General features: G+C 38.7%; 2 protein-coding genes across 3 annotated transcripts in view; both read right to left on the reverse strand.

Moving 5' to 3' along the window:
- Positions 1 to 8,057: 8,057 nt before the first annotated feature.
- Positions 8,058 to 89,221, reverse strand: hmcn2 (hemicentin 2). 2 transcript variants are annotated; one of them, XM_038287578.1, is made up of 81 exons: positions 88,687 to 89,221; positions 85,869 to 85,939; positions 85,402 to 85,560; positions 84,029 to 84,151; positions 79,273 to 79,444; positions 78,196 to 78,302; positions 77,990 to 78,110; positions 77,633 to 77,896; positions 77,383 to 77,527; positions 75,599 to 75,720; positions 75,071 to 75,343; positions 74,537 to 74,678; positions 71,573 to 71,700; positions 70,863 to 70,976; positions 70,620 to 70,778; positions 70,346 to 70,540; positions 67,866 to 67,961; positions 67,643 to 67,770; positions 67,405 to 67,549; positions 64,608 to 64,720; positions 63,255 to 63,414; positions 61,456 to 61,615; positions 56,720 to 56,847; positions 56,299 to 56,550; positions 52,985 to 53,068; positions 49,004 to 49,195; positions 48,785 to 48,915; positions 48,519 to 48,663; positions 48,129 to 48,255; positions 47,873 to 48,030; positions 46,928 to 47,206; positions 46,701 to 46,843; positions 45,174 to 45,324; positions 44,848 to 45,060; positions 44,643 to 44,756; positions 44,356 to 44,543; positions 44,162 to 44,258; positions 43,011 to 43,172; positions 42,786 to 42,899; positions 42,407 to 42,603; positions 41,697 to 41,778; positions 41,465 to 41,596; positions 41,233 to 41,376; positions 40,986 to 41,145; positions 40,480 to 40,604; positions 36,984 to 37,167; positions 36,798 to 36,895; positions 36,430 to 36,708; positions 36,144 to 36,334; positions 34,268 to 34,349; positions 33,607 to 33,743; positions 33,386 to 33,527; positions 30,975 to 31,119; positions 30,739 to 30,866; positions 30,436 to 30,592; positions 30,229 to 30,350; positions 29,985 to 30,149; positions 28,349 to 28,456; positions 28,100 to 28,234; positions 27,800 to 27,934; positions 27,372 to 27,641; positions 27,097 to 27,287; positions 25,253 to 25,466; positions 25,050 to 25,181; positions 24,763 to 24,953; positions 22,808 to 22,889; positions 19,343 to 19,513; positions 19,079 to 19,231; positions 18,175 to 18,312; positions 17,278 to 17,399; positions 16,906 to 17,146; positions 16,737 to 16,796; positions 16,514 to 16,633; positions 16,285 to 16,419; positions 14,118 to 14,237; positions 11,819 to 11,944; positions 10,720 to 10,848; positions 10,340 to 10,633; positions 10,136 to 10,255; positions 9,923 to 10,049; positions 8,058 to 9,420 (listed from the first exon to the last, which is right to left on the reverse strand). In XM_038287578.1, exons 1-81 carry the CDS (start codon positions 88,961 to 88,963, stop codon positions 9,042 to 9,044), a joined length of 12,615 nt encoding a protein of 4,204 aa, XP_038143506.1. In that variant the 5' UTR covers positions 88,964 to 89,221; the 3' UTR covers positions 8,058 to 9,041. The 2 variants fall into 2 exon arrangements, with proteins under 2 accessions (XP_038143506.1, XP_038143505.1); XM_038287577.1 differs by having other exon boundaries at positions 25,050 to 25,184.
- An 8,764-nt stretch (positions 89,222 to 97,985) lies between these two features.
- Positions 97,986 to 144,179, reverse strand: part of ncs1b (neuronal calcium sensor 1b) — a 51,341-nt gene continuing 5,147 nt past the window's right edge. Inside the window, exons 4-9 of the mRNA XM_038287594.1 lie at positions 133,292 to 133,316; positions 108,459 to 108,597; positions 102,545 to 102,623; positions 100,735 to 100,823; positions 100,577 to 100,654; positions 97,986 to 98,330 (exon numbers count right to left, since the gene is read on the reverse strand). Coding sequence (XP_038143522.1) covers positions 98,232 to 98,330; positions 100,577 to 100,654; positions 100,735 to 100,823; positions 102,545 to 102,623; positions 108,459 to 108,597; positions 133,292 to 133,316 — 509 coding nt within the window. The 3' untranslated portion in view covers positions 97,986 to 98,231. The remainder of the gene's footprint in view (positions 98,331 to 100,576; positions 100,655 to 100,734; positions 100,824 to 102,544; positions 102,624 to 108,458; positions 108,598 to 133,291; positions 133,317 to 144,179) is intronic.

Below are 144,179 nucleotides of genomic sequence, written 5' to 3' on the forward strand. Positions count from 1 at the left end.
AATTTATCGGATCTAGTTTGTCAATGATGCTCTAAACTCCACTGCTTATATCCTCTAATAGGCAGCAGCATTGTGCTCATTACTCATCTAGTACTGACATCCTGAGTGTGTAAAGCAGTAGGGGAGATGGCACGTGTGCCCATTCCTCAGCTTTATGTGTTCATTTTTACTAATAGTTGGTGTTTTATAGTGAAGGGGAAAAAGCCTCCAGTCTGCCTTACAGTAGTTTACACATGTTCAAGGGAATTTGTGAAGCTTAAAAAAACGTAATGAATGAATGGCCTCCACCGAGTGAAGTCCTGCTGTTTTTCTAAGAAAACTCTTTTTTTTTTTTTTTCCTTTTTACATGAACTCTCCTTAAGGTGTTTTTACACCCTGCATGTTCTATGTACTGTAGGTCTGCAAAGTGAAGCCAGTTTTCCTCCCAGCAAAGCTTTTCTGTGAGGAGTTTGGATGTTCTGTCTGTGCATGCAGGTTATTTACCCCTCACCAAACCTTCAAATTCCTTTTAACTTCAAAAATTTGCATGTTGGTTAGCAAGTCCTAATAAGTTCCAGTGAGCTGTGAACGTGTCTGTTCTCTGTATTCTATGCCTGTTGTGAACTGGTGACAAGTCCAGAATGTCTATGATCACAATCCTGAAATATGTCTGGCTGGAAATTAGTTTTTTTTTTATATATATATATAAGACTGGCAAAGTTTATTAACTGTTATTCAAAGCATGACTGCGGTCGGTACCATTTCAAAATCATTCATCATTACTCTGGAACTTCAAATTTATTCAGGTTTCCATCTGCCTTTGAGTTCAGTTGAACAATTCCAAGTGGATTCCCCTTCCTAATTATGCCTTAAATGATGCTACCACCACCGTGCTTGAGCGATGGGTAGTATTTTCTTCCTTTTATTCTTGTTTTTTATTTATTTAGAAAAAAGGGAGGGACAATTGTAAATATGCCAGATTTAAGACTTGGGCTAATTTTATCCGCCATCCTGGCCTGTTAATGTTATACAAAAAGAAAAAGATTCACAAACCAGTAAAACATCCAGCATAGGTAACACATGCTAAATAAGCTTAGACATCAGTTTACTAAGAAATAGAAAAACAGTGAACATAGACTGTTCTCATAACTGTGTAAGGACAGGAAAAGTTACAGCCTAAAATATTTTCAAAGGAATTTATGAATGCCTATAAAACACATTAAAATGCTGTTTCCTGGTAAGTGCATATGAGCCCTGAATTTAACCTGATCTTAAAAACTCTTCTAGATTCCAGTGATAGTGACATAAAAGATTTATTTGTGCTGAGGGAAAACAAGACTTTAAACACCAAAATAGCAAATAATACACCAATAGGAAGTGGTAATCTTAGTGTGCAACCAGAGTAAGGCACTGGCATATGAAAAGTCATATGCCTATGCTCCTTTAAGAATTTATTTTTTTATTATTTACTGTTGTTTTTTAATTTCTAGGTCTTTAGATCCGTCCTTGCTTAGCAGGGCTCTTAAACAATATTCCCAGTAGAACTCTGAGGACAGGTAATCTCCTGATTTTTTATATTCCTAGGACTCCTCTTGTGTGCCAACACATTTCTCTGTTGCAAGGATCCCAGAATATGGAGTGCAAATACATAAATATAGAATAAATAAAACAAGAAATCCAATCACAAAAATGAGACTAAAGCACAAACGTTTGCCTAATACAGAAAACACATTAAAAAGTAAAAAAAAAAAAAAAAACATAATGCAAAAGAGAAAAGCTGCATTTACAGAAAATGGAGAGAAGCAAAGTGCAAACAGAAAATTGATGATTACAGTATGAGTGTTATTTGAAGTGTTTTAGTATTGCTTGCATGCCTCAATCACTTTACTTTTAGATTTACTGGTATTTTCAAGGATTTTGAATCTCAATTGAAAACTCATTTCTTTAATATGGCTTTTAATTCCAGATTAGCAGAACAGTCAGGCTGGTTTTTATTTCACCGTGCTCTGATTGTATTAGTCACTGTAAAAGTTGAATTTTGTTTTTACTTTACAGAACTTCACTTTGGGTGTGTAAAGAATTTTATAAACAACACATGATTGATTTATTGATTTGTTCTTGATTCATTCCTGATTTCTAAACTATTGTCTTTTCTCTAAAAGTCAAAGTTTGTCTGATTTGTTTGAAATTTGGACACAGCTGGGTCATCGATTGAGAAAATAATCACAAACACAATGTGATGTTCCTTCTATTACGTACCTCAAACCAAAAGAAACCAAGTCTAATTGAGCTTTTCAAAATAAAGATGGCCAAACTTGTATACAGAAAGTTGCCCGAAGCTTGATGATTACAAGGTTGTGCTGTCTCTGTGAAGCATAAAGGGAAGGTTAATTCATGTTCATAAAACTGTATCGATTTGAATCGATTTGAATCTGCATGGCTGAGAGAAAAGATCATAACTCAGAAATAATGACTGAAATGTCAATGTTTATAAAGTGTATTTATACCTATACATGTCTGCTTGTGTCTCCTTGAACTCCAGTCGGCAGATTGCCGCTCACACTGAGCCTGGTTCTACTGGAGGTTTCTTCCTGTTAAAAGGGAGTTTTTCTTCTCCACTGTCGCTACACGCATGCTTGGTGTGAGGGATTGCCTTCGAGCTTATGAGTCGAAAAAATCAACTGGTTTTCCTTTGATAGAAAACTTTGAATCAATTTCACTGTATGATCTGGTTGAACTATAAAGTGCCTTGAGATGACATGTGTTGTTAATTGGTGCTATAGAAATAAACTGAACTGAAATTGAAATGAAACCCTTTAAAGCAAAAGATGAATATTCACACTAATTAGGGTTTGTAAATCCTTTATTTGCTCACTATTCTGTTATTATTTTATTAGTTTATGAAAAAAACATTAAAAAAATCTGATTTAGCATACAGTTAACTTAAGATCAGACTTAAATCCCTTGATTTGACTTAAAAAGAAGTGTTCCTCTTCTTCATTGTTATCACTGTGCATTAATCTACCTTTCAAATAAACAGTAATTTCTAACTTTGATTTAAAGCTCATGCTTTTTGCATAATTTAAAAAAGCAAAGTAACCTCCTGCACACATAAACACACTCCCACACACATTGCAGTGTCAGAACTACCCCAGCACAGACCTTTCTTTGACCTCCTCCCCTTCTAATGAGTTGGAGATGAGGTAAAACCAGTCCTCTGTTTAAAATACGCCAAGTTGTAGAAGTTCTCCATTTTTATCATCTGCTTCTAAAAATACAAGGACACATATATGGCTTCCTTTTGATATGGTTTATTTTATTTTGGCTGTTTTTCTGAAGTCAGTTATTACAATCAGAAGATGACAATATGAAATTAGCGGCATCTGAGATACCAACAATGCTCAGTCATGCAGAGTGGAAGAGAAATGCTTCAAACTCCTGAGGATAAAAAAAAAACCCGAGTCCTGCTCCATCTACTGGGCGACTGAGGTACTACCCAAAGCAATGACCTCACTGGAGATTTCCTGTCTGCAAAATAAACAACACCCACAGACAGATCTGACTCCCTGGTCCCCAATTTTAATCTGAAAGATTCTTTGTTTTCAGTACTGTGGACTACGTCTTTGTTTCTGCTTTTGAAATAAAGAACATGGGAATGTTGCCATATGGTGTATCAATATTTCAGACCTAACACAATTTACAGCTTTCTTCCAGGCCCTCTAAGATGCCTTCAATAGATTCATAAAGTAACCAAAATCCTGATTGAATTTATGTCAAAATCTCTCTTGTTTTAACAATACTATTTTGATATTTGAGAAATTCATAGAAGCTGCTCAGTGGTGCAGTGGGTAGCACTGCTTCCTTGCAGCAAGAAGGTTCTGGGTTTGATTCCCAGCCTGAGGTCTTTCTGCATGGAGTTTGCATGTTCTCCCTGAGCATGTGTGGGTTTTCTCTGGGTACTCCAGCTTGCTTCCACAGTCCAAAAACATGACTTTTAGGTTAATTGGCTTCTATAAATTCTCCTTAAGTGTGAGTGTGTGCATGAATATTTTTTTGTCCTGCGATGGACTGGGGACCTGTCCAGGGTGTACCCCACCTCTCAACCATTGACAGCTGGAGATAGGCACCAGCACCGCTTTGGATAAGTGTGGATGAAAATTCTGTGTATTTTATTCATAAAGAACCAAATTATAACACCTCATCTCAGATAGGCTGTTTAAAATCTGAGTTAACTTTAAATTTTGAGTGTCTTAAATTCTGTAAATCTGAAGTTTAAAGGAATTATTATAACCTCTTAATATCCACCTCATTTTGGGAAATTCTCGCCTTTTTTGCAAATGGAAAAGCAAATAACTGAGGAACCGTAAGCTCAAATTACATGTGTGATATGTTATTTGAAAGCTAACACCTTCTAGTTTCTGAATATATACATGAAAATTGGGTGAGTAAAATACCCAAGCTGCAACGAAGCCCAAGCTGCATCAGTTCAAACATGAAAAGTTTGCAAAGTTTTTGTTTTTTATTCTGGAAAATAAAAGGTCTTTTTTTGAACAGCAGTAATAAAAACATGCTTGCATGTTGTGGCTGCTTTGTCATGGTACATTTTGACATGCTGCTATATCTGTGTTAATTGTGCTTTGGTGCTTTCTGTGTCCATAAAATGCACTAGATGGTTGAATTATGGAGAATCTAAGCTTTCCAATGATGTCTAACATGTCTGCATTGGTAAACTTTTCACCAGTGTATTATTATTTTTAAACGCTTTAGAACGTGGTGGGTATTGAGAGGTTAAAAAAAAAAAAAAATTCTTTTGTTACAGAAACCTTTTTCCTAAAGTCTTCTTGTGGTTGAAAAAATGGCCTTTATTACTTTTTTCCAAGGGAAACTGTTTTTTTAGATTTGGAATGTATGAATTAGGCAGTTTATCTTTTCCTCCACAGCGCTGATACACATTACCAATCAGCTGTTTTTATAAGAAGTGTTTTCGTTCCTCTTTTTTACAGTATGGTTCTGGAGGGATCTAAATTGAGAACCCATCCCAAGCTCCTTTTATATCTTATATCAGTCGTATTAAGAATAGAAATAATCCTTATAGATGTATTTATATTTTTCTGGAATGGTAAATCTATATTAATCAGAAAATTATACAAAATCTTTGTGCCATTTGAATCTACGTTTAAATTACTCTATGGTATATTTAAATATAATTTAAATATATTTTATGGTTCAGTTCAATATGATCTGGAGTACATATAATAATAGAATTTATAAATAAAATGTACCGTAAGTAATTATCAATATATGCAAACTGAAAACTTTTTGGACGTTATTCTATGTTCTTTATCTCTTTCTTTATTGTTGTTCTTTATTTTGTTCTTTTGTTATGCCTTTTGTGGGCATAATTTTGACAGAAAAAATAGTTTTATTTAAAAATCTGGCTTCAAGGTTTCAGTTGAGTTTATCCAAATTCAATCGATTTAAAAAGAAATTCAATTTTTGTCTTTAATTTCAAAATAAATACAGAAGTGTTTCCCTTTGTTAAAGTTTTTTTTTTTTTTACTTTAGTTTTAGTTTGTCTATTTTGTTTTGACATGGAAAAAGTTCTGACCTTTGTTGTTTTTTGTTGTTGGGTTTTGTTTTATTGTTTTTTTGTTTTTTGTTGGCATAGCACCCCGGTGCTCTGAAAGTCTTTTCACGCTCACGCAGAAATTCTCAGTTTATATCTCATGGCTGCTCAGCTCATTGTTTAGAAAACTTTTGGTTTGTTCTATGTAAGTCAAACCCAATCATGTAATCATGATTCTTGCAACATCTTGGTTATATAATCTTCTGCCATGTTTTTATTTTTTGTTATTTGGATCTCAATATTTCTTTTTATTGTATTTCTAGTGTATTTGCTGACATCAGATTGAGACGTTTCCTTTTTTGATTCATGAATCTGTTTTTATTTTTAATGACCATATTTAATGTTCTTTCTGTTTATTAGCCCCCCTTTGCTTTTCCCTGCTTCATTCCTACAGCTGTTCTCTCCATCCCGTCCTGAGTGTTTAGGCTTCTTAGTTTCCAGATAAACAGTGCTGGTTTACTCAGTAACCCTCACCCAGGGTTGATATACTGTCCCCCTTTTTTTACAATCTCTGTAGGTTTGTCTTCATAATCAAACATCTTTTATTCCATCCTACTTCTGTTCTGTTGGCATTTTGGTCCAACCAAACATTAACAATGACAGTTTAATGTCTGTTTAGGGTTTCATGAATCATTATAAAAGAAAAATGTTGTGGTCAATACTAGGTTGTAATTTAAAAGTTTAATAACATTTACAGACACCCATGAACATGTCATTAATCCTCAAAGTCAACACTTTTAAACTAGGCACTGTACAACTTGAACTTGAACTGGGTTATTGCTGCAATACCTAGATTTTTTTTTTGGTTTGTTTTCAGATGACCTTTTGTAAATTTGCTGATGCTTTTAGAAAGATGGCACAAGGTCTGATTTGGAATACCTTGATACAGTAAACAGAGGAGTAAAGGGTCAACTCAGCAACTGGAAAATCCCGGTTCGTGTGGCCAAATATGTCTTCAATCACCACGGCACCACCACCGTGCTTGACAGTCGGTATGCCGCTGTTATTCTAATGATACACTTTTCATGGTTTTTCCAGACATATAGCTATTCATTTTGACCAAACTTTTCTACATTGGTCTCATCTGTCCACATCTATTGTTTTAGAAGTTTGGTGTTTTACTCAAATGCAGCTTGTGTTCTGCCCATCATCTTGTAACCCTTCCAACAAATTATGATGATGTATTTCTGTTTCCCTCATTGTCAGAAACGTTATGAAAAATGCCAGCTGACCTCTGTGGAGTCTAACATGAGGTTCTTGCGGTTTTGCACTTTCTGTGAGTATTGCTTTGTCTGACCTTGTGGTGAATTTGCTGCAACACCTGCCAAGCTGCTACTTTCCAACTTAAGTCCTAAGGAAGCAGAAAGGGGTGGATTTAGTTTTTCATATTGATATTTTCCACTGTGGCTTCAGTTTTTGCTTAATACAAAATGACAGTGTGGAATTTATGCGTTTTTGTACACATATGGTTTGATTTATATAACTTCTATAACCAGGTAAAAGTCAGAAAATTTTTTCTTATGCCCTCGACGGGAAGAGAGTCAACCAGCTTGATTTTAAGGTACGAAAAGTCATTATTTCTGCAACTTTAACACTTTTAAGTGGTTAAAGTTGCAGATTTTTCCCAACATGCTTCTAGGTAGAAGTCAAATAGAGACCCCCATCCCTGCAGTAAACGCCTGTGATTTGTGGCATCAATATGTCAATGGAGTAGTAAAGCTCTTCTGGGGGTAGATACCGGCTCTGCCTCACAGTAAACCCACGTTAAGGCTTTGTTGTTTTCTTTTATTTTTTCAAGAAAAGAGACGATTAACAGTAAAGATAAAGGCTCTTTTAATAAAACATATTTTATCTCCCACATAAGTTTTGATTTAGGGTGAGCTTTGGCAGAAACATCAAATTATGGGATAAGGTGAGGGGAAGAAATAATAATAAGTTTTCTAAAGCTATGGCTTAACTTTTTACTGGTAACTTTATGATATACACCAATTAAATTATAATATATATATATATATATATATATATATATATATATATATATATATATATATATATATATATATATATATATATACATATATATATATATATACAATTCAATGCATTTATGCTTCTTAACATGAGCAGGAAAACTTACTGAATTTCAGAGCCTCAGATTGTGGAAAAAGGGAGATTTACGTTACTTTGAACATGGTTGCTACTGCCAAACGGGCTGGTTTGATATTTTCTGGAACAGCCACTTAGATTTTGACACATTACTGTTTATTGCTGGGAATGTCCTGATAATGTTCACTGAGCAACAGTTTGTGTGCATAACAGAAAAACCTTGTTGATGTCAAAGTGGAGGGATCCAGCTGGTTCGAGCTGATAGACAGTAGGGCTGCCATGATATTAGGATCTCAGTAATGATGTGTTTCAAAACCGGCTAGAAAAGCAGTGCAGAGAGAAACCCTTCAAGACCTGTTAATTCCCTTTATTGCAAGCATTTATCTTGGTTTCAGCTGTTACTGGAAAAACACTTTCATTTACAGTGTAGACAAATCTCAAAGGAATGTTTCGGCACTTTGATGAATTTATGGCTTTCTGAAGGCATAAGAAGGTCCAACCTGATAAAACCGAGAAATAAATTTGCGGAAACCGAGATAAACAGGGATAATTTTGGTACATTACTGTAGAAAAAAAAACATTTATCTGTACAGCTATTCAAAGCAATTACAGCAACAGAGGCCTTTAATTTGTAGATAAATCCATTAACAATCAATGTTAATTCAGGTGAGTTCTCTTGTTCATTTCTGGCCCCAGATTAGTTAAATGTAGTGTGGATTATCTTATAATTTGTTTTTGTTTTTAAACTGCCTTTTTTATCATTTACACCAATCACACAAACTCAAAATACCTCAGTAACATTCAAAATATCAACTTCTGTTAGGGCAAATCTGAAAAAAAGGAGTGTAAAAAAAGAACAAAAGAATGTGCCGGTAAACCAGTGGATCTATGACAACTCAAACCCCATGTTGCTAAGATTTGTTCGAAGCAGTTATCTTTTCAAATGACTTTAATAAATAATATAGGGGAAGGGGGAGGTTAGGGCATTAAACATGCCATAGCTGTGGAAATATCTCTGTACCAACCTGGATGGATATAAAACACAATCATCAAGTAAGAAAACAATGGATTGACAGAAAATTCTGGAGGGAAAAAAAATCATCCAGATTGTAAATGGAGATTAAATTATGTTACAGGTATGTTTTCCCATTTGGTTTGTATAGGAGAGTCTCTCGCTTCTTTCCCATTAAGGCCATACGTATACCAGACATCTTCACCACAGTCTCTGAAGTCAAATCCTCCTTCGGTTTAGAAAAACTCAGTCAGAGATTCTTTACATGATCTGATTTTTGGTGGCAGGACAGAGTCATCTGTAAAGAAACCTTTGGGTTTAATAGGGGTACGCTGAGATGGAGATGTAGATGATGAAGATGCTCTGGTACGTTATGCGACCTTGTTCTGAGATGGTGGTGGCCTGCACCTTGAGCCTCACTAGCCCGGGTCTATCCAGAACCCGCCGAGTGAAGATGATCCCCCGGCCCGCCTCGTCTTTGATGTCAAACACTCGTCCCGTCACGCCCGTAACCGATACTTGCTCAAGTATGGAGAAGGAGGTACGCTCTTGCAGGATGCCAGACTCGGAAAACGCAGAGAGTCGTACCACGTTGTGATTGGGCGGTATGCCAGAGGGAAGAGTGAGCAGCTTGTACTGCAGGAGCAGAGGAGAGCCTCCTGTGGCGCAGTCCAGAGAGCAGGGCCTAAAACAGGTCCTTCAAAAGCAATTAAGAAAGAGGAGAGATGTAATGTGTTTGTAAAGATTAGGCCAAAAGGTTTAAACTGAGGAAAACACTTGACACCAGACTTAGAGCTTTAATGCTGTTGGAGCTCTTTAGCAGATGTTTCTGGGATGATTTAATGTTCAATAACAAACATTTCAAGCAGTTTTAAGGGCTTTTATAGGGAAATGGATCAAGTTTATGTCAACTGTCAATTTCTTCTCAAAGGGAATAACATCCAGGGAGTTTTCTGGTCATGGATCCAAATTTCAATGTTATGACCACTAAAGCGCTTAATTCTGACTTCAGCTTTCATATAGTGCTTCGTAATACTGGCAAAGGTGACATTCATCAATTGTTTTTTGGACATATTTTGATACACTGAAGCGGTAACAGTTTCTAAACACAACAACAACAAAACAGATGTCTTCTAGTGTTAAACTTTAGTATATCTGTGAAGTACTTTTTCTTATAATTGAGTAGAAGTTATTTTTACCCGGGACGTCCTCCTCTTTGGTAGGAAGCAGGGCAGGGTGTATCCAGACACTGGTATCCCCCTCTGGTATTAAAGCACATCTGACTGTGTCCACACTGAATTCCTTGTTCAACACACTCGTCAATGTCTATTGAAGAGAGGAGATACAAGTTATCTGTTATTCAAAAAGGGGCTAAAGGATGGATCAAGCAGTGTGATTCGGGAAGCGCTAACCTTTACAGCTTCTACCGTTGGGCAGAAGTTTGTATCCTGGAGGACACAGACACTGGAAGCTGCCAATGGTATTTCTACACTCATGTTGGCAGGGCTTTTTTAACAAACATTCATCAACGTCTGCAGAAAATGATACAAAAGTGTTGAGAATGCATTTTAAAGCTGCACAAGGCTTCCTGAAAACAAGTGCTTGCTCCAACTCACCTACACATGTACCATCTCTGCTGGTGTAGCCCACAGGACAGCTCTGCCTGGTAATGCGAGATACTCCGCTGGAGCGGGAGAAGATCGGTCTACCGAGGGATGACACCAGCTGAGGGTGGAGCCTGGCCCTGACTCTGGTGCCGTTAGTGAAGATTTGGCCCCGCTCCAGCCCTGCACAGGAGCGTCCGTCCCCCAGGAGCAGAGTCCCAGGGGGGCACAGACACCGGAAGCTGCCGGGGATGTTACGACACTGGTGCGCGCAAGGATTTGGTGTTTGCGAACATTCATCAATGTCTAAAGATAAAAGAAAAATTTAGATTTCACATCGGATCCTTTGTAAAGGAAGGTTTGTGTCAAAAAGACAATCATAAAAAACCTACCCAGACACGGGAGCCCAACTCCCTGGGATCTGTAACCTCTGGGACAAATGCACCCGTACCCTCCAACGGTGTTCTGACAGATCTGACTGTAGCGACACATGTGACTTCCATCCTGGCACTCATCAATATCTAAAAAGAAAAAACAAACATGTGACAAACAGTTCTTTAAGATTTTAAAGAAATTCCGTTTAAACTTTTCTCTTCTTTTAATTCTATTTCGTCCTCAAAACTAACATTTTTAGAAACAGTTAAACTGTAATTATATATAAACAAAAAAGTTGTTTTCTTTCCCGTCTCTTCTGCTGCTGGAACTATGAAATCTCAGTAATAAACACTGTGGTTGTTTTGAGGATCTATTCTGGAAAATAATTTTTAGATCTCCTGAGGGACAGACAGTCTACATAACCCAAACATTCCTTTTAAATTCCGCCGGTTGTTGCGTGTTATAGATGGACCTTAGTAATGTCAGACTCTACCATGTATTTGTGCAAAAAGACATGAACGTACTCTCTTTACTTCTTGAATGTGTTGATGGCCTTATTTGTAACTTTTGCAATAGGTGTAGTACAAACACCTGCAGCTGGTTCTATACTTTGGTTCTATACCATTTAGAGACCTGATTCTGAGGTATTTTCCTGTTAAATCTAGGCAAGACTGATCCAAAAAGGAAGTTTGAACAAGAGCCACTACTTCATCTGATCTCATATTGATCCAGCCTTCTGGTAAACTTTTTATCTGTATTAAATGTTCTTTAGTAAAAAAAAAAAAAGCAGGTTCTAAATATGTGTCTTGAAATGTTTATGTTTGAAGATCTTAACTTGAGTTTCCAGTAGAGGGGAAATGCCATATTGTATGAAAATGTGCTATTTTGTATGTAGGACCTGTGGTTTTGTTAAAAAAAAAAATCCTGATACTTCAGGGTTCAGAATGTGATTTCTAAGTGTAATAGAAGAGGCAGTTTTTTACAACACCTTAAATTATCACGTTTTTTCAGCATGTAAGATGCACTTATTTTCTTAAATGACTCAGCTTGGTATTGTAATGTGAAAATTACTGATGGACACATCCCTTGTGACTTGTAAGTGTGACGCTCACTGACCTACACAGGCCCCGTTTTCTGCTGTGGTCATTCCCGCAGGGCAGCTGTCAAAACACTGATATCCTCCGTCGGTGTTGCGGCACTGCTGATGCGCTGGGCACACGTTTCTCATGCACTCATTGATGTCTGGAAAAGTGGAAACATTTCCTCTCAACTGTTTAAATCATGTCATTATAGCAGAGGTGTAAAGCCGGAGACATGACGCACCTGGAGTTTAACACTAACAGACTGGGTTAGTAGGTTTGTTTTTCTAAAAAACTAAAACACTCGGGATCCAACATTGAAAAACTGTGACTGCTGGACAGGAGTGGGATCAAAACTCACCATGGCAACCGTACATTTACCAAACAGTAACATTTGTTCAACTACTCCATGTTAAAACAGTTTGATTTATACGGTACATCTTTCATTAAGGTCATATTAATAGTTTGGAAAATGTATCTATCTTCCAGTGAGCCTATTAGTGGGTTTAATAATTACTTTCCTTGTTGACTTTTATGTAGAAAAAATTTATTTCCAGAAAACATTATAATGTTTTAACTTAATTATGTAAATTCCTGATGCACACATTTATTCTCTTTGTAAAATATTCTATTCAGAAAGCTCAATTCTTCATGCCGCAACTTAAACACTTTACTGTATATGACAACATTTCTGCCAACATAACCTTTTTGGTAAATTTTAAATCGTTCCATTTTTTCTTTAAATCCCTCAACGATATCCTGCATTTCAGTCTAAAAAATGTGACTTTTTTAGTTTTTGCCTTTTATTTATTGCTAAGTAATACAGTTGCATTTTTGATATCTACGTTATAATGATGTATAGTTAAAAATGTGTTTTCAAGATTAAACAAAGGCTGCCTCCCAGCTTTTTTTCTCCATTGTTTGTAAGCAACACACATTTGCTAAGGTGGCCGAATGGTGAACACACTGTGCAAATATACTTACTTTTACAGCAAATTCAAAAATGTCCTGCAAAAAATTAGACTAGCACACAAATGCAAAAAAAAAAACAGTCATGCAAATGAAAAAATGCTGCAAGTAGCAAAACCAATGGCAAGTTAACATTAGCTGCAAACTAGCTCAGCCTAACATAGGTGCCCCAGACCAATAGGGGGAGACAATCATCAACTAACAAGGGACCAGGCCCTTAGTAAAGACATGCTGGCTGTCTACGAATGTCCGTCCTAATCGGTGTCATATAATAGTGTCCTAACGTCTAGTGGATGAAAAAGTAGTGGACTCGAAATTTCCCACAATGCACCGTGAAAAGTAGTGATCATGGTCACTAAATGAGCAGAAATATGCTGGAATGCTCTCCTCGCAAAGCATCATGGGATTTGTTGTGACAGCAGCTCGCTGTCAAGTAGTGACAGCTACAGTATGGTGACAGCTGTGACAAACCATGCAGGGAGGCGGAGTTACGTGACCAATGGGGAGCAAAACGTAGTAATCATCTGTCTGAACGCTCAGTTTACTGAGTTCACTATATAGTCTCTTCTCTATTTAGTGATTGGGGGATTTAGGGGTTAGGGCAGATGGAAGAAACTTGTGCAACTATTGACCCAAGTTTTAGCTTAGTTAGACATTAAAGGATTTTTCAAGTCAATAGTCAGCTCATAGCATGTATTGATGCTCCTTGGGATGCTCTTCTCAAAAACTAACCTACTGTGTGTAACTTAACAGTGTTGAATTCAGCAGTGGATGAATTACGTTACCTGGAGCGTCACTTTACCGCTGTCTGAGACCACTGAGCATCCTGTTATGATTTTACTCAGGGTCACATGAGTTGATGTTTGTGCTACTTGCAGTATTTTTCATTTGCATATGTTTCGTGTTTTATCATTTATGTACTTCATATGAATGCAGCATTTATCCTCTTTGTAGTTTTTGTCTTTGTGTTTGCTCTTTTGTTTTTGCTAGTCTAATTTTTGTGTTTGCAGGATGTTTTGAAATCATGTATTTGCACAGCGTTTGCATCCCTGGGTCATCTTAGTTCTTTAGTTGTGCGAATCAGTTCCCACTACCAAACCAAAACTACATTTAGCATTAGAAAAAAAAAACATCTGTTTAACTGTGGCAAATTTTAAGTCATTTCAGTTCCCCTCCTTGACTGGCAGATTGCAGTCATTGATGAGGCCCAGTTTGATGAGGCAAAAAATGAGGCTTCTGTGTACAGTATGCTGATGTGAAAAGAAAACTAATTTATCTTTCAAACATTTTCCAAATTTTAGTTTTCAAACCAAAAGCAAGTACTTTTAAATGCAACATCAAAAGAAAAAAAGAGTGAACTGACTGACCAATGCAGCGATGTCCTGACAGCTGGTATCCAGGATGACAGATGCAACGGTAGGAACCCAGAATGTTCAGGCACTTATGGTGGCATGGGGAGATAGCAGACTCCTGACATTCATCGACGTCTGAAACATACATTTGTCATGACAGGTTTCATTGGTCTTTGTCCATATATACAGTGCCTTCTAACAGTATTTATGCAACCTGAATTATTTCACATTTGTCTGGTTAAAACTCTAGATCTAGATATAAACCCTTTACACTCAAAATTAAAATCAAAATTTCAAGCTACACTGCAAAAACGATCTAGAAATAAATAAAACTGTCTTAAATTAAGTTTATTTACTCTTAATTTGAGTAGGTAAATATTATGATTTGCCAATGAAATTTGTATATTTTCTCTTAAAATAAGATAAGTAGATAATATGAACTTGAATAAGACAATGCAATTGTTTTTTCTCATTTTAAATGTAAATTGTCTTTTTCCATTGGCAAAGTGGCTCACTTTCGTCCTCAATTAGAGGAAAAATGCACTTATTTTAAGTAAAAACTACTTAATTAGATTTCCATTTTTTGAAGTGTAATAGTGTTTTTGGACTCCAAGACAAGACCTTATTACCTTTTAACGCATATTTGTAAATGAAAAAATATGGATATTCTGATGGCAAAAGTAAATAACAAAAGTGCTTCAACATGAAATTCATGAAAAAGAAAACTGAGAGTAAAAGAAACACATTTTTTTTGGTACAACATAACCTTAGAGGCATTAATGCTGATACTGGCACTTACATTTTTAAGTTTATAAACCTATATATAATTGTTAACTAGGCTTATTAACTTTTTTACTTTTCAATTAGCTTTTTACCTTTTCTCTTGACAATTTTTTCAACTTAATTTACAGTAGTTAATAAATTATTCAAGGGTTCATATAATTGGTCAAATGCCAAAATAAGATGTACAGCCATGCAGCAGTATCTGCTGAATGGCTGGATGTAGATCTTGTGCTTCTAAACCTCACTGAGGGATGGAGGGGGAATCCATTTGTAAGGAGTATTTAAGTGATCGAAAACAGTAACTTGCCCTATAAAGGGTTAAGAGCTTATTTGACCAGTAAAAATGAGAGAAAAGCTGTTAAATGAAAGGAAAATATGCGGTTGTCCAATTATTTTCAACAAATAAAAGTACAAAAGGTTTTGCATGCCAATTTTCAGCTATTTCTAGGGCATATGAAAATATCACTGATATTTTTGCAGGGTTTTTTTGTTAAAAAAAACTCAAAAACACTTGTGTGTTCAGGGCTGTTGTCTTGCTAAAAGCTGAACTTACACCACTGTATTAACTTTGTTTTAAGCTTTCTTCCACAACTGTTTACCATCCATTTCCCCAATATTAAAAGTGGTCTTCTTCAGGCATTTTTTTTTCTTCCTTAAGGATCGGATATCCTCTTTAGCTGTGAATGTCTGCTCAGGTTATTGTTTTAATACCTTATTGTTTTAATACATTCATTAAACCCGTCTAGAACTATATATACAGTATGACCTGTCTGCTGTTTACCATATTCTTTATGATGCTGGTGGTTTACAATATATTATGTTCTCTAACAAACCTATAACAAACTAGATGTGTATCAGACCTGAAATTAAATATAAAAGATTAAAAAAAAAACATTTTTTGATTTTAAAAATGAGAAAAGAGCTTTAAGTCACTAACATACAATGAGCTTAGACAAAGTTTTTTTTTTTAGCAGTGCTAGTGGGGCTTTATTTAACTCACCACTGCCACCTCTACTCCTTGTTGAGTCGTCCTATTTCTCTATACTCTATAGGCAAATCTGCTGGTATTTCTTCATTTCTAAAAGGCTCATAGTATAGCTAATAGCCCCCATCATTAAAACAGTATATCCTCCAGCATCCTTATAAGTCTCCTTGTCCCACAAGCACAAACCTCATTTGTTCCAATTTTACAATTGTCTCTTTTATACATGCCAACCTCTGTAATTATGTTTTATATGTCATCCATTTGGTTTTTATATATATCTTGTTTTTAGTTTTGTGTCTGCCTGGTATGGTAGACCAGAAAATGGCCAGAATGTATTTTGTTGTATCTCTTTATCTTCTTAATTAAGTAAGGCTGCATAAAAAATACAAATTAATAAATGGATAGCTTTAAGACCTTCACAGCTGGTTCCTGTGATGCTGGGCTTAAATCCCGGTCCACATCTGGCCTGACAGCGGTATGTCCCCACAGTGTTGACGCACTGCTGGTTGTAGTGGCACATGTGGGAGCCTTGGGAGCATTCATCAATATCTGGGTGGGATTTATCAAACAAAACAACAGAATGATAAGAAACAAGTAAAGAATTTAAACAATGAATCAGCCTGTGGCTTATTGAGTGTCTCACCATTGCATGTGTTGCTCTCTGTAGAGATAGTAAAGCCAGAGGGACAGGCACAGGTAAACCCTCCCATGATATTGTTGCATGTATGTGAGCAGGGAGACTGCAGCGCACACTCGTCTTCATCTAAAATGGAGTCAGTTTGTTACATTATTAGTGCTGAATAATCGAGATAAAGACACATATAAATGTTGCAAGAATTAAACATAAAGAAGGAAAAAAGACATACCAGCACAGTAGGAGGCTGTGTCTATATTAAAGCCTTTAGGACATGTGTCTTCATAACCATCTACCAAAACAAATCAAACATCAGTTAACCTTTTCAACATCTAAAATCCACTAATTCATAGGATATAGGACATTTCAGAGGTGAACGTATTCAATTTTATTTTCCAGACCTGGTACGAGGAGGCTGGTAGTGATATGGAAGTCCAAACTGAGAGTAAACATGTTATAGGCACTGTTTATTCCGGAAACCTTGAGCAGCTGAAGAACAGGGCCTTGGCGCTCCTCCTGGCCCTCGTAAACGATGGTGTGATTACAGCGCAGCACCATGGGACTGCCTCCTCTCTGGTGGGTCTGTGATGACCATGAATACAGCTGTCCTTGGCCCGTCTGCACATATGACTCATCAAAGTCCTGTGAGAGGAAGGTGAAATCAGGCCAGACCGGAAGTATGAAGAAATGTAATTTAGTGGAGTCATGTAAAGGAAACTCATGATCCTATAATTGAGTTCTTTGGATACACATAATCACTTTAACAAGCATACCTGAAGACCCAGATGGGATGACGATAACGACGGTGGAACGAAGCCGTTGATTACAATGTCAATCAGCAGAACTCCCTCAGCGTCCAATCCTCTGGCGACGTGGGTCAGACGGAGGATCTCTCCTGTGAGGATCAAATAAAATAATGCTTCTCAAACAAGCTTTGAGATTGTTCAAGGTAGTGAGTGCTGCCATCTGCTGGCTGCTTTTACAAATGAAGAGTAAAGAGCAGGAAATTTTTTTTTTTCTGTTTTTATGCGGCAACGTGGTAATTATGTTATAATATATTTCAATTAAAATGTGATTTAATAAACACTGAAATCACTGCCATAAAATAATTGTTTTGGAAATGCTAATTGTCTTTTTAAAGAACAGTAATATAAATGCTGAATGATCTCAAATAGTTGAAGGAAAAGTGAAAAGAATGTTTAAAACAAAAACCAAACCAGTGATCATTAGGTAAAACAGAACTTTATCGATCTGTTTATTTTAGCAACTAATGATTTAAAAATGAATTGTAAAATAGGCACGGTATCCTGTATCTAAAACATACCAACCTCTTATAAAGTTCTGATGACCTTTTCTATCAAACATATAGACCTAGTCATTATGTATACACAATTGTAAACAAGAAGAAATTTCGTTTAGAACAGCTCTCTAGACTATTTCATTTATTAAAGTGCAGCCTTGATAAGGTAAGCAGCAGTGATAAAAAAAATTAAAAAAAACATTGTGATGGAAAACAGTAATGTAAACATAAGACTGTATAGTTAAAGTTCTAACATTCAACATTCATTCAATTAACATTCTTTTTTTTATATTATTAATGTTATTTTAATATTTCAATAATTCAAAAAAAATGTTAAACATGTGAACGTCTGATTGGAGCCAAAGCTTACCAGTTTCAAACTCCAACTGAGACTCCTGTCTGAAGTGACCCTGCGTAAAGGAGAACCCATTTCTGGTGGCTTCGTTTTGAAGCACAGTGGTCCAATAGATGGGAGTGAAAACAGGCACCAGAACCTGCAGAAAGGGGCCTATAAAAAAAACATTTATCCTTTATCTGTTACTGGACCACAGAGAAACAGCAAGGTTCAAAGGTATAGTGGAGGATCTTCTGATTATTTGAAAAGAACTGCCCTCTGCACTTTAAAAAAAATGCACATGAACAACCCTGTACCCACTCACGAGAAGGAACGCCTATTAAACACGTGCGAGAGCGTGCACAAGCCCATTTTTCCTCGTGCATGCTCTGTTTAAAAGTTGCTGCTTGCATCACCCATGCAAGCTTTTCAAAAGAAGATTTGCAATTGTTCCACTATGTCACATTCAGCACCGGTTAGTGAAAATGGCGAAGAGCACATAGGACGGCCTTACATAAACATATCACCAGAATGATTGACAATTAGGAGGATGACTTGTTTTGATGATCCAACCAGAAAAAGAACATTCTCCACTATACCTTTAAAAAAAATGAGGGCAGCATTCAAAACATGTTTTTCCCTTTTCACCTAACAAAGAAATTATAGATGTGTTTTCTCATGCTTCATATATTTTTCCAAGTGTTTAATAATGACTAGTAAGAACAGCATGTCTGTATGAAAAACAGACAAAAGCCTAAAATGCTTTATTCTGTCCTAATAGAGCCTGTTTCCATCAGAACATATTAATCATCAGGAATTATGACAAACAGTTTCTAAATCCCAACATAGAAAAACACAAAAGGTCGAATGAAAAGAGTGATCTGCTGGAACAGAGCCTTTGAAAATATGAAAGTCTGGTACATTATGAAGCGTGACTCACCCACTGTGGGAGGGATGTTGTCAAGGCGTGCCTCCAAAGTGCTGGTGCCTTGTTCCTCGTTGTTTGTGATGTTGGCCTCCAGGAAGGACACACCAAACTCTCTGTCATTCACCATCCCTATCAGACTGCCTCTAGTCTTGCGTGGAACCTCACCTGTCAGCATAAAAATCAAGATTAATATGATTTGTTTTTTCGTTTTTATCAGTTTTTCCACTTTAAAATACATTTTTATGTTAGAAATAAAAACAGTACTGTCAACACTACCTGGACACAAACCAGTCTGACATTTCCTAGAATCGGTGCTCGGTCCGCTGCAGAGGCGGCCACCATTAGCTGGTGCTGGATTGTTGCATAATCTGATCCGCTCTTGAACACCTTGGCCACATGAGCTGCTGCATGGACCCCACTCCCCCCAGCTGGAGTATCCTCCATTTACTACATTAGAGAGGGAGAGACTGCTGCCTGAACTGTCAAGGCTTATCAAAAGTGACATTTTTGTAAAAATGGGGGGTATTCAGTCTGTATTTTCAGAGCTAGTGATCAGTTATTAGTTGTTTTGTTAATTAATTATAGTGATTTGTAAACAAATAAAGGAGGAAAAGACAAATAAACTGAAAGAAGCCATGGACTGAGGAATGTGAGGAAGGCCAGATAATCACCTGATTAAATGTGCATTGCCTCTGTTGAGCTTAAGGCTAGAAAATAGCTGAAGATTTCTTTTATTTAAAATAAAATAATTTCAAAAATTTTGTATTAGAGGAGTTTCATGGTTTTGGCATAATAACATTCGGAAGTTACATAATTGTATTTGTTGTTGGGCTTTCTTTGCAGTTTTTTTCAGATGCCTTTATATTGTTTATATCATATTGACCATAGTTAAGAAATATTTCTGGATATAAGCTTTGGCCTTATCATCATGCCTGGTGCTGGAAATATATTTAGACTGAAAATGATCTATCTAAGCACTATCAAGACAATGCTTGGTGTATATAAACTGTTTTTACTAGAAAATGTCTGCTGTTCAGCTTCTATTTAGGAACTGAAATATCAGATTTTTATATTATATTCAGTGATAACATCATTCTAAGTATAATCAGACAAGATTCAATTTTAGTACAGTTACAGTTTACAGTCAATTAATTATAAAGGAATTTATAAGAAGCTCTTTATAAAACTATAAAAGCACCCAGAGAGTGCAAACCTCTGCCAAGCAGCACATTTTGCCTCATAGTGTGACATACAACTAAAGCTAAAAGTCGCAGGTCTGGATCATGACTTTTGGAGTCCGATGCTGAAGCTGTCAATAGTCACTGCTGCCATCCTCTGGTTTAGAAAGGAACTGCTTCTTTCCTCCATAAATAACAATCTCACAATGTTTGAAAATCCTTTTAAAAAAAATTTCTGTATCCAGATTATGGTCTGGATCATCATTAAAATTTAACAGATTGTCCCTTGGTATGAGGCGCACCTCTGGTAAAAATGTCATTAAAATCCGTTCATAACTTTTCAAGTTATCTTGTACATGGACAGCCAGACAGACAAACACAAACACCCCTAAAAACATAATCTCCTTGGCAGAGATAAAAATGTTATATCCAAAAGAGGTATGGAAATGTGTGCAGTTTATTCAGTGTAACGGTAAGTAAAAATCATGACAACATTTTGAGACTGCAAATTCTGATCAGACTTTTTTATGCAAAAACTTAAGATGTAAATGGTGCAGATATTACTCTGATTTGTCAGAAGCTCCACCATGAACTATTTAAATGTGTTAAAAGTTCCTCAAAATGTATGATGCATGAGCCGCATATGAATAGGTGAGGTGTTTCAAATCCAAAATCTCTTTTCAAGTAAAAAATACACAAATCTGTGTTATGGCTAGATGCAGAGGAGAAAATACTATTTTTAATATAATCCCCTCCAAGCCCTTGAATAGTATTATCTAAAGCTATGGATGAAATTATCCTTCTTTTTCATTTTGGTAGCTTTATCTTTTATATAAGATACTAACATAACAGTTAAATGTGAGTCAGACAAAGTGCCATGGACTAAAAACATACTAAAACACAAGGCAATTGAGCGAAAGAGTTTTATGTTGAAGGATTTAAAAAGATAAAGCTAGAAAAATGAAAATGAAGGATATTCATTGGCCCATAGCCTTAGCCAGTCGCTATCAATGGTATAGTGACTGGCTATAGGAATAGTATATTAGAACATTTTCTCCTTACAGCTGATAACTACGGGAGTTTGGAGTTTAAATCTAAATATAACAAAAGCATGCATTCTACTTTAAAGGAGATTTAAATTTGTACAACCAGCACAATTCTAACACTAGTTGGTTTTTTTCCCCAGCTTTTATTGTCATTACACTGTCAGTAGAGAGCAACTGAATGAACTCTCTGCATCTAACCCATCCGCTTGGGGAGCAGTGAGTTGCCATTGTGGGGAGCCCAGGGAGCAGTTAAAGGTATTTTGATCAGCGACTCAGAGTGGCAGACGGTGGTAGTGGGGCTCTAACTCAGAACCTCATGATTCCAAGCTCTATGCCCTAACCATCAGGCCACCACTTCCCTGATGTGACTGGATGTGATCAACAATTAAATGGCTGTTATTAGCGGTTACTAGGGCTTCTTATGTCTGATAATATGCAGCTGTTAATAACAGTCGCGTCTAAAACTGGACGTTTTATTCTTAATTAGAACAGGTTCTGTCACGGTTGGGCCCACGGTTGGACCCAAATGCAGAGGTGAGTTTTGTAGATTTAATTAAGCAACTGGGGCAGGAATCCAAAAATCCCAAAAAAAGAAGTACATAAAAAAAATAGAATCTAGGAGACATCAGGGAAAACAAACATGAGGAGCCAGGAAAAGATGAGGAACCAGCACTGAGGAACTGCACGGGGAGAGTATATATAGGAGACAAAACAAAGACTGGACTAATGAGCTGACAAGGAACAGGTGTGAACGGAAGCAACTAGAAGGAAGCCAAGGGGAAAGGAAACAAACACAAGGGGGCAACAGAGAGTAACTTAAGAACAAAACACTGCTAGAAAACAACTACAAACACAAAGGAACTAAAAATAAACTTAAATAGAGGACAGAACTCTGACAGGTTCTAGTTCTGGGTGTACAGAGTAGGATTTAGTCCAGGAGCAGCATTTAGTTCTTATGTTCCACTCATCTGGAACAAACTGAAGACTGTAAAGATACTGAAAGCCTGAGTTCTTTTCATACAAAGATAATAACCCATTTGTTTATGTGACCTTCTAAAGTTAAACTGTTAGCTGAGGTATTATTAGTTTTATATGTTTTATTTACTACCTGTTTTAATCATGTTTTTATCTTTAATTGCATTTATTTTGCTTTTATACTTCCATTTTATTGTTTAATTCATTTAATTCATGTGTACTCTTTAGATTCAGTATTTGTACTGAATTGTGCCATAAAACTAATCTCACCTTGCCTTGGTGTTAGTGTTTCCACTTTTTATGCTGCGCATGTAAGCTTAGGTACACATTATGTTCAGATTAGTTTATTTGCTTTTTAAACTTATTATACATAATCAACTGTATTTTTGTGGTGTGAATGTTACTTTACCTTTATTTTATTTTGTACAGTTATTTTGCAGATGAAGCTACCTTCATCTTTAATAAAGTGAAACAATGAAATAATACAGTAGCTTATTTCTTATTCAAAGCATAATCTGTGAAATGAAATGATCTGAACTTACTCTGAACCTTGAGAGTAATGGTCCTCTCAGCTTTTCCAGCCTCGCTCTCCGCCACACATTGATATTCTCCTTCATCTGCAGCCTGTGGATCGAACAGTTTATGAAAAAGGTTTCCCTCAGTCCTTATTCTACCATCTTATACTGGCACAGCAATCCTTCAAAACAACACTCTCTGTAAGTCAGTTACTTTTACAAAGAAAGAAAACTAACAGGGAAAAGGTTGACATGTTCAGTGGAGCAGCTGGTTTTATTCGATTAAGTTCTCATGACGGACAGCGTTTGTCTAGGGAGGGGGAAAGCTGACATTAGAGTCCTCTGTGGGAAGGGCAGCCATCCGTCTGCAGGAGTCTCAGCTGCAGGCTGTTCAATTACAGCTGCAGCTACAGACTATAACAAGGTTACAGATGAACAAAGGCGGGGCGAGTCTGGCAGCATGCAGCGGCCTCTTCTTCACATCGCTCCTTGGCTAATGCTGTTAGCCTCTCTGTCTGAACTGAATCTGATTTGGATGAGAGCAGGGACACCACAGGGCGGTCACAAACTGTCCCTACACCCAGGGGGATTGCAAATGAAGCTTAAATTGGATAAATGATACCATGTTTGTTGAGGAAGGCCTAATTATTTAAACTTAAGTAACAATAATTAATGTGATTGGAAAAATTCATACAAAGCATCTGTGAATCATTCTGCTCAATCAATCTGCTTTTACCTATCTGCCATAAAACAGTTTGGTTGTCTGAATGTGTCAGTTTGGTCCATATTCACTCTTGCCGGGTCAGCCAGTTGCATTAAAAGGCACCTGGATGCAATAGATTTCCTCTTAAATGCTGGTTTTGTTAAGATCACTCTCTTCCCCGGAAGAACATCTGTTGACACTTAGAAGCAGTTTGACATTCAATGTCTATTTAATCTCTTAAAGGAAAAGTCTGGTTATATTCCAAATACAAACTTCTGAAAGTACTTTAAATATGCAATTATTACATACTGTTCAATAAATGATAACTGTATTTAAGTAAGAGTGATGTTCATTTGAATGTGCTTTACTGGAGGCATCCGTGTTTGTCAAAGAGCATACTGCCACCTACGGGTTTGTGACGTCACAGTGCGGTATCGGCTGTTGATCAAGTCCCAGTCCTGTATCTGATGTTTTTCACAACGCGCTATTATCCAATCCAATATTATCATCTAGAAAACGAAATGTTGGTTACATATTATGTGTTTTCTTCTCTGGCCAGAAGTTCAATGGCATATCCTCCCTCTTCAAGTTGGCAATCCAACGATGAACCGATGAGTCCATGGAGGATAATGAATTGGAAAGGAATTTTTTTTTCTTTACTTTTAACCGATGCATTACATTATCCAACTGCCATGCACGTGGGCATTGTCAGTTTAACTATAACTCTGGTGAATTGCAATGGTGAAGTCCTCTGGAAATCTTAAATAATTCTTGTTGATTGCAGATGTGTCTCGTAGTTCCCATTGATTTTGCTTGTAAAGCGGGGAGAATGGCGCTAGGCTTACCGCACCGTGATGTGACTGCCAGAAGATGGCAGGAGTGAGGTGTTACTATATTTGGGCAAAAATGGCCGTTCTCAGACTCAGTCATCAAGATGAAAATTATTGTTTTCAAATTTTTACTGAACGCTAAATACATTAAATCACTGCAAACGTATTAAGTTTTAGGTATAGATAATGATCCGTTGAATATACTTTGTTGACCGACTCTTCCTTTTTAACATTAAACAGTTTTCTGTTGACTCCTTTAGTTGACGTGGGAAAATTATATAAAGAGTTATCCGTGTAGATAATGAGCCACACACTGGTTTGACTCTAGTTTTGACTCTTCTCTAATCAGTCATCATCAATCTCCTTTTTTTTTTACTGATGTCATTGATCAGAGAACACTTTTTTTCTATTTACAGTTAAAAAATAGAAGATAAGGAAGTTGGATTTACAGTGATGCTGTAAATGACCAAAGATCCGTTGCGGAGCGTTTGCATCCGGAGGAGGCGATGTAAAGGCTTTCCATTTCGCAGCCAGCGGAGGACAGGGCTGGGGTCTCCATGAACCGGACAGTCAAGCATTGCAGCTCCACCTTGGACAACCGTCTGAGATGTGTGGGCTTCACCCTTTAATACTGGTGGTTCTGAATGGGGCAGAGAAAAAATAACGCAGCAGGTGAGTAAATTATGATTTATTCAGTAGTTATTAAAGTCAAAAGATTCCTTGATTAAAATCTCACCTCTGATACGAACAAACGAGAGAGCTCTAATGGAGCCCACGCTGTTCTCTGCTAAGCACACATAGGTCCCAGCGTCGTTTAAGGTCACATTCTCAATGAGGACCGAGCTCCTCCCTGCCTCATCTGTGATGGCTGCTGTAACAGTTAAAATAGATTCAGAACCCAGATTCTGTAATTAACCAAGATAAATAAGCAGATAGTACCTTTATACAGCTTGTTGTTGAAAGTCCAGGAGATGGTGGGAGGAGGTGTTCCCTGAGCGTGGCAGGATAAGGCCAGACTCTGTCCTTTGTTCAGGGTTACATCCCCTGGCAGCTCTTTAAAGACAGGCCGGGTGTTGATTGACAAGTGGATGTCGCGTCTCACCGAGCCTGCAGCATTGGTGGCCACACATGTGAATGTACCAGCATCTTCCAGCTGTGAAAAGAAAAGAGTCAAAACCAATTCCTCTCCAAGCAGCTAAATCCATGTATCATTCGTTCAGTTTATTTTTTATTGAAAATGTAAATGATTTTTTTTTCTTTAATGTAGAGAAATGGGAAACAGTTTTGATTTTCAATTACCATTTTAAATCAAATAAATTAAAAAAAACAAAGGAATATAGAATACATTATTTTCATTTTTATGAAATACCTCAGCCTGCTGGACACTGGACATGTGCAAGGTGGCTTAATTTAACAAACCCAATCCTCTGTTGTGTTACTCTTTATTATATTTAACAGCTACTTTTAATACAGTTGATCACAGTATTTTACTGTCTCGCCAAAAGAACAGAGTAGGCATTGGTGGCATTGCTTTGGACTGGTTTAGGTCCTATCTGTCTGGCAGAACACTCTCAGTAGAAATTGCTTCTGCTCCACTGTCATGTGTGGTTCCCCAGGGCTCAATTTCGGGACCTTTGCTGTTTTCTTTGGACCTCCCCCACCTGGGTTCCAATTTTAGAAAATATGGCATCTTCTTCCACTGCTGTACTGATGGTTGCCAAATCTATGTGCCCAAACCAAGTGATGGCTGGTCAATTAAACCACTTTTATTATCTCTTGGGGATACCAAAGCTTGGATGGTACTAAATTACCCGCATTTTAATAAAGAAAAGACAGAGGTACTTGTGTTTGGAACTAGTGGAGCATGTTAATCTCTCTCCATCAATCTTGGCCCCCTAGTGACACATATTAGGTCCTCAGTCACAAATCTTGGATTTAGGATGGACAGTGATTTTAAACTTACTTTAATAGGCAACTTCTTACTGAAATTGCTGTAAAATAACTACTCTAATCATAATAAGAACTATGACAAAATTATAATAATACAATAATACAAAGTTGTCATTTTGGGGGTGGGGGGCCTGGAACTGAACCTGGTATTTTCCCATTCTCCCAGGACAGCCACAGAAAAAGTTGCTCAGTTGGAGAAGTGTTAACCTGCCAATGAGAAGGTTGTCGGTTTGACTCCTGCTCCCTGCGCCACACGCTGACATTGCTTTGGACTGAAAACTTCACATTACTTTACCCTAATCTGTATGTTAGCGTATCAATCTTATAGGTATAGCTGGATGAACACGGGGGCTTAGATTACAAGAAAACAATTAAACAGCTTCTCTCTGTGTATTCTTAGAAAACATAGCCTCTGACATGAACAGAAATTTTTTTTATTGGCTTCCCACAGCTCATTCACTTTATTTTAAAAGTAGTTATTTTTAGTTTTTCTTCCATCTTCCAGTTTTCTGCAAAAAAAAAATATCCACTCTCTACACAAAAAATCACAGCTTTGTCAGGAAATTAGCAGAAAGTATTTTCTGAACATCTTGTTGATACTGCTGAAACAAAATTTTAAGCTTTATTCACTCAGTAAAAACTTCCACGCTGAGGTGTCTTCAGTTTAACAATGTACTGCTTAGTTCTCATTTGTTTCCTGATATTGATACGGTTGGAATTTTAATTTCTCATCACTTGGTCAGTCCAATCAAGCTGTAAACTCTGAGATTCCTGTCACTGGCCGATTTCTCTGCCCACCTCTAGAGGACACTACCAATGAAACCAAGTCTTACCTCCACCCTCTCGATAATCAGCTCTCCAGATCGCAGGATGGTAAATTTGCCAAGAAGGTTTAGGACAACAGCCCCATCCTTCTCCCATGACACTCTAGGTGCTGGTAAGCCCTGAGCTGCGCATGGCAGTAGAGCCTGAAACCCCTGAATGACAGACAGCTCTGTCTGAGCTGGCGCAATCATGGGTGGAACTGAAATACAATAAACAGAAGTACTTTTAATTTGTTATAACTCACACACAACACCAGGTGGAGATAAACAAAGCCTCATCCCACCTTGAATGATTAGCCTAATATCATGGGTAACTCTGCCGGCCAGGTTTTTAGCTGTGCATGTGTAGATTCCTGCATCACTGCGCTGTGTGGAAGCAATAGCCAGAGTTCCATTTGAAAATATGCGTGTATGAGCACCGTCAACCAAACGCCTCCTCTCTTTATGCCAAATGACTTCAGGCTGAGGCTGACCATCAGCTGCACACTCCAGACTGATGGGCTGGCCTAAAACAGCGATGTAGTCATTTCGAGGCACACTCAGCACCGGTGGAACTGGGAGAGAAAGCAGGAGAGTGAATTTATAAATTTCCTTTAAAGACGGCCTATAAGATTGTGTGTTTCGTAATTGCAGATGGCATATCTACTGTGACAGCAAGGCATTCATTCAATTATTAATTTAATACAGTCTTGAAACCAGGAGTCCCTTTTACCTTGAAGGACCAGTTTGGTTCTTGCTACAGCTACACCTGCCTCATTCTTTGCGAGGCACTGGTAGGTCCCAGCATCTCCAAGAGTCACGCGAGAGAATTTCAGAGCTCCATTGGAGAGAACAGCCAGCCTGTGGCCTGGAACAGAGACACAAGCCCAATCAGTTCAATTAGAATAAATAACAATCCTGTGAGGGCAGTGGAAGGAATGCTATTGTTAAAGTAAAAATTATGTTAAAATGATTTTCAATGGCAGTACATTCCAGCTGAGTTTGTTAAAGAAAATTCTTATGTTCTTCTCACCCGCTGCTATAGGAACACCTTCTCTCTGCCAGGTGATTAATGGTCTGGGGAATCCATGAGTTTCGCAGGGAAGGACGGTTCCATGATTCAACAGTACCTGTACTTCCTCCGCCATTGGCCGGATCTCTGGTGGTTCTAGAATAATGAAAAGGGAAACTTTATTTTACAAGTGACCTGCCACTGTATATTCCATAATAATCCATCTAGTATTTTTACATGATGCCTGGCCTCAGGTCCATCAGAACCTACCTTGTACTGTCAAAGAGATATGCTTGTGAGCCACTCCTGCAGGGTTTCGGGCTGAGCATGTGTATCTGCCAGCATGACTCGGCAAAGCAGCAGTGATCTCCAACACCCCTGCATCAATATGGAGAGAAAGAATCCTGTATAATCCTCTAGGATCATCATATCAGTACAACAACTTTTAAAATGCAAGGAGCAAAGAAATCTGAGGAACAGACATGGAGTTATCAAGGTATACCAAGGTTGCCTGGATGCCAACTCTGCAAATACTAATGCTAAACATCTAACTCAGCTATTCAGAAAAAAAGCAGCAACCTCTGCATGGTTTCTTAACCCTTTTGCTCTGTTAATGCGGCAACAATGCTCAAAAGCTGGACCGATATTCACCCACGTTTTGCTCTTCTTTTTTTATTTACATATAATAATTTAATGCTAAAAAGAAGCCATTTGTGATCTTTATCATGCTGCTAAAAGGATCTGGCAACTTCTCTCACACAGCTTCACATTACTTGTCCTATTGGTGTATAATCTTTCATTCTGATGGATTACCATCATTTGGACAAGTAAATATTTATATATTTTGGACCTGAAACAATTATGTATATGTAATTTTTTTTTATTATTCTGTACTGTAGAGCTTCTCTGGACTATTCATTTTTGAGAAATGTGTGGTTTGGATGAATAGTTGTAGTTATGACTATTAAAAAGTAACGGTTGCATTTTACATTGTTTTTCCTACGATTTAGGTTTTTAATGATGAAATCCCATATAAAGTTATATGTTTTTTATGGCCATATGGAGCATCGGCTAATGCAATGTTCCCCTCCCCCATTCATTGCTACACAATGCTGAGCACAAAGCACTGTAATACTATTGGGTGCACCATGTATTCTTTATACCTTTTTAAGTCTAAATAATTTTCGAAACTCATAACAATACCAAGCATTGCTATACTTTTCTACATTATAACTGCAATAACAATATCTCTTATCTGTTTAAAGATAGCATTACACTTAAATCAACATTCTTCTAACTATTAAAAAAAGAAAATTTGTTTTATTGGCTGAATTAATATTTTTTTTCTGTATCATACATTATCTAAATGTCTTTTTTTATCTTAAATGATTTATTCGATGGGAATCTCACACTGTCGAAATGCTGGTGAAGATTCTGTCATCCAGGTCAAAGTCATTCAAAAAAAGTAAAAAAAACAATCCACTGGACTTTGTTTCCAAAGAATCCAGGAAGCTTTTCAATTAAAAAAATTCAGAAATAGCATTGAGTTTGATACTTTATAGAGTGGACCAAAAACAACGCCTTGTTTTGGCTTAGACAACATGCTTATTGAACCTGACGAACGGGTCCATCCCTTTGCAATGGGGGTCGTTTGGTTCCTTTGTTAACCTGTAATACCCCAAACCTGTCTATGTCTCTGAAATGGGGGTCGTTACTGGAATTGTTGGCCAGGCTAGACAGACGAGGTCTTCTGTTCCCCTGTAAGGGGGTGGTGTTGCTGTGATAGCGGGAAGGAATAAACTCAATCGCTGAATTGTAGGTTTTTGAAAGTTGAAATCTGAGTCCACCCCCTCTGTTTAAGGTTGGCTAAAGCCTGCTAAAGAGCGAATTAATCCAACTTTCTTACCAGTGGGAAGGACACGGTAACCTCCTCCCCTGTTGCCCAGTTTGGCTCCTCCCTTGGTCCAGGTCACGGTGGGCTGAGGCTGTCCTTGTGCACGACAAGGCAAAGACACAGGTGCCATTTTCACAGCCTTCACTGTTGTGACGTCATCCTCAATCGAAGGTGGGACTAAAGGGGAAAATAGAAGTCAAGCATTGAAGTGTCTGTAGCAACAATTTGAATATGTTAGAGCACTCCAAATTATTACCTTGGAGGATAACTTCAATCACCCTGCGCTCTTCTCCTACATCATTGACCGCCGTACACTCGAAATAGCCTTCATCCTCGTCAGATGGTGATAAAAGAACAAGAGATCCAGAGGATAGTAACCTGCAGGCAGAACAAGACTCTGTAACTTCAGCTCTGTGGGTTTACGTCAAATTAAAAGTGAAAAGAAGCACGGCTTTGTATGGACCTGTATGCACTGGGATGCTGGTTAACGTCAAGTGGAGTTCCATTCCTCTTCCAGGATATTTTAGGTGGCGGTATACCTGTGGTCTCACAATTAAGCACAGCTCTACTTCCACTGGTTACTGTCATGTTGATGGGACCTGGACTGATAGAAGGACCAACTAAAAAGAGATAGAAAGGCTTTAGATTTAAGGGGAAAATACGTTTTACAGGTTTTTTCTGTTCTGATTTATAAAAAACACAAAAAATGTAAATCACAGACAAAACTGTACTAGATTAACAAAGATACTGCATCTGATGTGTTTACCAAACACCCGCAGATCCATTGCACGGCGATCTGAGCCAGCCTGGTTGGAGACAGTGCAGTAGTAGCGACCAGCATCATTCAGCTGAGCCCCACGTAAACGCAGAGAGCCCTCAGATAACACTGTGTACCTGAAATCAACCCTCAGTTTCAAAGCAAATCATTTAGATGACCTACAGTTGGTGTGTCTAAAGCTCCAGCAAGTGACATACGCTTTGCCTGGATATCTTAGGACTTACTTATCGTTATCCTTGGGCACAGGGAAGCCATCTTTCCTCCACATGACCGAAGGTGAGGAGTCATCTTGTACTTCACAAGGTAAAACCACATCCTGCCCAAAATGAACGGTTACCAACGAGGTGCTTTCCTTTATCACTGGTGGCACTGCAGATGCAGAGGTAGACATATTTAGATTCTTAGGATCGTATTAAGCATCATTATGTAAAATCCATTCAGGGTTAGAATTTGAATACACAATGTTTAGTGATTTAAAGAAATAAAACTGATAGGCAGATTAATAGGGATCCCATAAATCATGTCCAACAACCAAGCTTTTAGAATAAAAGATAAAGAGCTATTGATTTTAAACTATTTTATAACTTGGAAACATCATTTATCACAGCCTGATTCAACAAATAAACATTAATAAACCAGAAGAACAATATACATATCAGTAAATATTTGACTTTTAAAGAATAATGTAAAAACTCATGATGGAATTTGGATCACATAAAAAGAAGTATTTATACTTAGATTTTAACATTTATTTAATGAGGGAACCTAAAGAGGTAATAAGTAAATCAGAGGGAAAATGTCAAATATTTTTTACATTCATCCAATAAATACATTAATAATAAATCTCATACATGTGGTGGGTATTTTACATGCAAACCCCTTACCTCTGGTTCTGTTACAAACATTTTAATGGTAAAAAGATTTCACCAGTGTGCAAAAAAACTGCTTTATAGGTTTGCTCAGAAACATTAGTAAGTTTACAGCATCATAAGGAGGACAGCAGGCAAGGCAGGGAGAAAGCTTTCGCAGTTTGACGTAGAAAAAGAGCTGACTCATATTTAGCAACCATATTAAGGCCTGGTCGCCCACAGAAACTGACAGGCTTGGCTTGGAGAGCATTAATCAAAGAGGCAGCCAAGAGGATCATGGTAACTGCAGAAATACATGGGTGGGAGACACAACTAATAACCCATAAATCCAAAAACTCCATTCCCACCATTAGACATGTTATCGGGATTATAATATGTAGATGCATGTCTTTGAGAGGGTTATGGATATCTTCTCAGAATGGACAGTATGATGGATAGAACTAAATACAGGAAATCCTGGAAAAGAATGATTATAGGCAAACAAACGTCTGAGACTGGGGTGGAAGACGACCCTAAACATACAGCCTTTATAAAGCCTTAGAATACTTTAGATTAAAGCTAGTGGGCGGCAGGGGGCTGGTAGAAAGGAAAGCATTTCTACGCATTACCCATTTCAAGATGCAAAAAAAAAAAAAAGATGTAGATAGCAATTTTGAATTATGTCAAACTTCTTTTAAACATAAAATGAATAGCTGAACTGAAAAACAATGACTCTTTAAAATAGTTAGTTTTGTGATTATTATTATAAACCTCCCACTTTTAAAGCCACGTGAAGTTTAGTGATTGTAGTTTATTCTATTGAAATATGCTATTTAAATTTGGGGGGGATTAAAGGGGTGTGAAAACTTTTTGGGAAAATTTGGAAATCATTTGATTAAAGTATACTAATGTGATAAAAGAGGCCCAATAACCTTTAGACCTCAATCAAACTGAATTTGGCAAGACTTAAAAATAGTTGTGCACAGATTAGCTCCACTTAATCTAAAAGCTTGTGGGATATTTTGCAATATAGCTGTGATACCGGTAAGTGTGAGAAGCTGATCAATTTATACATAAAAACTTTCTATAGCTGCGGTCTAAGAAATAAGTCAAAAGATTATCTGACTTAAAGGCACAATGCAGACTTTGTGACCTAAAGAGTTGACACATGAGTTATTTTAAATGATTCCTCAGGCCAATAAACGGTGCTAAACGCTATTAATGCTACAAGCAAGGCTCTTGAAATACCACCTATGTAAGTTGGGAAAACATGCATCCGTCATTGGCCAGGTCAGCTTATCCCTTTACAGCCACAGGCTCTTATATCGTCATAGAGCTACAGTGAGGCTTTTGCTCCAATTCCCAGCCCACTGTCACCTGCCGCCACCCTGCAGGCTGTTTTATTAAAAAATAAACAATCTTAAATCTGCCGTACCTGTCTCCATGATGTGTTCTGCATATGGGTCAGAAAACTAGGGACCATTACATACAGATGCACAGATACAGATGTTTAGTAGAAGCAGAATACTGGCAGTTACGGATCTAGCGCCCCTAGTGGCCAAAAGTTACACATTGTGCCTTTAAAGATGTCTCTAATATATTAGGGTATTAGCCTGACGTAGTTCGGAATGGCACCCAGGCTATTAGGGTATATCCCTAAAGTATATAGATATAGATAAATGTATTAAGTAACATTTTAAATCACATGAGAAATCTGATAAACTTTCAGTATGAATTTTTTTTTTTTATGTTCATAAAATGTTTCATCATCTTTTTGTTATACTTACAGAGAATCTCCACAGTGAAGAAGAGACTATTGCTTCCAGCCATATTAGTGACTACACAGCTGTATTGGCCACTGTCCTCAGGCTTCACCTCCTGAATCTCCAGGTACTGACCTCCTGCTAGCTGCTGGATACGGCCGTTAGGCTAAGGTTACAGGAAGACAGAAGTTAAAGGCAGTTCAGTATCATCTTTTTCTCAGGCTTTTATTTTGTCGATTCTGTACCTGCAGCTTTGCATCATCCTTGTACCAGTCTATATGTGGAGGGGGGTCACTGTCAGCCAAACACTCTAAGGTCAGATGTCCATTAAACGGCACGGTCACCGTTTTTACATCACCGGAGCCTAGGAGTGTTGGTGGGACTGTGATATAAAAACAAATAGTTTTAGTAAAACAAATTAATCAAAGCAACAAAAAAACCCTTAGGCATTTATGAACTCAGGGATTTAGAGAGTTAGGTTAGGGGGCTTTCACAACTAAGTGTTAAAACTGCAAAATATGTGTCTAAATTCAACTTAAAACAATCGATGGAAAAAGGACAAAAAAATAAAGATGTTAACGGAAATGCAGCTTAGGTACAGATTGGCTAAAACAAAGAAAGAAGGATAATAATTTTTCTCTTTGCTTTATTTACAATAACCTTATGTGTTAGATTAAAATTTAAAGAAGGATCCATTTGTTATAACATGAAACAGAAGGTGGAATACATTAAATGTGCTTAGAAATTTCAAATCAAACCCGAATCATTATTCTAAAACCATCAATCACTCTGTGCATTCTGAGCATAATGAAGCAGCAAATGTCTGTTTTAGCAGCCATCATCCTCTCAACTTTATTCATTATGTCCTAAGAATATGAAGGATTTAGAAAGTACTGCTTGTGTTACCTTGCACTCGGACCCAGTGGCTTCTTCCATCCTCTCCAGCGAGGCTGCTGGCCAAGCAGGTGTACAGACCTGCATCCTCGACCTTTTAAGGAGAGCACATTCATCAGCCTGGATGCTTCTGGCAGAGCAGCCTGTTTTCAGCTAGACTGATGACCTACATTAAATATCACGATCTTTGTATTTTAGATGAGATTATGACAATATTTCTAGGTGTGAAAATGTGAAACAGGCACTTCATAAACTAACAGTGGGGTTTAGACAATCAAGCATTAATTTCAACATTTTTTAACGCATTTAATCTTTTGTACTTGTTCACATTTGGACACATTACAACAACAAACTCTTAGATGTTTGGTTGGAAATGTATTCTACGACCAATAATAAGGACAATATATTTGCAAAATGGAAAAGAAAAAAAAAAAGCAAATTAAACCTTCACTAAGCTTTTGTTTTCATCATCAACTAACTCTGGTGATGTGAAATACACTGCATCAATTTGTCCTCTTAGATTTATCTAAATAGTAAACAGCTTTAACCTGAGACAAAATCAGTAGAGCTGAGTGGTGAGGTTCTCAGAGGTTTGTCTGATAACTAGGGAACAGCATCTGCAGTGGCAGAACGGCAACATTTTTACAATACTTAGTGGAATTTGGTTAATTTGGGCAGTTTTTTTAAATCGTTTTTTGTTCTCTTACTCCAAAACGTAAAGGTATAGTGGTATACAGTAGTATAGTGTAGTGTTCGTTCTCCGGGGGATCATTTAAATAATTGGTCCTCCTAATTGTCAATCATTCTGGTGATTTGTTTACATAAGGCCGTCCTACTTGCTAATCCTCATTTTCACTTACCGGTGGTGAGTCTGACAGAGTGGAAAATTGGCAAATCTTCTTTTGGAAACTAAGCTTGTATGAGTGATGCAAAAAGCAACTTATAAACAGAGCTTGCACGAGGAGAAATTAGCTCATGCATGTTTTCACACTCATTTAATAGGCGTTCCCTCTCAGGAGCAGGTACAGGGTTGTGCATGTACATTCATTTTTGAAGTGGAGAGGGCGTGTCTTTTCAAAAATCCTTGAAAATCCTCTACTATACATTTAAAGAAATTAAAATGTTCATTTTATTCTGTAATTTTAAGCTATTTACCATAAATGACTCCTGACTGCTGTGGACATTTCTAAACAGTTTCCTTTGTTAACTTAATCATTTTTATTTTTATAAAATGCATAAATAAATAAAAAAGTTTACACGTGATGTTTTGCAAGAAGCCTTACAAAACCTAATTTACTGCCTTCGGTTTAGAATCTCCTCTGTGGGCTAACCCTCATGCTGATTTTGGTGAATGAAAAATCTAAACCCATAGGATGTGGATTTAATATGACTTGATTGAATTCCGGTAAATTTGGACCAATTTTGGGACGGCCCCTTTGGTATGTAGTGCTTGCATTGATTCTAAAAAAAAGGAAGAGCCCTGCAGTACGGCATCCATCATGAAGACCGAGGAACACAGCTGACACATCAGGGAGGAAAATATGGCAATTTCAAATACAGACTTGGGTTTTAAAACAATTGTCCTATTTCATAAACATCAATGTTTTTTTTCCTATTAAAATCAACAAAGTTGAAAAAATCAATAGATAGAGGCTGGGTTGTTTTGTAAAGAGTAAGCTGAGCTCCAAATTGTTGAAGGCTGTAAATAAATCAGGTTCTATAAATTACGGAGTAGCTAAAAACACACACTTTACTTTTTAGACCTGAAAACCACTAATTATCAGTTTCATTATATTTATCACATAAAATGATAATAAAACCTACCAAAGTTTGTAACAAATTGAAAAAAAATATCAAAAAGTTCAATGTGTATGGATGTTTTGCAAACCTGAACTTTACTGATCCGGATGAATTGTCTATCCTGCTGAATGATGTCAGCTCCCTCCAGAGGCCGACTATCCTTCAGCCAGCTGATGGTCGGAGGAGGGACACCCACAGCGGAGCACTCCAGCTCAAGTGGACTGTTTACTGGTACGGTCAGCTCTTCTGGTGAGCTGGAGTGGGAAATCTTTGGAGGCTCTGGAACAGAAAGGAAAATGTTTTACTTCATTGTTTATTGAATTTTACAGCGTGACTTTTAGATGTGTAGAAATCAAACGCCATGATTGCTCTACCAAGCACGGTGAGGTTAAAGCTTTTGGTGCTGCTTCCTGCCTGGTTGCTGGCCACGCAGCTGTAAAGGCCTTCGTCTGATCGGGTCACATCAGCCAGCTTCAGGCGAGTCTCCTGTCCATCCAGCAGCAGGTTTCTATGCAGAGACAGTGGCTGTCCATCCTTCAGCCAGGTCAGCGTGGGAAGCGGAAACCCATGAGCCTCACAGGTTAAAGTCACCAAGGATCCCCGGACCACTGTAACTGGCTCCACTGGTTCAACATGATCGACACCAGGGGGCACTGCAGACCAGGAGCACAGGCTGAATAAACTCTCCAATATCCTAATTTATTTGTAACCTATTTAAAAATTGAGAAGGATTGGATTTTACCTTGAACTTGCACATCATAGCTGAGCTCAGCAAGGCCAGCTTGACTCCGTGCCACACAAGTGTAAACTCCAGAGTCGGATTGTTGCACACGAAAAATCCTTCATTGTCAAAGAGATGACCATTAGGAATGACTTCATCTCTAATAATCTAATTATTTACAAGATATCTGCCGTTATCTAAACAGACCTAAGTACAGCGTCACCAGAGAGGAGGCGAGTGCGAGGGGAGAGGAGCAGAGGCCGTCCGTTCATCAGCCAGCTGATCTGAGGTGGAGGGTTTCCAGCTGCGTGACACTCCAGAGTCACCATGCTGTCCTGAGTCACCTGCACCTCTCTAGGGACTGAGGTCTCACCAGAGATAGAAGGCGGGACTATGAACAAAGGGAGGCAAGTTATTATCAGATTAAATAATTCCATATAGTCTTTGATCTATTATGTCGATATCCATGGAAAACATGCACACAAAAAAAGAAATAGATCCATCAATCATTATTGTGGCATAGTCTCACACGGGAAAGTTGATAGAGATCCAAAATTACACAAACATTTGATTATATTTATTGAATTAGCAGAAAAATACAGTAAAGAATTGTTTTATCAGAATTGTACCATCTATCTATCTATCAATGATCTATCATCTCTGCTAGGCAAGGCAAGGCAAGGCAAGGCAAATTTATTTGTTCAGCACAATTCAGTACAAAGACAATGCAAAGTGCTTTACATGATTAAAATACAGGAAGATAAAACAGAATCAAAGCAAGTAGGAAAAAAATAAATAAATAAAAAAAAACAAAAAATGCAGAAACAAAAAAAGAACATTAAAAACAATTGGACGTTTTTGTTTTTTTTCATTTATTTATTTGATGATTTTTTTTTTTTTTTTTTTTTTGCTGGTGAAGATTCTCAGTCATCCAGGTCATAGTCATTCCAAAAAAAGAAAATGAAAAACAATCCACTGGACTTTGTTTCCAAGTTTGGACTTTGTTTGAAGATGTTACGCTTCCCATCCAAGAAGCTTTTTCAATTAAAAATATCAGGAATAGCGTTGAGTATGAAGTTTTTATACAGTAGCCCAACAAAGGCTTGTTTTTGTTTTGAAAACATGCAAATTTAAATGGATGAAGGGGTCCACCCCTTTGAAATGGGGGTCTTTTGGCCTCTTTTCTTCTAACCAAATGACCCCTTCGTCTGTTATTCAACACTATTCCTGACATTTTGAATTGAAAAAGCATCCTGGATGGGAAGCGAAATGTCTTCAAACTTGGAAACAGAGTCCAGTGGATTGTTTTTAATTTTCTTTTTTTGGATCTATAATCTATTTTGCATGCAGGGTCACAGGGGGGTTTGTGCATTCTGGACACCCCGGAGAGGACACCAACCCATCAAAGGGCAATCTAAAAAGACAGAATAACCTAACAGTCATGTTTTTGGATTGTGGAAGGAAGCCAAAGGCTCAGGGAGAACATGCAAACTCCATGCAGGAAAACATCAGGCTGGGATTTTAATCCAGGACCCTTTTAACTCTGATAAGTTGATAAATCTTTCATGAACCCAATAGACTTTTTTTCTGACATGACCCAGAGGCCAGTTTGTTTGAGCCACTGACCACTAGACTGATTGAAAGGCCACATCAGTTTAGCCAGCACTTAGACTGAGCAGGACAGTAAGGCAGAAAATAAAAGATCTCCGTAGCTGACTGTCCCATTTCAAGCTTTACAACTAGCATGTACAACTAGTTCTTTGAGGGTAATGCCCCCAAAATATCAAATTTTTGTCTGTGAAGATTCTCAGTGATCGAGGTTATGGTCAAGCTTGAAAAGTTCAGTTTAGGCAACTGGATGTGAAGTTTTCCAGAAGACGTTTTGCCTCATCCAAGAGGCTTCTTCAGTTCTAACTGGTGGTGGGGAGCACTGAGATTAATACACTGCAGGTGGAGCAAAGGAATCAGAGGGAACAAAAGGTGTCCATGTTCCCTCCTCCAGGATTGGCTAAGGGGGTCACCTGGGGAGTGTTAATGTTGTTGGGGGCGGGGGTAGTGTTGGACATGCCAGCTGACCCGATTGCCTTTACCCCTCATTGCGTGCTGATTTGTGTGTGAAATTATTTTTTTTTAACTATTTGACTCAAATCTGCATGGAATTAGATGCATATCTGTGAGTGACATGAACACATGGAAAACAAATTATTATCCAGCAATTCATTTTAACACAAAATAATAAACTTTGCTGAATAAAATAAGTATCTTAAACATAAGCCTGTCAGGCTTAACTTCAAATGGTAAAAATGGATATAAAGCAATAAATAAATAGTGCACATTTTTGGTGCAACAGCAACTTTTGCAAACTTGTAAACATATTTGTGTCTTAAATGCAATGACTGTAGGCTAGTTGTAAAACAGAAAACAGATCATTAGCTCAATGCCACATTATGTGGCGATAGCCTGCTTTTCCCACTTGTATTCCCTCTGAGCTCTTGCAGCAGTGAGTTGTTTGTCTTTAAGTGCTTCAGAGTAAAAGTCTGAGCAAGAAAGTTCATAATTGAGGCTGACAATGAGCTCAGCTTTAATTAATTCAGTGGAACTTTTGTTCCACACATCAGTCCATTTGTTCTTCGTTAAGGAGGAAATCCTCTCCACAAAACCAGTGGAAGATGGGATGCTGAGGACAAAGGACACAGCAGCTTGGGAAGGTCAGCTGCCTAAAAAAATTCCATCCACCTCTCTGCTCTTCCTTTGGACTGCCAGGATTCCTTTTCCTGCAGCGTCAGCATTTAAAACACTCTGTTCGTCCCCAATACTGCTCTGTTGTCTCCCGTTATCTTATCCATGTTTTGTATCTAACGTTCCCTTTTTCTTCATTTTCCATTAGCTTTTTACTGACTATTTTTTCACCCTCAATACGGGACAAAGTGTGTTCCTTTTCCACTAAATACAGGACAGGTACTTCTATTTTTAAATAAGGAAATTTTCTGTTTTACAAGGGACGATTGGCAACCCTAGGCGGGGGGGATTCAGAGTGGTTTGTGTCTAAAGTGGTTTAAAATCACCATTTTATTTGACCATTTATTATTAAAACATTGTTTGATGAAAGAAACCTAAGTAGTTCAGCACAGATGCATCTATAAGCTTGTAGCCTATTTTCCCTGAATTTACTTTGGGTCAGAAGTTCCTGTGCTTTTTGGCGGATGTGGCATCAAGCATTTCCATGTTAAACAGGTCCGACCTAGCTAACAGTCAAAGCTTTATATTAAGATGAATTTTGTGGAGGTGACCAGCCTCCAGATCAATAGCGACCTCAGGTAAAATGAAAAAAGTAAAAAAAAAAGTAAACGAATTGTGAAGTACAAGCATGAGCTACAGGAATGGGCAGTGCTGCAGTTCTATGTTTTGGCCACAGGTGGCAGTATGATTCGAAAACTTTGCAATGCTTTTATGACAAAGTACTCAGGGTGAATCAGAGAAATTGGAAAACTTCCTTTCACTGCAGGTAAAATATTTTTAAATGGTGAACAGTAAGACAAAGCATCTTACAAAATCAGGAATTTTGTTGAAACTTTGTTTTCCCTTAGTGACTAAACACAAAAGTAATCTACTGTAATAAAATATGAATTTCTCTAAGGCTTTGAACACGTTTGTCATTGGAGGAGCATTTCTAATAAAAGAATCATATAAGATCAAAACCAACCTAAAACCACCAGGGTGTAGATTTTGCTTTCCTGACCAGCGGGGTTGACAGCCAAGCACGTGTATGTCCCAGAATCCTCAGGGCTAAGCCTCCTGACAGTCAGTGTGCTGCCACTGGGGGTCAAACTGTGGGGTGAAGCATAAACACACATCCACATAATGTTTGTACGTTTATTCTCCTGTCATAACCACTTGACCTTTGAATCTTGCCGTTATTTACTTAGCATTATGAACATCTTCACATGGCTTTCACACAAACAGATTTGCTCTCTCTGGCTGATGTAGCTGCGATGATCATATCATGAGGAGAACAGCTGTGACACAGCTGCTCATATTACCCGTCATGGTGGAATTAAAACCATTTGTCTCCTTTTCTCTCGGTCATGCCTGTTATCATGTATTATGACTCATACTGTAATAGTCAGAAAGCTTCATTGAACTGTTTTAATCATTTCTGACATTTTCCTGACGAATCACTTCATGTAGTAAAGGACTTAAAAGTCTTACGAGATGTGATGCGTGTCCGATCCCTCCAAAGATTTTCCGTCTTTCAGCCAGCTGAAGCGAGGTGGCGGGATTCCATTTGCTCTGCAGTCCAGGGTCAGCTCCTCTCCTATGGGTCCACTCACATCAGATGCTTGGTCAGAGTTCAGGATGGTGGGCGAAACTGGGAGCCACAGGGATTATATAAAGCTATCACCATAAATCCTCACAGAAAACCTGAATAAGTCAGAGGATGTGGGGAAAATCTTACCGAGCACTGTGAGCGCAAAGTCTTTCTGTGTTTGTCCTTCGCTGTTCTTCACCAGGCATGTGTATGTCCCGGCATGAGAGAGAGTGAGAGGGCCCAGCTCCAGCCGGTTACCTCGCACCGACCACTGCCATTGCAGACTGCTCTCTGGTTGGCAAACACAACCACTTACTTCCGCTGTCACATATAAGAAATCCAGTTTTTCCCATTTCATCCATGGATGCCTTTCTCCTACCTATGGGAGTTCCATCTTTCAGCCAAGTGATGCTGGGGACTGGCACCCCTGTGGCCTCACACAGCAGGGCCACATTGGAGCCCAGGGTGTAATTGACAGACTCCCACTGAGGCCCATCAAGTATGGGTGGAACTAGGGGAATACATTTTGTTTGTAAACCTTCATGTATAACCTCTAACCTATCCGAGATAAATGTTTAAAGTTTCTATGTGTTTATCAGGGATATTCTTACCATGAACTGTCAGCCTGAATGTCCTGTCCACCTGTCCCGCCACATTGGACACTTTGCATGTGTACATCCCACCATCTGTAGTCTGTGTCAGAAAAAAAGTCTTAGCAGGGATTCATCCGTCCATAGATTTATCCATCCATTTTATGTCAGGCTTATCCCAAGAGGGGTCGTGAGAGGTGCTGGTGCCTATTTCCAGCCGTCTACAGGCGAGAGGCGGGGTACACCCTGTGTTGCCATCACATGGCAACACAGAGACAAAGAGGACAAACAACCATTCATGCACACATTCACACCTAAGGAGAATTTAGAGAAGCCAGTCATGTTTTTGGACTGTGGGAAGAAGCCGGAGTACCTGGAGAGAACACACACATGCTCAGGAAGAACATGCAAACTCCATGCAGAAAGACCCCGGGTCGAGAATCTGACCCAGAACCTTCTTGTTGCAAGGCAGCAGTGCTACCCACTGCTCCACTGAGCAGTCCTCCATAGATTTATTAAAGTGGAAATTTGTCGTTACGTTTTCTATCTTTCAGGAAAGGCTGTAGGCAGACAGTTTAAATAAATGTTTGCTGGCTCATAAATGTGCTCGTCAGACGCCAAACATCCACGAGCTGGTGAACAAGTCATGCTGACAGCCACTTAGTGTCCTTATAAGGGTTTTGTTTGGTTTCCAGCCTGACACACCTATGATGTAATGCATTTCTTCCAACCTGAACCCCTACGATCTCCAGCTGGTCTCCATTTATCTTCAGCCCGTTCCCTGCAGCCAGTTGCCGCCCATTCTTGTACCATGTGACCTCTGGCTCAGGAACACCATGAGCTTCACATCGCAGGATGACCGAAGAGCCAACTTGAGGGGTCACACTGTCAGTATCGGCGTCGTGCCGCGGCTTCAGGGAGGGTGGGACTGTTTGTTTGAAGACAATGGAAAGTTTGATCTATTTAGACAATGTTTGATTCAAAGCTAACCTGTCGTCAGCCCCAGCTGGTTAAAGATAAACACATTTTATTGCACGGACAAAGTGTTCAGATTTGATCATCTGTATATGAATCTGAAACGTGCAGATGGGTCATTGTGTGTTTGCTCACCATAAACGCTGAGGAGAAAGCTCTTCTGGTCCTGCCCTGCTGAGTTGCTAGCTGTGCACACATACTGACCCGCATCCTCCTGTCTCGCCCGAGGCAGCTGTAACATCTGGCCACCTTTGACGCACATTTAGGGTTTTATATGTAATCTCAGTGTTAAAATTGGATTGAAGGAACAGAAGTATAGATGATATAAAAGTCATTTTTAGAAGTTGACCCCTGGCTGACCTGGCAGAATGTGAACCGTGGTGCTAAAATGAAGAACCTGTCCATCCCTGGTCCATGTGATCTCTGGGGGAGGGTACGCTTGGACATCGCACAGCAAAGACATCGTAAGGCCTTCGATCACGCTCACCTCCTCTTCTTTAGGTCCTGTGATTCTAGGAGGCACTGAGATTGACATTTGCTTAGTGCAAACAAATGGATACATTTTGTCGTAATAAAATTAACTCCCCTGAGGCTTATTTTTTTTTTTACATTTTGTCACATTACAGCCACAAAACTTCACATTACATGATGTATTTAGCCAATGCTTTGTAGAGTCACCTTTTATTAAATGACAGCCTGAAGTCTTTGGACTTCTACATCTACATATTTTTATTTCTGTATTTTTTTTGCAGATGAAGCTTAATGTGATAAGATATAGAGTCTGTGCAAACATTTATTTCAATATTTGGTAGGTAATGGCTACAGACTTTGAATGGGCCTTTCAAACACACTAATAGGCTTCATCTAAATGTTCCATTGAAACTCAGATTATACATTAAGGAAATCGTCCTGTTAGATTCTGTATCTCTGCTCCAATCCAGTCTTTCAGCCTCTAACTGGATTTTTACAAATCAAGTTATATTCCTATCTTGGCTGAAAAAAAGAGTCCCCACAGTATGATACTGTCACCGCCATGTTTCATGGGAGGATTGGTGTGTTTAATTTGTACAATCGGACAAAAAGCTTATTGTGAGAAGACAGAACTGACAGACTTCTTGATAAGTGTTGAAAGATTTTCAGAAAATCCCGTTCCCTTCAATTTAAGCCTGTTTGGTGGTTCACAGATTTTTATTATGTCTGATACTTAAAATAAAATACATCACGATAGACTCCATTAACAAATGTGATGATTTTTAAAGGGATAAGATACCTTGGCTTTGTTTCGGGGTAACAGAGTTAGGGGGTTGAAACCAAAAGCTTCCAACACCTTTTAGGTTTCAACATATATTACTTTAATTAATGCTCTTTTTAGCTGAGCTCTTTACAATTAATGCAACACTTTGTGATGTTTATACAAAAACTAATCTCTGCAAACTGCACTGAGGATGTGGCTGTAACACAAGAAAATGTAGGAAAATGTTTATGGGGTTTGACTACTTTTAAAGTCTCACCTTGCACTGCCAGGTTGAAATGCTTCTCGACTGTTCCGACCTTATTCTCAGCCACACACATATAGTCAGCCATGTCTGAAACCTGCACACTGAGGAGCTGAAGGATCGAGATCATTGTGTTATTCCTCTGTATAAACTCCACAGCTGGGTCCGTCACAGGTGGGTAAAAACTCTGCAGGTAAAATGCATCTCACCTGAAGAGCTGTTCCATCCTTGCTGATGTGGTGCTGGGAGTCTGTGTGCACCGGCTGCCCATTTCTCATCCAGGAGATGACTGGAGCGGGGTGTCCAGTTGCGTCGCAGTGGAGAACAACGGTGCTGTTCACCACTGCTCCCATTTCTTCCATAAACTCCTCTGATGTGCCCATTATAACAGGAGGAACTATGAACACAAAAATAAATAAATAAAAATAAGCATGTATGCTACTATTTTAATAAAAAATATCAAAGGAGATAGTTTGTGGGGTTTTTTTTTCCTTACTCAGGACATCCAGTTCAAAATGCATGTGATCTTCTCCAGCCTCATTCACAGCTTGGCATGTGTACCTTCCACCATCCTCCTGTTGCACTCGAGGGATATGTAGCACCTGGCCTCCTGAAAGGATTTACAAATGACCCGTTAAAACAGCTTGGTCTATAAACATAAGGTCTCTGCAGTAGAGAACAGGTTATTGGTTTCAACTGACCAGGATGCAGGATCACTCCGTCAGCAGAGCTGAGTTTTCTACCATCCTTGTACCAGCTGAGTTTAGGAGGAGGGATGGCATTGCTCTCACAGGACAGGCTGACTGAGTGACCTAAGGCGACATCCCTCTTTTCCACCCTGTCCTCATTGTCTCCTTCATGTCCCAAACCCCAGGCTGCTTCCCTGTTTGTCACCCGCTGGAGGACAGGAGGAACTGGGGAGAAGAGAACACACCTAGACTGATCAACCTTTACTGGTGCAAATAAAAAGAGAAATTAAGGTTCTAACAGAACATTTAACTCAAATCTAAGTCAACTGTGTGAATACCTTGAACAGTGATATGAAAGTCTCTCTTATCCTCTCCAGCAGAGTTGGACACCACACAAGTGTACTGGCCTTCATGGGAAAGTCCGGCGTTTTTGATGTGGAGGAGGTGTCCCTTCTCCTCAATCCCAGCCTGGTAGCTTCCAGTCAGCAACTGCACACAAAAGTAAATACTTAAGCTTTGAAGATCATTATCTATTATATTTTGGAAATTCAGTATAAAAAGAATTATAAATATTTTTTGAAAGGATCAACCAAAAATTTTACAAAGTATGGGACCCTCTATTGGGTTATTTTGACAAACCTAAAAATCTCCCTTCTCGCTAGTAAACAAGTCTCAATGTAAAGTGTTTTCATTTTACTCCTTTTTTTTTTTTTTTTTTTTTGTTATTTTTATTTTCCTGCTGGCACAGGGGTTTTTGGGGTTGAATGGGGTTTATAAAAATATAAAAATGTTGAAATGCTGTTTGATTCTTGTTATACTGTACATAGTGAAAACAATTGTAGCAACTGCAAAACACTACAGTTTGAATGGCATTGTACATCTGTTTTAACAACAATAAAAATATGATAAAAAAAGAATGATGAGATTAAAAGCTATTCGTTATTAAAATGTATTGCTTTTTTATTGCTGGTATGGACTTTATGTTGGTTTTAACCGTTTGCAAGGTACAAACAAATGCATTAACTGTTATTTAGTAGATGACAATAATCCAGGAACGTGCTGGTGAAGATTCTCAGTCATCTATATCATAGTTATTCCAAAAAAGTATAAAAACAATCCACTGGACTTTGTTACAAACTTGAAGACATTTCGCTTCCCATTCAGGATGCTTTTTCAATTTGAAATGTCAGAACTTTTACTTTTTTGGGATCTTCCAGGAATATTTACTGATGGTTTCTCATATTGTCGTCCATCTGATGAAATTACAAAATTGTTCATATGCCTGGCAGTAAACTAGTCTTTCATTTTTCTACCAGCATGTTTCGCCTGAGTGGAAGAAATAATGATGTTTTGGAGTGGCCCCAACCAGAGAACCAGCTTGAATTTTAAAGAGAATCTGTGGAGGGAGCCAGCGATTAGGGAGATGGCATAGAGGCCTTCCAATTCTAAAAACTTGAAGTTTATTATCTCAAATAATTGGTCTAAATTGTAAAAAACATGTTTCTCAGTAACAATACTCTGAAAAATAGGTACAAGATAATTAATCAGACTTAGAAAACTTAGATATCTGCTTTAGAAGTTCTTTAAACTGTTTTTAAACTGTTATTTGGAGAGATCTAAAGTTGCAGGTTGAGGGAAAAAAACTTTTTCTAGTCAAAATGGTCACATTCAGGTCATGGATTCCTTTTGGACATGCTTTTGCTATAATTAACAGAATTACTCATCACACTCAATCTGGAGTGGAGGTGGTTTGTGCAAGCGGGTGTTTGTAGTGTTGCTTCTTGTAGTTCATACTGATCACCAGCAGAGGATGATAGAGGTCAGAAATAAGAGCTTTTAGCTTTGAATATACAGCATGAACTAACCTGTCCATCTTTAAACCAGTGAACCTTTGGTTCAGGGAAACCTTTGGCCAAGCAGGACAGAGTTAAGCTCCCGTTTATCCGCACTTTCTCTTCCTGTCCAGAAAATGTCAAGGATGAGGAATCTCCCTCTATCTGCGGTGGGACTAATGAGATGGAGAAGTTAGTGAATAGACCTCAGGGCAGTTCCTCCGGATCCTTTATCTCTCACTCCTATAAATGTGTCTTACCCAGAACACTGAGAGAGTAATGCTTAGTGGCTGTGCCTGCTGCATTGGTCGCCCTGCAAGTGTAGAGACCGTTGCTGTCTCCCTGTGCTGAGCCCAGGCGCAGAGCCTGACCTCCAAGAGTGTACGTCAGCTGAGGCGTGGAGACGATGGGATGGTTATCCTTCAGCCACGTGATGCTGGGTGTAGGTGAGCCCTCAGTATTACAGGAGAGGACTTTGGGGAAACCCAGCACGACTGACACCTCGGAAGTCTCATTTGTGCCCTTTATGATGGGCGGAGCTAAAGGAAAAGATCACAGTTGATATTAAAACACAAATACCAGAAGGTTCAGCTTCACAGAGGAGCCTGTAAAGCAGAGGTGGTGCAAAGGAAGGAAGAAGGTGCTCTGAAAGTTTGAATTTAAAACCATACCCAGCCTTTCATTAGAAGTACTACTACCAGATTATGCTTAGTATTACAGTCATTCTTTTCCACTGTTACCACACATTTAATCAGGGGGGTTGCTAAATGCGGTTGGTGTAATTTCCTTTAATTTATGTTTTTTTTTTTCAATATTCAGCTGCATTATCGTATAATTAGGATTAATTTAGATCTTCTATCAAGTAAATGTAAATGTATCTGCATATATCAGCTTCTTGATGTGTTTTTTTGTTATAATAAAGAAACTTGAGATAAGCTCAGAGTTTCCAGATTTAAATACATGCTTTTTATGTAAATCCTATGGAAATGAAATCAGAGGTTTAATGATGAATGAAGACGGCACTGAGTAGCTGAACAAGAATATGCAAATGATCGAGCTAATGAATCTCAAAGCCAAGTCATTACAGCAAACATGGGTTTAACACCTCCTGTTGCATGCTTCATGTAAACAAAAGGCTGCAGCTGCTGTGTCTGTGATGATGTGTTTTCCTTAGAGCAGTGCTTAGAACAGCAAATAGCAAACACCTTGAACTGTTAGTCTGAATTTCCGCATCTGAGTTCCCGCGCTGTTCCTGGCCAGACACTGGTAAAGACCCTGATCCCTCAGTCTTACTGACTTCACCTTTAGGACCTGCCCGTCTTCCTGAAACTCCACATGAGGGTCTCCTTCAGGGGACAGAACCCTGGACACATACACAGAAATCAATCATCCAACCAACGTGACTTTTAAGCCCTCTGTGTGAGAATGAACGTCATGATTCAGCTGTCAGTGATCCCTTACTCTCCGTCACGGCTCCATTCCACCCTCGGTGCCGGTCGCCCGCTTACTCGACACTGGAACTCCACCTCCTGACCCTGGACCACAGTAAACTCCTGCAGTCGGGATGTTCCGGAAATCTCTGGAGGAGCTGAAATAAGATTATAATCTCAGTGAATCAGACCATCACCTAAAACTAGATGTGTTTAAATTAAAACTGAAGGCCTTATATTTTGCAGACTCATCACAACCAGACTAATTCGCTTAGGGTATTGCTTATGAGGGTGAATATTAATAAATTATTTTCAATTTTTTTTTTTTACAAATACTTTAAAGTGAAGATTAGTATTATACAATGAAATGTTTTTTATTTTGTTGTCCAATAAATCAAACATTGAAGGTCAGAGCCCTCACCTTGCACCACTATGTTGTATTGTCTTCTTGCCTCTCCTGCCGAGTTCTGAGCTGTGCAGGTAAACTGACCCGCATGCTCGTGCTGAACTCTATAGATTCTGAGCAATCTGTTGCCGTTCTGCAGATATACACCGGGGACGTCCGCCTGCACAAAGCGATCGCATCTGTAAACCTCTGCAATTTTTGCTGTCAAGGACACATCAGCCACTTGGTGGCATTGTACGGCTGGAGACGGAAAGGATGCGGTATGTAGGTGACACACTTACAGCGTGGCCATCTTTAGTCCAGGTTATTAGCGGGGAGGGGATGCCAAAAACATCACAGCCTAAAGTGAGGGGTTGCTTCAAGGTGACGGTGAGATTCAATGGCTGGCCGTCGTCCTGGATCTCTGGAGGAACTAAAAACACATCAAGGAATTCTTTAGATTACCGTATCTGCTGTAAGTGGAAAAGAAATAAGTTGTATAGCGGTAAATACGTCCTCACCATTAACTTTTAGCCTAGTCTTTCTCTCTACTGAGCCTGCCTCATTGGTTGCAACACACTTGAAGTCTCCACTGTGGCTGGCAGATGCTGCACTAATTACAAGAGCTCCATCCCTTGCCACAGAATACTCAGATTGTTCTGGCTGTAGCTCCAGGCCATTCTTAAACCAGCGCACCCTGGGGTGGGGTGAACCTGCAGGTGGTAGAGAGGAAAACAATTTAGATTCTTACTGAGCACAAAACGAGCTTTGTATTGACCATGCCCCAAAACAAGAAAAGTTACTCCCGTCTCTCCGGCTGTAAACAGAACTAATCGGGCACACAGCCCAGACTTGAAAATGCCAGCTCTCCATTTATCTGCAGGACAGCAGGCAAGACGCTGCCAAAACAGTTTAAGTCCTTGCAGCCCAGAGGCCTGCTATTTCCAAGGTCAGACTCCCATAAATGAGAGAGGAAGGTGTACTGGAGGGAGCTGAGGTGTAATATTTAAGACTATGGCCTCCAGATTTATTACCTAACAATGAAATAAAAGCGTTAAAGAGTAAGGACAGAAACAAGCAGTTCAAAGGAAGTGACAATTCAACCGAGGAGCCTGAAACAAATGTGTTTGGCGGATTACTGACTAAAAGAGAGGTGAAAATGGTCCACTGGAGGAAGCTGGAATGTGAGAAAAAACAAGGATTTTCTGCTCTATGCAACAGATTGACAGAGCAGAGATCCTGGAGGAAACACTGCTTGGTCTATTTCCAGAGGTGTTACATACAAACACCAGCCGTGAGGTGGGGGGGATAAAAAACACTCGATCTATAAAATGCTCACCATAGGACACTGCAGGAAATGTTATCATGTGCTGCTTATCTTAACACATGGTTACAGTTAAAAGAGCTTTAATGCAAATTCATTATGTCACTGCTGGGAGGAAATGCATACAGATGTTCTGTTTTAGATGCAAACAGATCTCATTAAAGGGATTTTCTTTTCTTCGAGCCATTAGCAGAGGAGATCTCCAGCTGTGTTCTTAAATATTTACCTCCATCTTCTGCAAAACATTTAATAATGTCCTTCTGCTAGATTATCCTTATCAGACGTGCTTAAACAGAGTCATCTCAGGAGAATAATGGAGGGAAGTGCTTTTCCTGCTGCTGACTGACTCTGTGGAACATCAAGTATTTCGGTGGGGGCCCCATAAAGCACCACTGGTATCTGCCTTCCTGTATAGCGAAGATGTAAGAAGGGCTATTTTGGCTTTATCTCCTTCTTCCTCTGCTTCACGGTGCAACTCAGACATCTCTGTCCTTTATCTGCCAGCAGCAGCCTGTAATTAGGATTCCTCTTCCAGCAGGCAGCGACACACAGGAAAGCAGATGTGGCTCACTGAGGCTGCCGGCAGACTGATGTTCCAGCTGTTGCTCCATATTAGACACACTCCTCACCTTCTCGCATGGAGCTGGTTACCATGACAGAGCGCCACACAAACAATGCTTGTTTGCAGGAACTGTCTAGTAAGTATCACTTAGTGATTCCCTGGACAGGAGGCTACACCTGTGAGCTTTGATAAGACATGAAGTTCCTGAACAGGCTAACTTGTTAAGCACACCGATTTCTGAATACGAGGACAGCATAGGAGGATGCTGCCATCATGCAAATCATGAAAGCAGAACGAGTTACTGAAGAGGCATAAATATAGTTCCAGCTTCAGTTTGCAGAAATATTAAAGCCTAATGGAACTTCTTTCTTTTTAGTGTTTTCTTAAAAAAAAAAAAAAGTGACCAAAAAACATTGTGGAGACTGAACAACTCAAAAAAGGTTAAACTACAAAAAATTATCCATCGAACCCAGTCTTACGATTTCAGAAATTACCAATAAGCCTTTTTTGATCTTGTTGTGAAACTGATTTACTAAACAACAGTACATTCCATAACTAAGGTGTAACAGGGAAATTTTTCAACAGAACAAATATAAGATTTGCCTGACAGTTTTTATTGAAAAATATCTTAAAAGATAGCCATTTTATTTGATCCTTTATGACTAAAACATCCTTTGATGAGCAGGCTGACACCTAAGTTGTCATGATCTGGCCTGTTTGCTCTCCCCTAATTAGTAATTCCTCTCACCTGCCCTCTTCCTTCCCAGCCTCAATTATAATTTATTCCCCTCACCTGTTTCCTCTGGTTTATATTCAGTTTAGCCTGAGCATTCAGTGCCAGATCATTACTTGTCTTTCTGTTAGTCTGTCTGTTTGGCTTTTTGTCATGGTTCCTGTCCTGGATCCTAGCTGCCAGTGGAAAGGGGGTTTTGGTGTTTGTCTCGTCTCCTGATCGTCCACTGTTCCTCCCCCGCGGAGTCCTCTGGGTTTTTGGCTCATTATGGGGGGAGGTTCAGTTTTTATCAAAGTAAGCCTGGCTCCAGGGAGGAGACCAGTTTAAAGTCCAGCTTCAAGTTCCGGTTCCTACGTCCTGTCTCGGCTACCCTCTTCCACTGAGCCTGCCTGTCTGCACCTGATCCTGTCTGCTCCTTTGCGTGACCTACTGGTCATGCTTCTGGTCCCAGTCTGACTCTGAACCCTCCTGGAAGCCTGTGCATGCCTGGAAGTCTGGATCCTGCCACCTGTCTCTGTTCCTGTCTGATCTGGATCCTGCCTGTTCCTGATCCCTCACCAGGATCAGCTTCCAGCATAACCTCTGGGACTGCAGCACTGCGGACACTCGTGGTCTGGACTGTTAAACCAGGTAAGTGACCAACCCAGATAATCATATATCAGTTTATCGTGGTCACTTACCTGTGTTTCCTCCCCTAGAGTGTCTGAGATTGCCCCCCCCCCCCCCCCCCCCCCACCTGCAGTGTCCCCGAGCCACAGCTCCGCTTTTGTTTTGTTTTATTTTAATAAACCTTTTGAACTATCCTACTGACTGTCTCTCCTGAATACTGGGTCCATCTGTCCGCGATTCATGACCTAAGTAGCTCAGTGCCTGTTTTCTTTAATTTACTTTGGGTCAGAGGTTCCCGCGCTGTTTGGCGGATTTGACGTCAAACATCTCTATGTTGAACGCATCAGACGTAACAAACAATCAAAGCTTTATATAAACATGGATTTTGTGGTCCTCAGAAGCAACCGGCATCCAGCTCAACTCTAAATGGAGAACTAGCATAAGAATGCTGCAGTTCTGTTTTTTGGCCACAGGTGGCAGTATCATTAGAACACTCCGCAATGTTTATTTAACAGAATTAATATTATAGAAGAGCGTTAAGAAAAAGAGGGAAAAAAAAGGATTCTTTCTGGCCAGCATACAGAGTGATGTGAGGTTTAAACTAAACCACCATAGATCACTTTGAACACACGCTGGCAGTATTATGCAGATAGCGGGTTTGATGTAAGCATGTGTGTGATGGACGCAGCTAAATCCAGGGTAAACCTGGAAGCCAACCTCTTAAGCCGGGCATACACTGTACGATTATTTGCCCTTTTTTGGGCGGATTCTCCAGTTTTGCGAGAATTTTTCGATCGGGCCGACTTTCAGCCTGATCGTGCATCGTGTAGTGTACAGGGGGTAACGAGGGGCGATAAGTCTCTCACGACCACCTCCCGATCAAGAATCATAAGGTCGGGAGAAAATCAAACATGCTCTAAAAATTCAGTCGGCCATCGTAGGGTTGCATCAGAGCATTGGGCCACACAGTGTGAGAACATACACTGTGAGCTGTGGACTTTTATACCCTGCCGTTTCTTTGTACAGTATTAGCTGTAGCTTTGTGTAATGATTGAAAATATAGCACAGTGTATGCCTGTGTTTAGCCAAATGGAAATCTGTAGCAAGACATGTTTTTTACATAAAATCAAAAAAGTTTGTGATAATAAAGTGACAAACATGATTCTTCTCTTTATGTTGTGAAGGGAACCGCAAAAAAAAAAAAAAATCCATTAATGGTGATCAAATAAAGCCTCAGTCTTTTCAGACCGACATGCCAATTAATTATTTCATACCTTTTGCTGGACAAGGGATGACGACTTTGCTGTTCACTACTTTCTCCATGATGGCATCTCCAGGTTCTGCAAAGGACGGCGCCTCTGTGGGGTCAGATAACAATGATAAAATAGGAGGCTTGGACAAATCTAATAAAGCCATTTAAACAAACATTTAAATTTACATTCATTTTTACTATTTTTCAGGGCTGCACTTTTAAAAATATTAAATTGTCCAGTGAGCTGTTTCCAAAAGAAATTTCTTTTTGTTTTACACTTGTGTAAACAAAAAAATGACAAATAAAATCTGTCTAAAAGTCTAAAAAAAAAATTAAAAATCCCTTGAGTTAAAGCAATATTTAATTTTCCTTTTTGCAACTGAATTAAAAGCAAATTGCAAAGTAAACCAGTATGTGAAATGAGCATGAGGAAAATTATTCTGACATTTCTTTTGTGGAAATAAGAAAGTGGAAAAGGCCTTTGGCATTTGACTAACTACTGTTCTATGATTTGAGGGATCACACAAGTCATCTGAGGTCATCAACAAGTATTATCCTACAGTAACTGTCACCCAGACGAGGTAATAGCACATTCATTCCCATATAACGGAGTTAGAGTACGGACAGCAGGGTGTGTCACACCCATGTACGTTCATACAACCAGTGATTTATGAAACTTTGCGGTTGACTGCCCATGTCCTCTCAGCCTACAGCTTTTGTAATTGACCTAAACATCTAGTAGATCAGCGATGTCTTGGAGCTGAGTCCCACACATGCTCAGAGCTAGCTGGCTATGAGCAGGGCATGCCCCAAAGAGCCTTAAGCCACAGGTCTCATGTGAAAATGCATTGTTTGGATGAAAGGCTGCACCAGCATGCTGTCTGAGGGGGTAAAACACGCACCCTGTGGCTCTCAACATCCTGAGTAAGAAGTAACACTGCTGTGTCCTTTCACACTACGGTTAGGAAGGGCCCACTGTTTTCAGAGTCACAACTCCAAACACAAATTCATCACGTTGGTATGGCAGCCTCAGCATGAACACTAAAACAAGAGTGGCGAGTGGCGGCCGAGTGTTAGGGCAAAGAGCTTGGAATCCTGAGGTTCTGAGTTTGAGCCCCACTCCCACAGACTGCCACTCTGGGTCTCTGAGCAAAACCCTTAACCCCACACTGCTCCCCGGGCGCCCCACGATGGCAGCCCACCGCTCCCCAAGGAGACGGGTCAAATGCAGAGGTCAATTTTATCAATGTGAGATCAATAAAGTTCAATTATTATTAGGAGTCAGGCTGATTACAATCCTTCCTTGGTGTTTTACATGTGGTTCAACCAGAAAATTCCCAGCCCCTGTGAGACCTCTCAAGGATATGCTGGTTCTAATTTTAGGCTAATTCAACATCTGCGCTCCTCACATGCAGGTAAAACTCACTATAAGTCTATGTGGAAGGATGAGAACCTTATCAGGAAGGTAATTATTGATTCTATGATTCAATGAGGTTATATAACATTTATTTTCTTCAATTTTGATATCCTGAATGTGAACATACATCAATGTTTTTTTTGGACGAGGGTGACCCAATCATGGACATTATTTGAGGCAGCCTTGTGACTGAGGATGTTTTTGGTCTAGTATTTCAAGCTATGTTAAATGAGGAAGTTATGTCCCCTAAAGAAGGCCGTTGCGCCTCGGGGCTTCCTCATGGTTCTTTTCCTGGGAGCAAGTTACTTACTACTCTTGACTCAAACTGGGTAAAACCATATAAAAAAGGACTATAAAAACAGGAGTAAAAAAGTTTATTCCAGATCAGGTCGTTACAGGACAGAGAAAATGCTTGGAGCTTGCACAGCTGTGGGCTCAAATAATCACGTCCGCGAGCGTCCGGCAAAGATTGAGCCCCGAGCAAGGTATTCTTCTCCTTCTTATAGCTCATGAGTCTATGTGTTGGATCATGTGGATGTTTAGAGTCCATATCAGAAACTGACACGCCATCCATGCCCTGACCTGTATGCATCTTGCCTCTATTTCCAAGAATTACAGATAGCTTCCCTTTATCAGACCGGCTCCAAGATGTGCCCATATCCTGTGCATCTTTAAAAGACAAGAAAGCTGTCCTATTTAGATGACCTACCTATACACAGTGACATCCACAATGTGAAGGAAGGCCTTCCACTCTCTCTAATCTGGCTAACAAAGTAACAATGCACATGATGTATAAAGAATAAACCTAACAGCTACCTGTAAAATTTTACCTCATCAAGGGGAGTTGTTAGCTGTATTTCTTTCTCGTTCATCTAAGTGCTTGTTAAACCCTGATATTTCCAACCAGCTACGCATTAAAGCTAATGTTGTCCCAAACAGTTTATTCAGTTAATTCACTCTTTTAATAATAATAGTAATTTTACGTTAATAATCTCACACTGAAGAAATTCAACTCTGCATCCCCTTGGGGATGGATCAGATCATCTTCATTATGTTGGTGACATACATTTGGAAATTAAATGGAAATAAACAGACAGAGATTATGATTCTTAACAAGGGTGAATTGACCTAGAACTAGTGTATCAACTCGATAGAGCCAGTGTTGGCCCCTCATTTACAAGCATCATGTGCATGATGTAATGATGCGTGATGTGTTAGGGTGTGACCCTGCAGATCTATAAAAAAGTTTCTTTTAACTGTTAATCGGGACCCTTCCTGATGAAGCAAGCCCAGTGAGGCCTGCTGTACCTAACCTGTAGCCCTTCATATTTCATAGTCTCCAAAACTGATCTAAGAAGTAGTAAAATGTATTAAAATTTGTACTTAAATTGACCAGATAAATAAGATGGTATGCCATCGGAAATTAGTATGTCTAAACCAATACACATGTCACATTTGTGTCCAGAAAAATGTACTTATTGTCCCTTTTTGCAGTGTAGTCCCGGTACTGTATTGCTGTCTGCTGTGTCTCATAAAGCACACTGAGGTTATGAGGACATTCCTCCTACTGACAGACTGTCAGATCCTCCTGATGATACCATCTCTCTGCTGATGTGCCACCACTTGATACCCTCTGATTCCAGCTCTAAATGTGCCAGGTCCTTCGAAACCAGATCCTTTAAACACCTTCATCTGATCAGCATGTTTTGCAAACTCACATCCACATCAGAGGACATTTTCTAAACTTAACTGTCAAGGAGTTAATTTTAATTGATCAATAATCGCCTGTTTTAGGGCAAATGTGTATAAATAAAAGCACATTTTGCCATATGATTTCAATACTGTGATAACTCGATGACAGCGACTCTTAATTTGGGAACCTCTGGTTGTTGGTAAAGATGTTAAGTTGGGGTACCCACCAAGAATTTCCAGCTTAATCTCTAATGTTTCCTGTCCAGCACTGTTTTTTGCCACACACTGGTAGGTGCCCTGGTCAGCAAGGCCGACAGATGGGATCCTTAGAGGTGCAGAGTTCTTTTTGCCAATAGGCTGTCCGTTGTGGAACCAGCTGATCTCAGGCCTCGGCTCTCCTTGGACCACACAAGGCAGAGTCACTGTTTGGCCGAGCATGGCTTTTAGGATGGATGGTGCTGGCTGGATTCTGGGTTTAGCTGAGAACACAAAGATATATAGTTAGTAAACTAGAAAAACTCCCTTATTTAAAAATGCATTTATATATAAAATTGTTTACGCATAGATCAAATTAAAACAGAAACATTGACAGGGAAGGTCTGAGCTTCAGAAGAGGTTGAATTTAAAAATGAATCTCCATCCAGTTACCTTGAACATGTAAATTGTAGCTTAGGGACACATTCCCTGCTGGGTTATCTGCAGTGCAGGTATATAGTTTACTATCCATCAGCCGCACATCAGTGATCCTCAGAGAGCCTGAAGGCAAAACAGTGAATCTGGGGGACAAATGCAAAGAGGAGATATCATGGGGATTTTATAGAAATAAAAAGCAAGTCATCATTCTGAGGGTTTTTTGAAATTTTCACTTGATTGGACAATGATGACATATGACATATTTTTGATTTAATATGTGTGATATAAACACAATGACTTTTCAATTGCATTTGAAAAACAATTAAATATATTTCACTGTTTTTAAAAGCTCTCTAGTCCAGATAACATTGTATTGATTACCCCATGCACAGATCTGGTTTACTGGTTAGCTCAGGGGTTTGCAACCTTAAAAGTCTACAGAGCCCCTCTGTCCCTCAGTCCAACCAAATAGAATATGGTTGGGGCTACAAATATTCCATAAGCTTTTGAAAAAATTACAACTTGCACTTATTTTTCAACATCTTATCATTAAATATGTCTTTTTTAAAGAACTGCAATTTAATTATTTTGAATATTCAAATTAAAGATAAGGAAAACTCCTCCAATAGGAAACCTAATGAATTTTACTGGTATTTCAGGTGCATTGTTTTGTGTATATTTAATATAGTTATTTAATAAAAACCTGCATTATTATTATATCCATATCTTAAAAAATAAGTTTGTTTTTATCAGTTTTTTCATAGCTATTCAGCACTACATTATAAAATCCAAAGAACCACTTCAGGTTGTCTTAAATATAACAAGCCCAACAATTAAATGTCTCTGCAATATGAAAATTAAATTTTTGTATTATTTTATTTATCTTAAAAATCCAATAAATTTTCCAGCCCTGGCTTTATTTCTTGGATTGATCTCAATTTAGCTCCATCGATTGAGCCATAAATTGCAACCAACCTTTGTTCAGTTTCTTATATTTTTTCTTAACAATGAATATTTGTATGAAAACCATGAAAGGAAAAAAAAACATCCTAAAGAATTCAGTTTGGCTCTTTTTCCTGTCACTTCTTTGGTGTAGAGCACATGTGTCAAACTCAAGGCCCGCGGGCCAGATGTGGCCCGCCATGTCATTTTATGTGGCCCGCTAGAAATCCCACAGCCGTCATTTTGATGGTTCTGAGATTTTAAAGGGAAAGAACTACATTTAAAATTAAATGTATGTTGCTCATGTTAACTGACTTTTCCTGTTTCTATATTTCCTTCATTTTCACTTAGTTTTTTAAATAAAATTAAAACATAAAAAATAAATATGGTTAATTCTTCCTCGATCCCCCACAACCGTCATTTTGACGGCTCTATTAGTTGTATTGTAAATTCTTCCCGCGCTGATTGACGGTACAGTTGCCTAGCAACCAACATTCTACCTAGAACTTATTGGCTAATATGGAAAAAGTGGCACTCAGATGAAACCTAACAGCGAAACAGGCTTTAGAAATGCTTCAAAATATCAATGATAGTGATTCGGGCGGAGAGGGAGAGACCGATGAGGAGGACTGGGTAGGAAGCGGCTGTGTGACACGTGTGTTAGAGCAACAAGCAAGCATATGTTTTCTATGCAACTGTAATTGTCACTTGAATAAGTTATAATAAATAATGAGTTATTTAACATTAAGGAGTAGTTACATTTATTTTACATTACCTTCAATTACATTTAGTTAAATTTATAAGTTATATCTGGCCCTTTAAGGACAGCCATTACGCTGATGTGGCCCTCAGTGAAAATGAGTTTGACACCCCTGGTGTAGAGCAAAAACTAATCTGTGACAGCTGACAGATGGGCCTAAGGGAAGTCTGGAGTTTAACCACACCATAGTGCACATTTAAAATTGTGCAGAGCAGTTACACTAAAAAGGTAACGGATGCTTAATCCTGATAACATCTCTCCTCGAAAAGGTCAAAGACTTAAAAGATTAATTCATTGTTTCCAGTTGATAACAAAACTTTGTTTTATTTATCACTGAGAGCTGAAATTATACAGACCTTATAAAAGTCAGAAGTTTGGCCAAATGATGATAAAAATGCAAGGTCCCTCAGGTCGCCGTAATCAATGTTTTGTTTCTCAGAGAGCAACGCTGTTTAGGTTGAAACCTCCATTTGTTCTATGGATGTTTGTCCCAGATAAACATCCATGGAAACATCCATAGAATGTGGCAATCGCTAACACTAAACTGTATGTCAAAAAGATGCTTTGTTACTCAAACAGCAGCAGGACTTAAACATATGTTAAGCTAAATGTAAGCCAGCCATGTTTAATGATTTTGTGATAAGATAAATTATATCAGAAGCAGTGCAGCTGTATAACGCCACAATATTCAGGAAAGTAAACATACTCCTGTAATTTATCTTAGATAACTCTGTCTGCTAAGCAACCGAGTTAAAACAATAACACATTCAGAAAGTGGAGCATAAAGAGCCCTTTATTTCAGAAGGCTGGATGCTGTTATACTTAGACCCCCCCCAAAAAAAAAAAAAAACACAGCAAGAGAAGCAGTGACATCTACAATCAGAACCAACTGGGCTGTTAGGTCACTTCCTGCTAAGATCGCTGCACTTACGCTCAGCAGCACTCACACCCAGACAAGTTGAGCTGTCTCTGTCTTTCATTCATCACTCCCCCCCATAGCCTTCAACTACCTGGAAACACAATCTCGGTCTAAAACTTACTGGGTAAAATCAGCCTCATCGTCACTGGTTACAAACTGAAAAAACTGCATTTAAAAAGTATTGACACCCCTTCAACAGTTTTGCATTGCGTAATGATCTTTAATATTAATGTACATGTACATGAATTCAACTTTATAGTACAGACAAAAAACAAGCTTTTTAGCTTTTTATATGTGATGTAGTCTAAAAAGAACGAATATGGTTTATTTTATGGGATGTATTTGACTCCAGCCCCTCTGAGTCAATACTCTGCAGGACCATCTTTCCTGTAAGTAAAAAATGTCGTTTATGGTTTGCTCAACTAGCTTTTCATATCTACAGACTGTTTTTGTTTTTTTCTGAAGTAGTCTAAGATTATATGGAAAGCATCTGTGAACAACTTTACCACTTATCCTAGGTTCCTTTAGATTTTAGAGAAGCACAGATCAATTTTTTTTCCCGTTTTGGGCTGTGCGTATGGACAGAAATCTGATCTTAATTTCATAATACTGCTGAATGAACAACCCGAACACTTTGCAATGTGAGCATAAATAATATTGTGATAGAAGAAGGTAACAGATTTGCACAGATAACATTCAAAAGTTCTACTTAATATTAATCAATAAAATAAATTAGGTGCACATTAGCAGCAAAAATAAATAAATAACATTTTCATGTAAAATCCACTAGATATTTTGAATTATAAAATCAGATATAGAAGCTACCTTACTGTAACTGTATTGCTGTGTATGAAGACTGGATCACACTGCTGGATTGATGTCATTCTTCTGGTATCTTATCCAGCCAATTAGTCAATATCAGAGCTGATATCCAACCTAGATATCAGATCAGTGCATCTCTGGTTCATTTTTAAAAATCAACACCCATTAAACCAAATTCCAGTTTTTGTAGCTAAGGGTGAAGGTCAATGTTTGCGTCGGTCTCAAGTCTTTGGAGCATCTAAAAGATTTATTTCTAAGACAGTTATGAGTCTATCTTCTCTCCTCCTCTGACCAAATTTTCCCTGTCCACTTTAAAGTAATGCATCCCTGCAGAATGATGTTTCCGAATATTTAAATAATTTGTTCAGGCCTAAAGTCCATTACAATTGCAAATATTACTGTTTCACTGCAACATAATGTGAAATTGTCTCCAAAACCCCATCAATTGTTTTTTTATTACAGAGCTACTAAAATAGAAATGGAACGAAAAGGAAACCCACCCCTGCTCTTTCGCTTTATTCATTTCAACAATCAGCGTTTTCTGGTCATTTCCCCAGAGTCCCAAAGTGTTGCTGCAAAGAACAAATCTTTACACGGCCCACTTGTTTCCACAGGTCCCACACATGCAGACCATGGGATGTGGGGGTTGTTCTCACAGATGTGTTATTCTCATCAGAGAGAACGAGTTAAGAGTCAGCATGTTGTTTTACTGCTGAAACACTCCCGGGAATCCCAGCATCAGGCAGACAGGGCTTCATATTCCTCCTCTCTTCCTGGCATCCCCCACTCCACCCCCACTATTTCCTTCTACTGTAATTCAGCTCACACAAGTCTTACAGTAACTGAGTCAGAGCGACTCCCGGCACCACAGCCGCTGTCGTGCTCCCATCTACCCTACCCCAGCCTGCATGTCAGACATACACCATATGCTGTCTGTTTATGAGATCTGGTCTATGATCTACCCGATACGTTGATTGGTCAGCCTGTCTGCACCCGAGGTGCAGAATGAAAACAAGGAACCAGGCCGTGTGGAGCCAGATGTTCTCCCTCAGACTGTGGGTGAGGCCTACACACCACTTCTCAGTAGACTGTCACTGCCTCTGCCTGACTCCACTTTCAGGACATCATCAATTAACATATAAACATCAACAGTTCTCTCCAAAGGCAGTTTTACTTTGTAAAATGTCCTTAAAATACTATTTGGCAGAGCTGCTGGCTAGCTGCTTGGGATTACAGAGTAGATGACCTTTGTAATATTCCTGTTTAATGTGGCTGAATACAGACTGCCAGAGAAAATTATTTTCTTACCCAGCTGTGACGGGCGGGATGGGATACCCATTTCGGCTCCATGTGACTAATGGAGAAGGACTTCCCTGGGCCTCACAGGGGAGAACCACCTCAGTCCCCACTTCTGCAGCCATCTTTATGATATTGTCATGGCCGCTGACACCCATTATCTTCGGAAGGGCTTTAAAAAAAAAGAATAAACAAGTTATGGCAAAATCATAAGATGCTCCAGCCTTCTGATACAGCCACAAAATTATCTGTGTTTTATCGAGATTTTATACTTAAAAATGAGGTAGCCCATCATTCTTGGAAGAATGTCTAAAAGTGAAGGTAATTGTTCTTAAGAGAGCAAATTGCATCTGAATAAATAAATTCAGCTGTGCTTAGAGGTTTCAAATGTTTGTTGAAGAGCAGACAGAATGTTTAAACAGCACCATTAAACACAGCAGACAGTTCAAGGCAAAAGCTAGGCTTAAAAAAAATACATCATCTCACAGAGAACATCTTACAAAGGTAGTACTGTCCACCTGAACTGACAGACCAGGCTAAGAGGTCTAAGGTCTTATTTTTGGAAGAATCCTTTTTGCACTTTTATTGAAGATCATTTCTTGGACATTATTAATGTGCTAAGCTTGGATGAGAAAAGAAGTAAACTGATTAATCAATATATTAAAAAAACAACAAAAACAAGGCCCTGTCACACCTTGACGATTTAGCCAGTGTATGCTAGACATATGAAAAGTCTGGCAAAAAACACTGGCATACGATGGATGAGTTATGGTACGTTTTGTATAAGTTATGAGCCCTCTTACATACACTGGCACACGTCGACATACAAATTTTGAGCATACTCCTCCAGACTGCATCCCCATCATAGGGTGAGAGAGAAGGCGAGTGTGATCGATCCCTGCGTTCACGCTCACAGCAACAACCAACAAAGTTCCTAGCGGACATGACGCTGAATCTGCAGTGGGTGCAATCCTTCTTCTTTTCCTTTTTATTTATTTTTTTATTTTTTTAGAAGGCGGTAAACAGTAGCTTGGTTAATACCGCAATTAAAGACATCTTTTTATGTAGGCTGGGCACCTCCGGGCGCTTTGCTGCCCTCCTCAAGACACTGGCTTGTGAGATTTCATGGGCATTACGCTACCGTGCGTTATGCATAAGTTGGGACATAGGCTCTGGACTTGTTATTAATACTCTATACGCCAAAAAATTTTAAAAAATACAAGTTCAGTATATGCCAGCGTTATAGGAGATTCTGGGAGGTCAGGCATACACTGGCTTAATCGTCAAGGTGTGACAGGGTCCTCAGTGGTGGCAGCATCATGCTGTGGGAATACATTTTTCAGCAATGAAAGGGAAGCTGGTCTGAGCTGATGGGGAGATGAATTAAGCTAAATAGAAAATCAGTTATAGATCAGAAGAAAAAACGTTTTGACATACTGTAGCAGAAGATTTTAGAATGTGATGGAGGTTCAACCTTCGTAACTATAAGGGTTAAAACTGAAACATGTCATGTTTTAAAATGGCCCAGTCAAAGTCCAAACCTAAATCTGATTCAGAATCTTTTTTAAGAGCTAACTTACACAGACTCGACTAAAAAGACACATCTAAAATTAGAGCCGAAGGTGTTTTAACAAAGTATTGTTTTATAGGAGGCTAATAGAGATATTATTTATTTACCAAATGTTGTTTTTGACATAAAATCTGAATAAAAACATTGAGTTTGTGGTTGTAATGTGACAAAATGCAAAAAGGATCAAGGGTGTGAACGCTCACAAGACAATTTGAATTTGTTGTCATGGTATATTTCTTACTATTAACACTGAGCTGGACCTCCCGGCTTGCATAGCCCACAGGACTGCTGGCAGTGCAAATGTAGGTGCCTGCATCCTCTGCAGTGGGGTGGGGGATGTGGAGATATCCATCAGAACCGGGCTGAAGAGAGGAGCCATCCCTTGAAAGAGGCTGTCTTCCCTGGAAGAAAGGCAGGCAGGTGTAACACCCAGACAAATTTCACAGTAAAAGTTAGATGCACACCAGCACAGAGACGCTCCCATCTCAGCCTTTGATGTCAAACGTAATTACAGACCAGCAGTTGAAATGCTCTCTATTTGAAATATACACAGAGAGGTAAGCAGCCAGCTGGGAAAGTACTTGCTTTGAACATAAAAAAATAAATACTTTCACAGACTTGCTTTTACCTGCCCGGGAAAAAAAAAGATTAATGTAAGCATTGAGTCTGAAAACAAAAGGCAGATTTGGTTAAGTATGTGAAAACAGTAGATTGTTGACCTTGCCTGAGTGGTTAAGAGTAGTTTAATGCGAGCTAACATGACTCTTCTTTAGTCTTCATCATTTCCCTGCTCCTCCCTACTTTAGTCGCTACATTCAAGGCTTAGATTTAAACGCGTGACTATGTGCGGCAATGTTTTCTTGCAGAGAAGTAATTTCACTGATTTATCAAACTAATTACTGACAAAGTAAACAGAGGAGTTGGACGTTACGTTCCTTTAATTTGCAAGAAAAATGTGACAAAGTTCATGTTTTGCATCCTGAAGAAAGAAAGAAAAAAACTCCCGTTTCTGCCTGGATGGATAAAAACCTTCTGTGCTTTCTGCGCATGATGAGAGAAGGCTACACGTGAGGTTTTAAATTTCTAAGGTACTTTAAAATCCAGAGTTATTTTCCCCAGCCGAATACCAACAGGGTAGAGTTGCCATGGTTACATCGTCCCTTTTCATACAATCAGGGCTTGATTGCTGCACAAACTATTGTTGTTGGTTTTATGAGTGTTCTAACAGACAAAAGAAAACACACAAAAAAAGGAAAGGGCAAAAAATATAAGACTTATGTTAATGTAATCACAATAAATCACGGTAATTAAAGAGATATTTTTCAATATAATGGCCCTTTAACATATTGTTATGCCTATGAGCCCTAGTATTACAAGTTTTCTGTATATTAAGGATTTTTCAAACCAGATAGTTTACATTTTAGAAGAATATTAAATCAGCTATTAATATTAAAGGATAATAAAAGCTTGTATAGTGATGATACTTTCATGAATAATTACTGTTAGTCAATGATACATGCATTAATTTAAGAGATGCATCAGTATCTAATAAGTTAGTGAAGCTAATATGGGCAGTGTGGGTTTTATGACCTACCTTGGACCAGACAATAACTGGTTTGGGAACTCCGCTTGCCTCACATGACAGCGTTATGGCTACTCCCTCATTGGCAATGTACTGGTATGGGCCAGCTCTGATCTCTGGGGGCACTGTGGAAGAAGTAGGTTGTAAAATTCAGCCCTCTGACCATGCAAGACATGTGTATACCTCCACCTCTTTACATAGCGTGTCGGTTTTGAGGTATGCCTTAATGATAAGCTGGTAAAGTATTAACCACATGCCCTCTCCATTAATACATGGCTACAAGCAAAATCTCCCAGTCATCAAAGAACGTAGTAAATGAATCCCCTCTCTGTGATTAGAGCAGGTGGTTGAATCGTCAACATATTTTTGTGTTCATCACTGACTCAGCATATTATCGGACCTGATGGTGTCTGGCAATGAGAAACTGAACATGCAAATAAGCAAATCAGCTGTGCTGCACAAAATGAGTCTCACCAACGTCCCTAGAATAGTAACATAGAGGAGGAGGATTTTATCCATTTGTAATATAAGGAGGTGTGACCAAGATAAAGAAGCAGGTGAGGTGTGAGCTGGACTGTGATTATTCTGCAGGCAGAATAAGATCTGATGAAACTTATAATCTTTTAAAATCAAGTGCATAATAATTGAAGCATGAGTTTTTGAGACTTTTGCATCAGTGCAATATTTTTATTCCTGTAAAAAACCCGACTTACACAAACAGGCAGATGCTGTTGTGCAAAGTAGATCTATAAAATATTATACAGAAATGTCTAATGCATCACAAATAATGCAAATAATTTCTTTTTTTTAATTTAAATTATACAAAATATATTTTTCATTTGTTTTTGACGGGAAGTTTTTTTTTTTGAAAAAAAAAAAATAGCATTTTCTGAAAAAAGGAGCAAGCCAATAGAAATTACAGGCTCCAGGATAGCTGCTGAAACATCTTTAAAAAAAAAAGTCTTTTTGCCTTTAAATTTAAGACTGTAGTGTGGTTGCCATGGCTACAAAACAGGCTTAACTTGGGCTAACTCAACTGACTGTCTGCTGGTTGTAACTCTAAAACAAACATGACCACAATTTACACCTGAGATAGTTAGAGATATCCCTGTATACCAAAGTTTTAAAGAGTTATGATTTCTGCACTTTTTATTTCAATCATTCTCTATGTTTAACATGAGATACTTAGATCAGCTTTATAAAGAACTATAATACACAATACATTTACTAATATATACTAATACATATTTTGGCTTTTTGTGGTTATAAAATATACCTCTAGTTATGGTGTGGAACCTAAAGGAGCACTATCAGTCACTCTTATTTAGTAAACAATGTGTTTTTTTACAGCAGTGCTTATGTTAGGATAAATTAAAAAGATGAGCTAATTGAATATATATGTCATATTTATATATTTTAGTTTGGATTATAATAACAAACATAAAATAACCACGGCTCTCCCTCAGACTGTGTATTCTCACACATTCTGAAAGAAGCTACCATACAGGAGAACGGTGGCAGATGTGTGGGGGTGGTTTCTGCTCCTTCACAGCATCTTGCACTGACTTCAATTCTGCAGATTTTTTTCACACTTCCTGAGTTATAAATTATCTTAAATGACTGATTTTGATTTCAATTCAGTTTCATGGTAAAACCGTAGGGACATGAGCGTTAGTTACAGCTATAGAACATTGTCATCCTTACTAGAGCTCTGTTTTCCTCTTATTTGCTATAATCAAAGAAACATCTGTGAAACCGACCTAAAGGTTTGTATAGAAACAACCTTTCACGAAGGTTGACTTTATACATGTTATCATATGTATGTGTGATAACAATAACTGAATCAATGGTTATAGTATGATGACTGAAACCTTTCCTTTTTCTGGCACAAAACTTGTGCAATGTGATAGCTGCATTTTATATAAAATCCAATCTAGATACACATGCCTTCACAGTTACACCCAAATCACCAACTAATAACCTGATATAAAATCTGTATTAGTCTGATTTCACTGTTTATAATCACATTCGGAAGTTTGATGCTTCTGTGGATAAATAATTGAGTCATTATCAATTAGCAGCACCACTCCTGCAGGATACATTGAACAAAGGGACTCTTTGGTCCTGTAAATAGTTTACGTTTTTATGTAAAATTTACTGCATTTACCATGTAAGTATCCAAGTATTAATAAAAATATTTAAATAACTTCCCAACTTAACTGATGAAAATAATATTTACTTTTTTCCTTTCCTGAAAATATTTAGGTCAGTAATAGCTAATTTGATTTACTTGTCTTACAGCAAGAAAGTTTAGGGTTTGATTCCCAGCCATGGGTCTTTCTGCATGGAGTTTGCATGTTCTCTCCATGCATGCATGGGTTCTCTCTGGGTACTCCAGCTTCCTCTCACAAAAATGACTGTTAGGTTAATTGGCTTCTCTAGATTATCTTTACTTATGCATGGTTGTATGTCTGCTTCTCAATGTAAAATTTACTAGCAAAACAAAAGTAAATTTTTTGATAAGATACATTTGCCAGTAAATGTTACTCTTTTTTTTTTACTTTTTTTTGTTAAATCAACTCTTCTTAGTATGTAAAATGAACTTAGATTTTATTGAGTAAATTTACAAAGAATTTCTATGTGGAAAAAGTTACCTGGCTTTTACTAAGTAAATTATACTCCAAATTTTCTTCAGTGTAAAGATTCTCTAAGAAAATGATTTTGTTCAAGGTCCTATAGTACAAAAACACTCCTCTATGGAGTGCATTCTTCCCATGCCTACTACTAATTACGCTAATTAGTTTCCTACCTTGGACCTCCAAGCTGACTGTAATATTTGCAGTGCCTGCTACATTCATAGCAGTGCAAACATATGTCCCACTGTCTTCTGGTAGAGTTCTCTCTATGTACAAACTGCCATCACTCCTTATGAACACTCTTCCATTCACCCGGACCTGTTGATGCAGGGAAACGGGCGAAACAACGAAACTCTTAAAAACATAAAGAGAATAATTGTCGTAAAAAAGATCAACTGCAGTCAGGCATACAGGTCTCCCATTCTTGGACCAGCGTCTTTCTGGAAGAGGCGTTCCATTTAGCAACATGCACGGGATGCTGAGGGACTGACCAGCCCCAGTGGTGATGACTGGGGGAGCTTGGCCTAAGACTGGAGGCTCTGAAAGGAGAGTTGTAAAAAACAAAACTATGAAAACCCCAGAAAAATGTGAAATTGGGTATTTTAGATTGGTATTATTGCTACTGGAAGCCTACCTAGTCCAGTGACGCTAACTCTGGCCTCAGCTTGAATGCTTCCAAACTGGTTTTTGGCTTCACAAACGTATACAGCTTCATCGTGCAGCCAGACACCTACAGTCAGAAACATACATCCTTAGAAACAGATGACCTGTGGCAAAGGTACATTTCAACACTCACTCTGAGAAAAATCTTTATATTCAACATCAAGCCTCCTTTAATGGCTCTTAAGACCTCTCCTCAATAACCAGTGTTATTATTGGTTTGACGGCCCTGTAATTACTGGCTTAAAAATAGAAAAAAAAGGGATTAATGGGCTTAGCTCAGCTGCCAGCCAGCTGACACATACTCTCCTTGGTGAATTCCCTGGACATCACATGTGTTAAAATTGACCTATAATTAAATGCTTGTATTAAGCTTGCCAGCTAATGGTTATAGCAGGTAATGACAACAGCATAAGTGATTTTAAAAGTCAGGTCAAAAAGCATGAAAGTAAATGAAGAGTGCATGATTTTGTGCATTACAAAATGTATGGATTTTTGTAAACAGAACAGGTGGTAATCAGAGCCATACGACAGATAGAATGAAGCAAATCAGTCAGGAGCTCAAAGGAAAACAGACAAAAACAGTCCATAAAAAAAAATAACCGTTCTTTCATATTAACTTTCTGGAAACAAAGGATTATCTTAGCCAAGAATGGAAAACCAGGTTAAAAGGTCAAAGTAAACAGTGGATGCCGAATATTAATAAATTCGCTATTTTCTTAGACAGAGCCATCTATTAAGGTGATTTATCATACCCTCTCTGAAATAGAAAGTATTTATTAATCAGTGCTTTAAAGTTCATTTTTCTATGTCTGCTTCTGTCTCCTTGAACCCCAGCTGGCCTCAGATGAAGCCCGCTCACACTGAGCCTGGTTTTTGTTGAGGTTTCTTCCTGTTAAGTAGGAGTTTTTTTTTCTCTATGGTTACCACATGCATGCTCTGTGTGAGGGATTGCTGTAGAGTCAACAACACAATGCAGACCAGTGTGTATCAACGCTACATGCTCATCTAGGAGGGGCAAATCCTGAAGGTCAATGACTTTATGCAATATGATTGTTTACCTGAGATAGAAAAACTTTTAACTAATTTCTCTGGTGATTTGATTGAACTGTCTCTATAACATGCATTGAGATGCCATGTGTTGTAAATTGTTGATTTATCTAACTAATATATTAAGACACATATTTTTTTTTTTATTTTGTTTGGTTGACGAGATTAAAAATTGTAGACGTTTTAGGTCTTGGTTTCTTTTTTATAGATACAGAATCATCCTTTGCAACTACTCTCTGTAAATGCTTAAGCTCAAATAAAATATTAATGTGTTCTAAAATGTGTTATGGCCCAGAAAGTGATGCTTTGGTTCTGTAAGTTTCTGATAATTAATAACGTAGGAAAAGCAAATATGAGGAAGCTTTCAAGTCTAAAAGCAAAATCCCAACTGGAGCAGTTACAGTAGTAGCCATTCAACATTTCCCCACTTTCCTGGATGGGTCCTTGGGTGGTCCCCTACAATTCCTTTTTAAACATCAATCTTTGTACTAAAATATTCTTTCCATCATGATTTGTGGACATTAAGATCTATAGAGAAGCTTCATCTCCTGGTCAGACCCTGGAATTCAGTTAAAGGGTGGAGTCAGAGTAAAAAAATATTCAAGTCCATGAGAAGGCCAGTGGCTGGAATTTGGATGGAATTCTGCTGCCATTCGGCTGGTTTTGACTGGGAAGGGCCATTTTGAACGGCCGCTACTGTAGCGCATCATATTTTGTAAATGTTGGTCGGAGGACCAACATTTACAAAAACGCAACACCTCAAGAAATGTATTCAGGAAACTTGGAAGCCAATAGGTCCTTTAAATGATATGATAAATTTGTAACCAAGTGTAGAACAATTAAATTTTTTGGAGGAGTGACCAATACATTGACTGTGCCTTAGAAGATTTGATGGTTAAAGCTAAAAAGGTTTATGTCAGCAAGTGGACCTACAGATAACTCAGCTACACCAGTTCAGTCAGGAGGAATGTTGGGAACCTAGTGGAACGAAACCCACAATCTAGTATTGCAGTTTGAAAGGCATTGCTAATACTGAAGGATGCTTAGGAGCCACCATTGTAATGTTCTATAGTGTACATTTTCAAGCCATCCTCATTTAAAAAACAAAGTCATGCCAGTCATTGTGGGTAAATAGAATAGAATTCAACTTTATCATCATTCCACTGTCACAAGTACAGAGCAACGAAATGAATTCTCTGCATTTAACCCATCCCCTTGTGGAGCAGTGGGCTGCCATTGTGCGGCGCCCGGGGAGCAGTGTGAGGTTAAGGGTCTCAGGGACCCAGAGTGGCAGTCTGTGGGAGTGGGGGATTGAACTCACAACCTCAGGATTTAAAGCCCTGTGCCCTAACCACTAGGCCGCCACTAGTATTATTAGACTTTTCTGAGCCACAGCTCACTCACTCTGAATTAAAAGATGGCCGCTCTCCATCTGCATTGTCCTGCTGCCCCCGCCTGCCCTCGCAAGAATCTGTCTGCCGTCCTTCCTGCGCCAGCTGACTGTCGGCTGTGGGGAACCTCGGGCAACGCAGGGAAGGGTGATGTTCTCCCCCACATTAGCGCTCGTGTCGGTCGGGGCCTCAGAAAACAATGGGCCCGCTGTGTAAAAATGACTTCGTCTTTATTTGGGTTTGAGAGTAACACAATCTTTATGAAAAACAGTAAACTGTGGTCTTACCTCCAGCCTCCAGTCTAACAGTGCCAGTGGAGGTTCCAGCAGAGCTGCTGGCCACACAGTTATACTGACCAGCATCGACTTCCTGCACCCCGCGAATCTGCAAGGTCCCGCGGTTTACATCCTGCTCTACAAAAGGAGCAGAGCCCACCTCGAGCTCACCTGTGACAACCAGTGAAAAAGCTGCTTTTAACAAACAAAAACATCTTTAAACTTGCAAAGAATGCACTGTAGTCTGTAACTTGCCTTTGAACCAGCGGATGAGGGGAGGGGGAATGCCTGTGGCTTGGCATTCCAAAGTGGCATCACCACCAACAGATGCTAACACAACCTGCTGTCTAACTGCTATTCTGGGCACCTCTGATGGAAAAAGAAAAACCAAGATATTATGACTTTAGCATAATAGAAATGTTAGAAACAGTTAAAGAATTACAGCACCTTTTCTTTTGATAAAGCAACAGAAAGTAGTGCAAAATTGAGAGATAAAGGAAAATATTTAAAAAAAACTAAATAATTTTGGCTGCATTTGTATAATTTATGAAGACTAACTGTAAAAATAAAGCCATTTAAAGTCTACCTAAAATTTTGCTAAAAGGCATTTTGGGGACATGTAGAAGAAGCGGCCTGGAGCCAAAAACAGCCTATTTGATGAAAACTAACCCTGCACATCATTGTGAATTAAAGCACCTTTCAGCAAAGATCTTAAGAGCAAATGTCTGTTTTGACAGATCAGCGTTGTTAAAAGTGACATACAGACTCAGCGGCATTATAACACCATGGCTGCCTTAGAGGGAGGCTGCCATATTATATCAGCATTGAGTTTTTTTCTTATCAAGGATAGACTGACAGCTCTAACTGACACTACAGATCTGCAATTATCAGGACTGATGGAGGGAAATGTGGCAGTGTGAGGCAGAGCGGGGCTTTTTATGGCATAGTACACCTGTAAAGATTACCTGCATACGTTAGTGACGCTGTCTGAGAGGCACTCCCAGCCTCATTGGTCGCCCGACAGATGTAGTCCCCAGCGTCCTCTGGAACTGCTCCACGAATAGTCAAAAGTCCATCCTTATTTACTCTAAACCTGCATTATAGAAATCACACAAAAAAATTTCGTCTGGCATAAAATTTAATTGTTTCAAAAAAACCTCAGCACAATGTTTAGCTGACTGCACAGCGCCTTGTAAAGGTATTAATGGCGCTGAACTTTTCCCATTTTGTTATGTTAGGATGGAACAAGCATGAGTAGCAAATTATTTAAAAGCAAAACGATACAAAATCAGCTGCAAGTCTTAAGGTGTAAAATAGCTTTAGGTAAGTGTGACTGGATGGAAAGCATCAATAAACATCAAATGTACCTTTTATAGTCAGATTATTGTTGGGAGTTTGTTTTTTGCCCATTGATCAAAAAGTGTGATCTCATCTGATTGGTGCACAATCTTAAAGGTATAGGGAAGGACTTTTTCAAATTTTCTCCACTTAGAAAAAAAATGCACATGCACAACCCTGTGCCTGCTCTTAAAAGGGAATGCCTATTAAACATGTGCAAGAGCATGCATGAGCCCACTTCACCTTGTTTTACTAGCAGTGATGTGAATTGGATTTCTCCAAATAGTGTGCTAAACTTTACCTGTCGAGTAGAAACTTTGCAACTAAGGCATCAGTGGGAAGCCCAACCTGTACTTTCAATGTACACCATTGCATGAAAGAATCTCCCAAAAACATTCTGATTTAGTTTGTCTCTTCTGAAGCCGTTCTCTTCTTCTCATACAATTCATAGACACTTTTTCATTTATGACCCTCGGCCATTTTCAAAGAACCGCAACGAGAAAGGTAAGCTTTAATCACTGACAGAAACAGCTTTTTTATTGTCATTACACTGTCACAAGTACAGAGCACTGAAATGAACTCTGTATTTAACACATCCCCTTGGGGAGCAGTGGGCTGCCATCGTGGGTTGCCCAGGGAGCAGTGTGGGGTAAAGGGTATTGCTAAGGGACCCAGAGTGGCAGTCTGTGGGAGTGGGGCTCGAACACAGAACCTCAGGATTCCAAGCTCTGTGCCCTAACCACTAGGAAACCACTCCCCTCCCTACTCCTCTTTAGTGTAGAGGAAACACACAGCTCACCCCAAAAACACACCTGAAAGTGCCAGAATGATTAACAGTTAGGAAGATCCCTTATTTTGATGATCCATTCGGAAAAAGAACATCCTCCCCTATAACTTTAACTGATAATGTGTCTCCAAATTGCTAGTGGTTAACTGTAACCAAACACTTCCTGTTGGCACATTCTCCCAGTTGAGGTGTGGATCTCTGCAGCTTTAGGTGGCTGACCATGTCTTGATAGGTTTACAGCAGCTTAATATGTTTCCCCTTTTTAGATTATAGACGGAATGATTCAATTCTGTTCAGTTTATTTCAATAGCGCCAATTCACAACACATGTCATCTCAAGGCACTTTACAGTTCACCAGATCATACAGTCAAATTGATACAAAGGTTTCCATCTAAGGAAAACTAGTTGATTGCATCGACTCTTTGATTCGAAGGCAATCCCTCACACCAAGCATGCTTGTAGTGACAGTGGAGAGGAAAAACTCCCTTTTAACAGGAAGAAACCTCCAGCAGAACCAGGCTGAGTGTGAGCGGCCATCTGCCGAGGCCGACTGGGGTTCAAGGAGACAGAAGCAGACATAGAAAATGCTTAGGATATCTTTATACTTCACTCTTTTCTACCTGACCTTTGCTCCTTTTCTTACACTGTTTATGGGGAAGGTGTAATTTTACTATGTTAGCTATAATTTTACTTATTTTACTTATTTTACTATTCTATTTTATTTTTTTACTATTATATTTTATTTTGCTCTATTGTACACTGTAAGAAAATACAGACATTCTGATTCTTATTCCTTAAGACTAATTTATACTCAGAAACCAGGTTGTGAGCCATGCTGCTCCACTTGTGAAAGTAAAATCTGTTGGGCTCTTTTTGGCATCAAGACAATTATTCTTATTGCCACATTGCCAGACAGGACACTGTTAAAAAAAAAAATAAATTCACTGCATGTGTGTTGCAGTGAATGCAAATGTCCCTCCGACCCTGCCGCAGACACTCTGCTGCACCTCTCCCAAATTGTAGGCGACAGCAGACAGTGCTGCAGGCAGGAGGCCTCTGATTGGTCAAATCTACAATCGCTCTACTCTATGAGTATTTCCTGTTTAGTACTTTACCGGCTTGTTTTGTTTGTATGACCAACATTGCAGAAAACGACACGTGAAGTTGGACCAGCTAGAAGAGCGAGTTGCGCAAGAACGCTGGGACCCTTTTTCCACCTTGATCCCCACTCTTTTTTGCCTTCAATGTCCCTCCGTTGTCGGACAAACTTGCTTCCACTTCTTCACCTCCTCTGCCATATCTAGATCCACAGCTAGTTCGTGATTGCCCCTCTTTCTTTGTGGGCAGACCACGCTTCAAAAAAGTGCATAAATCAAAATTATCTGAGACAAGCTCACTGCGACACACTGCTGCGGGAGGATAAACAGCCCCTAAGTCTTCAAGTTACTAGTTTTTCACTAAAAAACTTCTGAGGTCTTCACAGAGGAGCAGCATTCATACTCTATTTGGACTCTATTTATCAGAGTAAATGGGTGTTTGAAAACATGTCTGAGCCACCTTTTATAGATTTAGAAAAAGTAGGATTTACTCTTTTGTCACTCTGAAATTATGCACCACTTTGTGTTTGTCAGTTCCATAAATCCAAACAGAATAAACTGATGACTGGGGTTATAAAGTGGCAAAGTGTGAAAAAGCTAAGTTAATTAAAACATAATACTTTGGAATGTAACGTAGAGTGGATTATAATGATAGACTCAGTCCTCCACAGTGCCAGAGGTGTTGAAGAGACTGAGCATTCCCTTACCTCGGCTGATTGCTTAGGAACATGTTTCCACGGCTCCAGAAGATCTGAGGGGGGGGGGAGCCGGACGCCGAGCAGACAAAGCGGATCTCATCCCCTCGGGAGAAACTTTGGGTCTGAGGGCGAACTTCTACAGAAGGAGCCTCTGCGATTAAAGTCAAACCCAAGCAAACAAAGCAACAAGGATGAGTCAGTGCATTGTTGAGGCAGCATGATGTCATTTATAACTTCCTATCACCAGATTAGCCGCAGTAAACTTCAGGCGATTAAACATCTGACATCATGACGGCAGAAAAGTTTCACATTTATTTGCCTGTTTTCAATACTAACTGAGAGTATGTCCACAATGAAAAACACATTTATCTATAAACATCACATTTGGCTGATGAGCTATTTCTCTGTGAAGGAAGTAGCTCACTCTGACTGCGAGGTTAAGGCAGTAATGGAAACCAGATGACGGGAGCCTGAGAGGAGCCAAGGGGCCCCAGAGTGTTAAGTGCTTAAGCAGATGATCCGCAGGGTATCTTCCTCTCCTACCTGGGACTAGGAACCACACTGTGATCCTGCTGTCTCCCTGGGCGTTGGTGGCCACGCACTGATACGCTCCAGCATCCTGAACCTGAACTGTGCTGATCTGCAGCGAGGAGTCACCCAGCAGCATCACCCTCCCCGATCGGGCGCGGATCGCGCGTCCGGCTCGATACCAGGTCAGGTTATGACGCATGTGGCCGTCCACCTCACAGGACAGCACAGCTACGCCTCCCACAGAGGTGCTCACGTTAACAGCAGGCTTCAAAACCGGAGGAGGCTCTGCGTCCATCGAAACGCAAGCAAAACAAAAAAGAAAAAAACAAAACAGGAATTATCAGCAGCGAGCAAACAGAGCAGAAATAGTTTATCTTTCAGAGCAAATATTTGTTCCATTACGCTCAGCATCTGCTTTATGTTTTAGACATAAAGAGCAAATAAAAAAAAAAGGCCGGAACTTATTTCAAAGCTTTGCAAAGACAGTGATGCATGCGCGCAGAAATCCAGAACTTAAACTCATCTGTGTGTGTCACATACCTTGAACAGTAAGCCGGGTTAAAGCCTGTCCCTGTCCTGCACTGCTCCGCGCCATGCACTCATACGTGCCCTCATCCTCACCGGATGCATGTGCAATCTCCCAAGATGCTACGCCAGAATTCCTAATGTAAAAAAAGCATGTGGTAGGTGGGAATTAGACAACATTTAAATGGCAGAGATGACAGCAAGTCTTTCTTGCCAAGCTAAGTCTCGGGTTTCTAATGATTTACATTAATGTTCTCACGTTGGATGCGTGCCGCCTAGACTGCCGAAAACACAGAATTACTGAAGACTGTAAATTTCAGTCATTAATATTTGGCATATTTAGTTTAACAGACAGAAAAAAATACAGTTACTGTATGAACTGGTGTATCATTTACCCTATTTAAATTAAAGGTGGCATGGAAAAAGTATTTTCTTTATTTGAAGGCTTTTTTATTGATCATATATTCATATTTTTCTTTTAACTGCAGCACGATGTTCTAGTTTTGTGCTTTTTTGAGCTGACTTCATGTAATCAGAAAGGTTCTGGGTATGTCTTTAAGGAAGAAGGGTAGGTTAGCTTAGCTTTTTACTCTTCCCACCCCTGTATGAATGATGTTTGATCACTGAGTTGAGCTGTAAGGAGAAAATACTTTTTTTAACACTTTGCACCAGTGGTGAAGATAGTTTAAAGCCTGTTAATGTTTAATTTAATCAAATAGAAAGCATGTTTTAGCTCTTTGAATTTACATTTTTAATGTCTGTAAATTTCTTTGCTCAAAATATTCAGTCCTTTAGTAGAACATTAAACAGGAATTAGGACAGGGGTTACCTAACGACAGCATCTGTGACTGGATCCATTAGATTCGAACTGCTGATAAAACATGGTTTGATGAAAAAGGAGATAAGGATGCTGCTAAGAATCAACTCTCAGAACTTGAGTCTGTGCAGTCCTGAGTCTTAATTTTAAGTCTTCTGTTCTTGTTTTCGCTGCTTTAGTGCAGCTCCGTCCTGAGCCACAGGCTCTAGTCTCCGTCCCTGGATAATGCAAATAGTTTTAACCAAAACTCAGTCAGAGTTTATGAATGTAATTCAAAGCAGATTATAGGCAGACAGAAAAAAGTTTAGGCTTAATTTTTCTTTATGATGACATAATCGAATATGTAATCTCTCAAAAGGAGACTTTGTAGACTTGATTCATGACAGATGAGCCAACAAAACGCAAGAGTCAGGCAATAGTAATGCTTTACAGCCGGGCTCACTGGGGGAGAGGAGGGAGAAACTAAATGAGCTCCTTTAAGGCTGAAGGTGAAACACATGAAGGAAACGTATTGAAATCAGTATTGCGCCGATGCTATTTTTTGGACCCGATACTGATACCCAATACCTGGCTGTGCAGTATTGGCTGATACTGATACCATACCGATACTATCTGTTTGCAATTGATGTTTGTGTGTATATATGAAGAACTGCATGCTACTTGGATGTATTTTTTTTTTCTTTTTTGATGTAAAATAATTGCCCTCATGGCTTTGTCAGGCTGCTGCCTACCTTTGTGAAGCAGGGAAATACTAATACTAATACAAAGTGAATCCAGTATAACTTTTTATTGCCTACCTGGAATTGGTGACAGTAGTTGAATAAACCTTTGGCAATCAAAATGATATTGGTGCCCTATTTTTTGGTACTCGCCGATACCACCATTTTAGTGCAGGATCAGGGCCCTGTCTGATACTGGTATCGGTGCAACACTAATTTAAATGAAAAGCTTTTCTGCAGAGAGCAAAGAAAAAAAGACTCACTGAAAATGCTTCTCCTCTCCTAGAATCATCCCGTTTCTAGTGAATCTTAGCTTGTAAGGAATGTCACTTTGCACCGAGCAGCCAATGGCAGCAGGCTGCATGTAAAAGCCCCTCACCACATTAGGCATTCTCACCGCTGGGGGATCTATGTGAAGGAGGAACAAAGGTTAAATTTTACAAGAGAGATTGATGAGGTGTTGGAGTGGCTTTGGTGAAACGTTTCTGCAGGAATTGTTGGTTGTAGCCTTGCCTGGAATGATGTTAGTGTAGGAAACACTTGATAACCTCTGGAAGAGGAAGCCCATCTCATCATTGCCTGTAACCTTGATGAAGAAGCTTTGTGGTGGCGTGCGGAACTCAGGGAGAGTCCAAAGCCCTTGTTGGCCAAGGTCAGTGGGCAGAGGTACGGGGATGGTGCGTAAAGACCGTCCGGAGGCTGACATGAGCTCCACCTGACTCAGATAACCTGGGGGCTTCAGGCCGGTACATTTCAGCATGACATGGGTTGGAAGTCCTGGGAGAAAAATAAATATTTTTATCTCGATCATCTTCAACCGACTTTCTCCTTTACATAGATGTATAAGAGCTAACTGAAGCTGGTCAGCACCTTTAATTGGTCTTTCTCTGGTCTGGCTGAACTCTAAAACAGGTAAAGTGGAAAAGCCAGCCCGGAAGTCCAGACTGCTGACCCCTGTAACCCTCAGAGTATGGCGCCCACTGCAGCTCACCTTCAAAAATAAAGTAGCTCGGTTACATTGGCTGCCTAAACAGGAAGAAATACATTTCTTATTCACCATTCCTAGGAGAAATTACCTTAAGTTTCCAGGATCCAGGTCTCGGAAACTTTAGGTTGACAACCCGAGCAGAGTTGGGAATATTCAGCAGTTCCTGAAGGCCCTGCTCAGCACCAATGACCCGACCTTTAAAAAAAAGTAGAATCAGAGAAGCCTTTTAGGAAAACTCCCACATTTTACCAGGTTAAAGTGACCAACTTTGAAAAACTTTGAAGCAATATAAACTGATAGATAAACAAAAGTAGCAAAGAACTGAAAAACTGATAAAAGTGTTTATCTTACAAATAATGCTCTAATTATTAACAGCTCTTAAGGGTAAATAGTTTTAGTATCGTTTGAAGAAAGTCTTTACAAACTTTGTTCGGATATTGAAATGTTTTCCAATTCTTATGTGCACACAGGCTCCGTTGAATTTAGTGTTGATGGAGATCATCACCAGCTTCCTTATCGTTATAGAGGAATAAAATCTCTGCTACATGGTGCTTCCCAGCAGCTTTTAACAGGTTGCTGGTGAAGATTCTCAGTCATCCGGGTCATAGTCATTCCAAAACAGTTAAAAAACAATCCCCTGGACTTCTTTTTTTAAGTTTGAAGACATTTCGCTTCCAATCCAGGAAGCTTTTTCAATAAAAAAAAAAAAAAAGTGAACATTTTTTAATTCAAAAGGCTTCCTGGATGGGAAGCAAAATGTCTTGGAAAACAAATTCCAGTGGATTGTTTTTTTTATTTTTATTTAGTTTTTTACTTTTTTAGTTAGTTTTCTGTTATGATCAGTGTTTTAAAAGTCTAACACTCGTCTGACATATATTTGTTCCCTTCATGCTTTGAAAACAGGACTTCTTTCCTACTTTTAATAACTTCATCAATGGTTGCTTCTCCCTTTTTCTTGATAAAGGCCAGTTTTGCAATGCAAGTCTAACCATTTACATTATTGTCTGTGAGATTTCTAATTTCTGATGTTCATCTACCACAATAAATCTTGTTGAAATATGTGAAAATGTTTGGTTATAAATAGAGAATATGCGAAGAAGTGTCCAAGATGGGTTATTTTATGAAAGGCTGAGTAAAGGAGGAAGGAGAAAAACTGTGTAACAACCGAAGGGGTCGCTGAGCTCGATTTGTGGTGCCGGTCCGCTGAGTGAGACGGTGACCTCCCTGAGGCTGGGGTCAAAGGGCACTTCCCACTTGTTTTCCTGGGCACTGTCGTGGTTGGAGGACAGCAGGTGGACTTTCATTGCCTGAACCGTCTCTTCTACCCACTTTAAAACCTGGCAGGAGGGGAAAAACAGCAGTAATAAACCAAAAGCAAGAGAAGAAAATGGAAAATTTAACAAGAGACACGCTAATTAGGAACCAAAGGTTCTTCCGAAAACACAACACAGATATCAGAAGAACTTTTCCTGACATTCCTTCCCTTCCCTGCTCTTCGTCTTTTGACATTTCTTTCATCCCTTAAGTATCCCAGAGAAAGTTCTTTTACCTAAACAAAGGACAAGTGAAACGTCTCAGCTGTCAAACTGATAACATACAGTTTTCTGCGCTCTGGAGCATATATTCCCAGGAGAGCATCTCTCACACTGGAGGTTTCTCAGACAGTAGTCACTCTCCTGCAGCACAGCTTTCAGGAATCACAGCTTCCTGCTCGGATCATAAAGCATCTATAAATCTGGAGGTGGCACTTCTGGCTTTGTTTAAGAAACAAACTTACATACAGAGCTGCAGTTTTTTTTCTTTCTTTTTTTATCAACTTGACTCAGAGAAACAGACGTTGCTGGCAGTAACCTACTTTTCCATGGAAATTGAAACAGCCAGATCAGGTCAGGTGGTGACACATTGAGCCCACTTAGTCATCCTAACGCTCAAAGCAAAGTTTATCCAAAGGCTGAAATAACCATGGACAGGTTAATAATACCAAATGGTAAAAGCCTTCATAACTCAGAATATCAGGTCTCCCAGCAGCTCTCCAGAGACACATCCGACATTATAGGCTTTCAGTTTTGACAGCTGCTTTACTCTCTATGTGTCGTAATCATCATGCTATTGATTCCTGAATTGATTTCCTTTTATTTTCCCCCTGAAATGAAAACAGAGGCCGCGAAAGCCACCGACATTTGACAGCATCTCCTTTCTTTGGCCACAGCAGACACAAAATCTTCCATCTTCTGAAAGCTTAACAAGCAACTGATGTCTAGAATTAGTTTGAGTCTCGCAGGCGTGTTTTTTTTCTTTCTAGTCTTCGTGCAGAAACTGGGCGAACAAGGAAAACAAATTGGAACAAACATATATGATTTAGGACACTTAAAAACAGCCAAACATGGGAACAAGTTTCTGTGTCTTCATCAAATCTCCACTTTTCGAAGGGTTTCAATTGAGCGCTGACAGCAGCTGGTCTCTCTTTTAAAACTGGTAACAGCTGTAATGACTGCCACATGTGCAGTCATCACCAGCAGAGCAGGAAACTGCAAACCAAGGGTCCTGCATCTGCCTCAGGACAGCGTCCACTTCTTGTACAAGACAGGAGGAAGGAGTTGGCATTCATCTGCTCTTAGAGCTTAGATAAAAGGGACTGAAGCTCAGAGATGGGAGGACTTGCCGTCCGGGCCACAGTGGGGCTCCTCAGCCGCTCCCTGTTTCAAACACTGGGAAGAAAAAAAGATCTTAAGTTCTGCGTAATCTCATACTGCATGTCTCAGACGAACAGGCCTACAGGAAGGACTCCCCTCGGTTAGTAAAAGCAGCTCAACAGATGGATCAGGGAACGAGCGGTAGCACAAGCTGCAGCGCTGCTGGATTCTCCCTGACTTGTGCACGCATGTTACCCGAAGAGAAAAACATGCATTCAAGCTGCGGTTTGGAGAGCCTGATTCCAGACGTCCCGGTGGGCAGGGGTCAGTTTAGACTTTACCCAGGTTTAAACACCGCAACCGCAGACATTTGCTGCGAAATGTCCCGCTACAAATAGAGTGGGCCGCACCAGATGGAGCCCCTGCTCCTTCTCTGTGGGGGCCTGACACGCAGAGGCTCATGCTGTCAAAAGGGGATGTAGTAGAGGGAGGCAGCGCAGATTTAGAAGGGATGTTACCTACATTTCATTTTATGCATGAGAACCGTTGCCACCCCCTTAACTCACTACTGAATCCACATGATGAGGAAACCAGAAGCACAGAAATGTTCACATTACTCCACAGAAAAAACCTGAAACCCTTCAAACAAACACTTTTCATTTAATCACATAAATTTTAATTATTCGTTTCATAGTTAATTACTGTCTGGTGTAATACTGAATATTATTCTCCTGCCTTACAGGGTGTAATTGTCGTGTTTGTTTTCCTTCTCTTCCACTCAGTCCGGTCCATTAGCTGTACTATACCAAACCATCTCCTACCTTAGCTGCTAATCTCTGATCTTGAAGTGGATGCCCACATTCGGATGATGGATGAGCAGTGCTCAATTAGAAGTTCAATGTTTAGGATGTTTTATCATCTACTCATCCATCATCCACCTTTCACTTCACATTTCTCCCTGAGCAGTCTGCTAAGTTCTTTACACACATCTGGACGCTGTTTCCTTTTGATTACGCCTGAAACTACTGGGTTTACTAGATTTAATTTAGGGCCTTTTGGGTTTTTCTTTCTTTTCTTACACTTTCTTTCTTTTCGATACAGTGCATTTATGATAGATTCTTATAAAATATCCAGAAATGTATGTTTGTAACATGAAAACCTGTGTATGCTTTTGAATGATTAAAAAGCACCTTTAAAGCAATTCCCCTGTCTGCAAGCAGGAAAACACTTCATTTACCTTAACATTAGTAAATAATCAATAAAAAATAAACCTGAGATGCATAAAACATATTTTAGAGATTACGCACACTTTTCTCTCTGTTTAAACACGGTCAGATCCATAGTGGTTAAATATAAAGATTTTATTATGTCAAGTTGAGTATGAGCTACAGTGTGAGGATCTTGACTTCGTGCCACTAGGCAGCTGTGTTGGAAGGAGGAAAACCATTACAACCATTAAATCCCGGGATTAGAGAGTAAAAAAATGCTCTGTATTAACTCCACTTTCTCCCGTACAGAGAAAAAAGACGGCTCTGTACGTCATTTGTCTGCACATTATCAAACTTTTTGTATATTTTAGATCAAAAAAGAAGCTTTGTTCTGTGTTTTTTTTTAAGAACTAAAGGATTTGTAAGATTTTGTAATAATGTTTGTCACAAAAAGGTCACAAAAAGCAAGCATCCGTAAGTCTGCACATAAACTGTACACATGAAGGTATAGTGGAGGATTTTCACAAATTTCTTTGAAAAAACATGCACATGCACAACCCTGAACGCATATTTAACACGTGCAAGAGCGTGCACAAGCCCATTTCGCCTTGTGCACGCTCTGTTTACAAGTTGCTGTTTGCATCGCTCATACAATCTTATTTCCTGATTTGCATTTTTTTCCACTATGTCAGACTCACCACCGGTAAGTGAAAATTGAGATGAGCATGTAGGATGGCCTTGTTTAAACGTATCACCAGAATGATTGGAAGACCACTTATTTTGATGATCCACCCGGAAAAACAACATCCTCCATTATACCTTTAAGATCTGCTGAAATAATTACAATAGTGTGGTGTTAACTCTCTGGAGGTGGAGTGTGAGTGCAAAATCTAATTCCAGTCCCCTAATATTCCATCACAAACACCACATTCAGCCCCTCTTTCAACAGCTTGCAGGATTATGATGTGGTAATGAACAGAGTTGCCCCACACACAGGCAAATGTATGCTATATACAAGCACGACCTGACAGGAAACAGACCCACACGCACAAACACTTGAGAGTTCACAGGTTCAGTGGGCCACCAGGATCTAGAACTTCTGGCTCCAGCCCAGAACTGCCCAGCCATCTCCTGTGCTGACATGCAGGACACCAGTGTCTCTTCCAGAGGAAACTCTGGCTTCTTTTACGTCTGCCTGGGAAGTGAGCCCCGCTGTCTTTGGCCCCAGAGACAGGGGCTTCAGTTACATGCTCCTTCCAAAATAAAAGAATCCCTCAGCCGTATCGTATGAACAGGAAGTCCTAATATCAGTATGCGAATCGTTTGGTTTAACTCAATGAAATTATTGTTGCAGCACCAAGATAAGCTCTGTGCTTGTTCTGCTGCTGCCTTTGTCCAGACCGGGGAAGCAGATACAACGGCACGGGAAGCTTGGATAACCCCGGTCAAAATTTATGCAGCTATGAATAGCAGCGTAACTATCAGATGGCATGAATGCATTTCAACTAAGCGGACACATTTGTTTAATACAGTTAAGACTATAGAGCCTACGTTTCAACACAGGAGAAAGAAAATGTTTTTTTTCCTCTAACAAATTGGGCTGCAGGAAATGTTCTTGATGCCTTAGAGGCATGCCTATTAAAGACAAATGTTTTCATATTTTAGTTCCAGATAATCTAAAGATGTTCCAAGTTAGGGAACTGAAACTACACAAAAAGATCGTATGCAGCCATGAAAACAGAATAGCACAACATGGAAATGCAGAGCAACACAGTGATTTGTAAATGGAAAATAGGCTGTTTCCTTCTAATGGAATTATGTTTAATAAAAGTAGTGTTCCATACGGATTACACTGGGAGAGTCACATTTCCCAAAGGTCAAAACTTTAAACTCTCAAAAAAAAGTTTGTCTTCAAAATTAGCTGCAAAAGCAACAGCCCATTTTTATCAGTGTTTGAGCTAATTAAACAAAGATATCTGAAGCAAGTTTCTGGAGCTGATTATTATGATACGCATGAGACAAAGCTACCCGAAAAGCCCGGGAACCTTCTATCCTTCGCACCCTTCAGCCATGCTCTTACCTCGTTCACCTGCTGCTTGTCCAAATGAAAGATTTGTCCGGAGGAGGTGGCTGCGATCTCCTCATACGCCCTGTAACCAGGCTGGGAGCGGTCTCCGCAATCTCCAGTCAACACAAACACAACCTGTGGACAAAGGAGATGAAGAGTCAGAGTTTTCTGTGTTTCTCATAATATATTTATAGCTCTTAAGCTTTGTCAATTTGTCAAATAATAGTAACTAGATTTATTTTTTATATGGATATTTTATTTTAAAATAACTAAGTAACATAACTGAGGCTGATAAAAAAGGTCTTAAGGAACAAATAGAAGCTGAAAAATGTGTTTAAATCAGCCTGCTTAGTCAATCATCTTTTGAATGTTGGGAAAAAGAAATGCTGCTAATCAACCTCAACACACAATTCCTACACTGACTCAGGTTTTCTTTCAGCAGGGACAAGGAAGCTGGTTAGAGTCATTTTTAAGTCTGTTTCAGGTAAGCTAGGCAAACACTGTGCTATATTTTCAATCTTTGCATGCAGCTACAGCTCAAGCTTTACTACAAAATCGAAGGGTTTAAAAGTTAACATCTAACAATGCATGTTCTCACACTGTGCGGCCTGACACTCTGATGCGACCTCATGAAGTCCGACTGAATATCAAACATGTTTGATTTTCTTACGACCTTACGATTCCTGATCAGTAGGTGGTCATGAGAGGCCGATCGCCCCTCGTTACCCGTCTATACTACACGACACACAACCAGGCTGAAAATCGGCCGGATCGACAAATTCTTGCACGACTGGAGAATTGACCCGAAATGGATAAAACGTTTTTTTACAGCGAATGCCCGACTAAGCACTATCCTGGAAGAAAAACCATGAGAGCCTCAGATAACTAGAGAATAGAGCAAATGTTGGATTCCAGCATATCTTGAAACATACAAGTTTTATCGTCATTTCCCTTTTATCTTCTCTTTCTTTCATCTTTTCTCCTTTTTTTTCCTTTCCTGTTCTACTTACGTTGCAGTGTCTATACAATCTGTAAAACTCCCTGCATTAATTATAATAAAGCAATTTATATGCATGAAACAAGCGGAACACTATGGCTATAGCCATACTGCTCCACTTGTGAAAGCAAAATCTGTTGGGCTCTTTTTGTCATCAAGACAATTATTCATATTGCCACATTGCCAGACTGTATACTGTAAAGAAAAAGAAAAAAAACAAAGTTTTATCTTAAGGGAGCAACACATAAACTCTCAACGCTTTTCAGATCTTCCATTTGTAAGAAAATAACCCTGTTTATTTTTTTGTATTCTGTTTTACAGGTCCGTATTTCCAGGGTACACGAGTCTCTTTTAGATCTTTATCATAAAATCTAGTCCTCGTCAGTACCTGTGATTGACGGAGCTGCACCAGGCGCAGAACGTCTCTTTTCAGCCGGTAGTCTTTGGCCCGGGCATCAGTGAAGACGTAGATGAAGGATCCAGGCAGCGAAACCTCTAAAGCCTTCTTTATAGCTCCTATACTCATCTCAGGGCAGTCACCCCCACCCTGAAAGACAAAAACAGACCTATTTGTGCTCAATACCTAAAAATTGTTGTAAAAATTGAACATGTTAGTTCTTTTAATACATATAATTTATGAAACTTGTACCCTTATATGTACTAAAGCAACACCGTGTGTATAAAGACTGTGTCTCTTGGGTAAATAAACATAAACACAGCTGAATGTGTTTCTGTGTTAATTTGTGGGTCTTTATTCCAAAAGTGTTGATATTCTTCATTAGAGATTTTTCCCAAATGCTATCTGAATAAATGTGGTAGTATTCTGAGGTAACTGCTCTGTGTTTTCTTTCCCACCTGGACAAACAATTCCTGCAGATCCTGCTGGAACTTCTTGGGGTCGGTGGTGATGGAAACAGGGCCAATATCTGTGAGGAGAAAAAAACTCTGATAAAGTCATCTCAGTAGGTTTTAGTAGCAGATTATTCATCGCAAGAAGAATAGATGTAGTTGTTTCCTCTCTGCAGACTCGTTTGGCTCTGTCGTATCTCCACGCTGCAGTGATAATAAAGATTAATTCGGCTTTGTTTAGCTCCGCCACTGAGAACATTTATAAAATCAAATTGCCTGATAAGTAACAGTCCAATTAATAAGGACCCAAATGATGTCCTAGAGCTTTTTATGTGACACATGGATTTAATTTGTACACTGTGCAAAGCAGGATGATTTAATATATAAACAGAATTACTACATTTATACTTTTTCTTTAATTTACAGAAATCTGACCAAAGCTAAAAGACAGAGTAATCAATTTTTTAAGGTACTGTGAGAGCTTTCATCTGAGTAACTTCCCCCACTGGATAAACATCGAAATCTAGATAAGTAATTTTTTCTTAAAATAAGTGCATTTGTTCTTGGATTGAGGAGGTAAAAGCAACATTTTGCCAATGAAACAAGACAATTTATATTTAAAATAAGAAAACATTGCATTGATTTATTTCAAGTGCATTTTATCTAATTATCTATTTTAAGAGTAAAAATACTCATTCTACTGGCAAACTATCTTATTTACCTATTCAAATTAAGGGTAAATTCACTTAATTTAAGAAATCTTTGCTTATTTCTAGATCGTTTTTCCAGTGCAAGGTCTGGAGGAATGTCAGATTCAAGATGATGGATAGAAGCCAGTTAGATCCTGATGCTCAGGTTGACAAATCTCTGCCGTCAGTCAATGAGGTATAAATACTGACAGTGACACAATTATCTGTATTGTTCTCCCTTTACTGAATACAGCTGCTGTATGTGGAGGTTCCTACAGAGAAGGGCTTCATCAGGTGGGGCGGAGCCTCAGGAGTTCTGTCTGTCATTGTTATTGTAACTATCAAAGGCCACTTTGACGTACAGCGTCTTCCAGGCGTTGTCAGGCTGATGATGTTTCACACTCGATCATAATCTTTTTTTATTTTCCAGTATTGCTGCCTTTGAAGTTCCCTGCCTCCTCCTCATCCACTGACAGCATCTCACGACTTTGTTTGTCAGCCGCTGCCGCTTCTTTGCAGTCTTGGAGGTTTACAAGCTCCCTGAGGGGCAGGGCACATTAAACACAGACAACATGTGTGATGTTAGCCCCCGCCATCCCACACTCTCCCCAAGGCTGGCTAAACCGGGGGGCTGTGAGGGTTTTCCGGTGGTTTCGGGGGGGGGGTTAGCAAGTGGGTGTATGTATTTTTGTGTGCTGAGAATAGGAGGGGGGGGGCGACTGGTAATTACACACAAGCAGTCGGCATATGCTTCTCATCACAGCACTCTTATTTTCATGCTGAAGGTTTTTGCAGTCAGCAGATGCTGGTCAGGGAGGAAACTTACCTGTTACTCTACAAGCTCAGACTCTCCTGCTTGAAGTCTTGCATGTTTGGGTTTAATGTTCTGCTTTATGAGAGAGGGCTTCTGAAACCTACAGGCTGCACCACAAATACTAGAGTTTCCATGTTTGAACCTCTTTTCTGTCAATAAATGTTGAATCTATTGCAGAAGTTAAATGAAATGAGAAAATGTTATGTTAAAGTGGTTGAAATAAAGGAGGATTTTGGGCAATATTGGCTATATTGTGCCCTGAAAATCATTTCAAATCATTTTTTTACTCATAAGAGATATAAAAGGAAAACAGAAAATAAGGTAATCCAGCACAGTGGAAGAGCGATCATCAATTGTTCTCATAATCCTTTCCAAACAGAAATCTGAAAAATGTGGCGTGCGTTTAGATTGACCTTCCTTCAACTGTAATACCCCAACATAAACCAACTGGCTACAGAATGCTAAGGATCCACCTGTGATTAACGAACCAAACGACAGGTCAGGGATTGGGTTTCTCACAGAATTCTGTTTAATCCAATCAAACTGCAAATAGAAAATAAATCTAATTAGACATGACCGTTCACCATAACTGACAATCTGATACAGCATCATTTTTGGAAAACAGCCAAACAGGACTCTGGAAGAGCCGTAAAGCAATTAAGATCAGATGTTAGAATCTGTCAGTATAATAAATGCAAGACGTGCCATTACTCATCTAGCCTTTATAATTAAGTAACATTAAAAAAGACATAAGACCTCTTGTTCAACAACAAACATGCAGAAGAAAGTGAAATGATGAGTTGAAAACACAGTGTGGCTAAGTGGACTTCAGGTTCGTCACCCTGCCACGGTGGTGGCGGCATTATGCTATGGGGGTGCTTTCTTTCAAAAGGGTCAGAATGAGAAAATCTGCTCAAGACATGAAAGGGTTCAAGAGCCAGAGCTATATAGTTACCCAGAGAAAGTCCAACCTTATTCAAAATCTGGGAACTGAAAATCACTGCTTACACTTCATCCAATCCTTCTGAGCTGCAATGGAGAAGTTTCACTTTCTGGATGTGCAAAACTGGCAAAACCTAAAACATTTTTATTTACAGTAAAAGGTCAAATACTGAGAGGGGGTTTAACATAAATATGTTAAAGGTTTTCTATGATAAGGTTAAAAAAAATAAAAATCCAACTTAGCTCTAAGGTATAAGACCAAATAAAACAATCCAAAGCTTGATATGCATTACATCTTGGAGACAGAAAGAAGAAAAAAAAAAAACACGTGCGTTCTTTGCAGATTTCTGGAAACAGTTTGTGTTTGATTGGACCATACCTGGGTCGTGGAAGGGCACCAGGACAAAGTTTCTAATAGGTCTGGTTCTCCGGCTGAGAGTCTTCTCCAGGATCCGCGAGGCCCCCTCAATCACCTGTTTCAGATCGTCGTACATGGAGCCGGTAACATCGAACACAAAGGCCAGCGTTGAAGCGCTGCCACTGGATTCATCCACCTCCTCTAACCGGGGGTCCAACAAAGAGTCTGCCAGGAGTCTGCGCGCACTGACAAGGAGCGCCCACACTACCCACTTCATTAAGGCACCGCACATTTTCATTCCTCCACTATTTACAGCATTTGTCCACCGGATTTAAAACAATCACATAGAAAAATAAAGTAACAAAGAGAAAAATAAAAATAAATCATGCAGATGCAATTTAAACTAGTCTGAAACGGGTCTAAGTGGATAAAAAAGTTTTTTGAGACACCACGACTCGGCTGCAACACATGAAAACCGGGTTTGCACAACTTCCAGTGGAGAACATCCGTGCGTAAAGTTTGAAGGAGCGCGAGGACTGGCTGCGCACTGGAGAGCCCCAGGAGCCCTGCTGCTGCTGTGACGCTTCAAACCGGGGGCGGGGGTGGCACTAAAAGGTTCGCAAGACCCAACCTGCTGCTTCTTTTTTTTTTTTCCTTTTGTGCGTGTGAGTGTGTGTTTGTAACTTGACCCCAGTGGCTTAAACAATCCAACATTGGGCTTGATTTGCTCTGTTAACCGCGTGGGGCCCCTTGTGACATGGTTTTAAACAGATTTCCGCGCATTACAAGTGGGTCTGCAAGCCTATATTGGACTCCCTGACAACATTGTCTTAGTAACAGCCTCGTCTTTAAAAATAACCAGGGTTTATATTCAGCTTGACACCAGTCTAATTTTATACACAGTCCACACTAAGAAGTAGCCTCTTAGCAAGTGGAATATAAGAGTTCTCCCATCTCCATCTAGGTAGAGACTTATGTTAAAAGAAAAACATATTGCAGCCTGTTTTTACTGGTATTGTTTACGGAAGAGGATTAGGGCCAGTGGAAAAAAAAAGTTAACTGATTTTTAAATTTTATTTCAGTTTAACATGGGAAAAAAGTCAGAATTCTGACTGTAATCTCAGAATTCTGACTGAATTCTGACAATAAAAAACGTCAGAATTCTGAGATTAAAGTCAGAATTCTGACTTTTTTCCCATGTTAAACTGAAATAAAATTTAAAAATCAGTTAACTTTTTTTTTCCACTGGCCCTAATCCTCTTCCGTACATTGTTAAAGACTATGATGGTAATATTTATTTAATAAAAATAGATAAACCATTAATACTACCTTTTTCCCAAAAAGCATCTTTGGGATAACCCTAAATTTAGTTACAACTTAATTAACAATTGAACTAAAAACGTTGGATTTCTATATAACATTCTAAAGGTGTTTCTGTGCTCACAGTTCAGACATTAGCTTGTTGTGCTCCTGACTGAAAAAGCTGTCTGGGGACTTTAGAAAGGATTGTGTAGCAGTTTAGAGGCCTGTTAATGGGTTTAAGCATCAGCTGCATGAAAATATTGCACAAGTAGTTAACATTCAGAACTGATGTTACCACCCAGGTCTGAATATTCAAGCAAGTTCAACCCAACAATGATATTTTATGGAAATTGTTCAAAAGTACTCAGCATATAATCTTTACTTAAGACAGAGATTACATAGGTTTACATGTGAAAGGAAGGCAGCAGCGCTCTTAAGACCAGATCAATTTTTTTACTTAAGAATCTGAATTAAAACCAGACCTTATCTGTCTAAATAAAGTAGAGATTAGACTAAATAATTTGGACAACAGAATATTGGACACATTTGGCATAAACCAAATACAGCATTCCAGGAAAACAACGGCATACCAACCATGAGGCAGGGATTGTCATGGTTTGGGAATGATTTATTGCAGTAGGACCTGCTCTGCTCACTGCCATAGCATCCACCATGAATTCTGCCATGAATCAAAAATTAAGGTGGAAATTTATGTAACTATCTGTGATAAAGTTAAAGCTGAAGCAGAAATGGAAGGCTTTTTACTAACAATTCCTGTTAATGTGGATGCTCCTTTATGACAATAGTCATATTTAAAGTAGGCCTACTTTCTTTGTCAGAGATAAACACACAAATAAATAAAAACTATCAACCATCGGCATATTAACATTTGTTTTAACAAAGCTTCTGAGAAGTTTTTCACATGACTGTATAACTGAAAAGATGCATTCGATAGATTTAGCTATTGAAAATGAAATGTGATTTTTCTTTTTACTTCATAAGGAAAAAGGAGAATCATCAGTTTTTTTTCACAGACAAAAGGTTATAGAAAGCAGAAGCTCTATCACTGTATAACTGGTTTAAATCTAATCTATTTACAGTAGCAGCCATTCAAAATGGCCCTTCTCAGTCAAATACCAGCTGAATGGCAGCCCACTTCCCTCCAACTCCCAATGAAATCCCCTCCAACTTCCAGCCCCTGGAGTGACCTCCTGCATATTGTTTTACTCTGACTCCATCCTTTCACTGAATTACAGGGTCTGACCAGGAGATTACGCTTCTCTTTAGATCTTAACCCCTTGAAGCCTGAATTGATGTACATGTACATATAAAAATACATTTTGTGCATGTTTTTATCTTCAATGAGATGCCAAATTAAAATAGTTAATGTTACTAAATAAATAGAAATGAAGTTAAAGTAAATTTTTTGTAACAGCAGTTATAACTACATAATAACATACACTGTGACTAGCACTGGGGTGATGCAAAAACGCTATGACAGCTGTTTGCCTACACTGCAAAAATGCTCTGAAAATGAGTAAAAATGTCTTAAATTAAGTGTATTTACCCTTAATATGAGTAGGTAAATAAGATGATCTGCCAATGGAATGACCCTTTTTCCCTTAAAATAAGATAATTGGATAATATGCTCTTGAAATAAGAGACAACAGTTGTTGTTTTTTCTTATTTTAAATGTAGATTGTCTTGTTCCAATTGCAAAGTATCTCACTTACCTTATCGAAAATTGCTCTTATTTTGCTCTTATTTTAAGAAAAATTTACTTACTTAATTACAATTTTTGCTGTTTAATGCAAGCGGAAAGGGTTAATGTCCACAAATCATGACAGAAAGAATATTTTAGTACAAAGATTTACGTATAAAAAGGAATTGTAGGGGACCAGCCAAGGGCCCATAAAGGAAAGTTGGGAAATTTTGATAAGCTACTACTGTAAGTATCTTAGAATTTTGAACAAGACCTGATTGAAGAGGTGCAAATAGCTTTAAGCCTATAATGAAGCTATTTTCCAATCTACTCTATGCCAGTGTACTGAAAACCCCTTATAAGGGTCTATAAATGAGGCAACGGGGGTATTTTGTACCATCCAATCCTTTTATGCATATATATATATATATATATATATATATATATATATATATATACCGTATATATACCTATATACCGTATATATATACGTAAAATTTCTGATAAACTCCTGTCCTGATATGCATATATATTGATATTAATGTAATGTCAGGTAATGTAATGTCATAATGTCATTATTATTGATGTTGTTTTGCATACAAAAAGGATCTAGTGACTTCTTGAAATTGTATTTTTGAACTCATTTGTGTCTATAAGGGGTCAGATAACTATTAGCCACAAAGTCAAATATGCCACAAACAACCTGAGGTGAGAGAAGCCTTTGAATAACGTGTTATGAAGTGACATCATAGGTTACCACTGAAAAATAAGGAGACACTGTAGTCTTGACTTTTCAGCAAAAGAGAAAATCTGGGATGTACTAGGCATAGGAGAGCTGCATCATTCACCCAAGTACACCCAAAACAAAATGAGTGGCAGGGTAGTCTATCTAAGCATCCTCTTGTTTATGCTTAGAGTTAAATGCTTAGGATTGCAAAGTTGGAGTATTAACTTCAGATACCAGAATATCTTCCAAAGCTAATTAGAACAAAGAGGGGGATAAACATTTTAGATCTTGAACCATAGTGGATCAAATACTTACCTGAGAAATGTACACAAATAACTGTTAGGTTTAGCAGAGTCAGAAACTTAGGATTAAAATACCAACATGAATGTCTAATCTACAGCCATCTTATATCACTTTGTTTGTAATTTGGCTTCAAAGCACATTGCAGACTTGGGAATGCCAAAAAGCTAAAGGAGACTTACTTGCACAAGGAGCAATAGATAAAATTTTCCCCAAAGACTTGATGGTTTCCCCCACTAGCTGAGCCCCCCTGGTCACGGAGCCACACTGCCTATAAGACAAGAACTTCCACCGGAGCAAGAACATGTTAGGACTCCAGTCTGTGTGGTCTGTGTTTTTGTGTGTTTGTCTTCCTTCCTCCACCAGGCGACGCCTGGTTCTGATTCCCCTCCTCTTACACATGCAAGGGGTTACCTCGTTAACGGAGTGCTCTTAAGCCAGGGTGGCCAAATGTCCGTATTTCCCGGGACATATCTGTATTTCACGTCCTGTCCTGGGCGTCCCGGGTTTTTTTTAGAAAGTGAGGAAATGTCCTGATTTTTTAAATTACCTTAATTGGACCATTACATTTACAGGCACTAGGACACTGCGCTGTGTGTGACATAATCCCTGAGCCGCTTCAGAGCGGGCAGCCCTGTGCTTAATCCGAATATAGATAGCGTGGCTGTCAGTACGCCAACAACATGCAAAAGCGCAAATATACACTATATTGCCAAAAGTATTTGCTCACCTGCCTTGACTCACATATGAGCTTAAGTGACATCCCGTTCCTAATCCATAGGGTTCAATATGACGTCGGTCCACCCTTTGCAGCTAGAACAGCTTCAACTCTTCTGGGAAGGCTGTCCACAAGGTTTAGGAGTGTGTTTATGGGAATTTTTGACCATTCTTCCAGAAGCGCATTTGTGAGGTCGCACACTGATGTTGGACGAGAAGGCCTGGCTCTCAGTCTCCGCTCTAATTCATCCCAAAGGTGTTCTATCGGGTTGAGGTCAGGACTCTGTGCAGGCCAGTCAAGTTCATCCACACCAGACTCTGTCATCCATGTCTTTATGGACCTTGCTTTGTGCACTGGTGCACAGTCATGTTGGAAGAGGAAGGGGCCAGCTCCAAACTGTTCCCACAAAGTTGGGAGCATGGAATTGTCCAAAATGTCTTGGTATGCTGAAGCATTCAGAGTTCCTTTCACTGGAACTAAGGGGCCAAGCCCAGCTCCTGAAAAACAACCCCACACCATAATCCCCCCTCCACCAAACTTTACACTTGGCACAATGCAGTCAGACAAGTACCGTTCTCCTGGCAACCGCCAAACCCAGACCCGTCCATCAGATTGCCAGATGGAGAAGCGCGATTCGTCACTCCAGAGAACGCGTCTCCACTGCTCTAGAGTCCAGTGGCGGCGTGCTTTACACCACCGCATCCGACGCTTTGCATTGCACTTGGTGATGTATGGCTTGGATGCAGCTGCTCGACCATGGAAACCCATTCCATGAAGCTCTCTGCGCACTGTTCTATAGCTAATCTGAAGGCCACATGAAGTTTGGAGGTCTGTAGTGATTGACTCTGCAGAAAGTTGGCGACCTCTTCGCACTATGCGCGTCAGCATCCGCTGACCCCGCTCCGTCAGTTTACGTGGCCTACCACTTCGTGGCTGAGTTGCTGTCGTTCCCAAACACTTCCATTTTCTTATAATACAGCTGACAGTTGACTGTGGAATATTTAGGAGCGAGGAAATTTCACGACTGGATTTGTTGCACAGGTGGCATCCTATCACAGTTCCACGCTGGAATTCACTGAGCTCCTGAGAGCGACCCATTCTTTCACAAATGTTTGTAAAAACAGTCTGCATGCCTAGGTGCTTGAATTTATACACCTGTGGCCATGGAAGTGATTGGAACACCTGATTCCAATAATTTGGATGGGTGAGCAAATACTTTTGGCAATATAGTGTATGTTTACCGACGATTTACAAAAGTTTCCCCGCTTTCAGACCAGGTCAAGACAAACGGGAGGCCTTGTCCACAGTGTGCAAAGCAGGCACATATGTCTCGGTGTCCAATGGAGGTGCAAGGGATCTGAAAAGCCACCTGGACACCGAAAGTAAAGATAGTCTATTGATATGTTTGTTCATTTTTGGTACATTTTGAGTTATTTTTGCTACACAAGAGGTATTTTTTGTTAATTAGCTCATTTGCTAATTTATTTTTTCCAATAGCCTACAGAACAGACATTATTTCATTCATTGCTGAGGCTGAGTATCATGTTTTATTGGGAGCTGAGAGTTATTAACTTTTATTGTTAAGTGAGGGATGTTTAGATGAGACATTATTTCTTTCATTGTGCTATTCATTCATTACAGGAATTGTTAAGCATTTTTAAAAAATACATTTTGAATAAAATTATTGTTTGTTATTGGAGTTATTGCTGTTGACTTATACTGAAAAGCATTTTTAATAAATAAACTGTAAATATGTAATTGTAGGATTACGTAGGCCTATGTTACGTAAGTGAGTGCATGCCACAGACATCTCTATGCATGGGAACAGAGATTCCACCCCCCCGCTCTCCAAGCTGTCCTGGTTTTCCGAAATGAAAACCCTACTTAAGCTGCTGACTGCCACTATTTCGACGCCAGTGTTTGCCAGTTTTGGGTACTCTAGCCAAGCTGAGTTGTGCTGAGTCAAACTGAGTTTTTGTCAACCTGAGTCTTAACGTTGTTATTTTTGTTTTTTTCTCTCGGTAGGAAGTCATCCTGCAAACTAGATTTTCGGACCTTCTCTCCCAGGAAGGATCTACTGAGCTTCAAACTGAGCTGGGGATACAAACCGGAGGTTTGGATCCACTTTCCCCTGAGGAATCGTTGGAGTTTCACACTGAGCAAGGGATTCATCTGCACCGCAGTCCGTTCAAGTACCACAGAAAATCTGAGTGGCAGTCAGACTTCTCCGTTCATCTACAAGCAACCGCATTCTGGGTAACCCTGTCCGCCCTCCACCGTATGAGACAAACACCGGAACACATTCCTCACCTACTGGAGTCTAAGAGTCAACCAATTCTCTGGAAACGTGAGTCTGCCTACCTTTCCTCCTTTCAAGTTCGAGAACCAATTTTCCAACTGAACCTGAACTAAACGCAGTGTCTTCCCCTCACCTTTCAGTTCCGGTTGAGCAGTGTTCAGAGCAACACTGGAATCTCCACAAAACTTCTCAATAAACCTGTTAAAACTTTTCCCCTTGTCCCTCTGGATTGGTTTATCTGCATGTGTGTCCGAGCTCTTGATAAAATCATGATAGCACTTACATAGCTGAATGTTTTCCAACAAAATATTTCGTTTTTTTAAATCAGTTCAGTTTTTAATCACAAGGCTCGCGTTTTTTTTTCAAACACACTTGTGTTTTACTGCAATTTTTAGTATCACATGCTAAAAAAAACTGGGAGGATGGGGTTAAAATGACAGAACAGTTAAAAATCTGGATTTTTCACTCCTCTGGGATCTCATCTGTCTTTGATCAGAAATGCGGCAGAAGAAACTCAAAAGCTGACAGGTCTCAGTAATTCATCCATTGCTGCAACATGCCACAGTTTTATACATTTCATTGTTCATTTCAAGGCCATACAGCGCAGGCTTACACTACAGAGTAAGATGGCATGTTAAATTCTATGTTGCAAGGCAATAACAGGCAATAAAGCTTAACATGACACTTTTCATTACATGTGATGTTGCACAGTGCAACACTGAACCCAGAACACATCCCATTTCTGCCTTAATGCGATCTGTGCAAACTTCAATAATATTCTCCAAATAGGAATATAATCCAGGTATTTGAAATTCTAAAAAACAACAACATTTGAACAGTTACAATACAAAAAGCCCCTTAAATTAATCCCAAATACTGCTATAGAAAAAGGAAACACTGCTTTCTATCCATTCAAACCTAAAATCAGAAATATAAATATCACTTAAATGCATTTTATTCTGTGCTCTTACACTGATGAAGAGATAATCTAGTAAATCATAATTTGCTTAATGCAAAAAACTATTAGTGAGGTTGAAAAACACTGAAATGTTCTAAAATAAATAATCTACATGTAAAAAAAAAAGGAATCATCACATGCTCTGGCTTTTCACAGGACAAAAAACAGCCCTCACTAAAGCTTTACAACCAAAGCTGATGTCTTGTTTGCGCCTCTTGGTGACCCGGGCTTTGTGTTGCCAAGGGTGGAGTGCGGCGCCCTCAAAAAGAAACGCCCGGCATCAATTCTGATGTAAAGCTGTGGGAATGCTCTCTGTTGTTCAGGCCGTGTCATTCAGGATGTAGTTGTGCAACAGGGTCAATAGTATACACTCATGCTAACAGGGAAATTAAAACACAACAGGGTGCACAGACAGCAAACGCAATAAAAATCACCCTTAGAAAACTCTGTGCTTCTTAAACATTCCTCTTCTCTCAGGAAAAACGAACCTCTGAATGAGAGAAAAAGAATGCTCCCACCATGGTAATGAAAAATACAGTGCAACACATTTCAACACCTTTGATAAAAACAAAAATAAAAATCATTCTATATTTATGAGGAAAGTCTCATAAATGCAGCAAAGCAGAAAATAAATTACCATTATATTTACATTATAATATGCAGCACATTTTACTGCTTCGTAGTTTTAATTCAGTGTTGTCTAACACATTTTTCCGGCGTGAGATGTAGAGTCTCTCTGAATGTGGATGAAGCAGCAGCAGGATGGTCCTTCTGAGCTGTTCTGATGATGGATGTAAGAACTCAAGCATCACTGAGGGATCCCGTTCCTCGGATTATCCAGCACTTCGCTCCCAGAGAAGTTGAAACGCAGTCTACGACGCTGGTGTGCTGCGCAGCTGTAGAAGCACTGATTGATGACTGGGGTTGGGTGAGCAACTTAGCATTCTCCATTACATCAGAGGAAATTTATGTTTGCTATCTTTATGGAGCACAAACAAGAGGACGCAGTGGCTGCATGCCTGTGCAGTAAAAGTTTGTAGTCCTTGTTTTGGGTGATTAGGATGTGATGGGCAGGCGTCGGCGTGCAAAAAGCAGGAGGGCGTTAATTGGACCCATCTGAAGAGTTAAGAGACGGATCACCAGAGCAGGGTCATAACACCTGGATGTGTTTGGTGCTAGCTAGATAGCAACCGAACAGAGCTTTTACACACAATGCATATGTCTTCACAAGCTCGCTTCACACTTGACAAAACACCGAGCAGGATGTCAGCCACAATTGGCAGCAGCCAGTGCATTACATTAGGCAGTGAGATGTGAGGGCTGTTTCCATCTTTATTCGCTACTGCAACAATATTACACTGCCAGTAAACAAGTGGGCCATTTGAATAATTCATGAGAGCAAACTGTGAGCCGACAGCGGCTTCCACTCTTTTCTTCTGTTTTCCACGGTCGGCTCGGATGGAATAGGAGTTCTACTGCGTTAACAGATTTTAAGGAATGACCTGGGATCGAGGGGCAGAGGAGCGTTCCAGCTCATCTTCCTTCACTCGCCATCCATTCCTACACGAGTCCATCATAGAGGGACAGTGCCTGGACAATAGAAGGGTCTGCCTTTGAACCTTCCTGAAACTCCTGTAGAGTAAGCTTCCCATCTGCATTCTGCAACAGGAAACATAATGAAACCAGAACCCTTGAAATTATCAACTTAAAAACATCAGTGAGGTGTGAAATCAAAGCCCTTAAAGCGTCCAATATTATGTGATGTCAGCTGTGGATCTAAGGAGCTCCTCTCTGGGCCTTTGGTCTGTTTTTTTTTATTAATGCCTTATTAATTACTGGAGGTTTCCTCCTGTTAAAGGGGAGTTTTTTTCTTTCCACTGTCGCTGCATGCATGCTCAGTGTGAAGGATTGCTGCAGTAAATGGTTGCATTTCCTTTACAAATGGGAGCAAAACCAAAGTTGCAGTATTTTCATGATATAGCAAAAACAATTAAAATTGGACGTGAATACGTTTGTTTATGCAATACCTCTGAAAACAACATGGCATTTTTCTGTTTTTATGAGATTTATCCATAATTCTGCCATGGCTCAAGAGGGCGCCATCATCCAACTACTTTCCCTCTTCCTCTTTGACTTTTTACAAGGCACTAGGGCTGAAACAACTAATCGGATTAATCGTGATTAATCAATTATTGAAATAATCGTCAACTAATTTAGTAATCGATTAATCGTTAACTGGAGTATAGAGACTAACACATGCCTTTACTGACAGAGCAACCCATTTAGAGCAGTAATTGTAAAAAAAATATATATATATAAACATTTTGCATTTAAGAATTAAAATAATTCCGTCTGTCAATATGCTCTATGCAGAGGTCCTCAAGTGGAAAACTTTTATTTAAGTTTTCCACTTAAGTTAATAAAAAAATCTTCTTTAAGGAACCTTTGGCTATCCGATTAGTTGTAGCCCTAGAAGGCAGTTAAGTCCAGTTACAGATCATGTGACTCGTGAAATGCGAAAAAAGTGTTTTCATTGCAGTTTTGTGAAAAATAATTTCTATACAGCCAAAAAAAAAAAAAAAAAGCCTCATTGATGCGTAAAAAACTTTTTTTTGAGATTCCAGTGTTTTCATTGAACAAATGTATTTTTTTGGAATTACAATTTGCTCGATTAAATGGTTATGGAAATTACTCAATGTGTAAGCAAATGTGAACTGTCTTTACCTGCTCATCCAAAAGGAGGAAATTCTGCAAAGTTTATGATTCGATGCCGTCGGCCGGTTTATTTAGATGAAAGACTGTGCACCAATCAAAGGTTACACCTAAGGTTTTACTGAACTTTCTATGTAAACTACCCTGTGATGGCGTACGTTGTTAATCGGAGTTTGTTTAATTGAACTGATTTTAATTTAGAGCTCTTGTTATCTGTCCTGTTAGTTTGGGTAGCTCACAATATTTTAAAAGTTTCTAGTTCTGAAACGATCTCCCTTATTTTAACATTACCTCACCCTGGTTTTACTTTCTACCTTTATATCTGGTCTGACAGCTGTGATCGTTTTTCCTCTAACCTTTGAAGAAAGAACAGCTGTACTAGTGCTGATAATGAAGGATTTTTCTTAGTAAACTGAATATATGATCACACTGTACTCCACTTGCTTTTGGTATTAACAGTCCATTACTTTGTGCTGGTTTATCCAAATGAATCAAAGTGAAATCTGAATCTCACACTAAAGTTTTAATGGTCTAATGCAGGCATCCCCAAAGTCTGTCCTCGAGGCCCGCTGTCCTGCAGGTTTTAGAGGTTTCCCTGCTTTAGCACGGCTGATTATGATGATTGCAGTTAAGCAAAAGTCTGTTAATCAGCTTTCAATTAAAATCAGCTGTGCTGGAGTAGGGAAACCTCTAAAACCTGCAGGACAGCGGGCCTCGCGGACAGACTTTGGGGATGCCTGGTCTAATGTGTAAATGCAGCAAAGCAATCAAATGAGACCAGGTTCACTGCACTGCTATTGTTGTATGCTGATAAAGTGATCCTAAGTTCAGTGAACCTTGTTAGAGACCACTCTCCCCATAGAAATGACTAAAGGTTGCACCAGTAGCCCTGTTGGCTAATGCTGGCGGGAGTGAGCTGCATCTCATCTTTCACTACAGCTGAGAGATTCCTAGCACTGAGCGCTGAAGGTGACTGTAAATGATGTTTATAGACTGCAGGCAGTGTCAGCGATACTGTGTTGGCTACAACTACCAGCTCTGAGCTCAACAGTGCCTGCATCAAAGCTGTGATGTTAGCAACAAAGGCAGACTTAGCTGAATTAATGCTAAACTAATAATTATTGCTGCACATTACATAAAGTTTGATGGTCGTGTGAAGGGCTGTAGCTTCAAGTGTGATAATATATACCAACCTTGTCCATCATTGCAAAAATGCGGTCTACTCTCTTTTCTGGAGTGTTTTCGTCCTCTGGCAGCTCCACAGTGTTTCCCTAAGATAGACACCACATAATTACCCTTCAGATCACTCTGACTAATCAGGACCAGAGGGGATACCAGGCTCCATACTTACCACCATCTGATAAATGGCATCTACAATGTTCAACATTTCATCCCGAGTTATGTAGCCGTCATTGTCCAGATCGTACAATTTAAAGGCCCCTGTGAGAAAAAACAATAATATTCAAGCATTAAAACTTGGGAACTTGAGAAATCTGTCACTATTTTAACATAAACCTCAATTTATTGGTTTTGTTTTTATGCAACACACCATTACAAATTAGTGCATAATTGTGCCGCAGAACCAAAGTTAGAAGTTAGAATCCAGTTAGACTTCTATCTTATGGGAGAATTATCCTGCCATAATGCAAGAGCACATAATTTCAATTTGAGAAAAGAATTTCATCTTCTTGCACTCAAAACTTATAATGCTCACACTCAAAACATGCGCTCTCTCTCAAATATTTTCTCTTCTTTCTCAAATCTTTGTTTCTTCTCTCAGATTTAATGCTTCTTGTACAGATATTTTCTCCTCTCGCTTGCCTCCTTCTCTTCGCGCACAAACCGCGCTCTGCTCGAGTCTCAGATACGCTCGCAAACCCGTAGGCTCTGCTTGCGGATTTTTTTTGCTCTCTCTCCGACTGCAGTTGGATCGTCGCCTAGCAACCTTTCCAGCCAATAGAACGACAGCCTCAGAAAGGGTGCGCTTGTATAACCCTACTGAGTGTGCCTGTGCTACTACGCCATTTATAAGAGTGTCAGCTGAAACTGCGATTTATAGTAGTTTTGTGGCTTGATTCAGCAAAGTTCAGTACTTATGGATAACCCAAACAATTCTGAAGTAAGTAATTTTAAACAATTAGTGGTTTGTTATGTACAAAAGCAAAGAATGAAAGCGCGGTTTGTGCGCGAAGAGAAGGAGGCAAGCGAGAGGAGAAAATATCTGTGCAAGAAGCATTAAATCTGAGAGAAGAAACAAAGATTTGAGAGAGAAGAAAAAATATTTGAGAGAGAGCGCATGTTTTGAGTGTGAGCATTATAAGTTTTGAGTGCAAGAAGATGAAATTCTTTTCTCAAATTGAAATTATGTGCTCTTGCATTATGGCAGGATAATTCTCCCATACTATCTGCGCTTAAAACTCTCTCCATATATATATAAATGACTTTTCTTTAGTTATTTTGCAAAGGATTTTCTACATTTGTAAAATTACAAAAACAACCCACAGTTTTTATTTTAACTTGAAAAGCAATTAAAAAACATATTTTATTTCACTTTCAAATTCTATGCTACTTTGTTTTAAGTTTTAATATTAAAACCAACAGAACAAAACACTGTATGAGGCTGGAATGGGAAAATGTTTGAGGGGTATGAATACTTTTGCAAAAAGTTATCCTCCAGATAAATATGATGGACATGGTTTCTATTTTAATGGTTTTAATGGTTTCTATTTTAATACAACAAGTGATTTACAGGGCGATCTTCATTAGGTTTATTTATTGGTTTCTGAAGATGCTCAAGTTCAGGATTTGTAAAGCCTGGTCCTCAGGTCAGGCATGTTTTTGATGTTTTCTCCCCGAATAAATTGGTGGTTAACAGACTTCCAAAGCAAATAATGCTATGCAGGAGCTAATACTGTGATTTGAATCAGAGCGTTGAAGGGACAGACACATCACAGACAGTAAACCCAGAGTCCCAGGGTTATGGATGACTCTTCTAGTTCATTGGAAGCATTAAAGATGAAGGCTGAAGAAGGATACACTATCTAAAGTTTTATAGTTGGTTTTGTTTTAAACCCACCTGTCCTACTTAATGGGTAAAGCAGCCCAATTAAAGCCAAATCCTGTCATTTTAATGTAGAAATTTTAGAAGAGTGTCTTCTTACATCTAAGCTTCTCATCCAGAGTTCCCCTGGAGGTCACTGACAGGGCCTGGATGAACTCGGAGAACTCGATGCGGCCATCCTAGGGGGTGACAAAAGGGACAGAATCAGAATGTAATCATCTGTGGATAAAGTGACCATCCTACATCACACTTTGTCTAACTGTACTTTAATTAACTTTGTTTCTGTTCCTTCGTGGTGTCCTTTCTGCACTGTGCTGAAAAGTGGGCCAGACATTTGCTCCAAGTGAGCTGCTATTTTTTGCCCAGCACCTGGCTCTCTCCTGAGGCTGAAATATGTCACCTCTGGTCATTAGTGAGATGGATGCGACTGGTTCATTTCCTAAGAATCACACATAACAAAAATAATCTGTGTTTTTTGGTGTCAAAGATGTTACTTATTTAGAATATTCCTTATTATGATTAGATGTGTAAAAAAACAGAAGATCCACACTGCAAAAACGACCAAGAAATAAAAAAAATTTAAATTTGTATCCTCAATTTGAGCAGGTAAATAAGATGGTTTGCCAATGGAATAAGTATTTTTACTCTTAAAATAAGATAATTAGAAGATGCACCTGTAATAAGACAATAATATATATATTTTTTGTTATTTTAAATGTAAATTGTCTTGTTTCATTGGCAAAGTGTCTCACTTACTTCCTCAATTCAAGAAAAAATGCACTTACCGTATTTTAAGAAAAAAAATTACTTATTTAGATTTCAATTTTTTGCAGTGGAAAGAGGGAGAAACCCATCTAATCTGATTTACATGTTTAAGCTTTCATACCATTTTAAATTCATCCATCCACATGAAATCTATGAATTAGGCTCCTAATATTGCATATTTCCCTATTTTTTTGTAAGGGCCACGACAGAGAGAGAACAGGGTAGAAGACAAACATATTTGTTGGAAGGCATTAAGTAGCTCAAATCAGTCATGAAATCTTAAACTCTCTCCTTTGCAAAAAGCAAATAGTGTAAGAGAAATTTTACACATATCGAAAATAAAAACATGTTGTACGCATGTTGAGCAGAAATTATGACTGATCTTCAAATGGTGAAGTTCTCAGAGTTGATCTTTCATCATATTCCGATTAGAAGCACTAGAGACTGCTGTCACACTTCAATGGGTTTCCCACATTCCTCACCAACAGCCGTCTACCTGTGAAACCCTCTGGTCCCACTCGTCAGCCAGGCGCTTTAGACGGCCATTGAGGTCAGCTAATTTTATCTCTTCTAGACATCTGCCAAGCTAAAAAATGCTAAAGCCCTCCACCGTTGATGACATCAGCTATAAAAATGGAGAGCGACGCATTCTCTAACTACGAGGTACCTAACATGAGATAAAATTGACTGACGTAGAGAGCTTTCCAAAACCCACTTATCTGATCCTCCAGGGGTCACACAAGCAACCCCCCACACACACCCTTTTTTGATTGTTATATGGCGTAAACACAATTAGAATAAATACAATACATACAATAGTTTAGATTTGCTTAAACATTCTTTATCATACTCATAAATATAAGCAACAGGTTGATTGTGATAGAAGTAATGATAATATAATCTGCAACAACTTTAAGAGACATTCCAAACTGTCAAATAGCATCTATCCCCTAGGGTCAGATAACAAACCAATCCACACACCCCTAAATGATCAGTATCTGTGCTCCTAACTCAGTTCAACTCCAAATACCTGTCGGTGCTCTGTGTGTATATTTTATCCAGCCTAGCCCCAAGCAAACCAAAATACATTCTACTCAGCCAGTCTCCAAACATCAAGAACATCTACTGTCATTAAGGAACCAATTTGTGAAATATTCTGCAGACTCTCATAAGAAGCATGTAATACAGAGACACGATCAGAAACAGTGGTACAAAAAATAAAACACCCTTAAGAGAAAACCATGTAGACTGAAAGGTAGAGCCTGGGGCTTCAGCCCCAGAGAGGCTGGGGGAGGCGTGTGGGAGAGGGAAGTCTGGGACTCTCTGATCAGACTGCTGTCCCTGTGCTCCAGATAGATGGAAGACAGAGTGTAAGTGTAGGAAATGTAGTTCATGGGTGCAGCAGAATAAGTCCTTTATATGAAATGGGTTAATACTGTAGTCTATCTGATACCAGCATGCGATGGTGAAAGCATGTCAGGGGGAATATGTCCAGGTAGGATGCTGCACATAGGCCAAGACCATGTGAACTGATTATTAAACAGCCTCTTCAGGAAGACACTTCTCCCCATAAATGACCTGCAGGCTGACCAGGCCATCAAGGATGTGTCTTTGATGTACTTTATACACCTCATGATGACTGAGGTCAGAGTGACAGGTAATCATTAAGGCAGGTATGCTTTTGTTTATGGAGCACAGGCACAATGACCGAGCACTTCAGGTGGACAAGACTAAGAGGTGTTGTAGACGTCCAAGATGTCCAGAAAAAAAAAAAAAACTACAAGTTGATCAGCACATGCTTTCAGGATCCACACATTTCTGGACCTGAGGTCTTGATAGTGTTGATCTTTTTTTTAAAGTGAAGATAACTTAGTGACATCCTCAGTCCTGCTGGAACAATCATTGATGAAGAAATCTTGAATATCCTGATGTTGCCTATTACCCAATCTTCAATGCACTGTCTGTACCTGTTTTGCCCTTTTTCAATTCTTCCTGGGCCCTGCTATAGGCCAGGCTATCAGTGATCTAAAAACAAGTTTCAGATAATCAAAGGGAAGGACTGAATATTTAGGTTAGCAGAGAGGATTTTTTTTTTCCAGATCAGCATAATCTTTAAGCACTCCCTAGTCTTTGTGCTAAAAGAAATCTTGTAAAGCTAAGGAAACCTCCTCAGTCCAGACCTGAATGATTCTGCTAAGTTTTTGTTTTCCTGCAGATCTGAGGTCTGTGGGCAGGAATCAGCTCCATCAAGATGTATGTGATCTGACACTCCAAAGTGAAGAGCTGAAGCAGCCTTGTTTGCTCCCAAAATGCTGCAAGAAACGTCCAGCGAACTGAATTCTCTGGTTCTACATGATTAAAGTCTCCAGCCACATCAGGACTTAAGCTTATTTGGTTTGCCAGTAAGAGACTGGGCAGAAGCAGTTTGTGTGGGTTAGCATGTAGCCTGCCATGTAATGCTCCCCTTAGCCCTGCTTTTATTTACATTCTCTCCTCAGCCTCCTTGACCACAGAGGGAGGGGGTGATGGGAGCTTCTGTGGTCCACTGCAGTAAATAAAATCTGGCTTTGGGAGTCCATAAAGTCTCGGGTTTCAAACAGTTCAGTCTTCAAGGCTATGAATTACAGGTGAACACATGAAAAGACGTAAATACAAAAGGTGCTGCATGCCCACTATTACAGGCCAAGAAGGTCATTTTCTTTTAGCTAATAGATTTTTAACTGAATTAGTTTCTCGTCTTTGGGACTGATCTCATATGGAAAAGGTATCTATTACCTTTGAATATATTTAGGTTGAAACCAAATTTAAGATTACTGAATTAGTGAAATAAACCTAATATTATCAGGATACTTAAAAGAGCAATTAATAACAGTAATTTCACATACAATACCTTTGTATATAAATGTAATATCAGACATAGATTATGGCATTTTCAAGCAAATGAAGCCATCAGAAGTTATTTTCCAACGTAGGGTGACCACATGTCCCAATTTGTGCGAGACAGTCCCACATATTTTTTACTTCTTTCCCACTGTCCCACAAACTGAAGCAATGTCCAGCATTTGACTGAATCAAATTAGAAAAAATAAATATTTACAGGTGCTTTTCCTAAATGGGAAGAAGGAATCACTGTCACAGAGCATGGCCACTTTCTCTCGTCATGATAAACCTGCTTATGTTGCTCTTAAAATAGAAAAAATTCAAAAATTCAATAACAAATATGATGGAAACTATGTTCAAAGAAAAGAAAACGCAGCCCCAACAAACACTGCGGAGGGATTTATAGACATTATTCTAGATGTAAATAATGTATTTTTGTTTGAAATGGTCATTTAGACAAGGAAAATATGTCAGGAATACATATTCAGTCAAACTAATACATAAACGGCTTGCCATAGCCTGTAAACCACAATAATATTACTTGGAAAATTTGTTTATTTCTTGAATGGAAGTGGATCAATGTATTCTGTTTAGAATAGAGTAGACGTTCTATGTATTGGAACATTGTTCTAATAGATAGAACCTAAGTTTCCTCATCATTTTGATTCTGTCTTCCATTAGTACACAGTAAATACTAAGTTGTTGTTTGCAACCATTTTGGATATTATTAAATGGACATTATTAGTAGTAATCAGTGCCATAGGATGGCTTTACCTCCCAGGAGGCCCAGTAGGTTGTTATCACTGAATGAATCCTAATTCTAACCCTAAAGTAATTCATTTTTCCCCACAGAATTGATTATTCTAATGTGTAATCTGAAAAAAAATGGGGTAATTTTTCATGAACTGTAAAAATAAAAATGATCCGCATGTCGTTGTTGTAGAATGCTTTCCCTACAAATGGCGTCAGATGAAGGGGTAGGGCTACAGTGGAGTTTGTTGTTAATTGGCCAACATTAGATCATGATAGGCTCCGTATTTTAATCTGAGAAGTTGAAATATTCATGAAAAGTAGGCCCATAAAAACAAGCAAAGGAAATGCATCTGTTGCTTCTTTAGTATTCTTTTTTTATAGGTTTCACTAATCACAACTCTACTTTCTCTACTCCATTTCTATAGCCTTCTGTTAACACGAATACCTTATTTTAACCTAATTCAAGAAGAACAGCAGCTTTTTAGGAATTTAACTTGTAAGTTATGAAGCACAAATCTAGTTTGTCCTTAATTTATGCATGAAGTGTCTATTTTTGGTTTAATTCTTGTTGAGTAAGCAGGCATTTGGTAAGTGGAAACTTAAAATACTAAAGGTTAAATTGTTAAAATCCCATTCTTATGTTATGAATACCTGAAAAGAGCATGTTATTTAAACATAAATCATTTAAATATCTTTACATATATTAAGCAGAAAGACATTTTTATACTTGAAAAAATTGAAGAAACTGAAATATTTGAAAAACCTGAGTTTTTTCCCCTATACTTCTGCATTTATATTTTTTTTGTAGGGGGTTTCAGTCATGGCCAATGAAAAAAAAATTAAAATCCATATTTTTTAAGCCCGCTTAAAGCTGAAGTCTGTAAGTTTTTAAAAATAACTTTTTTGTCATATTGGCTAAAACTGTCCCTATGCCCAGACAGCAGTACATGTGATATGTAACCTGTGAAAAAAACTGCTTCTATTTGTCCCGCCTACTGCCCCCCCCCCCCCCCCCCCCCCCCCCCTTCTGGTCGCATGCGGTAGCCGCGCAGATGCTGTGAGAGGGGTGGAGCTTGGAGGTGGGGCATGAGTGAAGCAGAGAGGGTGGGGGAGTGGAGTGAAACCTGTTTTTCTTCAAATTTTCAGTCGAAGTCTGCTCTCTCCTCAATGTTACAGACTGCAGCTTTAAGAACCCTACACAAACAAAATTTGACATTAAGCTACAAAATTCTTTTCTTGGGTTATGCAGTCAATGCTTTTGGCTGCAACCATTTTCCTGTAAATTCTATTTGTAACAGCCTTGGACAATTCACTTTGGTTACATTTTTTCAAAACCCTTCACCCTTTAAATACCGTTGAAAAACAGCCTTAAGAAAGGAAAGGAACATGAATGAATACCACTCTGCACAAAACACATTCTCTGTACTTACAAGAAAAACATAAAATAATGTTCCAGGAACAACGGTTCACTTAAATCAGATTTGGATGAAAGCCTGGCCATTAATCACGTTTAACCAAGAGCAGGACAGAGACAAGTAGCTGAAGCTTCCATAGCTACATACAGGCCATTTAAATACTAACTACAATCAGCAGTGACTTAAAATTACATTACAAACCTTATTTTCATCAAATACATTAAAGACAAATGAAGCGAACTTGGTGGGGTCTCCAAAAGGGAAGAACTGCTTGTATATCTTCTGAAAGCCCACGGCGTCCAGCTGTCCGCTGGGACAGTCCTTGATGAAGCCTTTATACCTGAAAAACAATATTAAGGTAGATATATTACAAAGTGTCCAAAACTATATCTTGCAATTAGATAATCAAGATTTAACAAGCAAGGACACTGTCGCCTCTTCACCTCGAGAGCGAGCAGCACTGCTTCAACTTAGAAGAATGTGCCAGATCAGAAGGTAAAGTGCAAAGCTATTTGTCTTACTCATAGATAAGATAATCACTCTAATCCAATAGTGAGCCCAAGGTGGTTAACCCTAATCAAATTCCTTTCTGCCTCTCTTTGGTAATATGTGGAGCTGATAGATAAGTCGGAGAGCTTCCTCTCGCTCCTGGACATGACATATCTGTAGAGCGACTTAACATCTCTATTAGCCTAAAAATAGAAGCATCTCATAAGCAATTTGAAGCGCAGTCACTCAGAGGTAGGCCGTTTCCGGGAGTGCTTTTGTAACGGAAAAACAGTCATTGTAGAATCGAAATAACAGCTCAACGAACAAGACAGAGTGTTTGTTTCTATGAAAATAAATGTTAGATGAGCAACAGAGGGAGGATGTAGAGGAGGATTACCCCTGGTTATATAAAACATAGCAAAACTGATTAAGTACACACAGGGGAGCACCGCATGTACATCTTTGATTCTGTTAAGGCTTCTAAAAATTAGGCCGGCCTATAATTAAGGCATAGAGGAGCTTTGAAGAAAACTGAAGGCTAGTACAGAGCTTCTCCATGCACACAGTGGCTCCTTGCTCTTCATACATGCTTTACTTTTAATCTGCCTGGGAGATAAGAAACCCAGCCCCTTATCATTTAGAGATGGGAAGCTGATTTGAGAGGTAGTTATTAAAAAAAATTCTGCAAGAGGTGAAGTAAGATTATAGCCCAAAAATATAAATTATCTGCAGATATGAATGGCGATGAATGCAAGAGGTAGAATGTTTGTCATAATCCCAAACCAACCCTCATCGTATGAATCCTTGGGTCACTTTTCCGCTTTGACTACAGGAAATCTAATCCTGCAGCAAATGGCACATTTTGAATGTAATTTATCTTTCATACTTTAAATTCTATTCAATTCAATTCAGTTTAATTGTATAGAGCCAATACACATCGCAATTCATTTTAAGGCACTTTAAAGAGACAATAGTCAGATTGGTAGCCCCCAAACACCAGACGTCATTTAGACATTGGTTTTCGGGCTAAAGTTGGTTGGTCCGTCATGGTCTTAATTTAGCCTACAAACACTATTTGAAATTTGGGCTGTGTTACGGCGGTTTTATTTTATCCAACTTTAGTCCAATAAGTCCACTGTAAAGGATGTTTTTCAACAATCTGAAAATTGCGATTTTTCATCTTTCACTTTACAACCAAATGTAGACATTGTTTGGATGTAAATCATGTTGTCTTTCCAACCAAATTTTGCTTGATGGGTAAAACATTTCCAACAAAGAAAACCACTTCATTGTATCCAGTAATTGGCTGTGTCCAAACATACGCCCTAACCTTTAATACTTGAATCACCATATAGAGCAGGGACTATATAGTGGACTTTATAATGAACTCAGTAAACTGACCATCTGGACATATGATCACTACTTTTTGCTCCACGTTGGTCACTTGACTGCAGCTCCCCACTCGATGCCTGCGCCATCTTTGTTCTATCTCATCCCCAAAACAAATCCCATGATGGTGTGCTAGGAGAGCTCTTAAAAAACATTCTGGAATATATCTGCTCTTCTACTGACTATCGATGTACACTACTTTTCAAGGTGCATTGTGGGAGAAAAAAAAATTCCACTAGACATTCGGACACTCATAAAATAGTGTAACCCCTATATAGTGGGGACGTTCAGACACAGCCATTGACTTGCAGGAAATTCTCCTCCTCAGTGACCTTGGAGTGATGATTTATGATTGTATTTTGTTGTCGATTCTTCAGCAGTCCTTCACACCAAGCATACATACAGTGACAGTGGAGAGGAAAACTCCTTTTTAACAGGAAGGAAACCTTATATGTATATATATATATATATATATATATATATATTAGGGCTGCAACAACGAATCGATAAAATCGACTTTTAAAAGCGTTGGCAACGAATTTCATCATTGATTAGTTGTGTCGCGCGATTAATGCGTCATCCGCCGCCGTCGTCATTGCCGTGGGGCGCCTCCCCCATCGCAACCCCGTTCTCCAGCAGGAGTCCCTCTCAGCGCTGCAGTCAGAGGATGTTTACCCTCAGCGTCCAGACTGCAAATGAAGCGCGCATGCGCCGGGATTGACAGCGCAAATTGATCACAATAATTAAAATAGCCTGCGCTTTGTAAAGCGAAAAAAGTCGGAACATGCAACTTTTGTCAAAACAAATTAACATGGCATGGAAGCACCACTGTTATGATGCAGCACCTGAAAAGGAAACACGTTGGGGGCTTCGATGGCAGTGAAGAGAGCTGATCAGCAGGGTGAGCGACCATGCTTGTTTCGTTTTAAAGTGGGGAAACGTAACGTTAGTTTCTCAGGTAGCTCATCTGATGCTTTCCTTACCGTGTTAGTAGGTTACAGACAGTGATAAGGTTGGCTCCTTATTTTACTTTTAATTTCATTTGAATTAGCTTAAGCAGCGTTTATATTTTCTTTATAAATAAATGAACTTGCAAATTATGAGGGCAAGGCTTTTAAAGTTTAAATCTTCTGGCAAAGATAAAGTAAAGAAGATCCTGCAATTTATGGAAGTAAAGCAGAATAAAATCCAGCAAGGTCAGTAATATGTCAATTAATTATATGCCACATTCCTATGTAAATATCTGTCTTTGGAGGATGTGTTTTTTAGCACCCCTAGTTCTGTCATTTTTATTCCAAATACAATTTATAATTTGAACCACAGGGCTATTTTTATCTCTATGGTTCAGTATTTTCTCAAGTAGCAACTTGTTATACTTTCCTGTCTTAAAAGGCAGAACTCTATTAGTCTAAAAAAACTAATTTGTTGAAATGGGGGGACCTATTGTTTGAACCCCTTAGGGGCTTTTAAAAACAAAAATGTCTTTTTTTGCGCTTTATGAAACAAAGTAGCCTACATTTTGTGGATGTACAGCTACATTTCTTATATAAGTTCGCGTAGTTTTAACACAAAAATTTATTTTTCATATTGCACCAGTACAGTTTATGAGCAACCTGTACTTGTGTGTTTAAAATGTTTATTTTGGAATAAAGAGGTTAATATAAAAAATATTTTTTGTCCGATTCATCGATTAATCGAAAAAATAATCGCCCGATTCATCGATTTTTAAAATAATCGTTAGTTGCAGCCCTAATATATATATATATATATATATATATATATATATATATATATATATATATATATATATATATATATATATATATATATATATATATATATAAACAAACAAAATAATTATTATGATTTCTATATTTTTATCATTTTTATCTATTATTACTTTTGTCATTTTTTATTTATTTTACTGACAGCCGCTTTTTTCCTGACTTGTTCCAGTCTATCGAGAGAAAATTATGATCAACTGTTTTTCTTAACGCTGTGCTCACCCTTGTTCTTAAAATTGCAATTCTAAAATATCTTTCATATTAATATATTCCTGACATGTACTTTTGCTCTTAGAGCTCTATTTAATGCTGAATGGCTGCCGTTTATCATACAAAATTAGTGCAGAACCTTCAATTTCAAAATTATCCAACAAGACAGGCTGCTCATTTCAATTCACCTTTGCTGATGCGACTTCTTTCTAACTTCACATCAGATGTCATGGTGCTAAATTTTGGAATGAAGCAATACATCTTGTGTATACACCTGACATTGTCTTGATATAGGAATAGCTCTTGCATGAGCATTTGCTGTAGTTGATAGGCTCTGTGTGTTTTGTAAATCCTGTATATTATTGTGGATTTTTGCTTTTGTTGTTTTTCTGAGGGCGGGATGTTGATAAGTCACACTGATAATTGATGATTTTAAATTATTTTAATAACAGAAATGCAGCAATGAGATCTAACAGGGCAAGTTCAGATACAAATCCATTATCTGAGGCCGTGAGAATATCGTTAGTGACTTTCACCAGAGCTGTTTCAGTGCTATGATGAGCTCTAAAGCCAGACTGAAACTATTCAAAAAGTTCATTATAGTGATAACACACTTGTTTGGCAACTAACTTTTCCTGACTTTTAGATACAAAAAGAAGATTAGATATAGGTCTATAATTGACCAAGTCATCTGGGTCAAGAGACATTTTCTTAAGTAAAAGTTTAATTACAGCTACCTTAAATACTGAAATACTGTTGTCAATAAAACATATGTGATGCTTTGTAATGGCATTACTACCAATTAAAAGTTTGCTTTATTCATATTACAACCACAAATTTTATATCAGATTAACACAAATTATTCTAATTGTTAGGTGGAAGAAAACTATGGTATTTATCTATTAGATTTTATAAATAAAGATCTGTGTGGGGGGGGGATTTAGACAACCTGCCCCTTGTTTTGTTATTTATTTGGCAAGTATGAAGTAATGTCTTTACATGACTTACTTAGAGTTACCTTTCTTATTGTCACAAAAGGTTTAGCTCAAAGCTGAATCTTTGGACTCATCGTATTCACACTGTACTCATCTGTGAATAAACCCGTTAAACACCCATTAACATTTTTATAGAGTTAATTCTGTAATTCACTAAATCTTTGCAAAATAACAGCAATCTGCTTTTGATGCAGAGCATACAGTATCTGTCTAAAGCCACTGAAACTGGCTTTATTTCTTTCAATTTTATTTATAAGTAAATCTGAGACCATTCTCTTCATCAGAATTGCCTGAGGTACTGAACTGCTTCAAGTAACCTGAAACTACCTAACTATTAATAATGAACCTTTCTTTTGAAGCTCAGGTTAAAAATGTAATCTCAAATTAAGATTGAAGCTTGATCTCTAGTTTAAAAACAAGTCATGTTTCTTCCTCAGAGCTCAGGGGCTTTTGATTTCAACTACTTTTCTGCCCATACTTTTTTAATGGCATTAGTGTGTATGTGTGCTTCAACCAGCTACCAATAGGTCTTGACTCCAGTGTAAAGCTGTGCTCTGTGATTGATTAATGTTTGCACCAATGTGAACTTTATGCTAAAGCTGCACACCTTCCTTGAATGTAAAGTGGCATAAACACTGGATACCTGGTTAACAGGGCTTCTTTCAATGTGGTTAATGTGGTTTCAACTTCCACTCCATATATAAAAATAAAAAAAATGACAACAGAACACCTTCAAACACTGGTGTTATATATATTTTTAATTATTACTTTCACAATAAACATTTAAGTAAGGAAAAAACATTGTCTGTGCATAACTGTTTGGTTTACTGTCCTGCTTGTAGGTGAACTGCTGCTTAAGTCTCAGTCCTTCCCAGCCTCTCAACATATTCCTTTAGGATTGCCCTGTACTTCCCTTGAAGCTTTATTCTATAAACTATAATAAGCTCCCATGTCTCAGTTCCCCCACAGCCTGATGCTTCGACCACCATGACTTCTCACAGCTTTCTTTTAGGAATGGCTTTCTTCTTCCCAGGGTTCTACTGTATGCATTATTAAATGGTGTCTTGTCATCCAATTAGTAAATGATCTATTTGTGTGTTTTAAATTGTCTAATACTCATCTTTATTTAAAAGACAAATTGGTTTATGCATTTTCAAGATTTTAAAACCTTTGTATGTGTGTTATTTTTAAGTTTAACAACTTTATTCCTGAACTATTCCTTACTTTGTATTCTGATCTATACATAGATTAAACTGTAAAACCTCCAAATAATGTATTTTAAAAAACTCAGCCAGCATATATAAGAACCAAAAAATACATTTTAAAATGTGTCTGAATGTGAACTTGAAGAATGACAGGTCAATGCTGCATCATGAAGAACTGTATTTAATATACACAAGTATCCCAGTCTTTTAATGTGTATTGTGCCCTCTTGTGGGCTTAGAGACAAAAGCTGGTGTTTAGTTGGTGAAAAAACTTTTTCTTAATTTATAAAAAAAAATAAAAAATTCCCCACATTTTGACCAGACAGAAGGGTACACATGTACAACCTAAATACATGACGAAAAAGAAAGCATTCTGCTTGAGAACCCTTTTGAAATAAGCATGTGCTGCTACTTTTAGAAACAATTTAATTTCTACTTACTTAAAACTAGAAATAGTTCTAAATGCCTCCGGTGCTCCTTTGTTATTTGCTCGGAGAGTGCCAGAAGCACGGTTAGCCTTTAACATCTTAACAGCACCTTAATGACTAGGGTTAAATGTGCAAATGTCGAGTAAAAAGGACAAAAATAAGAAAAAAATTTTTTTTACTGCACTTCAACAAAACTGACAGATTGGAAAAAAATTTGATCCAACTCCAGAACAGGGAAGGACAATATAGCCAAAACTTATATTGCCCTACATTGCTTTATTTCGGTTGATACAATATAATTTCAAAGTCGACCAAAAAAAAAAAAATATATATATATATACATTATATTCTAGTTTGCTTAGAATACCTACAGATGCCTGTACAAACGTATATATTTTATTTTGACATATTCAGTTTTTTTTTCAATTCAGTTTATTTCCATAGCGCCAAATTCACAACACGTCATCTCAAGGCTCTTTACAGTTCAACCAGATCATACAGTCAAATTGATTCAAAGTGTTCTATTTAAGGAAAACCAGTTGATTGCATTGATTCATTGACTCAAATACAATCCCTCACACTAAAATTTATAAAAATCTTCCAACATAAAAGTTTAGAAATATTTGCTTTAAATAAAAAAAAAATTAAAAATAAAACTAAACTGGAAAAAGCTGTTTCGGAGAAACAGCAAGTGGGAATGCTTCTGCTGAATGAAAAAAAGCTGAAATTACCTGAAGAACATATGAAAATGTGATAGGAAGTTATCAGAAACTTCAAACTGCAGAAAACAATTGAATCATCTGAAGATTTTGTAGGGTAGAATCATTTGGCAGTAAAATGGCAGAAACAGACTCATCTTAAAAGCTGCACAGCCAAACCATACATGATCAAAAAATGTCTTGAATGTGGGCACAAGAAGGGTCTTTACATAATGTCTCCCAAGTTTCTAGGAAAAGTTCTAAAGAAATTTTGAAGGGGGGCCACCTGCTTTCCAGAAACATGTCAGGCGTGTTATGAATTAGCAGCAAACAGAAAAGCTTAATTCCTGTCCAAAAAGAGAGCAGAATGAAGCCAAAGTTCACAGCATAGGCTGAAAAGTATTAAATTAGCTGAATCAGAAAAGAAATTACAAAGAAAAACTTGAATCTTATCTGGTTGAAGAAAAAATGAGTAGCTTAAGGATGGGGAGTAAAATGTTGAGGAAGATGGTATTGAATAAGTATCAAAATTTTGAAATCATATGTGGAAATGTCAAGACTTTGCAAAACAATTTGAAATGATTTAAAATGTGTCGGTTGATCAGCATAGAGAAAACAGTGTCATCCTTAGAGGATTGAAAATCTAAAAACCTATGTGCAAGACTGATCATGAGAAGCAGAGTAAGGATAGAGAGAGAAGCTTATAGAAAGAGTGCCAATACCACTTAACACTGCATGAAAAGTGAGATTTTCGTCCCCGTAAACTCCCGCAGATCTCCCTGATTTTCGTCAGTTTCCGACAATTTGCAACCCGTGCTTGTCCGCGTTTGTCGTGCCACAAATTGTCGGAAACGGACTCTGACATATGTGGAGAGCGATCAGCTGTACTAATGGCCCTAATTAGCATATGAATGCAGCAAACCCGCGCGGCTGGCCAGGTCTGGCTTGAATAACCTACTCAGTATTGGCTGAAACCACTATTCTCAAACAAGTGAAATCGCTCGTGATTGGCAGCAAAACCACACGTGGCCATGCCAGGCTTTAATTTTCTTACTGAGTATTGGACGGAACCACTTCTTTTTAAACAAGTAAAGTCGCTCGTGATTGGTTGGCATATATATATATATATATTTACATATAAATATATATATATATTTACATATATATATATATATATTCATATATTTATTCATTCATATATTTATTCATTCATATGCTGTGTATTTATGTTATCCTACACTACTACATAATTATTAGGCTACCATCAAGGACATGAATGAATTTATACAGGAAATGAACATTTGCCAGGAAGCTGTTTATGCAAAGAAAGAGCTTTATTAAAACACACACAACTATATACAACGCGTATCCAAACACATGGGTATCTAAAAGTCCGTGAACGGTCCGTTTGCTTCCTCGGGGTTGGAGGTAACTGGCAGCATTCCCTCCGAGGCAGGTCCGATGTGCAGACGCCTACTGTGCGTGGCCCTGTACTTCGGCATCGCTTCTAACCGGGACTGCAGCTTAACACAGAGTTCAGTGAGATCCGGCCTACGAAATGGCGGCGACCGTACAATCCATCCAGAGACACCGCCAACGACGCCATCTTCTTCGTCGGACATGAGGTCGACGGTGGCGGACTTCCAGAGTGCCACTTCCTCATCTGCTAGCACACTCTGCCTCGCTTTCAGCAGCTGAAAAAAAAAACAATGAATCAGCGCACTGCGTATGGACACAACACATCTATCAATGCACCTGAAAAATAGTCACCAAATAAAGTCTTACCCTCTTTCTTCTAGCCCGTATCCGAGCAGATTGCTTGGCAGCCTCCGCACCCAACGCGTTCTCAGGCTGCGTATATCTGAAGCTCCTGCGTACCGTCTCAAAATACGTCTTACAGGCAGCTGGAAAACAATTAAATGAGAGTGGTATGAATAAAAAATCAAACGCAAGTCACAGTAACAAGGAAGGAGAAAACATTAAAACAAGTCACTTACACACAATGTCGTCTTTATCAACATTGTGCAAATCTGGACTTGCTGATATGGCTCCGAGCAATAGGAGGTCACCGCCTCATTGTGAGGCGACATTAGTCTATGAAAACAAAATGTACAGCTATGATCGGTATCTATCCGTATCCATTTCCTTTTACCGCAGAATGAAAGCATATTCTTTAAATCTTACCCTTGCTCCAGTTCATAGCGCCTGCAATTAGTCTCCGAGTTGTGAAGACGGCGTACTGCTTCCTGTGAATCACAAAAAATACACTTTCATAAAGCTTGTTCTTGCAAGGCTACAATTAGCCGTAGCTTTAGGCTAGGCTGTTATTAGCCGTAGCTTTAGGCTAGGCTGCTATTAGCCGTAGCTTTAGGCTAGGCTGCTTTTAGCTTAGCAGGCAGTAATCGAACATATATTTACCGCTAGCATCTCTTCTTTGAGTTCGTCTTGTTCGACTGCAGCGTCGCCATCACGTCCAAGAGGAGTTTTACCCCGAAATCCCACATATTCCGCTCCAGACCGCCTGCACAAAGCAAAGCATACATCCTCCACTGTGGCTCCAGACCGCTCCGCTCTGAGTTTCTTGGAGATCGTAGAGAGCATGCGCGAGATGAACCAGGGTTTCCGCGGATCATTAAAAATAATTACAATTCATTCATTTTTTTTTTATCAAGGCCTTCATTGGCACTAAAATTATTTAAATATGTTTATCAAAGTATTTATAATTCTTTAATAAAAAATGCTTATAAAAACAATTTCGTCAGATGTATTATATCGCTATTAATTTGCGTGGAACTGATCATAAAGCCGTATGTTCGGAAAGGAAGCTCCAGGCGGAGAAAAGGCTAGAGGATATATATATATATACGTATATGTGTGTGTGTGTGTGTGTGTGTGTGAGTGTTTACATACATACAGGAGCCATGGAACTGTGCTTACAGCTCCTTCATATTTCATGTACACTAATAACCTGTGTACATGGTTCTTGTTGATGGCATTAAAATAATTTCTAATAGCATTAAAATAGAATTAAATTAGAGTCACTCATTCCTGTATGAACCCTGTGAGTGCTTAATTTAATATGACATATTAAAAAAATCCCACCATCATCCAGCATATGCTCAGTTTCTGCCCAAATATATATATAAATTTTTGTAGATTTTTGTAACGGGGATAAGGATAATTCAAAACTGCTTTTTTTGAATGAACTTGTTCTCTACTCCCAAACTCAGCATCTCTTTTCATTCCTGTAATAAGAAGTTTCTTTTGAATGGATTTGATTAAAGTTTAAGTCCCTCGGTATAAAATAAATATTTTGATGAAGATGAGAAATCTGCTTCCTCGTTGGTGAATAACCAATAGTTTGGATCCAATCTTTTAAATAAACGGTGTTATTTTTTTTTTTTTTATATATAAGAATTGTGCTATAATTTCTAGTCACCGATTTGTTGCTGCTATATTTTAATTTGACGAACCGGAATTTGTCGATGTTCTTTTTCCTGTTTGGTGCGATTGCAATTGCGGATCTTCACCTGGCCGGACCTTATAACCACAGTGTACCAATCTTCTGATGGCTACTTCCAACAGGATAATGCGCCATGTTATAAAGTGAATCATCTCAGACTCATTTCTTGAAAGTTTTCCACTTAAGTAATTGTGAATTGAGCATATTGACAGACAACATTTTATTTTTTCTCTTTTATTTTTAAAAATAATTACTGCTCTAAATGTATTACTCTGTCAGCTAAAGATCTGTTTTGGTCTCTATACTTTTAAATAAATCAATTCAAGCTAAAATGTAAGAGTCTATACTGAGCCTGATCTCTTTGTATCAGAGATTTTCTTACCTTTTAGAAAAATGTCACTTGGGTCATAGCTACGAGCCATATGGCACAATGAATGAGTGTGTGTAAGGAAGAGGCTTTTATTTTGTAGAGTCCCTTTAGTCTTATTTCGAAAGTCCATCATGGATGTGTGTCAAGGGAAGGGTCATGCCCAGCAGTGATATAGAATCCATTTCTAAATATGAAATCACTGGTTTTCCATGTTATTGGGTGAATAGATGCTGCATTAGAGCGTAAATGGGAGACTTTTATTGTAAAATTCGCTCTGGGGTGTGTTTTGAAAAGGTCCCTAGTGTCTAATAGAAACAAGCTGGTAGAGTTTGGGTCATAATGCTGAGCCATTTGCATCAATTAATACACGAGTATAATATAGAGGCTTTAATGTTTTAGAGTCACTGGAGTCTTATTTTGAAAGTCTAGCAGGGTTGTGTGTTGAGAAAAGGGTCCGACCCAGCAGTGATACTTGATGACTTTCCAATCGTTAAATCACTCTTTTCTCCTGTTATTAGGGCAGTAGATAAAGTGGCAATGGGAGGCTTTTATTTTGAAATTTGCTGTGGGGCATGTTTTGAAAAGCCCCCTAGAGTGTAATTTTAAAAAAGTGGTTGAGTTTGCGTCATAATGTTGAGCCATATGCTGGGAAAAAAAATATGAGTTTAATGTAGGGGCTTTTATTTTGTAGGGTCCCCGGAGTCTTATTTTGAAAGTCTATCAGGGTTGCGTGTGAAGGGAAGGGTCATGGCCAGTAGTCATATTGTATCCATTTCCAAATGTTAAATCAGTGTTGTCTCCCTCCATTAGATTAAAATGTGCTGTTTAAAGTGGCAGAGGTAAAATCCCTTTGAAGCTCGGTTACCTTGACGATGCTTAACGAGCCTGTCAGTGACAGAGAGACATGCGCTTCACTTTCGTTTCCTTTGTTCTCAGGCTTTTTTTAATGGGAATGTCATCTCCGAACAAACGAGTGCTGAAGACAAACCGTAAATGGTATCTAAAAAATTCTTTCAGTCTAAGCGACAGCTATCCTTTGTCTCCGATTGGGATAACTTTCAAGGATGTAGCTCATTCACAACCTTAATGGGAAGGAGAAATAAAAAGGTTTGTCCCACCTGCTGGTCTCATTAAATAACATGGAGTTCCATGGTAGAGGTGAGCTGTCAAAAGCAAAACTTCCCCTACGAACAAACGAGTGGTGAGCCAAAACCGTAAAAAGGTATTCAAAAAATTATTTCACCTTGGACATCAGCCATCTTTCAGCTTCGACTGTGCCAACTTTCATGTTTCTACTAAAAACTATTTGACCACGGTGATGATGTAAAAATGTGTTTTTTCTGAGTATAACGATTTTTCTCAGAATCAACGTTTTCCTATGCACGAACAAGTTAGCTAAACAGCTAAACCATAAATGATATTGAAGAAATTCCTTCAATGTGAGTGCTAGAAGGTTCTGAAGATGTTCTATACCAAGTTTCATGTTAGTACATCAAATAGTTAAGAAATGGGAGTGATACGAAAATATGTATCGTTTTGGATTTTGTCTGTGATCTTTGGAAAGTCTCTCATTGGATTTCTATTGGGGAAGTTTGGACTTCTTCGTGGTCTGGGCCAAACTGTTGGAAAACTGTAAATGCCACACACAAATTAGGGTTACATTTCCCGAATCCTGACAAAAATCCCTACATTTTGATGTATAATTTATTTCAATTGAGTGAAAAATGAGGGAGTGAGAAGAATTTGTTCGGAAAAACCGGAACAGCTCAAAAGCTAGAGCACGCACTCTAGCAGTTGAAGAATTCCGTCCATAGACTTCCATTATAAATCTGAAAATGTTAAAATTTTCTTTTAAAGTTTGAAGCTTCACTGAAGCAAAACTGTAAAAGTTAGCAAAAAGCTGAGTTAAACAGTAATAGCAGAAAGATATGGAAACATTTTTAAAGTTGAATGGTGTTTCTAGCTGAAAGTATGCTGAAGTAGTTAAAGGTCGAAGATGATAAAGTTTTAGCTGAATTTTGCTGAAATTTAAGAATTCTACATGCATTTCAATGGGACAAAAAAGCGCAGAAAAAGCAGAATATCGCGAAAACTACAAAAAATATCTTTACCAAAAGACATAGCACAATTCTCCTGAACAAGCTGAACGTTTTGATACCAAAATTGTTGAAATCGGTTGAAAACTGCGGGACTAGTTAGAGTCAGAACATTTTAAAGTGAACAACAATAAGTGGGAATGCATAATTGCTGTTCACTTTAAATTTTTCTGATTTTTTCTGATTCTAATCTTTTAACCTGTAGATAACGTGTGTACATTGTGTAAAACTACCTCCCTGAATACAAACAATGGATTCCTCAACTGAAACAAAAGGAGAGGCTCAATTATTGGAAACTCTTAAGACCAAAGTACATATAACCGATTCTCAGTTATTGGAAACTGACGAAAGGAAAGGACAGAAACCAGATTGTCAGTAATTGGAAACTGACGAACGCAAAGGACAGAAAACCGATTCTCAGTTATTGGAAACTGACGAAAGCAAAGGACAGAAACCAGATTCTCAGTTAGTAAAAACTAACGGAACCAATTCAAAAAACGAGGCGACTGACATCAAAGGTTGGTACAACACTTCTGAAGATAAAGGCTTTTTCTACGCTCTACAACAATCTACGAATCTACGTAAATTGCAGGATGAAAAAAAAGAAACAGAATACTTAAAACAAAGAATACAGCGTATTAAAGCCGAACTAAAGAAACAAAATTCAAATTATGACTCTCTGAATCAAGAGTTAAAAACACTGGAGCTAAATCATTTTTGATTGAGCAACACAAATCAGGCACATTTAAAAAAACTTCAAACGTGTAGAGAGACAATAGAGCAACAGAAGCAACGGATAAATAAACTGGAATCTGAAAATGCAGATCTTAGAAAGGATACACATAAACTAATTAGTTATAGAAATGAACTGTATGACAATGCAGTTAAACTGTCGACTTGCCAAGAAAATCTAGCTCATTCTACTTTGAAAAATGCAGAACTTCAAGATGAAATAAAAAAACTCAAAGAGAGGGAACAGTTTCATCTAAATAGAGAAGAGACGCTTAAAAGTAAGGAAATGAAAACTGATAAAGAAAAATTATTAACTAAACTAAAAAATAAGGACAACATAATTGAGAACCTGAAAGTGGGCACAGATTCACTAACTGCACGACTGCATAAAAGCGAAGAGGAACGTGACAAATTGAATAAAAAATTTTAAGAAAGTAATCTTCACCTTAAAGAGCAACTTAACATTAAGGCTGAATTTGCAATGACTGTAAAACTCAACGAGGAAGCGATTGAGAATTTAAGAGATTAAGTTAAAAGTATAACAGAAAGTGAAAGAGCGTTAGCTAAAACCAAAAAAGCAAATGAGTCACAGATAGAAAAACTAAATGAGGAGCTGGAAACAATTAAAACACAGAACAGAAACCTGGAGAACGAAGTTAAAACGCTGAGTGAGAATTTGGTAAATTGTAAAATATCCATTAATAACTTTAAAAAACAGCTTTCCAATAACCAGCTACAGATGACTGAACTTTCGAAACAGTTAGAGACTAATAAAAGAAAGTCGAATGAAAAAATCAGTGATTACATGGAAAAACTGGCAGCAGCTCAGTAAGAGCTGAAAAATGTTAATGAAGAAGCGACACATAAATATGAGAGCCTAGATACAGAAGTTAAACGTCGCACAGTAGAGTGTCATAAATATAAGAAAATAATCACGACACAGAAACAAGAAATTTGCAAACTGAACCTGGATAATAAAACACTTGAAAAGAACGTATCTGGTTTGAGTGAAAATTTAAGACAGGAAAAAGCTAAATATAAGAAGTTAGAAGAAGTGTGTAATAAGTACAAAGAGGATCTAAAAAGAGCATATGTAAATCCTGAAGTTAACATTATTCCCACTCTCAGAAACCAGTTAGATAATTAAAAAAAAACATTAGCAGAAAAGGAGGCAGTAATTCAGCAAAAAGAGACGGTAATTCAGGAACTTCAGGGAAAAGTGACCCAACAGGAAAAAGATGAAAGCGTAAAACTCTACCTGAAAAAGACTGATGCCAAAAAGCTTAAGGAAGAGTCGATATTTTTAAAAGCAGAGAACAGATTATTATATAAGGACCTCAAAGACCAAGAATATCAAATTGAACAGTTGAAAGATGAGATTAGAAAATTGAAATCACCAAAGAAATATAAATTGCCTTAAATTACTCCTCCTGTGTCTAAAATAAGATCCCAGATACCAGCTCACTTCCCCAAGCTTTAATCTGAATGGCGTTTTGTTCTACCAATTCATGCTTTTATCTGTTTTTTATTTATAGAATATATCAAACATATATATTATTTTAATTTTTAAAGTTCTTTTTAATCTCTGCACGTTTATTTTCCCCCCTCATATATAGTTTTCCAAAAATGTTTTTTATTTTTAATCATATCTATCTATTGATCGATCGGTAGATAGATATGTATAGATATATATCTATATATATTCTTTATATTCTTATCATGGGTTCTCTCCGGGTGCTCCGGCTGTCCAAAAAAGAATTTAGGTTAATTAGCTTCTCTAAATTGTGTTATATATGTATGTATATATATATTGTTTAAATTTGTAGAAAAAAGCAGATCCCAGACATGACAAAACTAGTCATTTCCTCTGAATTGGGTGATTCCATAATCATAATGTTTGCCACTCAGATGTCTCAATATTGATAAATAAAGAATGCGATAATTGAATATAAATGTAAAGTACGTTTTTTTTTTTTATGCTATGATTTCAAATGTATGTTTCATTATTTTATGGCAAATTTACTTATTTAGTTTTGCATGTCATATTGGTACATTATTTTGATAATTTTAGATTTATGATTAAATGGTGCAGTTATTCATTACATATAAAAAAAAAAAAAAACATTTTCCAAGCATTCCCACTTGATAAAACCTAAAAATGCCAGTCAGTGAAAAGAGTTTTATTCATAGCCCCTACGGCAAGTTGAAATGTTGGTTAAAATTCATATCTCCTCATATCTCTTTGATATGAAATTCAAAAATATTGTGAGATTAATACTGAAATATACTTCAATACCTGAAAAGATATTCAAAAGAATTAAAATGAAATGGTTTATTCTGATTTTAATTCAGGTAATGAGCCAAGCAACTCTTAAAAGATCACAAAGGAATTACTACTTACATTCACTAGGAAATTAAAAGGTGAACAAGTTTGTACCTTTTTAACAATTACTGCAGTTGAAAAGCCTTTATTAGCATTACACTAATTAAACCCTTATTGTTATTACATAGCAGTTCTTAATATGTTACTTCAGGTATTTTGAAAATTAACCCAGTCCTTCAGTTTGGAAGGTCTGCATATCGTCACACTAATCTCTAGCTCCCTCCAAACAGTACATGATTCAATGGATTTAACTTTGGAAATCTTAAGCTAAAATGCCATGTTAAAGGCCACGCTGATATCACTTTTAGTCCAAAGAAATCCATTGTTAAAATTAAGAGATTACTTTTAAAGTAATTTAACAGTGAATAGTAAATAGTTTACAGAGTAACTGGGCATCCCTGAAGCCACACTACGTCTTCCGCAAACTCTTTGCCTCTACCTTTAGTTTAGGTACTTAACAGACAGGCTGTCTTACAAAGTGAAATATTAGGAGCATTTTAAATATGTTTACTTCAAATAGGTTTTAGATCCTGTCACATTACACCCCCCCAACAAAAATCAGTTTATTGAGATGTAATGACAGACCAACACAGAGTAGCTCATGACAATTGAAACAAAAATATATAGTATGGTTTTCAAATGTGTAAAAACTTGAAAAGTGTAAGGTGCAAATGTATTCAGTCCCCTTAATGCTGATACTGCTTCATAAATTGAAATTCAGTGAAAACCTCTAAGGTTTGTGAGAGAACATCAGGGAACACACAGCACTGTAAAAACCAAGGAACTTTAAAGCTGATTTTTTTGGTTAAATATAAGACAATATTTCAAGCTTGAACTATTTATCATACACAGACTATCCCCTAATAGCGCAAAATGTGACACGACCTCAAACCCATTGAGCCATCGTAGACAGACAGGAGAGTAATTATTTAGAGAACCAGCAGAGGGGCCTAGACTAACTCTAAAGAAGCTGGGAAGATGGATGAAGGTAAATAGAGAATAATCCTGGAAAACAACCTGCTATAGGCAGCAGAGACCTGACACCAGAGTGGTGATTCACCTTTAATCTGGGTTAGGACCACATGCAGGGACGGTGTCAAGACGGTGTGTTTGAAAAACAATACCAAACCAACACCGAGACCAGACCAAGACCAAACCAAGTCCAAGACAGAGACCAAACCGAGAACGAGACTAAGACCAAACCAAGAACAAGACAGAGACCAAACCAAGAACGAGACTAAGACCAAACCAAGAACAAGACAGAGACCAAACCAAGAACGAGACTAAGACCAAACCAAGAACAAAACAGAGACCAAACCAAGAAAGAGACTAAGACCAAACCAAGTCCAAAACAGAGACCAAACCAAGAACGAGACAGAGACCAAACCAAGAACGAGACTAAGACCAAACCAAGAACAAGACAGAGACCAAACCAAGAAAGAGACTAAGACCAAACCAAGTCCAAAACAGAGACCAAACCAAGAACGAGACTAAGACCAAACCAAGAACAAGACAGAGACCAAACCAAGAAAGAGACTAAGACCAAACCAAGTCCAAAACAGAGACCAAACCAAGAACGAGACTAAGACAAACCAAGAACGAGACTAAGAGCAAACCAAGAACAAGACAGAGACCAAACCAAGAAAGAGACTAAGACCAAACCAAGTCCAAAACAGAGACCAAACCAAGAACGAGACTAAGAGCAAACCAAGAACAAGACAGAGACCAAACCAAGAAAGAGACTAAGACCAAACCAAGTCCAAAACAGAGACCAAACCAAGAACGAGACGAAGACCAAACCAAGAACAAGACAGAGACCAAATCAAGAAAGAGACTAAGACCAAACCAAGAACAAGACAGAGACCAAACCAAGAACGAGACTAAGACCAAACCAAGTCCAAAACAGAGACCAAACCAAGAACGAGACTAAGACCAAACCAAGAACGAGACTAAGACCAAACCAAGAACAAGACAGAGACCAAACCAAGAAAGAGACTAAGACCAAACCAAGTCCAAAACAGAGACCAAACCAAGAACGAGACTAAGACCAAACCAAGAACGAGACTAAGACAAACCAAGAACGAGACTAAGAGCAAACCAAGAACAAGACAGAGACCAAACCAAGAAAGAGACTAAGACCAAACCAAGTCCAAAACAGAGACCAAACCAAGAACGAGACTAAGAGCAAACCAAGAACAAGACAGAGACCAAACCAAGAAAGAGACTAAGACCAAACCAAGTCCAAAACAGAGACCAAACCAAGAACGAGACGAAGACCAAACCAAGAACAAGACAGAGACCAAATCAAGAAAGAGACTAAGACCAAACCAAGAACAAGACAGAGACCAAACCAAGAACGAGACTAAGACCAAACCAAGTCCAAAACAGAGACCAAACCAAGAACGAGACTAAGACCAAACCAAGAACGAGACTAAGACCAAACCAAGAACAAGACAGAGACCAAACCAAGAAAGAGACTAAGACCAAACCAAGTCCAAAACAGAGACCAAACCAAGAACGAGACTAAGACCAAACCAAGAAAGAGACTAAGACCAAACCAAGTCCAAAACAGAGACCAAACCAAGAACGAGACTAAGACCAAACCAAGAACGAGACTAAGAGCAAACCAAGAACAAGACAGAGACCAAACCAAGAAAGAGACTAAGACCAAACCAAGTCCAAAACAGAGACCAAACCAAGAACGAGACTAATACCAAACCAAGAACAAGACAGAGACCAAATCAAGAAAGAGACTAAGACCAAACCAAGAACAAGACAGAGACCAAACCAAGAACGAGACAGAGACCAAACCAAGAACAAGACAGAGACCAAACCAAGAACGAGACTAAGACCAAACCAAGAACGAGACAGAGACCAAACCAAGAAAGAGACTAAGACCAAACCAAGTCCAAAACAGAGACCAAACCAAGAATGAGACTAAGACCAAACCAAGAACAAGACAGAGACCAAACCAAGAACGAGACTAAGACCAAACCAAGTCCAAGACAGAGACCAAACTAAGAACGAGACTAAGACCAAACCAAGTCCAAGACAGAGACCAAACCAAGAATGAGACTAAGACCAAACCAAGAACAAGGCCGAGACTAAACAAGGAACAAGACCAAACCAAGACTGAGACTAAACCAAGACCAAGACAGAGACCAAACCCAGACCAAGACTGAGACCAAATCAAGACTAAGACTGAGACCAAAACAAGACTAAGACCAAACCAGGACTGAGGAGGAATGTTTAGAACTTTTCAAAATATTTCAGGGAATTCATTTTTTGCACACTATTAATGGAACAATGGTAAATTAATCAACCAAAATTACTTCTTTACATTAAACTAATAATTGCCATAGGTACACATTTTCTACAATTCATTCATTGGCTTACATTGCGTGAAAGTTATATAAGGAATTGTAGAGAATAGTAAAAATAAATAATAATTTTCTAAACAAGGATTAAAAAAGTGTAAAAAGTCTCTTTTTAAAGGAGTAGTTATTATATTTTATATGATAAAAAAAACCCTAAAAGAACTAGTTATTGCCAATATTACTGATAGTTAATATCTAATTTTGAGCAAGCTTTGAAATTTCAAATTTGATTCTCCCAACTTTTTTTCTGCCCTACAGAGTGATTTTTCCTAAATCTAACATGAATAAGAGTACAATAAAAAACTTTTTAACAACTGATATATTTTTGTCCTCATAACTATGAACACCACAAAGGCTACTGCTCCTAAAAATACATATCAATATTTTTTATTAAAATTAATGCAGACTTGTCAATTCAATCAAATGGCATGGATTTCTTTTTTAGTCTGCTTAAATAATTTATGAATGATTGAAACTTCCATTAAAATTGTCAAAGTCAATAGATTCAGTGTCTGCTTCTAAAAATAACCTAGCCAATAGGAGATGGAAAAACATGAAAAAAAGTCGGTAGTCACAATTGCAGCTACTGTATGATGCAACTCCTCACATCGCCCCTGTCAGAAACCCTCACTAACACCATTGGAAGGTGTAGAATTGGGTTTTCATTTGAAAGGTTGCTTTTGTGGCAAATAGAACACTGTTGCATAAGTGTTGATATGTGTGTTTTACACTATAGAGTATATATTTAGGGCGAGACCGCCACCCCTGACCACATACAACCAAAGCTAAAGAGATATGGTTTAGACCAAAGGATATCCATGTGTAAGAGTGGCCTAGTCAAAGTTCACACCTGAATGAGTTTGATCATCTGAAGCAAGACTTGAAATTTGATTCTTTGTATGTGATGTGGACTCCCTCTCAGCCACAGAGAGTTGAGGAGTTGAAGGACAACAGAAACCAGTGTTACACCATCTTCTGTGCCACATCATATATGGTGATCCACGGGGGACAAAATATAATGACACATTGGTAAGCAGATTTGATGGCGTGGTGAAGTGAGTAGGGTTGTCAAAAGTATCGAAACTCAAAAAAGTATCGATACTGAAATGTTGTATCTGGATACAATACTTGTTTTTAAAAGTATCGATACAGTGCCGTCACCAGTGGCACCTAAGCAGTCATTCATCTAAAGTGCAGAATAGAGGACAATGCACTTTCTGAACACTGTGTGATTGAATAATTCTGTGCTCTTTTCGGTTTCAGACTTTTTTTTTTGTAAGAGGTGCAGCTGCTAAGAATTATTTTTGTTTCTTAACTGGTTTGGCTAGTGTCATTGTTATGTGTGCAAAGCATAGCCAAGGAAGAAACACTTAATTTGAATTTTATAAGTTTTTTATCAAGCTTGCATAATATTATGCACAGCATACAACCTTTATTGTGTTTATTTATTGTATTTTATTTATTAATGAAAATATTTCTGTTGAATTTTGGAGTCTTTGTTTTTATCCTTGTGGTATCGAAAATGGTATCGAGTATCGAATATTTTCCTTAGTATCGGTATCGAGTTGAAAAGTTTAGTATCGTGACAACCCTAGAAGTGAGCAGTGCATAATTTCGACTACAGGGAGCTGAAATATCAAGCAACTAATTTCCATGTTTCTCAACTCAACCATTAAACCTGACAGACCCAGAGTTATGGTGAAGATAAATGACCAGGAATGTCTGTCTGTAGATGTACTGTACTGGCCTTCTAAAGCATACCATCAAAAGAGTATAAACTACTGACTCAAGGGGCTCAATATTTAGATTTTAGATTAATATATAAAAATGTGACTTCTTAGTTTTGAAGTTTGCAGTTTGATAGCATATACTGTAACCAATTCATTTCAAACTGGTTGTATTTACAATGTTTATCTTTTGATAAATATTAAACCATTCTTTCACTTAACTCAGCCTGTTTGAGAGCTTGCACCAAAATGAGATGCATATGAGTTAGTGCTAAATCATCAGGGTCTTTGCTACATTTCTCATCAAACTCACATTAGTAAATTTACACTCCACCGTTGCTCCAGGGTACGGTAAGCAGCGCACCGCGAAGTAAACATGTTTTCACTGTCAGCTTTTTACCAGATTCTGTTTCTCTTATTCCCAGGAACACATCGTGTCCAACAGATCATTGTCGTGACACTAGTGCTAATACCCACACGCAGTCAGACTGTACGTGATGCAGTGTGATGCTGCCATGTCTAGGAACGTAACAGATACTGTATCAGATACTGTAAACTGTATCAGACCATGCTGGTGATCTGACAACGCTAAAGTATTCATCATTGGCTCTAACTTCTATTGGCATCTACCGTGGTGGTTTGCTAAAGAGCTGTGCAGGACCTTACTTTTGCTCCTGCCTCGCTGGCAGGCACATCACTGAGCCACGGGATTTTGCTATTGATTTCAGGTAGGCCTCCGGCATACTAATGATGTTCCCTTAGAGGAGAGTTAAAATAGGAGCGAACTTAATGCACAACAGAAGCATTTATCTAACCCCGCTAATTCTTCTGTGTATGTGTCTGTGCTCTAATTACACGCCATCTGGCATTTCCCCTGGTAAAATTCCCTCTCATCCCTCACACTTGGCCGTGTTGATTGCTGCTGATCTTAGAGTGAGGACTCATGCAAAAATCTCTGTGAAAGACACCGAGGGTGATAGTGAGCTACAGGCTGTGCAGTCGGCGGGGTGGAGATTTGAGAGCGCCAGTGTGGGGGGGTTATTCTGCCCAAGTGCACTGATGTGGCCCAACAGAGAGGCCTGCTCGAAGACTCTGGAACTTCCAGCAGCAATATCGAATGCTGCAGCTACTGTTGGCTCAAAAGTGGCTCGGCTCTTTCCCTCCGTGCAGCTCCTAATAGGGGGCATGAAGAGAAACTAGCTCTGGAGTCAGAGCTCCTCTCATGCATGTAGAATTTGACCATGTAATGCGAAACCAAGGCAAGAGAACTGAACTGTGAAGATGGAAGAGAGATGACTTCCGTGGAGAATTCTTGTCTGACATTCACTGTTCTTTGCTCTGAACACAAACAAGCAACTAAGAAAAGTGATGTATTTTCCCAAACTTCAGTCATTTGTGAAATGAAGCTGCACTTTCTTATGGCTGCGTCACTCTCCACATATTTACAACCCAACAAAGTCGATCCTATTTTCCTCAATATTTTCTCTTATTCTGCTCTAAACCTTTTTTTCCCCCCAAATCAATAAGCCCCATGGACATAAGAGCAAAGATCCCTAAACAAGATGATACTGGTAGTGAAGGTCAAACTTACTAATAGCTACAAAAAAAACAAGGAAAGGATTAGTAATCGGCAGCTTTGTGGAGGCTCTGTGTCCATAAAATGCTCTTTGCAACAATGTTCTTCCACTTTACCTTTTTCAATGTTTTGTTCTTTAGGAAAAACTCTGTTCTAATATATTCAGCTGGAGATAAACTGTGCATAAATAAGAAGTGTAAGGGAAAGGACAATTGATATGTTTTGTATACGTTTTTTGAATATTTTTAAAATATGTGTAATATTTAGACTTGATCGATTTTATACATGAATGAGGTCCAGCCCATCCTTTAGGGAACATCTCACAGAGTGCATGTTTTATCTGTTATACGTCACGTCTAGAGAATTACGGAGTGAACCAAAGCAGTGTTAATCAGAAGGAAAGAAAATACTCCAGAGAAGCTAAAGAAATCCATAACTCAGGTGAGAGCATCTGGATAACTATTAGCTGTTATTTGTGTAAATCTGCCCTTTATGGGTAAGTGAAAAGAAGACAGCCATTAATGTAAGAAAGACAAAACCTTTATATGTTGCAGTTTGCCACAAGCTATTTAGAGGATGACAAAACATGAAGAGGGTGTTTTGGTTGGAAAAGACCATTTTCAGCTCTGAGGCTTGCATCCAAATTCTGTGAGATGAAAAAATAGCCATTTTCATCCTACTGAATTCATCCCCACCAGCCAACATGTTGAGTTTTAATCAGCAGGGATGGAAACGGGTTGGAGTGGACAATGAAAAATGGTGAATACTGGGCTACAGTGGTAGAAAGCAGCAAAATAACATCAAAGAAGTAAAAGATGCCACCCTTTAAGTTATAGTTGTAAAAGCTTTTAATTTGACTGCTACATTAGGGGTCAGTATTGGCATGGGTGCTTCGAAACATGTCATGATACTTGGGTCACGATACGACATTATCACCATCTTGCAATATTATTTTTTATTGTGATATTTTTCCCAGCTATCAAAATTAAATGTATGTGAGTGGTGTAATATGTTCATCAGAAGATATTCATCTCTCAGTTATTTTGATATCCATATTGTTAGGGGTTTGAGTCAGTCCCCGTCTTCAGGGCTGGTTATACTCCCGCAGAAGTGTGTCGCAGTGAGCTTGTCGCAGATATTTTTGATTTATGCCCAATATTGAAGCGTTGTCTGTGCTATGTTATTCCACAAGAGGGTCAGTCACAAACTAGCTGTGGGTCTAGTTGCGGGAATCCAGGTGGAAAAAGGCTCCCAGTGTTCTCACGCACCTCGCTATTCTCACTGGTCCATCTTCATGAGTCGTTTTCCACAATGGCGATCATACAAACAAAACAAGCCGGTAAGGTACCAAACAGGAAATACGCATAGAGTAGAGTGGATGTAGATTTGACCAATCAAATTCCTCCTGTCTGCACTCACCTACAATTTCGGAGAGGTGCACCAGAGTGTCTGCGGAAGGGGCGGGGCATATCTGCGTTCACTGCGACACACACACAGACGACCTCGTTTCTGAGCATAAATCAGCCTTTCCACTGTGACTGTCCATTTTCCTTTCATTGTTTTAGGTAAAAATGTTTCGTTTTTTTTTTAATCGTTACTAGGAACTGAAAGATTGATAATATATCATGCAGCAAAAAATCATGATATATCGCCAAATCGAATTTTTCCTACACCCCTATTCTTCACATCTTTTTCCATTTAAAATCATACATGTAATGCTTTGCATTGATTGATTACATTAGATTACTTTCTCATAAAACACACTAAATTCTGTGGCACACTAAATATGCCTTTTGCAAATAAGAGTGAAAAGGTTAGGTAGGAATGCATCATGGAAATGTTTGTATCGGTTTTATCAGCCTTCAACGTCATTTATCCACGGTGACGCTTCAAAGTCGTTCTATTTTCAGAACTCATCTGTCTTTAGGGAAGAGTGAAGGAGATGGCTTCAAATCGACTGCTAAAACACTTTTAACAGACTGAGAAAACCAACTCCTGAATAAAATACACCAAAGTTAGATTAGCTAATAGCCAGTGTGAGAAGTTTTGATATATTACCGGTTTTAAGTGAATACAGAAAAAATCGAATTAAAAGTAAATGTACACACTTACCACTGCTGAACTTCTTTTTCTGTGACTGTAAGAAAAGAAAAGAGTGACATTAGAAAAGAGCTTTGTCCTAGAAAAACTAGTCAAGTAGTTAATCATCATGGCCTAAACCTTTCCAGCACATATATGCTGAGCCAAAAACATATATATATATATATATATATATATATATATATATATATATATATATATATATATATATATATATATATATATATGAGCACATATGCAAATATTAAAAAGTATCACCATTTCAGCCATCGATTAACTAACTGATTAAAGCATGTCTAAAGATAGAGTACGGAAAAAATAAATGGAAGCCACCAAAAAGACGGGGGGTGAAGGTCAGCCACAGGTTTAGAGGAAAATACGTCCTAGAAGCAGGATGTGTTGTTATGCCCACACAGGCAGCAACAGATCTGAGGAACAGATCCCACGTGGTTTCCACTTGATAAGTTACTTTGTCTGAACTAACCAAAGCAATTTTCAGCTCTCTGGCTCCCAGGGATTCTATAATGAAAATGAGGACTGAAAATCAATAACTTTAGTTTAACCAAACCCTCCTTCTAAACTCTCATTGTGCTGATGCACCACTTTTATTGAGTAGAGGTTTGAACAAAGAGCTTTAAACCACAACAGCCCAACATTTGAGTTAAACACCAATAGCATTTAATCTAATGTTTAGCCTGAATAACCTCACTGTCATGGCAGCCATTCCTGTATTCAACCCATAATAAAGCATTACATCTTTACTCTTTCTACATACAACTGGAACACATATCAATAAGTGGTAAAAAAGGAGACAACACAGTGTTAAGATTACAAAAACTCTTCTGTTAAATTTACACATTATTTCTAAGAATATAGCTGAATCACATAGAAGCTGGTTGAAAAGGTTTCAGCTTTTGTCTGCGCTTATCTCCATCTCGACTTGTTCTGCTCAGCTCTTAGCCAGGAAACCCAGCATGTGACCTCTTCCAGGAAAGGAAATGTCAGGTCGAGCTCAAAACTGACAGGTAAGTTGAGCTACTATTAAACTGGCCTTTACAGTAACTGAAGACAAAAAAAAAATATGGAGCAATTTAACTTTTCTACAAATATTACAAAAAAAATATCTCGGATAACTTGGTGAGAGGTGATGGAAAATGAATACAGCCCTTATTTAAAACTTTCCATCATGCCCCTCCTCGGCCTATTGCTGTACACTGTAGATCTGCCGGCTGAAAGGCTACAAAAACTGGCCAGTAATAAATTGTGGACTAAAGAAGCGACCTCTGCCTCATAGGACAAGTGAGAATCAATTTTTATCTCCACCAAAGAGGTTTTGTGTTCGGTCGTCCTCGTTTGTCTGTTAGCAGACTTAATTAGAACACATAGTATACAGCAAATACAGGGGGCCGAAATGAGTTTCCTTCGCAGGGTGGCTGGGCGCACCCTTTGAGATTGGGTGAGGAGCTCAGTTACCCGGGAGGAGCTCGGAGTAGAGTCGTTGCTCCTCAACGTCGAAAGACGCCAGCTGAGGTGGCTGGGGCATCTGTCCCAGATGCCTCCTAGTCACCTCCCTAAGGAGGCGTTCCAGGCATGTCTATTGGGAGGAGACCTCGTGGAGGCAGAGGACACACTGTAGGGACTACCTCTCTCTGCTGGCCTGGCGTCGCCTTGGGGTCCCCGCAGAGCAGCTGGAGAAGGTGTGTGTTGATCAGGAAATCTGGGCATCTCTGCTTAGACTGCTGTCTCCGGATAATGAGGTGAAGAATGGATGGATGGATTTATCCAACTATGTCTTCATGGACATAGTAATTACATTTACCAGAGGTGCATCTAAAGAATGATTGATTAAATTTTGGTGATGATCCAGATCATAATCCAGATACAGTTTCTTTTTTTAACTCTTTAACATTATTTGGCGGAATGAGCAGTTCCCCCCTAAACCAGTCAGTGGCAGCACCGAGTGTTTACAGCTTTTGCAGCGGATGTATTATACTGAAGACAAAAACAAAACAAAAGTACAATAAAGCACAATAAAGGGCTGAAAAAAGACGAAAGCAGAGTGCAGAGCAAATGAAAGTGGGAGCAGAACAGACACCAGAGGCTGCAGAAAGACACTCTGTGCCTCATTTATAAATTTATAAACTGATTTTAAGGAAATTCTTAACCAAAGGAGCACCTCATTCCAAGAAGCAATTCATAAAGATGTGATAATGATCTAGTTCATGTGCAAGTTTGAGTAAGTCGCGATATGGGCCAACAAATGCTGCTTGGTCAGAGCTCTCAGAGTGCCGTTTTAGTTACGGTGTAGAATAGGGGTCTGCCACATGTGGCTCTAAGACGCCTTCACTGGAGCTCTAACCAAACAGAATAAAAATGACTAAATATGAAGGCAATTGTGTCGCAGCTCTTTGTGTGTAGTTTTTGTGCGATATCTGCAGAGAAGATCTACAAAACCAGGTCAACTGTGGTACACAGCTGGTTTAAAAGTAATCTAATGTTTTGAGGAGTATCAGTAGAAATGTTTATTTTTTAATGTACGAAATTTCAAACTCTTAGTTTTCAATGCTAATGTAATCTAATGAATGCCAAAGTTGAAGGTGATAGTGTTGCTGTTTAAACCATATTTTCTCTCATTAACGATGCCTACATGAATAAATATCGTTTAGTGCAATTCAAAGTAAGTCCTTTATTAATGTAGCCTGTATAAAACTGCTGTTTTAAGTATTTCTGGTTTTGTTCGTGGGGCTGCATAATGTTTTTACAATTTTTAATGGTCATATTTAATAAATATTAACTATATTTTCTCTTAAACCCCCCCTCCAACCCTCTATTGTATAAAGATCTGGTGAATAGCGGGAGCTCAGTGAAATCACTGTCATGTTCATGGAACCAGCTACGAGTTCATTTGAGCGTTGTGATAGAGTGAATTATCCTGCTGGGATAAGCCATCACATAAAGGGTACTGTAGACTGTGGCAGAGGGAAAGAAATAGACAATGATTGTTTTCAGTTAGTGATTTCAAACCATGTAGCAGAGGGACCAAAATGTGCCAAGAATATATCCCCCCCTACAACCTCGATTATTTGAATGTTGCAGCTAAAAATGAAGACCAATTAATTAGGCAGTGTCTTTTAATCTGATATTGTTCACCATTGGTAAACTGTTGTGAATTGCAGCATTAGCTTCCTGTTCTTTGCTACCAGGATTGTGGTTTTAGGCTACCGTAGCCAATCTATGATGTTCTGCAATGTGTTGATATCCTGAATACATGAATCCAAACCAGTGACAGTGACCTTGGCATTGAAGAGAATATTTGGTATTGTAAATAGAAAAAAAATTCAAATATAACACAAAATTCAAACAAAGAAATATCAAATATTGCGACTGAAAAAGTAACACTATTCTTTCCGGGGAAATCAGGGGCAGGTATAAACTAAAGGCTCCTTCAAGGGCCTTCTGCAGGTAAATGACTAGGAGAACCAGAAAAACAGAAGGCCCCTGAAGGAGCCTTCAGGTTAACACTGCACCCCATGCAAAAACAGTACCAGCTTGTGGTGACATTGTTAACTAAAGAAACTCTGACACTGAAATCATATTTCTTTAAGTAAAAGCTGCAGCATAAATAGGAGTATCAGCTTTTCAATAGAAATGTTTCATTTTTTATTGTTAAAAATTTAAATCTCTTAATTTTCAATGTCATTTTTGACGTTGACACAAGCTGTCACTGGTTTAGCTCCATACATATATCACTTGTGACAATTTCTCTCATTTCTATCATCCCACGCCACTTTCCATACTGACCTTTTACATCAAGGCATTTTCTCTATACAAATGCCTGATGCTAAATGGATATCATGTCATTTCAAACCAATCAAAAATATCAATAAATCACTATTATCTAAAACCCAGACCAGCCTTACTTTAAGTCACTTCTATTCTCTTTCTTCCCAACTCTGATTATCTGTTTGAAATCCAGCAGCTTTACATCATCTAGAGTCTCACCTCTCAGTTTCACTGAATGTTAAAGTGGTGCAGAAGAACCACAGTGCAGCTGTGCTCTGCTAGGCACCCTGTTCTACCTTAAGTTTTTTAAGGTGCTAAGTTGGACTCAGATAACGTGCGGATTGCGTCATCGCACCAACTTAAAAAGAACATTAAACCAGTAAAGTGGTTAATTGGCCAGAATAACCCATGTCCACTGTGCCTGTTCTTCATCTTGTCACCTTGTCTTGTTTTCTTTTGTTCCGTCTCTGATTAATGGTGTTGTCAGAAATTGTTTTAAAAATCCAGAAAATCTGATTCATAGTCTGCACATGTAGTATTTTACTTGTAAACTCAGCAGGATCCACTAGAATGACATAGAGTTAGAGACATAGAATACAACAACTGCATAAGAGAAGCAGCGAGCGACGGCTCATCTGGGACGCTTCAGAAACGCACGTCGGTGCACCAGGTGGAACAGCTATGACTGACAGCGCTTTCACACCCCTTCCACATTCAGAGGAACACAGGAGAAAGTGTGATGTGCTCATGCCATATGACTGGCAGAAAAAAATATTGGTTTTACCAGTCAATGGAGCATCTATCAATCCTTAGATGTATTTAGAACGAGGCTGACACATAGGAAAAGTGAAGAATAAGGGAAATTCAGACAAGCTAAAATAATTAATTCAGAGACATGTTTTCTGTACAGAACACCCATAGCCTGGGATTTGAACCCAGGACCTTCTTCCACCAGACAACAGTCAGTGAATTAACAGGTGTAGTTATTGGAAGTGAATATATGCATTAAAAACAAAATAACCACTGAATGTTTTTAATAAAAATATCTTTACAGTAATAATCAATGCATAAAATAGATTTTACTAGTAGAAATTATGATCTCTTCCTGGTTTAAATTAGATCATGGCTGTGTCTGAACGTCTGCTCTAACCCCTAAATCCCTCAATAGAGAGGGGGGCTAAATAGTGGATTTTATAGTGATCTCAGTTAACTAACTGTTCGGATGATCCCTACTTTCCGCTCCCCGTTGGTCACGTGACTCCGCCTCCATACACGGTGCCTGCTACAACTTTGTTATTTGCTTTTCTTAAACTGACTTCCTGAAAGTCAGTTTCACACTGACCCAACCCAACAGCAGGCCACTGTGACAACAAATCCCATAATGCTTTGCGAGGAGAGCTCTCCTCACAAAGCAGGATATGTCTGCTCATCTAGAGACCATGGATGATCCCAATTTTTTAATGTGCATTGTGGGAAATTTCAAATCCACTACTGTTTCATCCAATAGATCAGAGGTCACAGATTAGTGGGCCTACCTACTTGCTAATGCGGACCCAACCTGAATTAAAACATTTATAAATTACTGCATGTTGTCCGACGACAGTGTCTAAACGTCACTTGCGCCGCTTCTCCTGTTTGTACGGTAAAGCCACTCGGAGCGTCCGGGCTGCATGTGATCCAAATTAGCCAATGAGCTGCTGTCAGTCTGGATGGCTGCTGCTGCTACTTTTAGACACAGCAGGCAAACCTGTGGCAAGCCGGGCGATGGGACAGAAGGAAAAGACGATGGGAAAAAGAGAGCAGAGAAAGTGTGGACTGCTGGAAGAAGCAGGGAACTAGTGAAAGAAAAGTGAAATGGCGTGCTTAAAGATGACCCTGCACTTTTTGAGTATGTTTGGCTCGACCTACTGCTGTGAAGTAGGATTCCCAACCATATTGATACGCCGTATCGATCCAGGCTCAAAATGAGAACCTTGGTATGTGCTTGAAAATGGGTTTGTCTCCATTCAAACCCAGGTTTATAGCCTTCCAGGTCAGCGTTAAGGTCACTTGTCTCATTAAGCAATAAAAAAGGAAGATAAAAATGGTCAGTTAAGTTGTTTTATTAAAAAAAAGTGAGTCAGGAAATTGTCTTGATACCAAACCACAAGATTGTTCTACTTCAAAAACAATTTAGATTTTAAAATGGAAAAACTTATTTATATATTTTTTATTTAAAAATCCAATGTATAACATGGATGCATAAACGCCTGCATTTTATTTCAGTGTTAAATGCTGTTTAGAGTAACGGATTTTAATTAAAAATGTCTCCAGACCTTTACTGGTTGTTGATTTTTTTTATTCAGACCCCACTGACTTTTAATTAGTTACCGCTGCACTAGACGTTTGGCCACTCATCTAAAATAGTGTAACCACCATATAGGGCCCTATATGGTGATGGACATTTGGACAGAGCTCATGTTTAACATCTATTTTTAAAAATGTGTTAATATCATGAAACATATGCAGGTATGCATATGTTTACATATGTGAAACATATGCCTTAAGGGCAACAAAGTCGTCCATCATCAGGACGGTTCAGAATCCACTCAGCCAGTTGAGTTTTTCAGAATCTGCTAGAAACACATCCTGCTTGTGATTCTGTAAATCTCTGTGTCATTATACCTTTGAGGACTCCACTGCTGTGACATTAAATGGCTCTGCCCTTCATCCCATAGAGATTTAAGCAGGAGTGCTGCTTAGACCATGTGATGCCAGAGTGGTCATTAAGGCAAAAAAATTAATAAATAAAACAAACCAGCATTTTAGTAGGGGATTAAGCTGTTATAAAAAAGCAGGTGTGACCCGGAGTTCTACTTAAAAGCTAAAAAAAAAAAAAAAAACACTTTCAGCTTTTAGGAACAATTTGCAAAAGTTAATGGTGCCTTTAGCTGGAAACAATTGAAAACAATTTTAAGAATAGTAAAAAAAAAGCTTCATAAATTATGCATAGACTCACAAGAAAGAGGAAAAGAGGAAAGACATACTGTGCAGTGTTTCTTTTGAAATACACAGGCCCTTTTTTTCTGAGATCGCCTTCCTTGTTGGGCAGTATTTGCTAGGAAAATGTGCAGCTTCTTATACTTCTCAACTAAAAAGAGATCTTAGCACAGAGAATTTAAGTCCCCAATCTGTCAAGAAGTAACAGAAAGCAGAGAGTAAAACGGTAGACGAGGCTCCTCGTGGGAGGGCAGGGGAAAGATGCAATAGGATGAAAGAAGGCAAAAATGATAGTCTGAATTCAAGCAACAAAACAGAGGGAGGGGGGGCGCAGTAAAAGCTTGGCGCCCAATCTCAGCGATGCTAACCAGATAAGATCCTAATTACACTATTCCAACCTCTACTCAAAGACGGCAATTAGGGGCGAAACAGAAAGAGAGAGGCAGGGTGAAAGGGTAAGAAAGAAAGCGAGAAACGACGAGCACAGGATGGCAGCAAGCAGTCCAGCCCAGCACGATGCCTCATCTTTCTGCACAGCAATTTCCTGCGACAACAGCCCCCCATGTTTCTGCTGCGGAGACACCGTCCACACAAATAACACTGTCATTAAGCAGCCAATGGAAGTCAACTCCCACCCACACCTGCACGCCGTACTGCTCAAACAATAATAATCCTGGGGTCCAGAAATAGCCCACATGTGATCCAAATATAGTCTTAGAAGCCATTTCTGCTCAGGTTTGATTTAAAAACCATTAGAGAATAAATGAAGAAAATAGATATCAACAAGCTGGCAGGTTGTCAGAAGCGAGATCTATTTTTAGTCTTCTCTTTTTATGTGAGCTCACTACTGAAGTCAGACTTTTAATATGAGAATGAAATTTGGCCTGGTACAAAATAAAAATCACTTGAAATGGTATTATTTTAGTAATATCAATGGAAATACAATGATTAAACACAAGATACATGAAGACTATGTAGAATAAGAGATCAACAGAGAAATTGGATGATATGATTTACTAATGCTCTGCTTGACCAGCATTAATAGATGATCTTCCCACCAGAAATGACATTAGTAAGGTTTTTAGTCATTGCACCATATCTGAACACAAATATTGATCAAACATAAACAGTAAGTTCTTAATAAATGAGGATGACCCACTAAACTATTTTCAGAATTGGGGATTTCAAACAATATTCAGGGCTATGCATCACAGAAAGGGTTTCTAAAGAGTCATTTTTGTGATCTAATAATGGCAATATTTTAATGAAAGATTGTAGCTCTCAATTAATTTAGTAATAAACACACTGAACATATGCAAAAAATATAAACAAACTAATTTTAATGCTCATAACATGGTATTTTATTAAAATGATTTAATATAATCTTAATATATAACATCTCCATTTGTTCCTTTTTTCAGCACCAAAACTAACAGTTATTTTCCTAATTATTTCATCTGTTTCTTATTTTTTTTATTTTTTTAGATTAAATGTAAAAGATGCATACAGTATATTTTATGCATTTTAAAAAATCATATTTATCTGTTGGCATGCTCTATCTAGAACTGTTTAATTGGCCGTTTTACCTTCATCATGCTTAAATCCAATAACAGTCTTCCTTTAAACTGCTGTTTGTAGGGTGTACTTGTCAGGACTCCAGTTTTTGTGTTCGTCTGTTTGTATTGTCTTTTGTATTTCTCCCTTCCACCACCAGGAGGCGCCTGGCTCCGGTCCGCCTCCTCACACACCTGCGAACGGTTACCTCATCACCGGACTGCTCTTTAGCTGCTGGCTGCCACTATCTCGACGCCAGAGTGTTTGCCAGTTTGGGCTACTCTAGCCAAGCCTTGTTTATTCTGAGCCTAATCTGAGTTTTTGCATTTCGAGTTTTTGTACTCTAGCTAAGCTGAGATCATATTGAGTTTGACTTAGTACTTGTCTCCCTGAGATTCTACTCTGTTTTGTTTTTGCCTTTCGGCAGGAAGACTTCCTGCAAACTGGACCTTTCCGGACCGCCTCTCCCAAGTGGGATCAACTGAGTCTTACACTGAGCGACGGATTCCAAACAGGAGGTTTGGATCCACCCAACTTTGAAGACGATGAGATCACTCTCTGAGTAAGGAAATCATCTTCACCACGACCCGTTCAAGTACCACAGGAAAACTGAGTTGCAACCAGCGGCTGCATCAATCCACTCCTGGGTAAACCCTGTTCCGCCCTCCACCGAGTCAGACAAACTCTGGAAGCCAACATACAGACTGGAGTCAAAGAGTCTCCACTTCTGTGGAAACGTGAGTGGCAACAAATCCTCTCCTTCAAGATTAACAACTCCAATTTCCCACTGAGCATGAATCTAACAGTCTGTCTTCCCCTTGCCTTCCAGTTTCCGGCTGAGCAGAGTTCGGACGAACTCTGCACCAAACTCAAGAAACATTTCAATAAAACCCGTTTAATTTTTATACTGTGTCTCTCTGTTTGGCTTCACTGCATGTGGGTCCCAGCCTTAGATAAAATCATGACAGTTCTTCCTGCAAATGGCATACTTTATAGTCTATATAGTCCGTTTTATTATTATTCAATTACTAAATTAGTTGACAATAATTTCAATACTAAAAACATAATACATTTTAAGTCTTATTTAAACCTCAATGCATTTAAACTCTGTATGCCACTAAAACATTTGAATTAAAATTGAGGAACCTTAAATGATGATGGTACTATAAAGGATTTTTGCAGAAAGGTAGGTAAGAAAACCCAAAGTTATTTTTGAATTATTGCACCTGCACAAAACGCCCCTACTTCCCCTCAGCCACAATGTGAGAGAAACTTTCAATACAGTCTGCTCTTATGTCTTTATTAAGAGGCCTTGATCTTCATCTCATAAACATGTACAAGAAGAACATAAGAGATTAAGCCGAATAATTTAATCAAACTAAGCCTCACCAGATACATATAGTGCACCTACACAGCAAGGGTCAACCAACATGTCGCAAAGATTGGCACACTTGTTAATTTTATGAGACAGAGTTGCTGAAACTCACAGCACAGTTTGGAAAAGTTATTAATGGAAAATAAGAAAAATACAGGAAAATGTGGGTTAATGCATTTTATCGTCCATTATACAGCCTTGCTTGATTAGAAAAAAAGTAAAAGAATTTTGGAAATTTCAATTAAAGTCGTAGGGAAGCGGCTGTTCCAATGGTTTCAGTTTCGAATTCTCCCGAGTGGTGCCCGACTTTACACGAGTGAATAAAGTGAATGTGATTGGTCGTTTATCAAGGGGGCGGGATTGTTGTGGCGGAAGGTTTGCAAGCAAGTTTGGTTGTGGCCGGTTTGTCGGAAGCATCTAGCTAACCTGTTAGCAACTTAGTGCTAGTAGGTTCCTAATGGGAAATTGAAATGGTTGAATCAAAAATGACTTTAGAAATCTGTTAACACAACAATATTCTCTCAACTAGCAATATCTTAATGCATGAATCACATTAATGATTTCTAAATATAAAGGCTAGTTTATACTCGATGCATTAAGTATAAACAGTGAAGCAACAACATGTAGGGTCCACGAATTGTGCTATAACAAGCATGCTATGGGGGCAAGTGGCTGTGCCCCTCTGAATCTTTGTAATTCAGCGTGGACCAATTCAGAATGAGGCAGATGCAGACTTTTTAGACATATAAATAATTACTTTAAAACAGATGGAAGAGAGTAACAAAAACTTTAAACCACTGAGAAAGAAAATAAAAAGAGAAATATAAATTGGAGTTACCAAGTTAGATTGTACACATTAATAAGAATACAATGATTTACAGTATTCTATACTTTAAAAATAAGTCAAACGGTGGTTTCCTCCTCATGGTTTTGCTCTGAGTCGAAGATTTGGCAAAACACAAAACCAAGATGATAATAAATTATGTTTTAGATACGAAAGCCAGGTGTTTTTGGTGTGTGGGAAGCATTTCTTCTATGTAACTACATTTCGACTGGTTAAATTCTGTAAAGCCCACTTTTTTGGGGGAGAGAATATTGTACCAGCTCATTAACTATAAATGCTTTCAGCACTTGTTCACTTGTCAGGCTCACCTGTGCAACATCCCAATTGCAACCTTAACTCAGCCTGAACTCCTTTAAAATCATTTT

Source organism: Cyprinodon tularosa, unplaced genomic scaffold (genome assembly GCF_016077235.1).
Source record: "Cyprinodon tularosa strain WSP-4 unplaced genomic scaffold, ASM1607723v1 ctg240, whole genome shotgun sequence".
NCBI classification, from domain to species: Eukaryota; Metazoa; Chordata; class Actinopteri; order Cyprinodontiformes; family Cyprinodontidae; genus Cyprinodon; species Cyprinodon tularosa.

Excerpts from the sequence above, each read along its gene's own strand:
- hmcn2 (XM_038287577.1), bottom strand. The coding sequence starts at position 88,963 with ATGAAAATGTGCGGTGCCTTAATGAAGTGGGTAGTGTGGGCGCTCCTT. Across the intron at positions 16,634-16,736 it reads CACAGCCTCCTACTGTGCTG|ATGAAGACGAGTGTGCGCTG; the intron begins GTATGTCTTTTT and ends ACTCCATTTTAG. Across the intron at positions 10,050-10,135 it reads CAACGGTAGAAGCTGTAAAG|ACATTGACGAGTGTGTTGAA; the intron begins GTTAGCGCTTCC and ends TCTCTTCAATAG.